Raw genomic sequence first — 130,402 nt, forward strand, 5'->3', positions numbered from 1 at the left:
TGCCCTTTTGCAAGATGAAAGCTATTAAAATTATTTTCCCAAACACCTTTCAGCAAGGAGGCAGGCCCTATCTTGCATTATGCTGAACAAATACACTGACAAACAATTTGACCATGAACTTGAACATCATGACATTAGTTTCATTCAGGACATTGGGTTTCTTGATAGATGTGGTAGTAGAGGAATCCAGTCTTCAGCAAGAGCATTGGCCAATTGTGGTGTAGTTACCAACAACACCGGTGTGGCTGGGGCCCTAGCATCATTGGTATAAGTTGTGGTATTAATATGATGTGTGTTACTTCATATCTGTTAATAAATTTCTTTCTTCTTAAACTGCCTTTAGTGAATTCTCTTATTTGCACCTAAGAACTAACTACAAGGATAAATGTAATGAGTTGGTTATAAAAGGACATCTGGAAAAGTAAATTCCAGAAAAGGCATAAGTGTATGAACAAAAGGTACACGGAGATAAAGTGAGAGAAAACAGAAATAAAAAGGTCCTGAGATGTGAATTAGTTCGATGTTTTTGGAATAGGAACAACATCAGTATATCTCAATGGAGTAAACCAGGTTTGTAATCGTAATTGATAAGCTCAAGTGGATGGTCATGGGAAGCCTTGAACATTTTGAAAAACAATTTGGATTTTATAGTTCAGGTGAAAAGGAAAGTCATTGGCTAGTTTTGAGAAGTAGTTTTATAATACAACTTTCATTTCAAAAATTCACTATGGCCTGGGTGCAGGAATGAAGCCAGAGTGGAAGAGTCAGAACCACATATATGTGCTCCATGGAGTACTATTCAGCAATAAAAAGAGAGACTTTACATCTTTCGCATTAACCTTTATATCTTTTGTACAAACCTAATCATTTGTACCATCGTATTAATCTTAAATAAAATAAAGTAAAATTGATTTAAAGAGAAGTGATAACAATAGTCTAGGAGTGAGATGGAAATGGTTTAGACTAAATTGGAATTAGCAGAGATCACAGGAGTAGGTTAGATTCCAGATATGCAATGGGACCTGCTAATCTTGGTTGACTACTTGCCTAAAGTGACCATGTCCTTCAGTTGACCTAACTTTTGTCACCCAGACATGCACCACATGTATTCAATGAAAGACTGACCTCTCTATATTGACCACCTCTGCAAACTATATTTTTAGCCCTTGGACTATCACACACTATATAAATTTACCCTCTGTAACTTGACCAGTTGAATCTGTTCTACACCAAGGGGTAGAAGGTATGGTCTTTTTCCCTTAGTTGTATTATTTTGTCTTTAGTATAAGTTATTTTTCATGTTTTATTATTATCATGTTGGATTAGGCCTAATGTAACATTATCACATGTTGTAGAAGAGTTTTTTGTTTTTTTTTTTTTTTTCAACATGAAAGACTGGGCTGAATTGTAGGTACATCCTACAATTACTGAAAAACTTACTGTTAATCAACACATGGTGGCCCAAACGAAAAGCTCAGAAAGCTGACCGTGAAGGGAAAGGTTGATCTTCTACATTTTCTGGAAAGCAGTGGCCAAAGAAAGATGGTGGAACATTTTGGTGCTAGTAACACCACACTCAGCAACATCCAAAAACATAAGCTTGAGTAACTGGAGAGATGTGGTAAGGAAAGAACATACCTACAGCAGAAAAGGAGGAATACCTCCCCTGATGAAGCCAATGAAGTCACATTAAGCTGGTTCAAACAAATGAGGACAGTTAACACCCAAATCTCCATCTGATGATCCAAGAAGTCACTACTAAATTCTCAGAGGAATTCAGGGTGGAAGATTCCCAAGCATCAAGTGGTTATCTCAAGACATTTAGCTTATTGGCAGCACCTGTGGCTCAGAGGGGTAGGGCGCCGGCCCTATATGCTGGAGGTGACGGGTTCAAACTCAGCCCCAGCCAAAAACTGCAAAAAAAAAAAAGAAAGGAAAAAGAAATTTAGCTTGTGACATGAGACCTCCCAGAAAGTCTCCCGTGGTGAAGCTAATGTAGTTCTAGTGGAAGCTGTATAAGAGTTCATCAGAAAGTTCCCAGACTTTGCCAGAGGCTTCAAACATGATAACCTCTTTAACACATATTAGCACAGACTGTTTTTCAAGGTGATGACTGACAGGAGCCTCATCTTAAAGGGTGGCAAATGTAAGAGCAGAAAACTTTCCAGCTACCATTTCACAGTTCTGCTTTGCACTAGCTCAACGAAAGGGAGTCTAAAGCCCTCTATGATCAGCAAACGGGCAACCCATGCATATTCGAGAACCTGCAGCCTGAAGACCTGCCCATCACTTGGAGATCAAGCAAATGTGCATCAATGACTGGTGCCCTATTGAGGAGTGGCTAAGGGGTATTGACCAAGAAAAGAAGAAGAAGGGATGTCCTCTTCTGGTGACAGTGGACAACTGTCCTGGCTACCTGCAAATGAATCATTTCACAGATGTGACACAAAAATTTCTGCCTCCAAACAGGACCTTAAAAATCCAACCTTTTGACTAAGGAATTGCCAAAACATTTAAAGTGCACTCCCTAGCCCAGCTCCAGCAGGGGGTCATTACTAAAACACAAACCTGTGGTCCACCTGTGGAAGGAACTTCATCCACTGAATCACTCTAAATGCCGTCCTGTGGGTCAGTTCTGCTCAGAATAAACTTTAGCCACTGCTCATCAGTATTATTTGTTGTAGCCAAAAGGTAGAAATAACTCAAACATTCACCAGTTAATGAATGGATAGGTAAAATGTGGAACGTATTTACTTTGGAATATTATTTAGTCATAAAAAATGAAGTGCTGGTACATATTACAACAAAAATGCTAAGCACGGTGTGAAACATTATTCTAAGTGATGGAAACCAGGCACTAAAGGCCACAAACTGTATTATTTTATTTATAGGAGATATACAGAATAGGAAAATCCATAGTGAAACAAACTGATTAGTTGTTTATGGGAGCTTGGGAGAGGGGAAGGTGTGAACCAACTGTTAATGAGTATGACATTTCTTTATAAGATGATGGAAATATTCTGGAATTAGTTGGTGGTTGAACAACCTTCTGAATATCCTAAAAACTTTGTACATCCTAAAAAATGTGAATACTATAGCATGTGAATTATATCTATTTTTTAAATTTGATATTCTAAGTTCATTAACAAAAAAAATTCAAGACATTCTTGTCTTTGAGCGTTTCCGAGTCACATAGGAACAGAAGCAGAAGATGGAGACACTGAATGAACCAGATATTTGGGCTTCCCAGGACAAGTGAGTTTAAAAAATGGTTTGTGCTAATTGCATTATTTTAAAAATAGGTAGTAGGGATGATGTCAAGATTTAGGTCAACTTATCATGGGCTGAGATAGGTAAAGAAAACCTTATTACATTTAATAAATTTGAAAAAACCTTATCTGGGTTCCTGAATTAGCTTCCTAAGTTCAAAGAACAAATAAATGATAGTCAGGATTGCAAATCGGATTTAAACAGCACCAGAGTCAACACCTAGTATTCTTCTTTCTCTCCTTGAATACTTTACCATGAAATTTCTAAGAGAAATGAAATCGATTTCAGAGTATCAAATTTTATTTGTCTTCCATTGTCAGATGAAAACTAAAATTTGAGTTATGTTTTACTAGAACACTGGTGTCATAAGGAGCAACTGATATCTATCTTTATTTTTTTAGTATAATTTATTCTTTTTTTTTTTTTTTGTAGAGACCGAGTCTCACTGTACCACCCTCAGGTAGAGTGCCGTGGCGTCACACGGCTCATTTTAACGGTATTTACTCTTAGAAAATTATATAACCAAGCCTATTTTTCTTAGACCTTACCAAGTACAGTCATGCACTGCATGATGATATTTTGGTGAGCAACAGACTGCTTATATGACAATAGTCCTATAAGGTTATAAAGAAGGTAAAAAATTACTACCACTTAGCGATGTTGTGGCTGCCATGACTTTGCAGTGTTTGTGGTGATGCTGGTGTAAAAAAACCTGTTGTACTGCCAGTTGTATAAAAGTACAGCATGTACAATTATATATTGTACATAATACTTGATAATGATTAATAAATGACTGTATCACTTGTTTATGTAAATACTATTCTATACTCTATGTCATTATTTTAAAAAACACTCATTCTACTTATGAAAAACAAAAATCTAAAACAGCCTTAAGTAGGTCCTTCAGAAAGTATTCCAGAAGGTATTCCAGAAGAAGACATTATCATAGCAGACCACAGCCCTATTCATGTTATTACTCATGAAGATCCCCCAGTGGTACTACATGTAGAGATTAACCATCTTGACTCTGTATAGGTCTAGGCTAATGTGTGTATTTGTGTCTCAATTTTAACAACAAAAAATTGTTAAAGGTAAAAAGAAAATTAAATTTAAAAAGTTATAGAATAGGGGCGGTGCCTGTGGCTCAGTCGGTAAGGTGCCGGCCCCATATACCGAGGGTGGCAGGTTCAAACCCGGCCCCGGCCAAACTGCAACCAAAAAATAGCCGGGTGTTGTGGCGGGCGCCTGTAGTCCCAGCTACTCGGGAGGCTGAGGCAAGAGAATCACTTAAGCCCAGGAGTTGGAGGTTGCTGTGAGCTGTGTGAGGCCATGGCACTCTACCGAGCGCCGTAAAGTGAGACTCTGTCTCTACAAAAAAAAAAAAAAAAAAAAAAGTTATAGAATAAAAATATAAAGAAAAATATTTTACACAGTGATACATGTTTGTGTTTCATCTGTGTTACTGCGAGAGTGAAAATTTTTAAGAAATTTAAAAGTTTAGGAGGTAGCAATCTTACAGTAAGCTAATGTTAATTTATTAATGAAGAAATATTTTTTAAATAAATTTATGTAGCCTAAGTGTACATGAGTGTCCAGTAATGTCCTAGGACTTCACTCACCACTCACTCGCTAACTCAGGGTAACTTCCAACCTCCATTCATGTACCTTGTATAGATATACCATTTGCTCTTTTATAACATATTTTATTCTGCTTTTCTATAATTAGGTATGCAAATACTTTTCATTGTGCCCCAGTTTCCTACAGTATTCACTCCTGGATGCTACATAGGTGTGCAGCCTTGGAGCAACTGGCTACCCCATATACCTGGGTGGCTGTATGGTAGTATAGGCTACGTCACCTAGGTCTGTGTCAGTGCCCTGTATGATGTTCACACAATGGTGAAATCTGCCCAATAAAGCTTTTTTCAGAATCTATCTCCATCCTTAATCAATGCATGACTGTATATCTATGAAGGTGTAAAATTATATTTATGGTAGAGACACAATTAAAATGGGATATTAGGGAACCGGGAAGAGGCTATATACATATATACATATATATATATATATATATTTTTTTTTTTTTGCCTGGGGCTGGGTTTGAACCCACCACCTCCAGTATATGGGTCCGGCACCCTACTCACTGAGCCACAGGCGCCACCCCACAGAGGCTATATTTTTACAGCTCTATTCAACATCATTTAAACCAAAATATAACATTTCATATTGCCTTTTGTTTTTGTTCAGGTTCAAGAAATAGTCCTATTGTTAAGATCTCTTTGCACCTTCTGTTCTTTCATTATCTTAGTCATGCTTATAGTAAAAATTAGCCTAAAAATGTAACTTTTCTGTAATTATTTATTCATTTATTGATTCTACTCTCAAAATCATTTTTCCAAGACAATCTACAATCTTTGAAGCTCTTTGCAGTTTCTGTGTTACCTTTTGAATTGGTTCCAGTTGCTAGAAATCCTGACCAACTGGGGCTTCAGATACATAGAATTTTACTTCTCCTTCCTCTTCTGGAAGTATGGACACCGTCAGTCTAGTATTAGAGTGATAGTTCACAGTGTCCAGGATCCTGGATGCTCCATTCTAATGCTTTGGATGGGTTTTTGTTGTTGTTGTTGTTTGTTTGTTTTGTTTTGTGACAGAGTCTTACTCTTACCCTGGGTAGAGTACCATGGTGTCATAGTCTACAGCAACCACTACTGGGCTCAGGCGATCCTCTTGCCTCAGCCTCCTTAGTAGCTGGCACTAGAGGCGCCCTCCACAATGCCTGTCTAGCATTTAGTATTTAGCATTTCCTATTTTTAGTAAAGATGGATTCTCACACTTGCTCAGGCAGGTCTCAAACTCTTGAGCTCAAGCAATCCACCTGCCTTGGCCTCCCAGAGTGTTAGGATTACAGGTGTGAGCCAGCAGGCCAGGCACTTTGCATGTTTTTTTTTTTTTTTTTTTTTTTGCAGTGTTTGGCAGGGGCTGGGTTTGAACCTGCCACCTCCAGCATATGGGGCCTGTGCCCTACTGCATTGAGCCACAGGCACCACACTGCATGGTTTTTAATTCAAAATTCTCTTCATAATCCAAAGTGATTGTCAGAGCTCCTGATATTCCAGAGCTCAGTAGAGAAGAGGAAAGGGCAAAAATGGTGCATTTATTTTATTTAAGGGCGCTGTACGGCAGTAGGAGACAAGTATCTACATACATCCTACTGTGCTTGATCACATGGTCACAACTGACTGCAGGGAAAACTAAAACATGCAGCCTTTATCTAAGTGTCAGCTAAAAATAATCTTATTATTATATAAGATGGACAACTAAGTTTATGAACTCTTCCTAGAAAAAATGCTACATACCTCATTGCTAAATATAGCTTCGTCATCTTCAAAGAGCTCCCCTTGGGAAGCTGCGCTCCAGCGCCAGCACCTACTCCACCCTTCAAAGCACCTTTTCTAGTACCAGTTTATAGACTTAATTGTCAGAGTTCCCAATGACACCTCTGATGGCCATTCCAATAAAAATCACTTTGCAGAGTGGACTAGGCACTGGCATTGTGCATGGCTTCCTGGGTGAGTACCTTGATGGTGACCATACTGATATCACAGTGAAGTATGTAGCACTTTTTCTCGGATGAGTTCACTAAATTAATTGTCTGAACTTACATAAATGAGAGAAAAAAATGGTTGTAGATATTGCTGTTCAGGTGCTCTGGGAATAGGACTCTGAGATGAAAATTAATTGGCAAGAAAGTTTAGTAGAGAGTGTTCTTGGGATAAACACCTGTGGAAAGTTGGAATGGGACTGGTCACAAATAAAAATGAAGATGAGCTGCTCTGTAGTCCCAACAAAGACCTAGTGAATCCCAGGAATGGCCTTTCAAAATTGTCCCTGGTTGAAATGTGGAGCCCAGATCTTAATATTTCAACTTTGGTCATTTGTTGTATGTTGTTGCTGGAGGTAGGTGTGATATTGGTAAGATAGTTCTTTTCAGCTCAGCTTGTATCTGAAGAAAGGTAAAAATTGAGGGCTGCCTCCCAGCAGTTAGGAGAATCAATCCTCCGTTTCTGAAGAGGGATCAGGATAGTACACCACACCATGTCCCACAGCAGACTGCTAGCATTATCTGTCACTATGGCTGTAGAATGTAAAATAAGAAATAAAAAACATATGTACTAGACACACAAGGACCTTACATTCCACATAACACCGATAGAAGGTAGGAAGGATTAAGTGTTTACAGAGCAAAACAAATAGAGAACTACAGGAGTTCAGAGCTTACTTTTCATCCATTAGCTTATAAATTTTTATTAAGCACCCAAGACACCAAGTTAGACAACAAACAAATGAATGTGATAGACAGGCCCCTTTGCCACCATGGAACTGATTGACTTAATTTGAGAGAATGATTGAAAACAAGAAATAATTGGTGTAAGAGCTAATTGTGATATGTGGTAAGAGTCAATGAATGATTAACTGTGAAACGTGTTTTTGAAGGAGATACTCCTAGGAAAGAGGGAGGCACATAAACTGAGAATTAACCAGGAGAAGGAAGCAGCCATGGGGAAGAGGGATGTATAGATGGGGGGCACAAAATGTTCAATTGCTAAGTGGCAAATTTGAGAACTGAAGAATGTCAGTGTAACTGGGACATTAGTAAGCAAAGGACAGAGTGATGTGAGATTAAACTGGAGTGGTAAGATCATTTGGTACCTGAGAATCTGGGTTGTTACAGGCACAATGGAAGACAAGGATTTAACACACACACAAGCACACACAATCTGATTAACACTCTCCATTAATTACCTCTGGTGACAGTTGATAAATTATATTGGGGGGATTGAAAAGGCTTTACAAAATCTGACATATTCAGTTTTTGAGAACTGCTTTCGATATTTATTCAACAATTATTTATAAAACGTAGAATGTTACACATTCAGGATAGCAGTGATGTGATACAGGATTTCTTGCCTCCTGAAGCTTACTTTTCCACAGGAGGTTCTCTCCTTCTCTCTCTATCTCTCTCTATCTCTAACTCTGTCTCTGTCTCTCCCTCCATCTCTATCTCTCTCTATCTCTTACTCTGTCTCTCCCTCCATCTCTATCTCTCTATCTCTAACTCTGTCTCTGTCTATCCCTCCATCTCTATCTCTCTCTATCTCTAACTCTGTCTCTGTCTCTCCCTCCATCTCTCTCTCTATCTATATCTCTAACTCTGTCTCTGTCTCTCCCTCCATCTCTCTCTCTATCTCTTACTCTGTATCTCCCTCTGTCTCTATCTCTATCTCTAACTCTGTCTCTGTCTATCCCTCCATCTCTATCTCTCTCTATCTCTAACTCTGTCTCTGTCTATCCCTCCATCTCTATCTCTCTCTATCTCTAACTCTGTCTCTGTCTCTCCCTCCATCTCTCTCTCTATCTATATCTCTAACTCTGTCTCTGTCTCTCCCTCCATCTCTCTCTCTATCTCTTACTCTGTATCTCCCTCTGTCTCTATCTCTATCTCTAACTCTGTCTCTGTCTATCCCTCCATCTCTATCTCTCTCTAACTCTGTCTGTCTCTCCCTCCATCTCTAACTCTGCCTCTGTCTCTCCCTCCATCTCTAACTCTGTCTCTGTGTCTCCCTCCATCTCTATCTCTAACTCCGTCTGTCTCTCCCTCCGTCTCTATCTCTCTCTATCTCTAACTCTGTCTCTGTCTTTATCTCCTTCTTTATCTCATCTTTATCTCTCTTACCTCTCTCTCTATTTCATCTCTGCAAATAGATGAAACCTCCGAACAACTTCCCATGGTATTTTTTCTCTTTAAAATGGTTAGTCTTTCCCACCTTCTAGTAGAGTTTAGTGTGTATGTATCTACGTATTTATATACTATGTACACCAAATTATGTATCTATAGTGCATTATGTTCTAGATGATAGTCTATATCATGGAGATAGTCTGTACATCAAGCTAATGTGTATGTGAATGTAGGTCTTACCTATGCTGCTGTGTACAACATCTATGAGTCTAATATACTGGACCTGAAATTAACCTCATTGTTTGTGCCACTTGAGAAAAGGTACCAACTGTGCTGCAGTAACTCTCACAGCGTCATGCTGATGTTGTTGAGCCTCATCCTCTGCCTCAGGCCCACACAGAACTCTCTCATGTTTTCACAGACTTGGGTTTGTGTGTTGCTATGATATTAATTTCAAACTTTTATTTCACTGGACAATGATTGCTTTAAATACCTTTGCCTTTTCAATTTTATGTGAAAATATATCCATCCATAATTAATTTATTTCGAAATGCAATGCTTAAACATAAGGGTCAAAGCAGAAATATTATTTTTTATTTATGACCTATTATTTAATTTAGTCTACTTCTGATGGAGCAAAGTATTTATAAAAGCATTAAGAAGTTATGTAGCCTACATATGACAGGCAAGTGGCAAAGAGAGGACAGATGAAGGCAGAGCTCCTTGTGTATTTGGCAGATAGTCTTTGCATAGAATTCTGTTTTAGGATGTGGATTATTTTATGAGAGAGGTTTATGGTACTATGATTGGTTCTACTCATTTCATAAAAGCAGGGCAACTAATGGAATCCTTGCTTTACTTAATTAAAAAAAAGTTCTAGTTTTTCTTTCCCATCTATAGATTTTATATATTTTTTCTTTTTTTGTCTCTCAAAACCAGAATGTTTTTAAAATTCACACTGAAACTTAGGTACGGTGAACACTTTTCCCCACACAAGTCTAAACTTTCAAAAGTGTTTCCAGCAGGGTGATCTGAATGAGCCAAAGTCTGGGGACTTTGTTAGCAATGAATTGCTTACAGACTGTTTTTCAACAATGAACAATGTGTTTAGTTGGGGAGCTTCAGATCAGAGTCAAAAAATCTATAAGAGAGCAAAATATAGGAGGTAGAACTCAAACTGAAGTCACTGTTTCCACTGTAGTTAGAGCTACAAAAGCAAATAGGAAGTCACTTCAACGTAACATGTCTATTGATGGATAGTCTGTCATGGGCAAGATCGGGCCCTTGATAATAAAAAGCTGAACAAAGCTCAGGTCCCTCCCCACCATCAGTTTGCAGAGGAAGATGTGTTTACTCAACAGAAGAAATGTGACAAATGTTACTGCAGAGACACAAAAGGATTCAGTTCCCTAAAATAGACTGAACTTTCTCTACGACAAAGATTCCCAGTAACTTTTTCCCCATCACTTAAGGAAGCTGTATGAGAAACTCTATCATGCTTCAGTAACGTCTTGCAGATTTTATTGGCAAGTTTGGGTGACCATGAAATGTGCTCAGGAATGCAATTCAGGGCTGCAATAATTGTGCTAATTGAAAAGCTGGAGCAGCAGATTCACCCAGCCTCTGCTATTGTTTTTTTTTTTTTTTTTCTTGTTTCTAAACTGGGTGGAACTAAACGTCTGAATCTTAACATATAGGATTTATATATTATGCCTATTTTCTAGTTTAAATGCTGTCAATTAACAAATATAATGTCATCAACATTTTTGAGAAATTTCTCTTAGCCTTACATTAGTCTGAACACTTTAATCAGCTTTCAGGTTGGATAAGGCTTTTCAGTAAGAGCTCTAGGATCCTGGGCTGACTGAAAGGACACGAGACAGGCTGGGGGTCAGTGCCCTCAGGCATCTAAGTTTCTAGGGCCCTGGACTTCTGTTGCTAGGCATTCACTGAGAGAATAATGGCAGAGCCTTTGTAAGGTTGGTTTTTCTCCCGCCCTCTTTAAACTCCCTTTCTCTGCTTCTGAAAATAAGTGAGTATTTGGAGACAGCCTACAGAGAAGCCAAAGGAGGTTTCTATATGTTAGCAACTGAGATATACCAAGGGCAAAGATTATTGAGGTAAGAATTATCAATAACTTTTTAAAATTAACCTGCTTTTCTTAAAAATAAATAAAAGCTTGCTTTTGTTGCTTTTGATGAAATTGTAGGTCTGTTTTGAAAACTACTATCTCAACACAATTTGTGCAACATTTATTGACTTTTTAAAACGAAGTATTAATTTTTTAATATGTGGCATTTATAATCCAGTAATATGTGTGTGCAGAAAATCTTCTACCAGAATTTCACAAAACATATGAAAGTAGTCTTATGAAAAGCATTTATGTTGAATACTGTTACCATGTTATCACTTAGGGTGCTATAGCTGACAGGCTAAATCAACTACAGAATCAACAAACTTTGTACTGTGAAACTGTTAATCTTTTGGGCACAATATGTTGCTGGTTTAATTTTATAGATATCTTGATTGCTCTGGGTGTAGAACGCCTGGGAGTAACAATTGGTGTACTGGTGTCTTTACAAATACGACTTTTTCTTTTTTTCTTTTGAAATCAAGCTCTGAGTTTACTGTTTCCATAGGGTTTCTAATGTGGTAGAAGTTGACTTCTGTGTGTGTAAACGAAATTTCTAAGACTCTAAATTAAAACATGAAATCAAGTTACCTTAGGGAAGAGGGTTTAGTTTAATCCCTAAAGTGAAAAGGCCTGGCTGTAATGGCAGCTCTCTCTCCTCTCAGCTGCAGTGCCTCAGGCCCTTACTTCACTTTATGTTAAAATAGGGATTCTGAGTCAAATAAGACAATGTAGTTTATAGGCCACTTAATAGAGTGCTTAGCACAAAAGGTGACAAGATAATAATTAATGTCCTGGAGAAGGTAACTCAGCATTAATCTGCCCTTCCATTGCTATGAAAAAACTTAGAAAAGGTATGACAGGTCCAGTGAGACTTTGTAGAGAAGCTGTGTCACAGAGAAGGCTTTCTGATGCTTTGAGTAACATTGTCTTAAGAGCAAAGAAACGCAAGGTGAAGCGGGTTCAGGCCATGGCAAGAAGAGAGATATAAGGGAAATTAAGCAAAGGCTTGATAATATGCATTGTAGTTTCTTCCTATAACATCAGAACTCTTACCAATATATTACTTTACCGTGTGTAGAAGAGTCCTAGGCAGTGACAGGTGTAAGGGTGGGGAGCAGCAGAACCCAAGCTTGACCATAACAAGGGGCGTGTCCGCGATCATACCAGCCGTGCTTGACAGAGCAGGGGTGTTAGAAAAAGGTTTCAGGCTCAAACTGATATTTCTTTCTACACTGCATGGCCTGGGGTTCTAAAAGAAATAGTTAAAGGATTGGGAGGGAAGAAGTCCCTAAAAATACGAGGAAAACTATGTGCTTTATTAAAGTAGATGTTTGTATTACCTACTAGGATTTGGGGGCAGAAGTGCCAATAAATTGAGGAAAACACAAATGCAGAAAATTTCTTTGCCTTTAATTCACTGGAACGTTTTCAGTGGCTAATTTCCTTTACTTTTTCTTTAATCAGAAATAGCACAGCTTGCACGTGGTAAGGCAGGCAAGCAATTAACTGCCAAGGAAGGACATTTCTTAGTTTTATTGGAGTATCTATCGGCATTAAGTTTACATTCCAATCCAGCAAATATATATTTCAAAACTAAAACTACATTTGTAAATTTGAAGCAAATACATTTGTAACACATTTCAACTGTTTTTTAAGGTATCAGAGGACTCCAGGCTGCTACCTAGTCATGACATATGAAATCACCAAAAGTTGAGAATTAATGTTGGATGTGTTTTGTTAAACATGATTTCTTGTAACTATAAAAACAGGTATTCTCATTTTGTGTGAATTTTAATGTATGTATGAATGAATTAGATGCCTTTTCCCTTTCTTTTAAATAAAATACTGAGACAGGAATATTGATTAAGGATGTTTTGTGTTGTTAAAGGTGCTCGTGCTGAATGGAGATGTCTTTTCTAGTCAGTATTGGTATTACAGCTCTGGTATTGGTTCATCTAGTATTGATTCACATTTTTACCCATTTAAGTGCTGTACCCCTTCTTCAATTCCTGGATGTATTGTTGCAAGTTGTCCACCGAGTCACCTGAATAGAGCTACCTTTCAAGTTGTGTTTTAGCTTTTGCAAATTGAACAGTCATGACACAGGTAATGAGTCCGATATATTAACTTATACGTTAATTATTCTGAAAATATTTCAGATGAATATAAAGTGACTTGTGGGCTGTTTTTGCGGTTTTGTTCTGATTATAACTCTTATTTCCAATATTTGGTTATTTTCTAGATTTATTATTAATATTAATAACAGCTTGTCAGGAGAAAGATATCTTTAAATTTAAGCTGTTTAGTAAAATTAGGTAACTATATTAATCACCTTCTTGTTGCTTATAAATAATCCTCTCAGAAGGATTACTTTAATTTTTTGGTGATGGTTATATGCTACAATAACTTTGAGTAGAATTAGCATTCTTCTTTAATTCAATGACTATAGTGTGTGTGTGTGTGTGGGGGGTATGGTTTCAATTTTTCTACCAAAAGTGTGTTTTGTCATATAAAAAAGAAAAATAATTTTGGGGATACTATTCAACTATTTCTCTTTTTTTTGTTATTGCTGTTTTTCATAAATCCACATTCCTGATATTAAAACACTTTTATCAATATTGTTTTGGATTAACAGTAAATATATAAATATATGTATTGTTGAAAATAGTATTTATCATTCTTTTCCTGTTAATAAAATCAGAAACAACCTTTTGAACTCTAAACTGAACTGTGTTTAGGTGATTCGCAGAGACCGTGAATGAAGAGAGTTAGGTACAGAAAGACTGCTGACTTGGCTTTGAAATCTGTATTTGAGTACCAATTCTAACAGTATCGTTTTCTGAGTGCCATGTTGTATTTTTTCCAACATATCATGTCTTAACACATTACATTTTTGGTAAATATTAAATTAATTTAAATTGACTTTCTACACATAGATCAGCTCTGTACACCAGCGAATAAAAATATTAAACTTGTTGTATTTGAGTAATTGAATAATGTGTTGTTCTTAGTAAAAGGACTCTTTAAATAGAGCTATTTTGTAGTTGAATATTTTTGCTTTTGTCTGTGAAAGATATTGGTATGAAATTTTGTTTTTCTTGAAATATTTTGTTTTTTAATGTTTAGTATTAGGTTTTTATGGCCTCATAATTGAACCGAGATGTATTTTCTCTTCTTCTATTTTTGAAAAGAGTTCATGAATACTTATATTAACCCTTTCCTAATTGATAGAACTTACTAGGGAAAACCCATGGACCTGTGGGAAAATTATTACAAATGGGCTTTTCAGAGTTTTATAATGCCTCTTTTTATCAATTTTTAAAAGTTATTTTAACTTTAAAATGTTTAAGTTTTACTTTTTTTACAGAATATAACTTTTATTTAAATTGTTGATATACGGCATAAAATTGTTTAAAATATTTCCTTATTATCTTTTCAATGTCTGTGGTCTCCTAGTGATGTCTCCACTTTTATTTTTAACATTTTTATTACATTAAACTTTGGTAATCTCTTCTCATTTTTCTTGCTTAGTCTTGTTAAAGGTTAATTGCATACATCTTTTTAAAAAAATTACTGATTTAAAAAAATTGCTGATTTTACCTATTCTTTGTTCATTTTCTGTTTCATTGATTTCTGCTATTATTTTTATTATTTCTTCCTTCTAATGATCAGATATTTTTAATCTTTTTATCTAATATTAAAAATGGAAACATACCTCATTCATTTCATTCTGTTCTTCTTTTTTAATACAGGCATTTAAAGTAAAAGAGTTGTATAATTCTTGATTTTTTCATTATAATTCATTAAAAATATATAAAACAGTCCATATGATTTCTACTCTGACAAATTATTTAGAAGTTGATTGCCTCAAAAAAATAAATAAAAATAATAAAACTTTTAAAAAAGATGTAGGTTCTCTCATTAAAAAAATGTGTATTATTGATAAATTCCTTTTATTTATTCATAATACTTATGTGTTCATAAAACATTCTATTTATTTTTATTCTTTGATATTTACTGAGTAATATTTCATGACCCAGTATATATTGTGTATCAATAATTGTGCCACATAAATGTGAAAAATACAGATTCTCCAGTTGTTGGATGTTCAGTAAATATCAATTAGGTACAATTGGTTTATAACTTTGTTCAAATTTCTATGTTGTTGCTAATTATTTTTTACTTGTCTACTCAGGACAGGATGTTAATAGCGGACTATGATAATGCATTTGTCTATTTCTCCCTTTTTGTCTCATGTATTTTGAAGCTCTCCTGGCCTCATTTATGTTTAGTATTATGTCTTCTAATGAACTGAGTTTTTAATGCTTTGAATTTTCCCTCTTTGTCTCTGAAAATACTCTACTTTCAAGTCTTCTTTGTCTAATGTAAATATAGTCAAACCAGTTTTCTAACCTTTAACCAGTTTATACTCTGCATGTTATTTTCATTACCCTTTTACTTTAAACTTGTTTTCATAGCGTGGTATTTATAAAATGTTTGTATAAAATAGGACATAATTAAGGCTTGCTTTTCTTGTTTTATAACTCTGTTTGACAAACATTAACTTTTTTTTTTTTGCAATTTTTGGCTGGGGCTGGGTTTGAACCCACCACCTCCAGCATGTTTTATTCCCCTCTTTGTGCTTCTTGCCCTCTTTTATATGAATTGACTTCTTTTAAAATATTCCATTTTATATATTTTTTATTATTATTGAGTTATAAACACATAGATCATGTATACATTAATACATTTATGGGTTATAATATGCTGATTTTAAATGCAATTTGGGATGCTTACATCAACTAATGTAGCCTTCACCAACTAATATAGCCTTACATCAACTAATATAACCTTCACCTCATTTACTTACTTATTGTGTTAAGACATTTATACTCTATACTTAACAGAATTGACATGTTCTATTTTATATCTTATATTTGTTTTTAAACTATATTTTTTGTTTGCACTAGCAATTAAAATATGTATTTTAACTCATCCCAGTATGTTTTCAAATGATATTTTATTCTTTACACATAACTTAGAAACCTCATGTTTTAAAATTTCTCATTACATATAATAAAAATAATATCAGATTTTTTTGTTTACCTACATATTTAACTTTCTGGTGATCCTCGTTCCTTTCTATTGGTGGTGTATTTTTCCCAGCCTGAAGGATTTCTTTAGTATGTCTTACAGTGTGGATCTTCTGGAATCATCTTTTTTAAGGAAGGGTGTCTTTATTTCCTCCTTTATTTTTTGAATGATATCTTCATGAGACATAGAATTCTAAATTTTCATATTTTTTTATTTGAGCACATTAAAGATGTCATTCCATTGTCCTCTCTCATCCATCTGAGTTAATGTGAAGTCAGTTTTAATGGTTTTCCTCTTTATGGAATACAGCTTTTTTTTTTTTCTGACTACTTTCAACATTTTTTTAATCTTTGTTTTTTCAGGATTTCATCTACAATATGCCTAAACACTATTTCTTGCTTGGGGTTTACTGAACTTCTTAGGTGTTTGGGTTGATTTGTTTTATCAATATTAGAAAATACTTATTTACTATCTTTGAAAATTTATCTTCTCTCCATTTTCTTTTCTCTTTTATTTCCTCCCATCATATAAATGTTAAATCATACAAAATTGTCCCACAGATCTCAGAGGTGGTTCATTTTGTCCATGCATTTACTTTTTGTGTGTCCCTTTGGATGATTTCATTTTGAACTATCTTCAAATTAAATAATTATTTTCTTTGATATTTATGATGGGCTATTAAGCTTATCAAATTAATTTTTTATTAAGCTTATCAAATTAATTTTTTATTTCTAACATCTTTTTTTATTTACAGCATTTTCATTAATTTTTTTATTAGTTTTGGTTTCTGCTAAAATTCCCTTTCTATTCAGATAGGTTGCCCATTTTCTCTACTGCATGCTATTCAAGTTATTTTATTTTATTTTTTATTTATTTATTTGCAGTTTTTGGCTGGGGCTGGGTTTGAACCCACCACCTCCAGCATATGGGGCTGGCGCCCTACTCCTTTGAGCCACAGGCGCTGCCCCTACTAATTTTAAATTCTCTAATACTTCTAATATTTGGGCCTTTTCTAGATTTTACTTTTTATTGAGGATTTCTTTCTTGACCATGGATCACATTTTCTCATTTCTTCATTTGTCTCAATTTTTGATTATATGAATAGGGGCCTTGTGAATAAGAAAAAGCAGTGAAGACTACAGTACCTAATATTTGTCTCCTAAAAGGACATTCTCCTTATCCTGTCAGGCCTTCATTGTGGGAGCTGAATTACTCCCATTTGTAACTGAGCTATGTCTAATCTCAACTAACGTTCTTGTAGCTTTAATTAGTTTTAACTCACCATGATCTTAAAATACATTGAGGGAATGAACTGGATTTCTTATTTCTTTTTCTTCGACTCAGCTTGAGATCTGAGCACAGGCAAAGGTCTGGAGAGTTTTTTGTCCTTTGTAACACTGGGGAAAAAGGCTTTCTAAATTGTGTGTGGTACATAGCCTGAAACTGAGGTGCGGTATGACTGCGAGCTGCCTTGAAGTCTGAACCCAGAGGCTTGGGCGGCCTTAACCACAGTCCCCTCCCTTGCTCTGCTCCTGCGGGTAAGGCCTGTCACTCCTGCTCCTTATCAGGGGACCAGGCACAGCTGTCCCGGAATAGTGGGTTCCAGCTTCCTGCCAACACAGGGAGGATTCCAACAAGCCGCTCACGTCCTCCTGTGGGAGCCTAGGAACTCCGGTGCCTCTGACCTTACAAAGTTGGCCTCCTGGTCGACGATTGCTCCCTCGGTTCCCTGCGCGGGCTGTGAGCTCCACCAAGGCCGTGAGTCTGTGCCGGGACCTGACCAGGGTCTCTCCTGCAGGGGACCGTGTGTTCAGCCACCCTCCTAACCCGGGAGTGGGAGCCCTCCCTCACCAGTGGGGTAAGAGGATTCAAACACGCTGGGAGATCTACTTTACAGTAAGAAGTCAATTTTTTAAAATCCTCGGTGAGTTCAGTTTTCTTTCCAGACCCACTCGGGGATTTCTACACCTTGGGGAGATTTCTACATCTCTCCAGTCACTCGCCTGATCTCCAGCTTGATTTCTTTATTTATTGTATTAAATCATAGCTGTGTACATTAATGCAATTATGGAGTACAATAGTACAATGTGCTCTCCAGCTTGGGTCGGGCTCGGCCTGCCTCAGGGCTGTATGTCGCTCACCCTTGGAGCTCTGTGGCCCTGCCCTCAGTGTCGCCTTCTTGACATGAAATTGCTGGCTCCTTCCCTGCTCTCCCCTGACCACCCCAGGTGGACGCCGGGGCGTGAGTGCTTGGTTTCAGCTTCTTGCAGTGGAGTCTAACTTTCCTTTCAGCCTTTGCTGGCAGGTGTGAAATCTTTCTTAGGGTGTTTGGTGGAAGTCAAGTGGTTATTTAGTAAAACTTTGTTTCTTTTCATGCTGACTATTTTCTAGTCCTTTGTCTAAGAGAGCTGGATTTTTGTAGGGCCTTTATTGTTCGTGCCCGCTGGTATTTCTAGTTTGACAAATTCCCCCAAGACTCAAAACAGAGGCAAAAAGAAACCTAGGAGCTGGGAGCTGGGTCGTTCCTTGGGTCACCTGGCCATTCTTGCTTCATTTCTCCACACTTCGGAGTCTTCTAAGGTTTTTTTGATATGTAACAGGATTTTTAGATGTACCTTCGTAGGAGGACTGGGGGAAATCTGTCTATTCCATATTTTTAGAAGCAGAAGTCACTAATGATAATCACTTGATAACCAGATATAATTTTCCATTAAAGAAATGAAAACATTGTTATTTCTAAAATGACCAAAAGAAAATAAGCCTTAAAGACTTCTGAAATTAACTCTTTCACTCGGAAGGTACTATTCTCCTCAGATGGGAAATATAAAATAAGCAATAGAAGAGTTTTGTAAAGTATCTCTACAGACATTTTCTTATGAGGGACATTTGGATACCTTTATTAGTGTTTATATTATTAGTTATAAAGTTAAAATTTTAATGTTGGGATTTTTGCTTTAGAAACTAATATGCTTCTCCCACTTAATATTAAGAATCATATAATTCCTTCTATAATCCATATTCCCTTTCCTATCAGCCCACTAGGACCTAAATTGGTTCTTAATTTTAATTCATTTGCACGTCTTAGCTTTTGCTTCCATCACTGGTACTTCACTCTCCTTTACTATACAGCTCTAATTCTGTTTTATGATTCTAATGAGGCTGTGATGGTTTCAAGATAATCCTTCCCAAATTTATTTTGCAACATGTAGAAACAATGGGCTTTCTGAATTTGACTTAGGAAGGACTTACAAGAGGGAATATAGTTGAAAGAATATTTCAGAACTTTGAAGTTGTGTTCCTAGAGCCAGTGCGTTGTATCTCTTTGTGTGTATGTGAGTGGGTGGAGGTGGCCAAGAGGAGGTGAAATCAAGACCGTCTCCTTAACCCCATGACAGGAGTTATTTCTGTATATAAGAGGGCATTCATAGCTGCATCATTCATTTATTGATTCAAAAAGCATGTTTTGAATGCCTCCCAAACACTGCTCAGATACTCAGAATGCAGCGGGCTTTGCCTTTCCTGGAGGTTCCATTCCAGCAAATGAAGAGAGTATGATTTCTGTGTTGTCAAGGATAAGGCAACATTAGCTCCTACAATTTTCTGTGGGAATTCAAAAAGGCACTCAACCAAAGAAGAAAGGAAAAGTAATTTTTAGACTAAAAACAAACTTATAAAAACACAAATTTTCCCTCTAATTTCATAAACTTAAACTAGTAGAAATCATTAGATTATTAGAAGTATCTTGATACTGTATATGTTTTAGCTATGAGATGGAAACAAAGATGAAAAAGCTAAAAACAATTGGGAAAATGAATTTAATAAATGTATATAAATTTGAAAATTATGTTTTCTAAATTCCTCTGAAGTTTTAGGGGGTTTTTTTGCAGCTTCTGACTGGGGTCAGGTTTGAACCCACAACCTCTGGCATATGGGGCTTGTGCCCTACTCCTTTGAGCCACAGGCACTACCCAATTCCTCTGAAGTTTTAAGAGACATTATTAGATGGTAGATTCAGAACTTGGCCTAAATATCTTTTCTATCAATTATAGTGTGTTGTCTCAGGAAGTTATTTAACTTCTTTAAGCTTAATTTCCCATGAGTAAAAAGAGAGTAGACTACCTGCCTAACACAATTGTGAGGATTAAATAATATGCCAAATTTAACTTAACTAGCGCATTGTCTGGCTCATTAAAATCATGCAGAAATCTGTTTCTCTCCTTCCTCCAGTTCTTTTGCTGTATCCTTGTAGCAATTTCCTTCAGAATTTTTTAATATTTTTCAAACAACGTAACATTGAATTTTGTTTTTTGCAATTATTTTTGACAGCTCCAACTTAACAGAAGAAGGCTATAATGAAATCTCATTTAGATGTTTTAAACTATTTTAGGAAAATAAGAATTTCTTATATGAAAAACAAAGAAGTTGCTGAGAAATCCTAGCAATTAAGTAGAAGTTATTTCACACACTCAACATTTTATGAGAATAATAACTCTTGCAGCTATAAAAATGGTTTTGGATAATATATAGCACAATCTACAGTGAACTCCTCAATCCAAGATTCTCTTTAACTCACATTATTTTGTTTGTTTTTCTCCTTGTGGTTAGAAAATTAATTCATATAGGTTATAAGGGAAAGAATGAAAAATAAAACATCCATTATCTCATCATCTAGAAATAACTAGGTATATATATTCAATTCTGTTTATGATAAAATTAACAATGAATAAATTTCCTGTTAGCACATATTATAATGAATTTCGTGATTTTTTTTTGTAAAATATTCAAAGTGAGTAACAGACAATATGGTAAAATATAATTTAATATAAACAATCTAGTGGAAAATCAGGATCCCAGAATGATGGGGTTCAGGTATACAAAACCAGTGGCATAACTTCATCTAGCACTAATATTTACAGTATCTAGACAAATGAACGATGTGAGTATTCCTCCAGCAGTAATCCCAGGAATATTATTTTTCTTAATTTTTATCTGAGGAGTACTAATGAGCCCTAGAAAGCAGGTTGGGCTTATGATAGTTTCTGGAATACAAATATTTTATGTATCTAAGTAAAGACTGATCCATACACCCAAAATCATGAGATGAACAGGGATTCTCTGAGGAGTTAATGGTGCAGGATGGCTTAGGAGATCAATCATGAGGTACAGGATGGCTTAGGAGATCAATCATGAGATACAGAACCTTTAGCCTTTTGATCAAAGGTCACTTGTAAGTTAGGATGGGGTGAGCAAAAGTCATTACTGGTCAATACCTTACAGGAGGTATTAGCGTCATTCTAGTTTTATTGCCATTTTTTTTTTATCAGTTATAGATTCAATAGGTGACCCTTTATCTCTAAAGTTCACTTGTCCTGGCCAGGATAAAGGTGGTCTTTCAAACTGTAGAAGCAAAAAAATCCATGAACAACATTTTCCTGTCTGTTTTTCAGACTTTCAAGGCAGTCCATTTATTTACTTTTACTAAATCTAAGAAAATAGGTTTAAAATTGTATACTAACTAGATATATTTTGCTTGAATTTTACTGAATTACTGTGCTCCTCTAAGCCAAAGCTGTCATTTCTCTCTTTTTCAGGTAAAGAAGTTGTAATGTCTTTTTCTTAGGACTGAAAACCGTGTTTGTATTGTGAAAATTATGCAGTTTCATTGCTCTTTGTAACAATTAATTGCTTTCTAAATTGCCCATGTTGGACCCTTTGGCTGTTTGACTAATGCAAGTTTTGTGGATGGTTCTGTGGCACAGCTGAGAAACGGATGCTTTGTACCTCATAACAAAGTCACTTAGGGTTACTGATTATTGTTACGTCTTAGTTTAAATAACTCCCTATTATATCCTCTCTGATTGTATGCACCCAGAAATGAATGACAAAAATTGAAGGGAAAAAAAAGTACTAAGACTGAATAACCAGTCAGGCACCAGGTTTCTAATCCCTGAATTCCAAAAGAAGGAATTTAATAATCTAATAATAATAAAATAAAATCTAATAATAATTTGATAATACATGACTGAATATTTAGTAAGAGTCTGATGCCTGGCATGGAAGATATATTGCACGTGGATCTAGCTTTCAAATTACATACGACAAACCATAAGCCAATTGACAGCCAAGAATATGTGTGCTTTCCTTCAGAATCCCAGCACTTCAGAGAATACCTTCCTTAGACTGAGGGTTTAGGTTACTACTGAATGAATGAATACATGAATGAATGAATTTGCTGCTGTAACTTAGCTTATATGTCTGTCCAAAGAGTCTGCTATGGACAATTACAGATAGGAGAGGATAACTGAAGTCTGAGGATAAGAGATCTGCTAGAGAAATGAAATCATGAATCCCATGAAGCATCTCTTAAAAAAAAAAAAAAAGACAACTCTTTGATCTCTGTAGTTCTGTTACCAAAAACTTGCATAATTTTATGCTATAATAAAAGTATGAAAGCACTATATGTAATCTCATTTTAATTAATTTTCGTGCAAGTCCACTTTTTCTTTATCTGTTCCTTAGTGGTAAAATACTAATTACTCCCAACCACTAGAAGATCAGGACTGGAAAAAAGAGGAATTACAATTCTGTTTGTTCATTCCCTTAATTGGTATTTCCGATAAAAGTTCTAAGAGCAAAATGTAAAGTGAGTTCCATGAGGACCTGTGTAACTTAATTATATATGCTGTCCTTTTCTGTTATTAATTATCACCATTGAAATTAACTTCAAGCAATGATACAGCTAAAGTGTATTTGGCTCAGTGAGTAGGGCGCCGGCCCCATATACCGTGGGTGGCGGGTTCAAACCCAGCCTCAGCCAAACTGCAACAATAACAACAGAATAGCCGGGTATTGTGGCAGGCGCCTGTAGTCCCAGCTGCTTGGGAGGCTGAGGCAAGAGAATCACATAAACCCAAGAGCTGGAGGTTGCTGAGAGTCCTGTGATCTCATGATACTCTACCGAGGGTGGTAAAGTAAGACTCTGTCTCTAAAAAAAAAAAACAACTATAATTTCTTTATAGTTGTGGTTTATGAAAGGGTAGAGATTCTGTGAACAAGATTTTGTTTATTTGTGAGCATGTGGTTTGCACTTGAACAAAACGTGGCTTCTGGTTAGGGCATACTGACTAAGAAGTATCATAAATTTTTTTCTCAATTTCTTTATGCAGTAGAACAAAAATTTAAATTCTATTATTTGGCATTTAAAAACAAAATTTTATACTCCCCATCATCTACATGAAGCTTCTCTTCAAAACCAGGGAAACATGAAACATGAGTGTACCTAGGAAAGGAAAGTTACTTCATGTTTTTCTCATGGGTTTTCCTGATAACAGTTGTCTGTGTTTTCCCATTTCCCCATAGCTTTGTCAGAGACCCTTCACCACTTCCATAGAGACATCCTACCAGAGGTCACAGATCACAGAAAACCTACAGAAACAGGAAATTGAAGTTTCTGAGTCCAGGACAAAACACAGAAACCTGTTTCCTCTACACATCTCAAACTGCAAAGCTCTGTCTGAGCAGATTCAGTGTGGAAGCAGCTCTCACAAAGGCCTGAGGACTTTGTCCCCCAATTTCACATGAGCTTGCTTGCTTCAAACTACTGAGATGAAGGGGGCCAGATTATTTGTCCTGCTTTCTAGTTTATGGAGCGGGGGCATTGGGCTTCATAACAGTAGGCATTCTTGGACTACACCTGTGGGTGAAAACTTCCAGAAGACTAGGACCTCTGCTTTAGTTTCTCCAAATGAAACACCACGTTTCCAAACGCTGCCCAGCACTCAGATCACGTCTGCTGATGAAACTACAACTCCTGAGGCAAGAACTTCTGAAGAAAGTCTTCTAAAATCAACACTACCCCTCTCAGAGACGAGCGGACCTTCCAAGGTGAGGGACCAAACCATCACACCCACAAGGAAGATGGGAGAAGAAGAAGTGGTAAAGTTACCAAGCCTTGCCCTCCCTACCAACTCTACCATCAAGGTCAGTCCCAGAGAAGAGTCTGTTGTCCTCTCCAACGCCACACTGAACTTTCTTCAGAGCTTTGCCCAAAAGTCAAGTCAACAAGCAATCCCTCCAAACTCAGTCGGCGGCCTGGGGAATCGATCCCCCCGGGAAACGTACCTCACCAGAGGTGACAGCCGTCCAAGCCAAACAACTGACTTCCAAAAGCCAAGTTTTGAAACAACGAGAGGAAAGTAAGAAATGTTCTTTCCTTTTTTTGTTCTTTCTCTGACTGTGAGGTCTGTAAGTTTGCAACTGAATAGTTTAAACTGACTCTTAGAAAATTATTTCATGTTTGAGATGAAATTGGACAATATGTGTAATTTTATCATTTCAATTAGATAAGGGAATTACTTTCTTCTCTAATGAGAAAAAGGACAGATAATAGGCAGCAATTTTGTTTTCATTGAAATAGTCCAAGTCACGTTTCTCTTCACTTTTATGGGTGCTTTTCCTTGAGATAGTCACTATCAAAACAAAATAGCCCCACAGTGACTAGTAGTTTATTTAATGCAACTCAAGGATATGGTGTTGATGCTCTCATTTACGCTCACAATATGAAAGGAAAAAACAGTCAAATTGGGGCATAAACAGATGTGAATATTGAAATAGGAGTGTTATAGAAAGTATACAGTTATCAAAAATCAAACCAAGGACACCTCGAGCTGTAATTCTGGCTCCACAGTGTCTCAAGATCCATGATTTTGAACAAGTCAACTGATTTCCCTGGACTGAAGTTTCTTCATATGCAAACTACAGATATAATACAGGGAATGCAGATAAAAATACAACTTTTCAGGGTTATCATGCAGATTCAAATTAACGAAGTGTGTTTGATACATAGTTTTCACAGAAGAGGTGCTCAACAAATTAAATTTTACTAGCACTGCTATTATATTGAGCTGTGTTGTCATGAATGATGGGATGAATCAGAAAAGCCTGAGTTTGATTTAAAATGGGAGCATTTTGAATTGTTGAAGTAAAAGAGTGAAACAAAGTTTTCAGTGAGATTGTTCAGGAAGGCTTTCAAACAAACTGAAAACCAAATCAAGCAAACAACAAAAATTACTGGCAGGTCACTGTTTTATTCATTTTCTATTCAGAGTCATCTGTGTATTTGGAGTGCTGCAAGTTCAGTGTTAACAGGACTAAACTTACAAATACCTTTTACATAATAAAACAATGTCAAGACAGCGAGTATTCCTTGGGAGCTAAACTGAGGAAAACATCATACTAATACAATTCAAGTTAAAAATTATAGTTGCCACCTGCTATGGGAAAGGTGTTCTGTTAAAGTTGTTGATATAAAGATGAAGAGAGAGACTTTGGGGATAAAGCAAACTAATAAATTTGTACTTATATATAATTTATTATGCACTGTGTTTAAAAATTATAGAATTTTTGGAAAAAAAACAAGTAAATCTGATTTAAACTAAAAACATATTCACTCGGTGGGGTTTGAAATAATCTCAATCTACTGCAAAACAATGGTATGTATTACAAAGTGTTCAACTTGGAATAAGTAGTTATTGTCTATGACACGTTTTGCCAACATGTATTAATATTTCTCACTGGGAGAAACAGGATTTTGCCTATCAAAAAATGAGAATTGCCATTCACTGAGAGCTTTTTATACATGCATGTATCATTTCTATTAATCGTATTTTATTAGAGTCTAATTCAATTGTTTTAACTTATTACAATAGAACCCTTAGACATCTTGGACATTCGTAGGAAATGACTGTGAGCTTTACAGAGATGCCACAGTCAGGAAATGTTTTAATAGAATAGGATATAAAAGAGCAAAGGGCAATACCATTTAAATTTGTATAGTGTATGCAAAGAAGCATATAGCTGTGTCATAATTAATGATTAATGTGTCATAAATTAATAGTAAATAAACACTAGTTTTTAAATAAATCCTAGTGGTTTTAAACTAGACCCTCATTTTCAAAGCTTGGGAACATTTATTTCCCTGGTGATTATTTATAAATGGCCTATCATATACCTAGCACTGTGCTGGGCTCTGGGGATACACAGAATTTTAAAAATAATAATCTTGTTTTGAAGGAATATTTCCTATAAATAGTAAATATCTATTAGATTTCAAAAAATCCAGTATGTATGAGAAAACCAGATAGTAAAGGTATAACTTACTGATATCTTAATCATTATGCTATGAAAATGACTGTGGAATTAGAGAATACCCAAGTCTTTCTTCTACAGACACACATTGCTGCGAAGAAGTCTTGATATGGTCAAAAAAGGGTTTTTTATGTTTTGACTTATTAGCAAATAATAATAGAAAACACTTTTGGGCGGCGCCTGTAGCTCAGTGGGTAGGGTGCCGGCCCCATATACCGAAGGTGGCGGGTTCAAACCCAGCCCCTGCCAAACTGCAACCAAAAAAAAATAGCCGGGCGTTGTGGCGGGCACCTGTAGTCTCAGCTACTCGGGAGGCTGAGGCAAGAGAATCGCTTGGGCCCAGGAGTTGGAGGTTGCTGTGAGCTGTGTGAGGCCACGGCACTCTATGGAGGGCCATAAAGTGAGACTCTGTCTCTACAAAAAAGAAAAAAAAAAGAAAACACTTTTATGACATTTACTTATATGGCAATTGTTCTTAGTACTATACTATTAAGATACGTGTGTGCGTGTGTGTGTATATTTCTCATTTAATTGTTCGTTGCCATAATTCCATAAGGAAGGAAAAGAGTTTCTTTCTTTCTTTCTTCTTTCTTTCTTTCTTTCTTTCTTTTTTCTTTCTTTCTTTCTTTCTTTCTTTCTTTCTTTCTTTCTTTCTTTCTTTCTTTCTTTCTTTCTTTCTTTCTTTCTTTCTTTCTTTCTTTCTTTCTTTCTTTCTCTTTCTCTCTTTCTCTCTTTCTCTTTTTCTCTCTCTCTCTCTCTCTTTTTCTTTCTTTTGACAGAGTCTCACTCTGTCACCCTAAGTTGACTGCCATGGCATCATAGCTCACAGCAATCTCAAACTCTTGGGCTCAAGCAGTCCTCTTGCCTCAGCTTCCCAGTAGCTGGGACTACAGGTGCCAGCCACAATGCCCAGCTATTTTTTTTTTCTATTTTTAGTAGAGATGGCGTATTGCTCTTGCTCAGGCTGACCTTGAACTTCTGAGCCAAGCAATCCACCCACTTTGGCCTCCCAGAGTGCTAGGATTGCAGGCATGAGGCACTATTCCTGGCCTCTGTCATTATTTCTTTACAGAGAGGTTAAGTAACTTACCTAAAGTCACTTAGCTAAAAATATCAGGGCAAATATTCAAACTCAAGCTGGCTGGATTTAGAGTCATAGCTCTCTTCTCTTACATTGTACTTCCTTGCCAAGTCCAATTTGTCACCCCAAGTGGGAAAATAAGTGTGACCAGTTCACTTACTTCCCTGCTAAGACCCCTCAGAGGCTATTGATTCCCTCCAGAATATAGTCCAGATTCCTTGCCTGGTTAGTCCTGTAACTCCACCTTGACCTGCCTCCTGCCTCCCTCCCCTGCTGATTCAAATCTATAGTTCTCTGGGCCACAATTTGTAGTTTGTTAAAGCTACATGCCTTCCTGGAGCTTTTCTCTCCCTCTCGGCCTTTCACACCTAATAATAATACCTCCAGGCAGCTTCTCAGGGGTAGTTGGGTGGCCCTTCTGTTTCTCCAGCTTTCTTTGAAGTTTTCCATCACTGCACTTATAACAGTGTATAGTAACTGTAATGAACTTGTGACCTCTTTGCACATAGGGCCATATTTTCAGTGCTAGCAAAGTCTTTAGCTTACAGTAGCTTCACTATAAATACTTATTTTTTTTTAGCAATACTTTTTTTTATTATTATTAAATCATAGCTATATACATTAATGCAATCATGGGGCACCATACACTGGTTTTATAGACTGTTTGACACATTTTCATCACACTGGTTAACATAGCCTTCCTGGCATTTTCTTAGTTATTGTGTTAAGACATTTACATTCCACCTACACTAAGTTTCACATGTACCCTTGTAAGTTGCACCACAGGTGTAATGCCACCAATATTTAATGTCACCTCCTCAAGGAGTCTTTCTCTGAAGATGCAACATAAAGCTGTCTGTTCTCTCATTTGCCATTCCTTGTCAATCCTACTATCAATCTTATTTTTTATAATAATCTTATTTTTTATAATAATCAATCTTATTTTTTTCTTCACAGCACTTATTTTAAATCATTTGGTCTATTATGTAGACAGTAGTGTATATTATATCTTTCCAAAATAAACTATGTATCCCATGAAAGCAGCCTTACCTTTTTTTTTCTTTTTCCTGCCATCTTCCCTGCCTAGAACAGTGTTAGGCACATAGAAAGCTCAGTGAAACTCTGGGGAATGATGGGTTATAGGATGAGTTTGGAACTCAGAGGGGAAATCAAGGCTGGAGATCTGTTTGGGGGAAAGCACTGACACACAGGAATGTAAGTCATGGATGTGGATGATACTGAAAGGAAGAAGGGCCTGGAGTCATGATCAAAGACCCTCTAATTAGTATTTCATGGATTAATGTGGCGAATGCCTTCAATGGACCTTTCAACGGGGTACCCAGAGAAATTAGTAAGGCAACTAGACACATGTGGTGCCATACAGCAAAGGAAGATAATATTTTAAGAAAGAGGAACATAGTCAATAATGTGAAATACTAGTTAAAAAGACAGTAAACTGAAGACTGAAGTATGCATGGTTTTAGCGACCTGGAAGTGATAGCACTTAAGTGAGCGCTGTGCTCTGGTCTCAGTGAATCGAGGCATGAAAGAAGGTGGGAAAAGAGAGAGCAGTGATGGGTGACTCTAGTGAAAGGGCTGCCAGGTGCCTTTTTTTTTTTTCCAGTAAAAGGGAGATGAAAGATCAGAAACCAAGGCTAGTCCAGATAGTTTTCCATTTTTTATTTTTGTTTCCTTTTAAATTTTATTTTATGTATAGAATGGCCACAAATATGTTAAAAATGTTAATGAGCTGGGGCAAAAGGAAGATGAAAGTTGACTATGCAGAGAAACAAGATGATTTCCTTTGCAGAGTTTACTTTTTGTTTGAAAATTTCGTATGTTATATTCTTTTTCAGAAAGCTACATAACTTGTTTTGTGTACAAGAAGTAGTTTAAGTTAAATGCTTTATGACTTGTAATATGATGTTTATAATGATAAATTCTACACATCTTTTATTCGGTTACCTATAAATTTTTAAAATGCCTCATTTTAAATTGTTTTAAAATTACAAAACCGGGTGGTACCTGTGGCTCAGTGGGTAGGGCATCAGCCCCATCTACTGAGGGTGGCGGGTTCAAACCCAGCCCCAGCCAAACTGCAACAAAAAAATAGCTGGGTATTGTGGTGGGTGCCCGTAGTCCCAGCTACTCGGGGGGCTGAGGCAAGAGAATCGCCTAAGCTCAGGAGTTGGAGGTTGCTGTGAGCTGTGACGCCACAGCACTCTACCGAGGGCGACAAAGTGAGACTCTGTCTCTACAAAAATAATAATAGCAATAAAAAATTACAAAACCAACCATTAAATTAATTCTGTTATCTGTCATAATATGCATTTTCTTTCCTGCTCACTTTGTATTGTGAATGAATATGCTTTAGATGTGAAGAACCTGGTCAGTTAAATTCACGTTTTGTTTGCAAAGTTATAATTAGGCTTAGTATCATCAAAAAAGGATTATTCTTATGTGCCACCAAATTCTAAAGAGAAACATACTATTATATGAAAGGGTATACTTTTATATGAATGTATCATATCCATGATAAATAAATGCACCTATTATATAACTTCCAGTAAAACTAATACTACACAAAGTATATTCTGTGTAAATTTTTTCTTATTAATCACTTTATTTCATTACTATATCTACTCATTAAATTATTGCTAAATATATAATATTTATATGCTAAAATTTTAATGAATGTTTATGTAGTTCTGAAAATTGAGATACTTTTATTATTACCTTCACCTTCTGATTTTCTGAATATAAAGTTATAATTTTGAAAGTTTGTTATTATTATCATTTATTATTGGCAACGTTGTAAAAGTCAGTTTACTCTATCAAGCTTAGGATTAAGCATCACGGCAGGTTAGCCTGCCTTTGAGGTCTCCCCTCTGGAAAAGCCTGCCACCTGCTGGCATAGGAACAGTTTACAATGCTCTGAATATGCTGAAATCAGTCTGGGGAAAAACACAAAAAAGAAAATTAGGTAAAATAAAACAAATTAATGAATAAGATTATATTAAAGACTGAACTTGATAATAATTACTTAGGAAAGGACATACATGTTATATACATTTAATTCAAAGAAACACACGAGAAAAATTACTCTTAGATTTTAAAATTAGAAATTGGATCCCAAAAGCAATTATCATGCATATCTTACTATGGGGACACATTCAGCTTCTTCTCCTAAAACTGGGTACTGAGAATGTTGTACATAAACAATAATTTTGACTCTGAGGCACTGTAAAGTCATCTGTTAGTGAAAACTCAATTATATTCACCATACCTTGCCCACTATAGAAAGCAAACTAATGATGGTTAACAAAAGACTTTAACTGTAAAAGTTGGTACGTAAAAGGGTATTTCTCCTCACAGCTTAAATTAACCGAAAAATTAGAGTATTTGAAACTTCCCAGCATCTGAGCTTTGTGTGATTTCTTTTCCAAAAATTTATTTTAAATATCAATTTATTATACACGATTATTTCATAAGGTAATAGTTTTATCTCAGTTTAAATACTGTATACAAGATTGTAAAGAATAAACTACAACTATATAAAGGTATATTAACTAAAAGACAATGAATCACAATCGTAATTTATTAACTTGCTTAAAAATAAAGGAGTAATATTCTTAAGGAAATAAATATTGAGACGAACTTGTCTTTTGGACTCTTAGTCAAAGCTAAATGATAAGTCTAGTGCTCTAAGTGTAATTCACATGTCGACAATCTTTTTACTAAATGTAAGTTATTGCTTCCCACTTGTATTATTTTTCTTCATATTGTGTACATTTCCCTTGGACTACTTTCTCCTTTACAACTGGTGTTCTACATGTAAATTGTAATCTCTCAAATTCATAATTTGATAAAGGACTTCCCTTTGAAGTTTGATTGAAAGACATACAGATTATAATAGACTGGATTTTATAACACTGTGGACATAATTTACATATACACTGTGGACTTTTCTAAGACTAGAGAAACGTTCTGGACGTATTTCTCCTAAGAAGTAAGCTTCACCCTCTGAAGTGAACATAAATGATAACAGTGGTCTTCTTTATTGTTCTTTTGCAAATTTTTATTGACTTGAAACTTGTAAGCAATTATGGACATTGAGGAAGCTAAACAGGAGTCATGTCTCTTTGCATCTGAGGCCAAAAATATGCATATATGTGTCTCCTGCATTAAAAAAAAAAACTCGCTTAACTGTATGAAACATTTAATTATTGATCAACAGAACCCTGCAGCAGTCACAAATATATTACCTTTATTAACTCATTGAGCCTTACAACCATCTTATGAGGTAGTCAAGATTATACTTACTGTCCGCGTGAGGAAGCCACAATTGACAGACAAGGTAATGGGTAATAAATTGATTAGTCAGGACCTAACAGCAGGCTCTAACGTCCAGCTGTCTTACATGGCTCTATTCAGGGAAAGCTTTCTTTAATTATTCTCTTTGGCTTGTGCAACAGTTAATTCCTTCACCAATTGATTAAGCGTCAGTGAAAACAAGCAAACTCTCAGCAAACACATGCAGTCCCTTCTTTATTTGTTTCACGTGTGCGGCAAAAGGGAGCATGAAAATCTGGTCATCAGAAACCACGTTCCAGTTCTGATTTGCAGAGGTGGGAATAGCGTGTGTTGGTAATGGGTTCGATGCTGAGAGCCTTCTGTTCTTCTTTTCCCCATTCTTGCTTTCCTCTTTTATCCTTCCTATCTTTTCATCCTTTCCTGTATTTCTTTCTTTCTCTTCTGTTTCTTAAACTCTCTCTGATTTAGGCAAAAGGCATATAAAAATATTGTTCATGGCACTCTGTGATATTTTTGCAGTCTGTACATATTTATATTTTGGTAAAATGGGCGTAACATAACATTTATAAATTTAATGGTCTTTAGGTGCGTGGTTCTGTGGCATTAAGTACCTTCACGTTTTTTCTGCAGCTGTCACCACCACCTAGTTCCAGAATTTTCTTTATCTTTTCAAACTGAGACTCTGTACCCATTAAATAAATAATTCCTTATTCCCTGCCATCCAGCCCCTGACAACCACCTTTCTACTTTCCATCTCTATTAATTTAACTATTGTAGAGATACCACATAAGTAGAACCCTATAATATCTGTCCTTTTGTGACTAGCTTATTTCACTCGGCTTAATGTCCTTAAGGTTCATTCGTGATGTAGCATGTATCAGAATTTTCTTCATTTTTAAGGTGGGGTAATATCCTATTGCATGTGTATATGTGTGTGTGTGTGTGTATGTGTGTATATAATTTTGTTTTTCCATTCAATTATCAATGGACACTTGAATTCCTTCTGCCTTTTGGCTGTTTTGATAGGTGATATTTTAGTGATGTTCTCAAATTAGGATAGTGTGCCAGGGAGAACATTACCCTGACTATGGGTACTATCTAAAGTCTGCTAATTTAGAACACATTTATCATCAGGGAGTTAATAATTGAACTATTGTACCAAGTGAGGGTTTATTTAAATTTTTTTCTCCCTAATTATTGACATCAACAATAATAGATTTATTAAGATAAAATCTTGCCTTTAAGATTTTGTTTTCCTCATGAAACAAACTAGATTTTTTACTAATTTGTATTTTTCAAAGAGAGAGAGAGAAGAAATTGACCACATATATCAGACTTGTTATGCAGTTGAGAATTAAATGAGCCATTAGGATTTGCAAAAGTAGAAAGCACTTGCTATTAAAAGTCCGTGACTACATTTTATATAGTTAGGATATGTTCATCACACTTATCATTGAATTTCGTGGGAATTTAACTACCATGGAATTGAGGGGTTTGGTGTACAATGCTATACAACACCGATATTTCATAATTTTGCTGTTAGTCGTCAAACTTAGTTCAGCTAGGGTTTGGCAGGGATTCATTTGCATGCAATAATCTTATAATTAAGACAATACTGTTACTTATGAAGTAAATTAGTGGCAATGTGAATAAATTACTTCCTTATGAATGATTAATTAATATTTTTCTCTCTACATTAAATTCCTCCAGAGACTTAGTTCTTTCCTTGAGGCATTTATGAGTTCATCGATACGTGTGTATGTTGTTGTCATGGTAGTCAGAAACTCGGAAAGGAACGGTCATTTAAGATTTTACACATTCTCAAATCAGGGGGCCTGGGTGCATGTTGGGTGAGGTGTGAGAGGTCATTCTTAGAGTCACCAGATAACCTTATTTCTTCGAGAAAGTGTTAGTTTTCAGAAACAGCCATGTCTGTCTCATTTTGTCCCATTTTCCTCTTGTCCTCCTTTAAATCTCTCAAGTTCAACTCTATAAGGAGACAATCCAAAATGTCTCCTCCAAACATAAAATCACCTGCAACATTAAGAGAAAATTATAATATTGGCTTAGGGTGGAGATTTTGCTCTTTTACCTTGATGTCTAATGAACATTCTCAAGAGTTGGTATTTTCATACTATTGTGTCAATTAAAGCAAGAGATTATTAAGATGACAGTTTAAACATTTAGCCTCTTAGGAAGTGGATGACAGGCAATTTGTTATTCTGAGTTCTAAGGCTTAGTGTAACTGAACAATGCCCATTCTTAGATTGTTGCCCTTCATTTGTTTGGAAAATACTCTATTCTGTGTGGACATTACTTAAAGGAATCCCGTTGCTTCAAGCCACTCTCAGTTCTACATACGAATGGATATAATTGGGCCATGAATTGTCAATTAATGGACATTTTTCTTAATTTTGTCTTCTCACTTCCCTCTTGAAAGATTTGGTTTCTGAAATGTCAAAATCAAAAGTATAGCACGTTCTTTGCTTACAGTGCCTTCTCTTAGTTCATCACCCACAACCCTTTGAGGCTTACATCTTGGGCTCCTTTCCCCACTTCTGTTTTATGCCTTCAACAAGCCAGGCCTTTGCTCTTAACCAAAGTTGTCTGCTTTTCCCTAGCACAAATCTGTTACCTATTAACTTGGAAAATCTAAAGAATCGATACAAGCTTTTTTTCAGTACATGTTGCTGCACGAAAGCAGCAGAGTTTTTACCCTTAAGGGGAATCCCAAATGCAGTCTGCTGGAAGTGGGGTGATGACCCCATGCAAAGCTGAACGCTTCAAAGTAACTGCTCTCCATCCACCATAATCAGCCTAGAAAGGTACAAAGAGGGTTTCCAGGTTTCAGCAAAATGCTTGTCTGGAGTCATTGCATTTGCCTTTAAATTGCCTGTCACCATTGTGCCATGCTTCATTTTCTATTTTTAAACCTATATTTTCGGGCAATTTAGTTTAAAAATTATATTTACATTTTTAACATCCCTTAATGAGCTTATTTCCTTGGTAGCACAAACCTAATTATGAGTCACACCAGGGGCTCCTTTGCCGTGGGTAGTTCTTCCAGTCCACCCTGGATCAAAGATCGCTGGGCCATGAGCAATCTGCTCTTCTGTTTCTTTGCCTCCCCAACTATTTTAGTCATGAGATTGTTTTACTATTTAGGGTTTTAAAAGGTCTCTGCCAGGTAACAATGCTGTTTTGTCTCACAGAGAATACATGCATTTTCTTCTTTTCAAAACCCTGAGTATGTAGCGATGCTTTTAATTTTTTGCCCCACGCTGCACCCTCCACAGTCAGCAAGTGTTTCTGTGTCAGACGATTGAATTGTGCTTCTGTTGACGTTAGTCGTTCTCAGTAAGTGGGGTCATCACTAGATTTGCATGATGAATCCAGTTCATTTTTTAAAGATCCCTTTATTATGGTACTCTTAATTTTAAATCTTCCCTGTTTTTATTTCTTACTTTTTCCAGTTCTTTGTTTCACATTATTTTTGCCTCAAATATCAACAATGTTTTAACAAAATATATCAGTATGTCTTTTTTATCTCATTAAGAGATCTGAAATTTTAAACATTCATGAAAAAACAAAAAAACACCTCACACAAGTACAATGATGCCTGATTTATCATCCCAGGAGGGATGACAGTATGGGATGGTTAAGTCTAGCTAATTAACCTGTCCAACTTTTTCCTTTTTATAAGCTGTTTCCTGGCATTTGTACATGATGGACATAAGTGAGGTTTTACTTCTTTTTGTCCTCCTGGAATTTATTGAACTTCTTAGAGATGAGGTTTGATTTTTTTTTTTAAGTCAAATTTGGAAAACTTTCTTTTTCTTCCAATATTCGTTTTACTCCAATCTCTTTCTCTCCTACTTTTCTAGAACTTGAGGTACATAATGTTACACCACTTGATTTTTTGTTCTCTTATGATTTAAAATATTTTTCTCTGTATTTCAATCTTGGATTGTTTCTATTGCCCAAGTTTTAAGTTCATTGATTTTCGTTTCTAGTGCCCAAACTTCTGGTAAATATATCCAGTATCCAGTCAATTTTTAATTTGTGTTCTGTATGAATTTCTTGTTGATACATAGAAAGGTAACTGAAATATAGAAGTTTATATTTTACTTAATTACATTGCTAAATTCTCTTATTAATTATAATAATCTACTTCTGGAATATTTGTGTTTTCTTTGTTTATTGTGTTTTTTCCCTCTTTTTGATCCTTGTAATATTTTTTATTTATTTACTTATGTGTCACTGGTCATAATTCAAAGTAATGGACATAGATCTGAGTCTTTGATTTCAGTTCAATACTATATTTTCTACAAGGGCAATCTCAGATTTTGACTTATCTTATAGGTAAACACTGCAAGTTCTTCTTTTCACTCTGACGTATTCATTCTTTATTTTGGCCTTGTACTGTTTATTTCTATGAGCATAGTAATGTTGTAATGTTTGTTTTCTCTCAGATTTAGATATTTTAAAACTAGGTATCAAGCTCTCAAATACTGATGGAAGTGGATCTATGAAAATAATTTTGATGAAAAGAATTATTTTCGACTCTGATTTTTTCTTTTGGTTCTAACAATAATAATCTCTTCCTTAGGAACTGGTGTGCTTATGTACATACCAGGTTATCTCCCACGGTGATGCTGGACAACCAGGTCACTTACATTCCAGGTGGCAGAGGATCCTGTGGTTGGACTGGTGGATCCTGTCCTCAGAGGTACGTAATGTTTCTTGAAAATAGCCACTGCATGCATTATAATCATTAATGTCCTGGAATATGTGACGTTAGTAACCCCAGATACATGTGTGTCACAGGGGAGGGGATAGTTACTCCGTTAAACTAGATATATGAACTTCAGATGTACTTTTTTATCTCTCAAGTTCTAAATGAGATCATGCAGTGATACACCTTATCCAAGGGCCATGTGCTTTGTGAGTGTTCAATAAATGGTGCAATAAATCGCATTAATGTACACAGCTATGATTTAAAAATTAAAAAAAGGGAAAAAATAAAAATAAAAAAAATTACAGGTTAAAAAAAGAATCCATAAAATGATTATTTTTTGAAAATAAATTAATAAATGCTAACTCTCACATTTGTTACTATTTTTACTATCGTTATTACATTTATTCTATGACTTGGTCAATCCTATCCATTCATTCCTTATACAATTTAAATACAAATGTGAAAGCATAGACATAATTTTCTTTTCATACTAGTTCAGAAAGTTCATAACTTGGCTCAGCTTCTCAGATTTAAAAAGCTATTAGTTGCAATGATGCATAGTAAAGCTACTATGGGGTCCTTCTTCCCACGTCTATTCAATAGCCCAGGTTGTTTTCTTTTCTTTCTTTTTGTTAATCTATGTCATTGTTCTAAAATGTGGGGCTAAGTAATTGATAAATACTCTGAATTCATGCAATCACAGTACCTCTGCTGTGGGAGTTTCTAAAGAGTCTGCAATAAAAACTTAAATTGTTTTGAGGCTAATGTTATGCAAATTGTCATACAAATAACTCAGGCCAAGAATCTGACATATCCGCACTCTGGAACGGTGCACAGTGGGGGTACATCAAATCAAGGAGTTTCTTAGACTCCCGAGGAATAGCTAAGGTTCGTGATCCTGAAGGATAAGCACGTCTCAGGGGTTGGGAGAGCTGTGCTCCGGGTCTGCTGTGGTATTTATTCCCTTTGTGGCAATTTCCTTGTCAACATGAGGCAACAAAGAATACGTTGTTAATTCTTTAGGAATGAAAATATCTCCATAGTAACTCCTGTCATACTGCCCTTCTGGGTTCAAGGGGAACTCTTACTTTTAATTCCCTTTAAACAAACCAGAAATATTTATCTTTAATCTTACCTGTGATATTTTTATGCCTTTGAAAATGCTTCTCCATTCATTCATTATTTTAGTACTAACACAATATTTGGCAGTTTTACTTTTATTATCTTTGAGCTACATACAATAGATATTAAGGTTGACAAAATGAGAATATTAAATCCAACAATAATTCAAATAACTGCTTGATCTCACGCTTACAAACTGTAAAATGTCCCTGTCCCAACTGCCTTACTTCCTATTTAGTTTAACTATTGGTCTGGACAGTAGACAGAATTATTTACTAAATATAACTAGACAGAATTATTTACCGAATATAACTTAGTGAAATAAATGGAGGTAAATGATTAGCATGCTTTTAGAGATGAAAAGAATCGTATAGCTCATTTATCAATTGAGGAATAATCTCGGCCATATTGAGATCCCTGTGACATTCTACAGAGTAGCAGAAACTGAAACCCTGTCTCCGGCAGCCCAGTCTGTTACAATGCATTTCCTTCGCGTATTCAGGGCTCACCCAGGTGGATAACTGTTGTCTCCACATAGTCCTATTTTACAAACTCTAGGATAATAACGTTGGACACAGCCCACACAACACAATTTAAAATCCCAGCAAAACCACTTTTAGATATGGGACTTTGAGCAAGTTATTCCATTTATTTCTCTCCATTCTGCGTATTCCTTATCAGCAAGTCAGGATAACAATACCTTCATCACAGAACTAATGTGAGGATTAGGCAAGACAATGTACATCTGTAGACCCATTTGGTAAATATCCACTACAGATTAAAATTATATGGATAATAACATGGTCGAATTGTTTATGACTTACATTTATATAGTCAGAGCCTGTAATGCTATGCCATTCACTAATTATATTGGTTGTTGCATTGAAATGTTATAGTTTTTAAAAATTTTATTCCATGGTTTCATCTCAGAAATAACATATTTTCATGTTAGATTTCTCTGTCTCTCTCTCTCTGTCACTCACACAAGAGAAACATATATATGTGTCTATATGGCAGAAATAGTAGATAGCATAATTTTATAACTTTGGAGAAAAGAAAATGCACTTTTTAAATGATATGGTTTATTCCAACTTCAGTTAGATCACTAATGTCTAATTTTTAGTTTCAAGTTGTTCGATATTGATCTAGAAAAATTGCAAATCCTTCTAACTTTCAATATATCAATGTAGGAAATAATAAAAATTGAAATAGATTAAGTTATCTTGAGATAACTCCTTTAAAATTGGAATTAAAATAAGTTTTAACATTGGTTTAGCTAAAGGCATCATCAATGGGAGGACTAATACCTTTATATTACTTATAAAGATATTTTCTAATATCTTTAGAAAATTAATGACAGAGTATCAATTTAAAATACCAAATAGAATAGCCACTAATTCTTTTTGTAATATATTCAAAAAAATATGTTTGGCAATAATACTGATGGTGAATGTTGTTATTATAATAATACCAGCTAACACACTAAATGCTTATTATGTAATATTTCAGGTATTCTTCTAAATAATTTACATTTTTTATTTCAACTGATAATCCAGTATTAGCCAAATAATCACTTTTTCTTCAATGGCTCTCCTTTCTAGATCTCAGAAGATATCAAATCCTGTGTACAGGATGCAACATAAAATCGTCACCTCATTGGATTGGAGGTGCTGTCCTGGATACAGTGGGCCTAAGTGTCAGCCCAAAGGTATACTTAGTCTTAATTTCCTAATAGCAATTAGAAGCATAAAAATTCCAAAGCATAAGTTACTGATTCCAGTGAAGAAAAGAATTGCATGTTCCCTTCCGAACCAAGGTAAATTAATATGTAGCCAAATTACTAGGACCATTACCTCTCCAGAGTCTCCCAACTTGGCAGCTATGATAGCACCCTCAACTCTCAGAAGTTACCTTTTAACTCTTCCCCCCCATTTTTATGTTGGTTTTCTAAGATAAGTAAATGGTTATCTGACTAAATATCTTTCTTTAGATTGTGCTATTGAGTCAAGCCTTAGTAAGATATCAGGAATACTACTTTTGTATTTTTAAGTAAATTATTATTAGAAGTGACTCAGTATAGAAATAAGATAATCTTCTAGTTTTATTTCAGTTCAATTATGTGACATAATGTTCCTATGAATGAAATTCAGTGTTAAATAATATACAACGTATTCTATGAATAATTCTCCTTTCTAGTATCCTAATGGAGCCATTTTTTTCAACTGAGATTTTAAGGATTTTCTGGTGGCAAGTCTGATCAAACACACGGTAACCCACTGTGGCTTAAAATTCATGAGACTTATTTTGCTTTGGGCTTTAAATAGGTTTCCTTTGAAAAGTAAGATGTGGCATCAGCATATATGTTTTAAAATGAATGAATATTATGAGAAAGACCATTAGCAGTGGTGGGGAGTTCAATCAACAGTGTAAGAGACTGTGATTAAAAATTAATGTAAGTGTGGAGAAACCATTATGATTCACATTTAAAAAAAGAAAGTGTAATACAAAAGCTCTAGGAATCCTGCAGTTCAGTTAGGGACATTATGTATGGTTTTGCTAGCCCATACAATGAGAATATGTAGGCAGATTTTACTGCGATGCTATTACAGTGAAATTTGTTCTGGGTCTGGCCTGAATTCCGGAGATGTTACAAATATTCAATATATTTTTAGACTATAGGATGAATATATACTGCACTTATAAAATCAAGTAAAATAAATTTAGAATATCGTGTACAGTGAAAATATTTGAAAATGAGTTCACTTAGCATATTCTAAAATGATCCAAATATGATTCTGCTTTTAAAAGGACTTCTGATTTTCATGAAGGACATAAATCTACTCACAGTGGTAAAACACACTTGTTTCTAGTCCATATTTGGCAAATAGTTAAAAATTCTGGCCGATAATTAGAATTACAGAAGAATCTCCATAAGTTGACCACCCAAAGGACCGTAACAAACTGGTCAACCTATGGAGGTGGTCAACATAAACACTAGACCAACCGTACTTACATGAACATGTGGTGCATGTCCAGTCTACAAAAATTAGGTCAGTGTAAGGAAGTGGTCAACTATGGAGATTCTACTGTATATTTCTAGGATTCATGTTTATCTTCTTATATAAAGAAGGATATCTTTGGTTGGGCGTGGTAACTCACACCTGTAATCATAGCACTCTGGGAGCCCAAGGCGGGGGGATTGACTGAGCTCAGAAATTGGAGACCAGCCTGAGTAAGAGTGTGAACCCCCTCTCTAAAGATAGCTGGGCATCGTGGTGAGCACCTGTAGTTCTAGCTACTTGAGAGGCTAAGGCAAAGGATCTCTTGAGCCCAAGAATTTGAAGTTGTTGTGAGCTGTGATGCCAGAGCACTCTACCAAGGGTTACAAAGTGAATCTCTCTCAAAAAAAAAAAATAGAAAAAGATATCTTGAGAATATTAATTACTTCATCATTATTGCTTGAAGATTCAAGCATTTGTTCATACAGTACATTTCTAGAAATTTAGCATATTAAAAATCATCTTGGATGTAAGGGCCTGAATGTAGGCATGTGGAAGGGGCAGAGAATGTCATGGCTGCCAGCTGGTGAGGACACTGAGCTTCCTGCTTCATCCTTCTATACTCATGAATCAGTTCTTTGACAAATGGTGGACCACATGTGCATAGACAGGAAAGCAGCTGGACTCCATCATTATAAATAGACACACAGGAAACAAAAACTAGTGGACAGTTTTGATTATCTACTAGGTACTGTCTTTGCCTTTTTTTAAAGTATTACATGAAATATATAAAATGAATTCAAGTAATTTAGTTTTGATCGTTTAATGATACCTTGTCTTCTAATTGGAAACAAACCGTGGATATCTGTTATACTAAGTTTATAAATCATTGTCTTAATTCTCATTGACAAAAATGTCCCGAATAGTTCTGATAACATTCTGTCACAGGAGTATAAGTGGAACTACTCATAATTCAGGCCTCTGCTAATCAATCTGTTGTTGACAGATCTCTTTTTGGTTGGCAGCTGCCATGGGGGTGATGTTCTAATGGCAGATATGGAAGCTGCCGTGGGGGTGATGTTCCGATGGCAGATATACACGTGGTTTCATGCTGTCAAGCAATCGATTCTGATTATAGCTTTGATTCCAAGAGAAACTTCTGTTGTTCCTACAATACTCTGACCATCCTAGTCTTTGTTTTCATTGCAGAAACATAAAATCTACTGAATTTTTTACCAGTGTGCTGGTTGAATTATGAACTTCTGTGCCCCTTGGTCCCTTCATTATCTCTATCCTAAGGACTGTTTTGCCCGTGTTTCCCTTTTGATACCTGCCTATAATTACGTACCAAGTCTCCCTCACCCTTCTCATCACATTTCATGTATGTGCCAACTAGGTTATTTATTCTCATCTGGGAGAGAATATTGTCTCCCCCTAAGAATGAACAATGTTTCACAACTCTGTCTACACGGTCTCGTATGACAAGCTGCTCCAAAGATGGCAAGAATACTCAGTTTGGCTGATCCAGTCTTTGAACCTCCTCTGAGCCCCCCACCCCATCCATTTGGAATAACTTGGTTACGGATCTATTGTGACAATCACTTCAATGCTAATCCCTCGAAGGGCAAGAGATTTATTTTATTCATAGACAATTTGTAAACTTCACAAATCCTCCCTTCCCCAATAAGTTCCTCTCCATTGAAAAAATAAATTCTGAAAAAATAGCAATTTCCTTTTCATTTAGATTGTAGTAAGGAGATCCTTTAAACCTACAAGAAGCATTAATTCAGCAATTCTCAACCTATGGGTTGTGACCCTTTTGTAACAATGAAAATACGTCCTGCATATCAGATATTTACGTTATGATTCATTAACAGTAGCAAAATTACAGTTATGAAGTAGCAATGAAAATAATTTTATGGTTGGGGGTCACCACAACATGAGGAACTGTGTTAAAGGGTCGCGGCATTAGGAAGGTTGAGAACCACTGCATTAATTGATCAGGAATAAAATGGGCTGCTAGCAATGATAGTCTCTTTTACTTCTTTTCCTCTACTTCTCTACCTTTTTTTCTTGTCTTTCCTTTTCTCTCTCTCTCTCTATGTAGATATAGATATAGGTATATGTAGATACAGAGATAGGTAGATAGATCGATAGATAGAGAAAAGAATACACGCACACATATATATACAGAGAGAGCTATCCCTGGACTGTTAGGAGGGATGTGGTGACTCAAACCCATGGTACAATTCCCTCTTATGCCTTATTCCACAATATGCTAATCTAGTACATATGCGCATTAGCTTCAACTCAGATAACCAAAATACTGGTAGTTATATTAATAGTTCCAGATTACCTTATTAAAAATACTAGTCAAACTATCAAAAGGAAACTGATTTTTAAAAAGTCTAAGTGCATAGAGCTTTATTGAGAAAAAAGGAACGTTAAGTTCAACATCAAATAGTAATATTTTGATATATTTTATACTTGTTATGCTTTTTCTCATTTCCACATAACGGAGAACAAATCCTCAAAGATTAGAGTTTACAACATTTTTGCATGCAAAAGGGGACTTGATTTTGTGATCCGGCATTTGACACATTTTTTGAAAAGCGAATAGTAACATATCACTTAAACCTATTTTATAAAATTCGCACTAATCAACTTTTCCAGTAGATGTCTCTAAAATATGCTGAAGTCAAACAGGAAATTGTGACTTGCTTGAATGACACAAAGGGTGGGACTTTATATTCAAGTAGCGTTGGATTAGAGAGGGTGAAAACCTTCTTGGCAAATTCGTTTTAAAAAAAAAAGCAAAAATCTTGCTTTTGTGAGATCATCTATACAGAAAAAAAGATATTTTATAAACTTACATTTTATTAAATTATCACAGATATTATGAATGCTGGAAACATATGAGCATTCACAAGTATTAAAATAAACCATATGCTATGAATACATGATAAATATTAGGCTGTGAAATGATTCAATAGATTATATAAGAGCTACTGTAACTAGAATTCTAAATATGAGGCTTCCCAACACAGCGGTAGTATTTTAAAATGTATTCCAAATAAAACAAGTAAAAAATCATTGTACTTAAAAGAAGAATAATGTCTAGTGCCTATATTTTCGCATGTGTAGTAATTGTCAGTGGTGGTCAATACTATCCTCGCTGAGAAAGAACATTACCTCCTAAAAACATCTTGCACAAAATTAAGATACATTTATTTACTTAGCAAATGTTGTGTACTTTAAGTCTTTGTTGCATAAAACTGCCTACTTCAATTTAACTAATAAATCCTCATAAATCTTTATATGTACACTGAACATTCTCCATGCCAGTATTCACTTGACATTGCATGATCAGCTAGAAATCTGTCTTCTCCGGTGATACAGGAAGCCTGTCTGGTCTTCAGCGGGAGAGAGCGAGTATCCCCATTACTGAATTGCCATTAATGACTTCCTCCATATGGCTCAAAGTCCTAGAAGGAAAACAAAACAAAACAAAACAAAAAAACCTTGAAAAAAGACCTGTCTAATTTTAAAAAAGAAATCATCTACTAAGGAAGCTGCTGTTTTTACATTTGACCCCAAGAAGCTGAACTTGCTTCTCTTACATCCTAGGTCCGCCAAGGTCAGTTTCTACTGCAGGGAAAAAAAGAGTAATTGTGTTGGGAGAAAAGAAAAAACAATCCAATTTTTAAAACATACTGCATTTTTTAAAGTGGCATGTTTGAAGTGCACAAAGATCTTTACACTTTAGCTGACTTAAATGCCTTTCTGTCTCTGCAGCTGTTGCTTAGAAAAGATCAAGGATGGGGCGGCGCCTGTGGCTCAGTGAGTAGGGCGCCAGCCCCATATGCCGAGGGTGGCGGGTTCAAACCCAGCCACGGCCAAACTGCAACAACAACAACAACAACAACAAAATAGCCGGGCGTTGTGGTGGGCGCCTGTAGTCCCAGCTGCTCGGGAGGCTGAGGCAAGAGAATCGTGTAAGCCCAAGAGTTAGAGGTTGCTGTGAGCCGTGTGACGCCATGGCACTCTACCGAGGGCAGTACAGTGAGACTCTGTCTATACAAAAAAAAAAAAAGAAAAGACCAAGGAGAAGAGACTTAGATTCTGTCTACAGGACAAAAGAAAGATCTGTGTTTAAGCAAGAGAGAAGACAGTTTGCTTAGAGAACCTAGCATCTGTGGCAGTTCTTGTGGTAGAGAATGCATTTGGGGAGACAGAAAGATTTCTAAATGATAGAAACTAAAGAGCCTCGATCAGCGAGGCTCTTTAGCACAGGAAAGTAACTGACTCTATTGTCAGAGATCCGATCATCTCTCAGCTGTGCCTGGTCAAATCCCATGCAGTAAATTGGGATGAATGCAAGGATTGAACTCCAGACCACAAACAGAGCTAGGGAAAGATAACATACCCTACTGAATTTGTGAAACAGGCATTTCAAGTTTTTAATAGCCTTGGCGGGGACTCCATCCAATGATCTCCAGAACAAAGAGATTCCTGTGACAATTGGATCTCGGTGATCTCTGTGTGATGCTTAACAGTTGTTTCTTTTATTGGGGAGTACAGTTTCTCACCTCGTTGCTATCAACAATTAATTTAACAATAACTATGGCTAAGAGCAAATGGTAAGCTTTATGTGTATGTACGGGGACACACGTGAAATTACATTAGTTTTTGGCTTGAATAGCAAACTATTACACGATTATATTTCTTTTCAAATCAGTCTTTTTTAGAATTCCATAAATATACAAAGAAAGTTTAACTTTTCTCATGTCATATGTAATAATATTTTCATATTATGAGGAGTGAATCATCAAGGGTTACAATGTTCAAGAAAACTAAACTTTCAGTTCATGCTCTTGTATGATTTTTTTATCTATTTTATCTCTTCTATTTTTTATCTTTCTCTTTTTATCTCTTCTTTCCTCTGACAGCTTTTTGTGCTCTCTCCTCTCCCACTTATCACTCACGGTTTCTCTTTGAATCTACTGACCCTCTCCCGCACTTTCTATTCCCTTGTTTATAACCCAACAGCATTTTTTCCCGATCACATGAATAAGAGAGAGGGTGGCCATAAAAATTGTGTGTAATTTAAATAGTTGTTAATTTGCGCATGAACTTTATGGTCACCCTGTATGTCTGAAATGTTTTTCATCCTAAAATCAGTAGAAAATCAAACTTTGATGTTCTTTATGAGATTAGTTTCTATTCTTGGCAATTTACCTCTCACCAAGGTTTGTTTTTACTTCTTAAGCCCTCAGAGCCTTGGCTGAACTGGATAGCACAAGAGACAACTGTGTCTTGACAAATTGCCCCACCCTTGGGATTCTAGGAGAGTTAAAATGCCCCCCACAGTCTCGTGTGTGTGTGTGTGTGTGTGTGTGTGTGTGTGTGTGTACATTCGGGTTAGAGACTCCTTGCTTCCCCGTCCTTGACTGGTGCTGAATGAAACCTAAGGTTATATTCTCCATAACACAACATGTGACACTTTGTAAAGAATGAAATGAAGAGTCCTGTTCCCATGCACAGCGGCATTCTTGAGGGATCTGTGTGTGTCAGGGAACGGTATTATCTTCGTGAGTGAAGGTGGAGGCTGTGGAAAGCACCTTCCCCTCCCTCTGCATTTCGCTAGATCTTCACAATGGTCCGCTTCATTGTGCCGTGATGGAAACTCAAGGTTGTCATTGGATTGACTTTACCAAATCATGTTTTGAACATATGCCCGTGTTATCAACAGGCATACTGTTTAAAAACATGTGAACACTGATTTCCAGATTGCAATTTTAATAGGAAAATATTCGGTATATTCTGCCTCAAAACAATGAATTTACCTATTAAAATTAGAAAATGTGGCAGTTTGCTCTGAGTCAGTGTTTCCATCCAGGGCCATGCATCAAAAATCACCTGTAGAATTTTTAAAAATACACAAGTACCCGATTCCTATTATAGATCTACTGAGTCAGAGCCTCAGGTAGAGGAATAGAAAGAACATGGACACTTAATGTTTCAAAGTTCATGGGAACGTTTGATTCCCATACATGCTGAAAAAACCAGTGTTGAAGTGCAGGGGTTCCCGATCTTTTTTGCACCAGTGACTGGTTTTATGGGAGATGATTATTCCACAGGTGGGGGTTGAGGGATGGGCGTGAACAGGAGATGGAGCCCAGGTGGTGGTGCTGTGTGCCTGGTCCCTTTAGAACTTTTAACCCCCCCACCTCACACTGGTACCAAACATGTGTTAAAAATGAATAATAGAAAAGGAAACCTGAATAGTAACTTTGTGTAGCCCCAAACAATGCAATCTTTGTTTTCACTTTAATTATGCCTTCCTTCCTTCTAACAAAGCATCCCCTACTACCGAGGGCCCTCTTGAAATGCGCCCACTCATTTTGTCCCCAGGATCTAGCTCAGAAAGGTAATGGGGGAAAGACCATCGTTCGTCTTGTTAAATCCACCTGTTTTTACTGCTATAAATGTTTATAAATTTCAATCCTGAACATTCTACCACTGCTCAGAGAAACAGAGACAATAGTCAGGTGGGACATTGCTAAGGAAGATTTATCTTGATACTTTATTCCAGTGGTTTTCAAACTTCATTAGTGTACATTAGAATCACCTGGTGGGCTTATCAAAACACCGATTGCTGCCGTGCTCCAGACTTTCTTAAATTTCTTAAGAGTTTAAGTATTTAAGTTAGTAGATATGGGGTGGGGCCCTAGAAGTTACAGTACCAACAGTTCCCAGGTGATTCTGTGACCTGCTGATTCAGGGACCCCAGTTTGAGAATCATGGCTAGATTCTCTAGTTACACTTGGACAGACTTACATTTAAGCATTCAGAAAAAAATGCTTTATTACAGCATCTAAGAAAGAACTATTAAAACTATTAGTTTAATAGTTTTTAACTATTAAAAATAATTCATGCAACTATTTAATAGATGTATTTGTATGAATTAATTTGAACTTAGGCTGTAAGATTTTAAATTTTTAATACTATTTTTAATACAATTAAAATAAATACTATTTAAATTTTTAATACTATTTTTAGTTGTTACTCAGGCTGACCTTGAACTCTTGGACTCATTCACATGAGGCCTCAGCCTTATGAATGCCTGAGACCATAGCCACATGCCACCATGCCCAGTTTATAAGGATGTTATTTCTAGGATTTAGCAGAAGAGTATATCTTTCCCCCACTTTCTTCAGTCCACAAGCAGTTGTACTTTTCCCCAAGTTTTGATTGTTTTTGTCCACAACGTAAATAAAAAAATTACTCAGGACTTTTTATAATGCGGTGGAGGAAAAGAAATGAAAAAGAAACAGAATCAAAAAAAGAAATCTTGGACATGAATAGAAATTTAATTTAGCTCAATGTCCTGAAAAATAGAACAAAATTCAATAAAGACTAACAATAGAGACTAACCCAGACTTCACTGGACTATATTGTACTTTCTACGGAATAGAGAAGCTTCAGTATTATTGTCACAGCCACATATGCCTCAGGGACCATAATTAACATGTTCCAGAGCTAGAGTTTCATTGATTCATAATTTCCCATGGGAAGAAGCACAGCCAGACACCAAACACTTGTTTCTTCATGTCTGAAACGCAGGCTTCAATGGATAAATTTGTTCATTAGAAGTTTGTAAATTATAGACATAAATTATTCTATGTATTCAATATTTGAAAAAAAAAAACTTCCCTTTAAATTATTTTCCCCCATGAAAAACCATTTTGCCATTTAACATATTACTTGATTCATGGAAAATGGGAAGCCATTCTTTAACAGAGTAGATTTATTTTACATGAATTCTTATAGGTCTGAAGTTTTAGTCTTCCCCGGTCCATCTCCTTGAAATATGCCTGTAATAGTTGACCTTTACTTTTTAGTCCATTTAGAGACTATGTATTTTTTAAAAACGCATGAGCAACTCATTTTAGTGGCACAATTAATTAAATGGCTGTTTTTTGTTTTTTCAGTAAGAAATGTGTAGTTCTCTCTTATTTCCAAGTAGATTCTCAGTTGGAAATTGCCTCGTGAAATGATCAGCCTTGGTGGCAGTCCATTTACAAAGCCGCCATAGCTTTTAACACGGCAGATTTTAACTTCCTTTCAATTATGCAGGCAGTTTACATCCCCCAGTTTACACAGCTCCCTAAACTGCCATCCATTTTCACTTAAAGGAGACCTGAATAATTTTATTCTTTGCAGGCAGAATTAGAGGCCTGCACTTCCCACTCCAACTGGAGCAACACTGCCCTGCGGTTGGGGGCGGAGCAGCTTGCTCTGCAATCTTCCCAGACCATCATGCTTCAGCACCCCGGGAAATGAGTGTCAGCCATGTTACTGCTCAGGACTGGAAAAAACAAGGCAGTCGGAGCACTTAACTCTTTCCCTTCTCTTTCTACTTCCATCTAGGCCAGGAACAGCAGCAACTGATACACACCAACCAGGCTGAAAGTCACGCAGCTATTGGCAGAGGGTCAGCAGAGCAGCAGCGGCCACAAGACTGCAGTGACCCAGGTCATACATCATCATTACTATCATCTCTAACCCAATTATTATCAACTCTATTTATTACAATTTCCAAACGAGAAATCTCTTGGCTGTCAAATGTTTGATAGTGTCAAATTAGCATAACTCTCTATTCATTTCTACCATTGGTGGATGGTGGGAGAAATGGTGGGCGAGCAGTCTGCCCCCGGACTGAAAGGACCGTGTGTAATTACTGAAGCTCTGTCTGCAAACACAGAAGGAGAAGTAAAAATGCTGTGACACTAGATTGTTAGGAGATCACAGGTTTCCAAAAGAAAACGAAACTTTTTTCCTCCAAACAGGGTGATCACAAAAAAGTATTGACATGGAGGGAAAGACTCAATCATTTTAAGGGGCCTGAGAAGGCTCTTCCATTGCAGGGTGTCGGTCACTGGCTAAGGAGAGGAATCATGACTAGAACCAACAAGAACCTCCCATTGTTTCAAATATGTCACGTATTTTCTCATATTTCTGCTCATAAGTGCTTTTTCATTTCAATTAGACTTTAGCTCTTGGACATTTAAGGTTGGTTACTGCTACAAACATCCAGTCACTATGTTTGGCCTAGACCCAGTCGTAGCAAACAAGACACTCAGACTGAGGAATGTGACTTACAGGGGTAACATTCACCTGTACAAAGGCAGGTGAATATGCCTTGGAAATCATACTGTAATTTTTTCAAGAGATTGGTATTCCATATCTTTATAAAATACCATGAAATTCTTGAATTGTTGAAATGTATGTGTAAAGGGATAGAGAGCACAGTCGCTGTATAAAGTGATTATAACTCCATTCTGAGTCCTTATCTCTTATTAAAGAATACCCCAGTAAACAATAAAATTCTCAGAACAGTTACGACTAAATACATATGTGCATACACTCACATGTGTGTGCACAGCTGAGCATTTTTAATGTTGAGACATTGGTATTGGGAGCCAAAGATGAGCCATTAGCTGGGCAACCTTAAGCAAGTTATTCTGGTTTTCTGACTCTATGTTTCTTTATCTATTGAGAGTATAACAATAACTCTTTGATATTGACAAAAAAAACTCATAACATTCAGTTGCCATTTGCTAAGTGAGTGTGGTCTATTTTCAAATATATCATTGTAAAGATAGTTCACTTGAATTACCTTTAAACTCATGACATTTCAATGGTTTTAAAAATATTTTTAATGGTTCCAATATTCTTTTGTTCTACTTGTAGCAGTGATACAAAAAATGACTGACCAGATGAACTACCAGGCGACAAAACTGACCGTTCTGCAGAAGAAGATTGATAACATTTCCCTGGATGTAAATGATATAAGGAACACTTACACCTCCCTAGAAGGGAAAATTAGTGAAGATAAAGGCAGAGAATTTCAATCTTTTCTAAAAGGTAAAAATAAAATAAAATAAATTATTCATGCAGTTAAGACAAAAAAGCAAATGATTTATTTATCTTTCCTCACGTATCTTTGGGATCTTTGCTTTAGATTAGATGGTATGCCGTATTCTCCATTCATTGACTGAAGACTCCATCTGCTTGATTGACATTATGTATCTAGTTGTAGTACAACTTGTATTTACTTATAATTTAAATGAGCCATATTTAATTTTCTTCCCTTGTGGAATCCAGTTCCAGAACAAAGATGAGGTTAAGGGAACTACCATATGACCAGGAGACCCCACTGCTGGAGAATAGGGTGTATTGAAAAGATAATCTGCATTGCCATTTCATTGTAACATGATTCACAATAGCCACAATATGGAATCAGCCTAAGTGTCCATAATAGGTCAATGGATAAAGAAATTGTGGCACATATACACAGTGAGATAATATGTCGCTGCAAAAGCAAATGAATTCCTGCCACTGTACCAACATGGGTAGAACTAGAGAGCATTCTGTAGAGTGAAAGAAGCCAAGCAGGGACAGACAAATCTCTCCACTTGCATGTGGGAGCTAAATATTAAAAACAATTGACCTCACAGATACGGAGATTAGAATGATGGTTACCAGAGGCTGGAAAGTATAGTGGTGAGGGAGGGGAAGGTGGGCATGCAGAAAATGGGGGCAAAAATAATAGGTAGGTAGATAGAATGAAATCTGATAGCAGGACAAAGTGAGTGTAATCAAGAGTAAGTTAGGGTATGCCTTAAAATACCTAAAAGAGTGGAATTGGAATGTTCCCAACACAAAGAAATGATAATTCCTAAGATGATGGATATTCCAATGACACTGATTTGATTAATTCACATTGTATTAGCCCTATGGCATTCACCTCATGTACCCTATGAAGATATATACATATACCTATTCTGTGCCCATAATAATTCAAAAATTAAATAAATAAATAAAGTAAATTTTATAAAACAAAAAAGATGAAGTTAGGAGATGGGTTATCAAGGCAGCTGGATGAAAGATAGCCTCAGTACTATTAATGATGACACTGAGGATCAATCTGAAAGGCCTTGTTATCCTAATTCATAGCATAAAATCAATTAAATATGTCCCAAATATTCCAGTTATTACTATGAATAAAGGATCATAATTTTTTTCTTTTCTTTTTTTGTTTTTTTTTTGCAGTTTTTGGATGAGGCTGGGTTTGAACCCACCACCTCCAGTGTTTGGGGCCAGTGCCCTACTCTTTTGAGCCACAGGCACTGCCCAGGATTATAATTTCTTTATAGAAGTGACTAGGCTTTGCTTGACTTCCTTGCCCTTCAAGAAGGCTTAAAAGCAGGCTGGGTTCTTTCCTGGGGGCTCTACAGGACAATCCATTTCCTGCTAATTTGAGTTGTTGGCAGAATTCATTTTCTGCAGTTGCAGGACTGAGGCGGCTCTTTTCTTGCTATCTGTAAATCAAGACCCATTTCCAGCTTCTCGAGGCCACTGTCATTCTTGGCTCCTGGCTTTCTTCCCCACTGTCCAAAGCCAGCGACATCTCCCTGACCCCTGCTTCTGACTTCCCCTCCACTCGTAAGGACACATGTGATTAATCTGGGATAATATAGAAAAATCTCCCCATCTCAAGGTCCTTAACCTTAATCACATCTGCCAAGTTCCTTTTGCCACATACGGTAACATGTTGAACAGGTATTGGGAATTAGAACATGGATATTGTAGGGGTGTCTGCCACAGACATTTATGTAAGTGAGTAGTTGCTGTGATAGTGTTATGCTCAGGACAAACAATCCTTTGAGACCTGCAATGAATCCAGTCTGAGAGGACGAGGGAAGGCTTCTAGAAAGAGGAGCAGTCTTAGCGATGAGTGAAGAAGAGTCCAGAGGGGTCAACTAGACAAAGGCAAAGGGGGTTAGGTAGGGCCTGCATGTTCCCTGCAACTGATTTGGTTCTCCAGGAATCCCCCAATTCCTTGGGCCTATTATATGCTTCCACGTTTCAGGATTACTGGTCCCTTTTACTTTGGTATACTCCTTTAAAAAGCATCACTGTACAACCTCTTTTCTCTATTGTGGTTCTCAGAATAAAAACATAAATAGCTGGCGACGTGACATACCATCTACCAGCACAGATACCTGTGTAGCTCAACAGAAACCATGACCCATGTAAATAATTGTTGCTTTTCAGTCACTGAAAAAAAGACCCTGTCCTATATGTTTGGAATGGCCCAAACTTACCAGTTTCAGATATTAGCAAAAAACATTTTTTTTTTCTCTGAAATGAATCATGAAGAAGTCAAAGAAAAACAGTATATAGTTGACTATAACTGTCTGGATGAAATTTGTTCAGCAGAATTTGACCTGAGAGAATTAGGCCTATAATTTGCTTTTTTGTGACCTACTTACCTCCTAACAAAAATTCTGGCATTAACGCCAAGAGAAAACACACACTCGCAGAAGCAGCAAGAATAATGAAATTCCTTCCTTTATAGCAGGGATTAATTGTGTACTGAGCGCAATCATTAATTATGAGAACCAGAGGGTTTGTAGTTAGTGAATATTCTTATAAGAAACAGAAACTAAACCCACCTCCAAGGTTCTGTGCCGGCCTCATAGAGTCATAGCTTCCTTCCATAGTTTACATCTGAGGTATAAAACACCGCTTAATCTGCCAATAGCCACAGAAACTGTTGAAACTTAAATCTCTGAGCCACAGGCACCACCCTTTCATATTATTTTTAAATACTCATTTTCTATCCTAAATACGGTAGTTCTGAATAATTTGGTACCCTTTTTCTTTCTTTTTTTCTTTTTTTTAATACTACATTTTTAAGCCTACCCTAGCCATGACTTAAGATTAGTCTTTGCTTTGTAATACTGGAGGTACAAGTATGTGTATCATCAATGGCTAGTTTCCTTGTCTCTTTCTGCTAAAAATTAACATCATAATCAGGTGTGTCTTGAATTTATATTTTCATTTGAGGTTGAGTTAGTTTTGCACTCCTCAAACGACTGATTATTATTTTATTGTTATTGTAAACCATGTCTAAATCTTATGAATATTACTTCATTTTTCCCCATTTAAAAATCTCATTAAGGTTCTTTTTACAATTAATTAGCTTTTATGAGCTCAAAACATAAGCTCTGAAACCTAATTAGTACAAACCTAGTTATAAGCTAACATTAGGTATTATTTACTAAGGCACCAAGGCCAAGGTCATTTATTTTCATATGAGACTACGATAAGACCTGGAATCATTGCACATGAGGCTCTATAACTAACGTCAGTTAATTCCTTCATATCTCACGTCCACAGAGCCTTACTTTCATCGTGCTATTATATTCTACTAAAGTCCACAAGTGACTTTTCCTCTCAAACTTCTTATTTAAGGAATGACTCATCATTCATAAATTGCAGCAATTTTTAAAAGATTCCTAAGTAAATATATTCAATTAGTACTTTCATTATTCTATGCTCTTAGTGTTTAGACTCAATTTCTTTTTTATCTTTTCAGGGATGTCTAAAGCCTTATTTAAAAGCCGGTATCACTGATTATTAATTGTTTTTTTCTCTAGGTCTAAAATCCAAAAGCATTAATGAGCTGGTGAAGGACATAGTAAGAGAACAATTTAAAATATTTCAAACTGACATGCAAGAGACAGTAGCACAGCTCTTCAAGACTGTGTCACGTCTATCGCAGGACCTCGAGAACACCAGGCAAATAATTCAAACAGTCAATGAATCCGTGGTTTCAATAGCAATCCAGCAAAAGTCCGTCTTAATGCAAGGAAAGAGGCCCACTTTGACTGATATAGTAGATCTAAGGAATCACATCGTGAATATAAGGCAAGACATGACTGCAACGTGTGAGAAACCGGTGAAAGAACTGGAGGAAAAGCAGTCTCATTTAGAAAGTGCTTTACAACAGGAACGCACAAGAAACCTTCTGTATTACGAATCCTTCAATAGAACTCTTTCTAAAATGAAGGAAGTACACAAGCAGCTTTTATCAACCGAAAAAGTATCAGGGCAAAAGAATGTTTCGGCCGTCCAGTCATCTACCGATAACGTCACGGAGTACCTGTCCACTCTCCAGGAGAATATGAAGGCGCAGGGTGTGATGCTGCTGCAGGTGATTGATGATTTGCACATCCAAGACAGCAAGATCAACAATCTCACCATGGCTTTGGACATGGAGAAAGCCTCGGTCAGGGATGAATGTGAAGCCATGCTATCCAAGTGCAGAAATGATTTCAAATTTCAACTCAAGGACACAGAAGAGAATGTGCATGTGTTAAATCAGACACTAGCTGAGATTCTCTTTCCAATGGACAATAAGATGGATAAAATGAGTGAGCAACTAAATGATTTGACTTATGATATGGAGATTCTTCAGCCCTTGCTGGAGCAGGGAGCAGCATCCTTGAGACAGATAACAACACATGGACAATCAAAGGAAGAAGCAGTCACAAGGAAAAAGTTGGAAACTCTGGCCATTGCTGTCAGTAGTCTAAATTTGCTTATTAAAGAACTTACGAAAAGACACAACTTACTTAGAAATGAAGTTCAGAGTCATGGTGATAGCTTAGAAAGACGTATCAAGGAGAATGCCTTAGAAATGGAAGATGGCCTTAATAAGACAATGACAATTATAAATAATGCTATTGATTTCATTCAAGATAACTATGTGCTAAAAGAGACTATAAATTCTATTAAGTATACTCCCGAAGCCCATCAAAAATGTACCACAGATATGGAAACTATTTTGACATTTATTTCTCAATTCCAGCGTTTGAACGATTCTATTCAGATTTTAGTCAATGATAATCAGAGATATGACTTTGTTTTGCAAGTTGCCAAGGCTCTGGCAGATATTCCTAAAGATAAGAAACTGAGTCAGACCAGCTTTCAAAAGATTTATGAAACGTTCAATGAAACCACTTCTCAAGTGAGAAAATACCAGCAAAATATGAGTCGTTTGGAAGAACAGTTACTCTTAGCCAGTGAGATTTCTAAAAAGTTTGAGACTCGGTTGCAAGGCATTGAGTCTAAAGTGACCCAGACACTCATACCTTATTATATTTCACTTAAAAAAGATAATGCTGCTACAAATGAGAGAAATCAGGCTCTTCAACTGCAGGTGTTAAATTCCAGATTTAAGGCATTGGAAGCAAAATCCATCTATCTTTCAATTAACTTCTCTTTGCTTAACAAAACTCTCTATGAAGTTTTAAGAACATGTCACAATGCTTCTACAAGTGTTTCAGAACTGAATGCTACCATACCTAAGTGGGTAAAGGGTTCCTTGCTAGATATTCAGCTTCTTCAGAAAGGGCTGACAGAAGTTGTGGAACCAATCATTGAAATAAAAACTCAAGCTGTCCTATCTAATTTAACCTGGTATATAGACCAATCGTTATCTGGTTACCTGGCAAATGTTGTCAAGTCTCAGAAGCAAGTAAAATCATTGCTCAAGAAACCTAATACACTCAAGAAACCAATAGTGAATGTCACCACCATTCTGGTAGGCCGAACTCAAAGGAACACAGACAATATTATATATCCTGGTAAGCTGTCACTGAAAAATAACTTTTACTCGCTCTGTACTTAAACAATATTTAGTAAATCTGTACAATTTAGCAAGACTAAGAAATATAAAAGGTGCATCTGTGAATTTGGGAAGAGAGTCAAGTAATGCAAAGATCATTGAAACATTTGAATCTGATTCTAACTTCTGGACATTCAGGTATCAATCCAAAACAAGCATGTCTGGTATAAATATTTGGCTATATATATATATATTTTTTTAACATTTTATGACTAGACCTCTATAAAACAATCAAGTTTAATCCTGTGAAACAATTTTTTTGCATAAGTTATTAAAGAAAATTATTTGACAGTGAGATCCTTGACAAATAGGACCACATGCATTGATTTTGGCGTGTTGGCACAATGTCTGGTGTGCACTCAGAGCTCAGTAGATGTCTGTTGAATGACTCTCTGACAATGCATGTCCAGGAATTAGATTTAAGTAGATCACAGAAGGCCATGAATGCTACGTTAAGGCACTTAGAAACAATTTTATAAAGAATGGGATGTCTGTGAAAATTTGTAGCACTGGGTTGGTTGTGGTAAGAACTCAGGCTCAGAAGCGTGAAGCTGGCAGTAGTGTGTGGCAGGATTGCAGAAAATGATATTAGGATGCCGATTAGAACATTATTGAATGAATGTTGGCAAGAACAGTAAGAGTAAGGTCTTCTTAGGAAGAGAGATTTGAAACAGCAGAGAGATGCAGAAATGGGAAGGAATAATCAACAGAAACAGAGGAGCAGTGGAAAGAGCAACGATCTAAGGAACGTCAACTTTTGTTACCACTCCTAGATGTGTTAGTAAGTTTTTGTATTGTTTAGTAGCCTTAGGTGAAAGTTCACCTCTTTGGGTCTCCATTTCTTTCTTTTAAGTGATGAGATTGTAGTAGATAATTTGCTGGGGTCATTGGTAGAAATATGATACCGACTGCATCATTGTAAAAACGTGAGCTGTTCACAGCCTGAATGTGTGGCACTGGGAAGAGAGAGCTAGAATGTGTATTCCAGATGACCTCGTATTCTGAGGTTTTCAACGTGAGGAATAAGCGTGAAATGGCACCATTCCCAGATGTAGACAACAGAGGAGGAGCACACATTTGGGAGGAAAGATAAATTCAGTGTGCTACATTTACACTGCTTAGAGGTGCCCCTGTATGAAAGAAAGGTTTTATGAATGTGTCAGGCATATGAGTTACATTGAAAAATATTTTCACAATGGAGAATAGCTACTGATTCTTACTCAAACAATTTAATTTCTTTTTCTCCTACGGGTCCCTGTTAAATTAGATGCCTATTTTTATAAATTTTGTTATCTTATTATTTTTTAATTATAAGAGGATGATTATTATCCTAGCAATAATATGACTCCTTATATTTCATCTCTGAGTGTTTTAATAATATTAAAAATCACAGAATAATAGAGTTGAATTCCCCCCCCAGTATTTACGTGAGTATGTTTGTTTATGATTCCTCCAAATCGGTCTGACCTAAGATGACTAATTTTACCTGTGTGGAAATACAGAACAAACTATTTGCACTTATATATTTCCCAGAGAAAGGTAGTATCTCAATGCAAGATGTTCTTATAACAATTTTAAGAAAAATAATATGTTCTTTTTCCATACTATTTCAATTCTTGATCTTTATATAAAGTTTAATCCTTGAACTTCAACATGAGATTCACTTCAGCTCTCCTTTGTGTGTGCATATATACCGAATGCATTGTCATTTTTCTTTCTGAATCAAAAAAATATTTATAACACATGTATCTATTTGGGGGAGTATAAAATTTAAATAGCTTCAAAACTAATTGAGGTAAAAAAAAATTCATAGCACCTAAGAACATATAAGATTTTACAGCATAAAGAATATTTACTAGGACCTTATAAAAATTGTATTTAGATATTTCTTGTAATTGACCCAATATTGTATTTAATGGACTAAGCATAGGAAAGGTCTCAATTATGATTCTCTTTTTTATAGCAATTTTTAAAGCAATTTTGATAAAATTGCTTGATATTTCTTTATGGTGAGTAGAATTTTTATATGTTTCTCTACCAAAATTAATAATTACTTAAAAGTTATTTATTATGTTCAGTAAAGATACCGATAACAATGTCTAGACATTATATATATGTTGACCTAATTCTGTGTACAAGGTAGATATCATTCTATGCACGTCCCAGCAACACGTGTGGGGGCCCTTTTAACTGGGTCATGGGTGTGCATGCCCATTAACCTGGTCCTGCTTCTGTGGGCCATAAAGCTAGTGGCATTCATTGGGGAACTGAACAGGTAAGGTCCCTGCAAGGTGATGAATCTAGTAAACTTAGGCTAAGTTCTCCTGTAAGAATAACACAATCGCAGAGTAAACTATTTCTTTTGGTACCCTGTTTTATGCCAGGGGTGGGACACACTGGCACCTTGCCTAAGTTTAACTGTTTCTTTTGATAATATATGATAAATACCATAAAACCACATTGCTCTCTTTCACAACTAAACAGGGTGATAATTTGTCATCATCTTAGGAATCTCACAGTCTTCTTATACAGATTGTAGCTATTCTCATTTCAAAATCAGTGCAGTTTGTACAAAGAAAAATGATGTAAACATTGTTTTAAATCTTGATTTGAATGATCAATAACTTTGAAGCCTGATAATACTAATCCCATAATACTATGATATTACAGGCTACTTACTATCATTTATTATGTCCCAGATACTATACAAACCATACAATATTCATTACTTCATTTAACAACAGCTATGAGGTATTATTATTCTTGTTTTGAAGATGAGTAAAATAATCTTCAGAGACATTAGTTAAAGGACCCAGCCTGAGATCATTAGTGAAGGGATAGAACCTAGCTCCTGGTTGACTGCACTCCGGGTTCCGTTCTCAGCCACTATCCTCAGAGAGATTGTCAAAAATGTTCTTATGCCTTTCTCTTCTTTCTGTTAGTGTTCCGTGTCTCACATGTTCCTCAGAGTCTGGCCACATCTGAATATTCCATATGGCCGGAGTTGATATTCCTAGAAGTTTCCTTTCTTGAAGATCCAAATACTGACAACTTGTTTCTGCACTAAGAGAAACTCAAGGTGCTACTTTCCAGGCTGGCGTTCCTGTGTGTGGTCAGTGGGTAGTTCTGGAAAGTCACAGTCACTTCCTTTGACTAAAGTAGAAGGATGGCAAAATTTAGAGCATTCACCTTGTCACTTCGTTTGGGGCCATTTAATTATGCTAATTCTGATTCCTAGTAGACCATTGCTGATAAGCTATTCTGGTTCAATTGCCAAATATTTGATTTGTCTCTAAACAATATTCTAATAGACACCAAGAGGTTTTTATTTCATCTTGAAGATTTGTTTGTACAGCAATTGGCAGGCTTCTCCCTGCAGGGAGAGCTTGGCTGCCTGCCCTTCCCAGAGCAGCTGAATCCTGCCTCAACAATGTCGGCAGCCCCACGACTGAGCATGCGCGCCTCCTGCTCCTGAAACCAATGACTTTATTTCAGCCATTTCCCTAATCTTCATCAATTTAGCTTTCCTTAATAAACCTCTTATATTTATAATTAATTACATACTCCTAGGAAAGATTACATTCTATTAAACATTTGGTAGTGTACCAAACACTTTTTAAAAATTATCACTGTTGCGAATATAAGCAACTTAAAGGAGAAAGATAAGGGCCTAGTGAATATTTAACTGCTTTATAGCACATTTAAGTCATTTCTAAATTTTATGGCTTTTCTTAGAGGCAATTGTGATGACTAACGAGCACCGAATTTGGAATCACAAGCCAATGTTTTTACTTGCAATAAGGTATTTATTTTTCCAAACATTTCTTTCTTTCCTCATTTATGAACTCAGAATAACCTACACACCTTATAAGTTTATTTTGAAGATCAAAGAAATAATCTACACATAGTATATTATTAAGTTAGTTATGACGATATGATACAATTTCCTTAGCTATATTCAATATTTATATTTTTATTTTCTTAATATTTTCACTCAGTATTTGATTTATAATTATTTCCATGTATCAACGTAATTTCTAAACTTGTGGCATTTCGTCGTCTCTTATCTTTACTTGTATGATTTGCCTTGTTTTAAATACAGCAGACGATTGTAACTTCATTTATGCTTATCAGAATGATAAATCAAAAATAGGTACAAAGCATAAATATTTAACTGTATAAAAACATATGCATTCATAAGCACTGAAAAAATTTGCAAAACCATTTAAGAACACGGTTTTCTCTAAGATGTTTTCTATTATTGATGTGATTATCCATATTATGTAAAATAACATTTTCAAATAAACTTAAAATAACTAACAAATTGTCCTCTGTACAAAATGAATGAATAGAAGCCAATTAAATTTTAAAGGCTATCTGCTTTAGTGTAGAGTTTATGCTCAATGTTAGAAGGTTCCCCAAGACAAGCAAACATTTGGTGATTCAACAGAAGCAGGCATAGGACTTGGGATGCAGTTGCTTTGTGCTAAGTTTTATTATGGTAAAAAGATGGACAGTACAGTCAGCCTGGGAAAAAGATACACACAGAATCTGAAGAAATCCACGCTCAGGATCTTAATGCTGCCTTCCTCCCATGAAGGACAACATTTCTGTGTGCCTTTTTGCCAGCCACAAAAAAAAAAAAAAAAATTTAGTGCCATGTGTAGTAATTCTGCCCAGAGAGGCCCACCAGATACTTGGCACCCAAGGGTTTTACTGGGGCTGGTCACATAGGCACCTGCTACCCAACCAGTATGAGAACTCCAGACTCACAGAAGAAAACCAGATGTTCAGCATAAACTATATTGTTTGCACAGAGTCAAGGTGAGTAATACTTACTAATTAGGAAATGGAGAGAAGTCAAGTTCCCAGATGTCAGTCAGGGGCATAACCTTCCAAGCAAGCCTTTCTAAAGATAGCAGTCTCAGGCCTGCTGATTCACTCTCGCAGGACCTTAAAGATGTTCCTCATGTCAGAGCTGACTGGCAGACCTGTCTACTGGGGATGGCTTCCCCAGTTTGTGTCAATGAAACATACCAGGGTTGAAGAGAATATTAAATGAGCTACTTTCTGCTCATGGCTCTCTGGGAGAAGAAAAGACTTCCCCAGATTTCTGTATGATTCCCCTTTATGTGGAAGGATGGTGACAGCTGAAAAGATGATGCTGACAAGAGTGACAACCCTTTTACAAGAAAGTAACCAGGATATCCTGGTTAACAGGTGAACGGTCAGAAACCCAGGCATTTAATGATCACGTTTTCTGAACCAAAATTCTAACAGTTGGTATGATGTTAAAAATGCCGTGGGACAGAATACAGGTTCCATTTACGTAGTTACTGAATATTCTGGGGTTCTTTCCCAAGCAAGAATCACAGGCACTATTTCCCAACAGTGGGCTGTATCTTTGACACCTAAGATTTGAAACCAAATTTGGTCATTAATTGGTCTGTACACTAAATACAAGAAATATATGGCTTTGTGCCAGTCATTAATTATAACATTAATTCAAAATTATACTCAATAATTGTGTCATATTGTTTACCAAACATGAAAAACAAAGTGAAGGAATTATTAAATCACATACTATGAATTTGTTGTACAGTAATCTACGTAAACATAATACCTTTCATCCAGACTAAAATTGCAGCATAAAAATAAGAGCTATTCCATGTGCGAACTGCATATGGAGTTTGAAAAACATACTGTTAAATTTTCAATTGCCAATCCTATTATACACAGCTTAAAATTGGCTCTAAAAGGAAACAATGAGTACTTTATCACATAAACAATTTGAACTTTTTGAAGCTGGTTTTGTTGAATGTCATCACTTTAGGGGAAAATATCATATGATATTTTATTTGTATCATTATTAATAAATTGAAACTCAAGGCTCTTTATCCTACAGACAAATCATCAACAAAATCATTACTCAGTGTTTGGAAAACTAAAGAATCAATGACAGAAAGTTGCTGCATGTTGTTGTGCCAAAATGATCAAGGAACCAAAATACGTACCTGCTTTTTACAAAAAAGTAAACCATGTTTGATCGGTAATCGACCCTCCTTTAAGAATTTCTTTTTAAGCTTTATAATCTTAAGCAAGGGTTAAAATTTGAAACGAGAATGGAGATTTATATTTGAGAGGCATCAACGTAAAGATGGTGTTTTAGGTGAGGGTGGGCGAGAAAAGCCAGGGGAATAGGCAGCCAACAAGAGGCCCAGAAATAGGAGCAGAGTCAGAAGAACATTAACCCAAGTTCAAGAAGGAGAGAAGGACGAGCAGAGAGAGAGAGAGAAAGAGAGAGGTCAGGAGAGACTATTGACAAAAAAAAAAAACAAAGAGAGAGGAAGCTGAACACATCATACGTGGATGTTAGCATACAATTGTATTTACAGACCTACCAAAGTAAATCAGAATTTATAAAAAGCACTCAATATCTCAAATAATTATCCAAATAATAATAAGGAAATATCAGTACTACCTTTCAAATGTACTTTCCAGACTACCACTTTATGGTTAACTAAGATATTATTGTTTGTACAAAGTCATGTGTACATTTATTTAATCGTTTATTATAAACTAAGAAATTTGCTTGGAAATGACAAAGTGCAAATGTATCTCAAAAAGATCATTGTAAAATACTTTTTTAGCTTAAAGAAACAATGAAAGGTGCAAGATAGTTTTGTTTTTTATTGTTTGGGATTCCTTGAGGGGACAAAGAATTGGGTAACACTGACGGCATTTGTTAGGGAAAGTCCCTCTTATAATTGTGTCCCGACCCCAGAGGTGTGCCGCACACCATGCCCCCTCCAATCTCCCCCTCCTTCCTTCTCCCTGCTCCCTCATTGCCCTGCCCACCACCTTGAATTGATTTGCGTTTTTCTCTTACGAGGTTATGTATTAGATCGTCTACTGGCTTCATAATAGAATTGAGTACATTGGATTCTTGCTTCTCCATTCTTGTGATACTTTACTAAGAAGAATGTTTTCCAACTCAATCCAGGTTAATACAAAAGGTGTAAAGTCTCCATATTTTTTTGAATAGTATTCCATGGTATACATATACCCCAGCTTATTAATCCCTTCCTCGGTTGGGGGGCATTTAGATCATTTCCACATTTTGGCAAATGTAAATTTAGCTGTGATAAACAGTGTAGTGTAAATTTAGCTGTGATAAACAGTGTAGCTTATGATAAAATGATTTTTTTTCTTCAAGGTAGATGCCCAGTAATGGGATTGCAGGATCAAATGGGAGGTCTAATTTGCATTCTGTGAGGATTCTCCGTATTTCCTCCCAAAAAGGTCGTATTAGTTTGCAGTGCCACCAGCAGTGTGAAAGCGTTCCCTTCTCACCACATCCACACCAGCGTCTGCAGCTTTGGGACTTTCTGATGTGGGCCATTCTCACTGGGGTTACATGATATCTCAGGTGGTTTTTATTTGCATTTCTCTGACAATCAGGGACGACGAGCATTTTTTCAAATGTTTGTTAGCCATTTTATCTCCTCAGTTCAATGTATTCCTAAGTTTAATTTTTTTCTCATTGTTACTGTAAATGGAATTGAGTTAGTGATTTGGTTTTTCTCTTGGTTATTATTGGTGTTTAGAAATGTTCCTGATTTCTATACACTGATTGTGTAACCTGAAAATCTTCTGAATTTATTTATCAAGTCTAGGAGCCTTTGGAGATACTTTAGTGTTTTCTAGCTATAGGATCACATCATTAGCAAACAGAGGTAATTTGATTTCCTGTTTTCCAATTTGGATGCTTTTTATGTGTTTTCTTGTCTAATTGCTCTAGGACTTTCAGTGCTATGTTGAATAGGAGTGGTGAGAGTGGGTATTCTTGTCTTTTCCCATTCTTACAAGGAGTGCATTTAACTTTTCCTTGTTTAGTATGATGTTGGCTGTGGGTTTGTTCTATATTGTTTTATTATTCTGAGGTATGTTCCCTCTAGCCTAGTTTGTTGAGGATTTTCATTATAAAGCAGTGCTATTTATAAAATATTGTTTCTGCATTTACTGAGATGGTCATATGGTTTTCGTTGTTTATATGGTGAACTACATTTGTCGATTTGCATATGTTGTAACCTTGTATCACTGGAATAAAACCCACTTGATCATGTGTATTATCTTTTCAATAAGATGTGGGATACACTTTGCTAATTATTTTATTGATGATTCTTGCATCAATTCTTGTCCCCCCTTGCTAGAGACATTAGCTTTTAGTTTCCCTTTGAGGTGTTTTTGCCTGACTTTGGTAGTAGGGTAATAGTAGCTTTGCAGGATTCCCTCCTCCTCAATTTCTTCAGTTTCAACAGAATTAGAACCAATTCTTCTTTTTTTCTGCTAGCTTTGGGTTTGGTTTGTTCCTTGTTTTTCCACTTCCTTGAGATGGGACAATGTGATCTTTCTGTCTTTTGGATATAGGCATTTAACACTATCAGCTTCCCTCTTGGCACTATTTTTACTGTATCCCAGAGGTTTTAATGTGGTGTACATTTATTTTCATCAGTTTTAAGACATTTTTAAATTTCCATCTTGATTCTATCATTGACCCAAAGCCAATATAGCAGATTAATTTCCATGTATTTGTGTAATTTTGAGAGTTCTTCTTGGAATTGATTTCCAATTTTATTACACTGTGATCTGAGAAGATACTTGTTATGATTTTTATTTTTTATTAATTTAATTGAGACATGTTTTATCAACTAACAGATGGTCTATTTTGCAGAATGTTCCATGAACTGATGAGAATAATATAGATTAGAATGTTCTGGAAATATCTGTTAGGTTCATTTGGCCTAGACTTCAATTTCAGTTCATTGTTTCTTTGCTGACTTTGTACATTTATGATCCGTCTCATACTGTCAGTGGAGCGTTGAAATCCCCTACTATTTTTATATTGCTATCTGTTTTTTCTTAGTGTAATAACATTTGCTTTATGATTTTGCGCACTTCAGTTTGGGGTGCATATATGTTTAGGACTGTTATATCTTCTTGTTAAATTTATTCCTTTATCACTATATTACATAATTGCCTTCTTGGTCTTTTTTTACTATTGCTGATTTAAGTTATGTTTTATCTGGCATAAGTATAGCTACCCTTGCTCAATTTTGGTTTCAATTTGTAGGAAATATCTTTTTCTATCCCTTCACTGTGAGTATATACATGTCACTACCAGTTAGTTAAGTTTCTTGTAAGCATCATATAGTTAATTCTGTTTTTTATCTATCCCACTAATCTATATTTTTTAAGTGGGGCATATAGTTCATTTATGTTCAAGGTCAATACTGATATGTGAGGATTTATTTCCACCATAATGTTAATAATTGTTACCTAGTTGCTTTGTAGTATCAATTGTGTACTTGCTTTGTAAGACTTGGGAGTTTTATACTTTTGTGTGTTTTATGATGGCAAATTTCAACCTTTTATTTCCATATTTAGGGATCTAAAGGATTTCTTGTAAGTCTGGTCTAGTAGTGATGAATTTCCTTAGCCTTTGCTTGTCTGGGAAACACTTTATTTCTTTTTCATTTATGAAGCTTAGTTTAGCAAGAGACAAACTTTTTCGATTGACAGGTTTTTATGTTTGTTTAAAAAGACTGAAAATTGGAGCCCAATCACTTCTGGCTTATAAAGTTTCTGCTGGAAAGTCTGCTTTTAGTCTGATGGGATTTCCTTTATAGGTAATCAGTTGCTTCTTTCTTGGTATTCTTAGGATTTTTTTCTTTCATGTTGAATTTAGATAGTCTGATGATTTTATTTCCTTAATAAATTTCATCTTTTTTTTTTTTTTTTTGAAACAAAGTTTCACTCTGTTGCCATTGCTCACAGCAACCTTAAAATTCTGGGCTCAAGGGATCCTCTTGCGTCAACTTCCTAAGTAGCTGGGACTACAGGCACCTGCCACAAGACCTGGCTAGTTTTCCTATTTTTAGTAGAGATGGGGGTCTTACTGTTGCTCAGGCTGGTCTTGAATTCTTGAGCTCAAGCTATCTACCTGCTTTGGCCTCTCAGAGTGGAGACATGAACCACTGTGCCCTGCAATGAATTCATCTTGTAATGTGTCTCCTAGGGATTCTCTGTACTTCTTTTATCTGGATGTCTAAATTTCTAGCCAGACTAGGGAAGTCCTCCTTAAGTATTCACTCAAATAAGTTTTCCAAACGGTTTGTTTTTCTCCTTCTCCCTGGTGAATACCCATGACTCATAGGTTTAAAAAATTTCACAAATCTCATATTTCTGGAAGTCTTTGTTCATTTTTCAAATTTATTTTTTTCTTTATTTTTGTCTGTCTGGGTTAATTCAAAAGACCTGTCTTCAGGCTCTGAAATTCTTTCTTCTGTTTGGCTTAGTCTATTGTTAACACTTTTTTAACTTCGTTTTGTAATTCATTCAATGAATTTTTCATTTCCAGAAGTTCTGTTTGCTTGTTCTTTTAAATGTCTCATTAGTAATTCTTTTACTTATATTCTGAATTTGGTTTCTGGTTCTTTGTGTTGATTTTAAGTGTTTTCTGGGATTTCATAATTTTTAGATTAGTTAAGATCCATTGATAGAGCTGATACGATCCATTGGGGATGATTTAACACCTGTATATTTTATACTACCAGAATCGTTACATTGTTTTTCTTATTTGAAGAAGCTGTCAATTCTTATTTTTGAAGTCACTTCCATTTGGATGGTGATTGTTCTCCCTCCTTGAGGGAGTGACTGTAATGTATGTTGTGTATGATCCCTTGGCTTTGATTCTGAGGGCCAACACACACCTATGAGTTCCTTGGCTATAGAAAGACGCTGTGCGGTGGCTTTCTCAATGCTTGTTGCAGTAGTGATATGCTAGGTATATAAGCTGGCTTACTGCCTTCCACAGGACTGGACTTACAGAGATCTTGGGAACCCCAATGTCATTCATTCCCCAATGCTATATTCTTCTGTCAGCAGGTTTTTTATTGAATTGTGCAGTTCAACTTCCAGGCCAGTAGATGGCACTTATGAGTAAGAGCCAGCTGCAGCAGAAGCATATGGGTACTGCCTTTGATCTTCCTTTACCAGGAGGTGCTCTCTGTTGTTTCAGGCAATGGGCTGGTCTGTGGAATGCCTGGTGCTCTGAGTTCCCTGCTCAGTTGTAGATGGGGTCAAAGCTGGTCTGGTCTGGATTGCCAACCTTATCCACAGATACTCTAATGACAGGAATGTTGGGGAGGTCCTCGTGATTTGCATCTGAGGTCTCCACAGTGAGAGAGGGGACTGTATCAGCTCCATGTCTTGGGCTGGCAGGAACATGACGTTTGCCTATTATAGCCCTGTTTGGGGGTTCAAGACTCTACTTGCAGTCAGACACTCTCCTCTGTCTTTAGTCCACATTGTTACTGAGAGCCATGGAAAATGCCTGCCTACTGGCTCTCCACTGAAATGGTTTAGGGGTGGAATCTCTTCCCTCAGCCCAAAACAGACAACCTTTTGGCTCTTCTCTGAAGGAACCTGGCATTCTAGCAGGTGCAGGTTGGTACCACCTGTGGTAGTGCTGGCAGGTTGGTTCTCCCAACCTCAGACCTTGGGGCAGTGTTCAGATGCCAGTGGTAGTGAACTAGGTTAAGCAATCCCAAGTCTCCAGTGCCCTGGATGATATGCTCAAGTCCTGGGAGGATAGGACTAGGACCAGCCCAATGGACTGTCCTCTGAACCACTGGGTTCACACTCTGGTTGTGATAGGGTGAGGCAGGTTGTCCCCAGGCACTGACAACCAGTGATCTGTTTTCTTCCCATAATTTATCTTTTCCATAATTGCTAATAAATAAATAAAAATAAAATAAAATAGGTGCAGGCTTTGAGTCTGGCCTCTTTCACTTAGTATAATATATTTGAGATTTATCTGTGTTGTTACATGTGCTCCTTATTATTACTGAGTAGTTGTCCAGCATGTGGTTGTACTAGTTTGTTTTATTTGTTGAGCTTTGTTTTAGCTTTGTGTTTTTGAGTGTATGTATTTTTGTATCTCTTGAACAAATATACAGAGTAGGATAGTTTGGTTATAAGATAAATGTATTTTTAACTTTATAAGTAATGGCCAACCACTTGGCAACCACTTGGAATTTCTATCAATAATGCATGAGAATTCTAATTACTCCAAATCCTTGACATTGTCCATATAATTTGTTTTACTATTTAAATAGGTGTGCAGTCATATCTCACAGTGCCTTTTTTTACATGGTATGATTTTGAGCATATTTTAATATATTTCCCGGACAGTGTTTTTAATTTTTCTTTTGATTGATGACTATAACTCTGAAGAAAAGGGAGAAATCAGTTGATGATATCAAGTAAACACATTTAATTTCCTAGGTCATGGCTTAAGATAACAGAATAATAGTTTAATGGCAAGGATTAAAGTAAATCTTCTGAGACAGGGCTAATACATTTGGTAAAGATTGCTGGTATGATTAATTGTGTTTTAAAGTGATATAGCAGGGTTTGAGAAAAAAGATCCCAGGAAACTACATCAAGAACAGATGTGATACAGAAAGAACAAAAACTAATAATTTGAGAAAAAGCAGTATGGATGGTTGAAAACAATGTTTCCTTCTATACATCTATGAGAAAAATGTGTATACTTAGAACAATGATTTGGAAAATTTATTATAATCAGATAAAAATTGATGTTTCTAGTGGTTGTTGGAAAGGGGCCTCAGAAATATTTCTAGAGCAATAGAAAGATAAACTGTATTTGGGAGAAACAGTTTTGATAAGCAGGAGTTATAATGGCACTGAAAGTTAAAAACACATCCATAAATATGAGGGAGGAAGCATTTTAGAGACCACTGGGGTCAGGATAAAACATAAGGAAAATGCTAACACTGTGTGGGCCTATTACCTAGGAGCAGAGTTATATAGTAACTCATAGAATGTATTAGCAGTCTGGCCCAGAAATAATACAATATGTTCTCTCACTACTATGTTGGGAACTCCACTGTGCTCCTGTACACAGACCAGAGTTATCTATCCTTCACAAGGTTATTATCTAAATGAAGAAATGCAAAATAAGATCTTGATGCTAAAGTAGAAGTAAGCAGGATAAATGTAAAGTAAAATAAATAAAAAAAATATGATACATAACATGTATAACACACAAAGAAAGAATAAAGTAGAAGTTACCAATATGTATTCCTTCATTAATCCCTCAAACTCTCACTGAGTAAGTTCTCAATGAACACTCAGAACTGAGTGAGCAGAGTGGTAAATTCTACATAGTCCCTCTTCTCCTGGAGCTCATACATAAAGCAAGTAATTATAATGAAGAGTGACAAATGCTAGACTTTTTTCAAAGCAAAATACTTTGAAAATGTAAGGAGCTCTCTTAGCAGTTCAAATTTGACCTGAACATTTATGAAATATGAAGGTAGGATTAATAGAAATGTATAACTAGGGAATATATTAGGGTCCAGAAAGCAAAGACCAGGACAAATTGACACTTATGAAGTATATCAAGACAATGGAAAAGGAATGTCAGTTGTATTTGAACCAGAAAATATAAATCTTGAAAGATTAGTTATGCTATCTGCACAAGATAGTAGAATGTTTAGTTGGCAGAAGTGTATGACCATCAAAGGGTCACCATCAAAGAAAATAAATGGACTAGACAGGGTTTAAGAGGTTATTAAAGCCCAGGAAGGGGAGAGAAGTTATGGAAAGAGCACCAGGCAATAATCAAGAGAATTAAAGTAATTAACAATATTGGTAGGGATAAGGGGAGATGTCAAAAAGAAAATGATGCTTTATTGAAGTTTGATTTTTATTCAAGAACAGCCCATTGAGCACTAGTATGAGCAAATCCTTATAAAAGGTGCCTAACCCTTTTGAAAATATTTTAATAATAAAGTAGAAAAATAAGAGTGAGAAACCATAAAAAAGTAGATTGCTAACTGGTTGTATAAAAAAGTCCAAATAGCTTCAGTTGCCAAATCAGTACCAACCAATCTTTGGTTGTCTGTTAAAATATATGCTTTATACTTGACAGTGATCCACTGAGTATGTTTATCAGTATTTGGACAGACACATTGATATTTTTAAAGTAGTGGGCTACGTCATATAATGTTAAGTAACAGCAAAAGAAAGGGTTTGATCACCTATTCATATGATGTTAAAGAATTGTGGGCCAGTTTGAAATATTTGTTAAAATGTATTAGATACATGCAATATTTTCAATACTTTTGTTAATGAGGAAAATTGTCTGTAAAATACCACAAAGCATATATCAAAATGATTCAAATAAGTTCAGAATTACATAAGTTATTCATAAATATATTTTCTTTGCAAAATTCTAATGATACAGACATACAATTTGGTCACATTTTATGAGAATTTCAATTACACGGATACAAAATAGAATGTGTATAAAATATGTATAGATCTTACTTTGTGAGAAAAATATTAAACAAATCACTCCCAATGTAAAAATCATCAACAATCACATAATTTGAAATGAGTGAATTGTAAGCTATTATGTTTACACCATTGCCACAAGGTGGCACAATAGTGGTAACTGTGGCAAGTGGCGTTAGGCACTGAATTTGTCCCATCTTTGCTCAGCATTTACATAATTGTGTGTATAATGGATGAAATCATTCTCTATGCATTGTCCAAACTGTAACTTAGTGTCTTCAGTAAGGCAAATGTTGGGGTCTACTCATTCTTTGAATGCTGTCTAATATTCCTCAGAGGGAATATATTACTATTTATTTAATAAATCCTGCATTTGAGTCATTTGAGTCTTTGGTTTTTCACTAACATGAATAATTTCATAACCAACTTCTATGGAGTGTGATCTTGGTGTTTATGGAAAAGCATATCGGCAGTGTATACATTCGGCCAAGAGAAATATCTGGCTTCAAGTAAATAAGGCCTGTTTTTCCCCAGGTCCCCATGACTGTTTTCTATCTTTTTAAAGGTTGCCACCTGATATAAAAATAGTATCATTGTTAAATTTATTATTCCTTAATTAGTAGTGAAGTTGCATATGTTTTTAAATGTTAGTGAGCTTTTGTGATTTTTGTTCAGTGATTTGCCTACTCATATCATATGCCCATTTTTTGTTTTATTAGGGAAGTTATTTTCTCCTTTGGATGTATCAGAGCTTTTTATGTTATGGATACTACTCATGAGTTTGTTATGTCTGTTAAAATATTTTCTCTTGTCACTTATCAATGAACTTTAATAATGGTGGCATTACAAATGACTTTTAATTCTTATGTGATCACAAGTGAGCTTTTTTCTCTTTTGTCTGCTTTTTTTTATGGCGGGGGCTGGGTTTGAACCCGCCACCTCCGGCATATGGGGCCGCACCCTACTCCTTTGAGCCACAGGCGCCACCATGTCTTCTTGTTTTTGTTTTGCTTTACAGGGTTTTTCAAAATGTTAAAGCTCTGCAAAGATATTCTGCTTTATTTGATTGCAATCTAATCGTGTTTTTTTTTTTCAAGTTTAGTACTTTTGTGCACACAGAATTTACGTTTTTATAGACATGCGATTATCTTAGCCCCATGTGTTGAATAGATATTTTTCTTCTCCAGTGATCTGAAACATTAGCTTTATCATGTACCAGTTCCAAAAATACATAGTTCTGCGTCTAGATAATTCTATTGTGATCTACAGTTGATGAAAATCTTAATAGTTCGCAAAAATAAATATAATGAATTCATACCCCTTCATGGAAGGGGAAGGGGAGATCAGACCTGAGGAATTTGCATGAATCCCATGAGCACGTTCACATGTGGGCCTAGCGACCCGTCTTCCTTATTTCAAATTCAGTGTTTTTCCTATTCTGCTGCAAATTCTGATTTGAGACCAACAGGAAAATAGGTCACTTTATTCTCTTTTATCTTGATTCTTTTTCAGTAACAGAGGAGTATTCAGGCTGTAGTAGGTTCCCATGCCAGAACGGGGGCACGTGTATAAATGGAAGAGCTAGCTTTACCTGTGCCTGCCGGCATCCTTTTACGGGTGACAACTGCACTATCAAGCTGGTGGAAGAAAATGCTTTAGCTCCAGGTAAAAAGTATACGCGTCCGTGGGTCTATTCCATGTCATGAACAGAAACCTTTTTGAAAATATATACAAATGAATCATTAACATGCTTAATTTGGATCCACCTGAGAATTACAGTAGAACCTCTGTAAGTGGACCACACAAGGGACTGTAACCAACTGCTCAAGATATGGAGGTGGTCAGCCCAAGGAACTAGGCCTGCTGTACTGATAATGTTCATGTGCGTGTCTGGCCTATGAAAATTAGAACAATTAAGGAGGTGACCGATGTAGGGAGGTGGTCAAATATGGAGGGTCCACTGTAATTCTTTTTACTTCTGAAACTTAATAAATAACATACCTGATTTACAAGTGGAAATGTCTTTTGGTCAGACAAACCTTACGTACATACACTTGCTGAAATTGTCAATATTGGGACACAAGAGGCAGTTCATGGGAAATTCTAACCCCCATAATTGTTTTCTCTGGTTCATCTTTTAGAAAAAATACAGGTGTATATAGGTGACTAGTATGAACTCTTTCTCCTCAGACAAATTGCTCACTAAATACACCTTTGACTCATGTCAGATATGGCCATTTAGATAAGGCTTTAATCCATACTTAGTAACATGTTTTCTGTGAAGAGTAAGCTAATAGCGCTTCTTGGACCATGTGAGAACTATTAGAATGTGTTCAAATGTATGTGGGTTAAATAAAATAAGATGACCTTTTTGTCCATTTAAATTCATAAGAATTGCTTGTTTGAAATTTACCTCAAGAATGCACCATTTGTTACGTTTATGCCAGAAAACACGTATAGCATTTTAAAAACATGTATAGCATTTTAAACATGTTCTCTTTAATGAAAACAAAATTTATATTTTACATCAGGCTTTTCTTAATATCCTGCATAATGAAGAGTAAATTCTTACGTCTATTTTTAAATCTCAGCCTTTGTGAGCACACTTGGCATTAATTGCACAGAAAATTGCTTTTGTCTACTTTTCTACAATGAATATGACTTTATTTGGTTTACATTTTAGCCTCTAGAATCTGCTTGACAAGGTGTTGGAAAAATTGTTTCTACATAATGTCAGCTTCAATTCCTGAAAGGGGCTTTAGAACATTCTGGCATATAATAATCATAGAGTGATTAGAATTCTCTTATCTCTCGGGAGATCAAAACAACATGCAAATTAATCTTTGAGACATTTCTCTGAGGCATGTAGCAAATTTTATTTTCATTCTATCCTGATCTAAATGGAGAAACTGAGGCTCCAAGAGGGTAATTCTGCCAGGAAAGGGGGCGGGCAACCAATCACATACACCCTCGTTAAATTTGATGGACCTTTTTTCTTCTGCTAAGCCATTTTTATAATTGAGATAAAATGCGAAAGATATGAAGAAAGACAAAATACAAACATGAAAATTAACACTTGCCATTTTTTTTTCCTCTAACAGATTTTTCCAAAGGATCTTACAGATACGCACCGATGGTGGCCTTTTTTACATCTCATACATATGGAATGACTACGCCTGGTCCTATCCGGTTTAATAATTTGGATATCAATTATGGAGCATCGTATACCCCAAGAACGGGAAAATTCAGAGTTCCGTATCTTGGAGTGTATGTTTTCAAGTATACCATTGAGTCCTTTAGTGCTCATATATCTGGATTTTTAGTGGTGGATGGAAAAGACAAGCTTGCATTTGAATCTGAGAGTTTTAACAGTGAAGTACACTGTGATCGGGTTGTGACTGGGGATGCCTTATTAGAATTAAATTATGGGCAGGAAGTCTGGTTGCGACTTGTAAAAGGGACAATTCCCGCCAAGTTTCCCCCAGCTACCACATTTAGTGGCTACTTGTTATATCGTACGTGAGTTAGTATGAAAGCCAGACTAGCACCTTTACTGAGAAGCAGCCAGTGTTTTCTTTTCTCTGCATTCACATCTGCTCCGATTTGGTTTTTCTACATAAAATGAAAACCAAACCAACTTCCTTTATAATCTGATAGAGTTGTATGTGTATCTCCTAAAATTATGTGAATATCTTTCGATTAGCCTGTCTATGAAGGAGTTCTTTTTGCTCCTAAGGAAATGTAGTGTCACAGAAAAGTGAAATTGTTAGTGTAACAACTCTATTTTTGTTCCTTTATTTTAAGTCATTTCAATGTAATGTAATATTATAAAATGGCAATCATACAGTATTATCACAATATTATTTTCAATAGAGCACAAGTGTCATTATCCCTGGGTACATAAATAAATAACATACATTTCCTAGACTCACAAATTCAAATAAATCACTTACTCGAACACTGAAAAATACTTTTTTAAACTTTTATTATACCTTTTTTGCTCTTGAATTGCTTCACTTTACATACTAAAATTTTCATTTGGAATAAAAATTAAGAAAGTTGAATTAAAAATTTGAAATATACTTAACTATTGTTCTTTTACTGTGGTTAGAGGATAAAGTAGAAATCAATAGTTAGTTTTGAAGATTTACACTCGGGTCTAAAGGTATGTAAGCAGATCCATCATATAACACCTACAGGGAGAAAAACACAACCTTTTTCTAATAAGTATTCTTCTATGGCATGCCAATCAGCCCCTATTCTCACAAGGGCTACGTACTCATCTGTGTAATGTGCAATTTATAGGATGTTCACTGTGCTCTGCTCTTTTCTATGCAGTTTACATGTGACGTCTCATTTCTCACTATACCTCTTACAAGGTGGGTATTATTACCATTATTTTTATAATGAAAAAACAAAGACACAGAGAGGTTAAGGAGTGGACCAAGGTGCCCAGCCTGTGAGGACCATGGCATGATTGGAAACAGGTGGTATCTTCTCCAGAGCACACATCCATCTTGGTGCTATATTGCCTCCCACAGATACATGAAGATTAATTTAATCCCTTATCAATGGACATTGAAGTTATCTCCAATTTTTTATTATAACAATATTAATGTAGTAAATATTCTTAAAAATACAATTATCTATATGACAAAGTATTGCTCAAAAATAAATTCTAATAAGTTGCAATAAAACTAATAACAAAAAATCTTGATATGACAAGGATTTTTTATGAATTAGTGTGTTTAATGCTCACTATAACGCCATGAATTACATATTAAACTATGAAATATGCTATGTATTATCTGTTATCATTCTCTCTGTGCCCCTCAGAAAGAGGCATGCAGGAGTTAAGTAGTTTTTCCAATGTTCTGGCAAATGCTGGAGAATTTCTAGAACTAAGAATTAACATATTTTTCAATTTTTATAGGTGCTACGAAATGCTCTTAAAAATATTTGCTCTGATCTATAGTTCCATCAATAGGAAAGAGTACTCTTTATCCTCCACATATGCTCATCAAAGTTCACAAATGTTTAAATATTGCCAATCTTAACGATAAAAGTAATATCTTCCGTTCATAATGGAAACAAAAATTTTTCAACTTTGCCAAAACATATGTTCATACAAAGACTCACACATCAGTGTTCATAGTTGCTTTATTTGTAATAGCCAAAACCTGAGAACAACCCCCACATCCAGCCGCAGACAGATGGGTGAAGCACACTGTGATGTGAGCGCACACTAGGGAGGAGCGTGGTGATCTGCGCACACACTAGGGAGGCGCGCCGTGATGTGGGCGCACACTAGGGAGGCGTGCCGTGATGTTGCGCGCACACTAGGGAGGCGCGCTGTGATGTGGGCTCACACTAGGGAGGCGTGCCGTGATGTGCGCACACACTTGGGAAGCACACTGTGATGTGTGCACAGACTAGGGTCTACCAAGAATCAACACACTGCAATATCCAAGAATCTCACAATAAGTATGCAGAAGAAGATTTCAAACTGCAGCCTGACAAACCTTGGTCAATCCTGCAAAAGAACTCTTATAGTATTATCAATTAGAATCCCCATGTGGAGTCAAAGTAATGGCCCGGTACACCCCAGCTTCACTCGGTATTAGATTTCGGCTGCCAGAAAAGAGGGGGCTGATTACTGACATTTTTTTTTATCTTTTTATGTATAAATGTGTTATTTGCAAAAAGTTTGAAAAGTTTTGATAATTTCTTCAGCCCCTGCCTAAAAATTCACTATTATCTAGACTATTTTTCACTTTGTTGCTTCAAGTAATATCAAGATAGAGTTTTTGCTTCCCAAATATATTTTTCAACATGTATTTCAGTGATTTCAATATATCAGCTTTCTTTAATATGACCAGAACAGAAAGAAGTAAATCCTTTGACAATGATAAATTATTATACATAGAACAAATAATATCAAATAAATCAATACAAAAAATGTTGCATTTGAAATACACTATCCAAGATCAGGAGACGTTTACTACCACAGAATCATGGGTGGCTCTTTAAGAATGGAAAATTTATCAATAATAATAACCCTTACCAGTTTCCATTACCACCTTTTAGATAATTCCAGTCCAATTGAAAGACTTTATCTTCAAAGCGTGGTGTGTCTAAAATCATTTCTCCTTACTCTCTTTCACCAATCAAAACTCTAATTTTGGAAGAATGGGCTAATATAATTTGTGTATTAAGAAATGATTAAAATAAGCCACACTGATTTCAGGTTGGTTTGTCTATTTCATCCTCTTCGAAGATAGTTTTTGGCTGCTATTCATCTATTTCAAAATATAAATTTACTAACTCATATTGGAAACCTAATGAGACTTAGTCTTTATCTTCATCAAAGGCAGTTTTTCACGTAGCAAAATTTTCCTCCTTATTGTAAACTTGCCTCTCAGGACCCATGGGACACGTTGAAGCAAGAAAAAACAGGCCTGCCCGTCCCAGAGTGCAGAGCTCCGAAGGCAGAGGCATTTGCAGCAGCAGTGGTTTCAAATCCAGGGTTTCATCAGTAAGGTGGGGAGCGTGATTAAGCACCTTCCCGCAAGTGCTTTTACCACAGCTCAGTGAGAATTCTCAACAAGCTATACCACAATTGTGCTTAGAGAAAACAACAGTAAAGTAATATTCATTTCTCTGGGCTGACATCCTAATTGAACAATCTAAAACTCTGGAAGAAGTCCAAATTTGGGGAAGTCTTATTGTTTCTATTCACAGTTTGCTTCATGTGCTGTCAAAGCTCAGGCTTTAGTTGAGGTATTTTCAGATACCAAGTATCTTAAGTCAACTTGGGTTGTCATAAAAAAGTACCCTAGACCAGGTGGCTTACGCAGACATTTATTTCTCACAGTTTTTGAGGCCTACAAATCCAAAATCAAGGTCCCAGCAGATTTGGTGAGTTCCCTCTTACTGCCTTGGGGAAGGCAGAAGGCCACCTTCTCACCAGGCCTTCTCATGGTCGAGAGAGGAAGGTGGGGAGAGAGAGCTGGAAACCAGTGGTGAGCGAGCAGAGAGCACATGAGTCCTGTGGTCTCTGTCTCTTCTTATAAAGACACGAATCTCATCAGCTCCACACTCATGACTCATCTAAACCCAATTAACTCCAAAAGCGCCCTCCAGACCACCATATTAGGTGTTAGAGCTTCAACATTACGTTTGAAGAGGGAGAAGGGGTGCAAACATGCAGCCCAATATACCAAGTATTGAATTGAATAAGATTTAGAGTGGTGGTGCAAGCGTTATTTTCATAACTTGTATTTTTTAATATTTATTTTTTTATTTTAATTTTTTTTTTTGAGACAGAGTCCTACTATGTTGCCCTTGATAGAGTGCTGTGGCGTCACAGCTCGCAGCAACTTCAAACTCTTGGACTTAAGCAATTCTCTTGTCTCATCCTCCCAAGTAGCTGGGACTATAGGCACCCACCATAAGGCCTGGCTATTTTTTTGTTATAGTTCTCATTGCTGTTTAGCAGACCAGGTCCAAACCCACCAGCCCCAGTGTATGTGGCTGGTGCCCTAACCACTGAGCTATGGGTGCCAAGCCTATTTTACTAACTCTTAAAATATCAGTCTATACCAGATCCTGCCTGTAATGTGATGTCCTGTTAGATTCAAATAAATATTTCTGTCAAGCCCACTGAAAACAGTGAGAACGCCACGTGACATAATCTTGGAGTTGGTGTTTTGTCAGTGCATTATTTGGATTCAATTACTGACTTGGGTTTCCTAGTTTTTGGATGCAAATCACTAATTATATTAAGCCTACTCAAATTAGCTGCAAAAATATTACATGATACCACCTGAGGGATAATATTCTACTCTCTTCAAACACTAATGAAGAAATTGACGTATTGAATTATTCCTGCCAGGATACGGACTATTACAGACAGTTTCTAACTTTTTTTTTTTGGTTCTCCTCATTTATATTTGCTGCCACTATCATCCCCATCAAAACATTTAATTGTCCACAGTATGTATAAAGAGGACCTCATGTGTGTTTCTTCATCTATGTGAAATTTATGGATTAATTAACAATAATTTATCAGAAAAATATATGTATGGAAAAATGCATTTATTTGTACTACCTAACCCTTTCTAAAAATGATTTAGGGTGGCTGGATGTATAATTTGTACTGAGAAAAAATTAAACTTAGACAAGCACATTTAATTTCCATTTATACATCAAATGGGCCAGAAACGTGTACTTTGCTTACCCTGATTTTTTAGTTATATTCACAGGCACTGGTTTTCGTGATTTGTCCAAGTAATACCCCACAGCCTCAATCTCACTTTCAATTCCTTACTCTCCCCTTTTCCCTATTTCATCAGTGTGGGTTTGCTAAATAGCAAGTTTAGAGCTTTTTCTTTCCCGCTGAAGAGGGAGCTAAATAGTGTGGAAATTATTCTGTAGGTGAAATTCAAAGACCCTCCAGAGACTGAATATCTTTTTAATGTGACTTTTGTTGCTCCTTCTGAATCTTGCCCTTAAATCTTTTGAATTATGGTTCTATTTCATAAATGTTAATTCTATTTGTTTTACATGGGTGCACCCTGACTGGTCATGGTTGAGTTTTAGCCTATCACATAGTTCTATGTGAATAGAAAACTATGAAATCTACTTTATGCATGGAAGGGAAGACTAAACAAAGACAATTACTGCATTTCTGTATAATTTTGTCTTTTTTTCTTCCCATGTGGTGTATACTCAAAGTAGAATATGTGTTTGAGAAAAGAAATTGACATCATCATCAACACGTCTATATAGCCCAAAGGTCTTGTTTGGCAGCATGAAAGAACCTTTGAAATGTAAGAAATACATTATAAATATCACTGGAACAATATTGGTATCTAAAAACTGATTCTAGAGTCTGTTTTTGAAGAATAAGTGAACTAAAATGCCAACAGAGCATCTAAGAATTCCATGAGGCCCTGTACCAATTGCTCATTAATAAAGTTCTGGGCACTGCAGCTAATGGAAAAACAAAGAATTCAATAAATGCCTAGAACATGCTGGGAATATGGAAAGAATTAGATGTTCTCAGTTTATGAATAAAATTTTAAATATTTGTAAAACAAAACATTTTCATGTAAAATTCATTTTGCTTTTATTAATGACGACACATATTTGAATTTGTAACCACCAATCCCAAAACTACTCCAGGTTTTTCATTTGTAATCTGGAGAAGTAAAACGTGACATCTATAGTTGATTAATGTTGCTGTTGTCATTGAATTGAGGTTTTAGGCCTGTAATGAAGACATCAAGTTTTCTCAAGAAATTCTCATTCTGTGTTGTAACAAACAATGACTAGTGCCTTACTATATAATATATCCTTAACACACTGATGCCGTTTTGCCGTGAGGTTTGTCATCTTTACACCAATGGAAAAAATGACTTGACAAGTGACCCTATAAGAAAACTCTTTGCATAGGGCCAAATACTTCCAGCCTCAGGGGGAAAAACCACTTTCAACAATGAATGATTATGCAGAATTAGATTTTTCTATTTTCTTTTTGAAAATTGGGTAATGTCCGCTTCAAAGGGACTAATCTCTCCCTTCTATCACTAGTTTAAAAGTAACAATGTCATATTTGTTTATGGTTATAAAATCAAAAACAACACAAACTTCAGGAAACAAAACTTCCTGTGCTATTGCTTTTCATCTTTGGTGTCTATTTAGCAGAAAAGTAATGCAGAGGCAAGAGGAAAAAGAATATGAGCAAGAGGAAGGAGAGGGAAGAGCAGAACCAGGTCTTCATCCTTGCTGTCTCCCTGGTAGGTAGGCTGGGGAGGAGGAGGAAGGGCTGGTCCTGCTGTCTCAGGGGTGTCAGGGTCTAAAAAACATCTGCACCATTATAAGTGGACTTCTATGGTGGAAACCTGTGTTGCTTTGGGGTCAACTGTACGACCAATTGGTTCCTAGGGTGAGAGAGAGGATGGCCATACATGGTATGAGACAAAGTGGAAGAGTGAAAAGCAGCAGGGATAGAAGGTCCTGGGACCATTTCATAGACCCCCATCTGACTTAGACAGTGTGAAAATCTGACAGAAGAACTTCGTAATAGGCAACCACTTGCTGTCTACACAACCAGCTGCAATTTTGAAAACCTATGAATTTATCTTGAACAATTTTTTTTTTTTGAGACAGAGTCTCACTTTGTCGCCCTCAGTAGAGTGCTGTGGCATCACAGCTCACAGCAACCTCAAACTCTTGGGCTTAAGAGATTCCCTTGCCTCAGCCTCCCAAGGAGCTGGTACTACAGGCACCCACCACAACACCTGGCTATTTTTTTGTTGCCGTTGTTGTTGTTTAGCAGGCCCAGGCTGGGTTCAAACTGTAATAACTGACCCAGCAAAAGACCCCTAAAAGCCCCTGTCTCAGCCTGAGTCCCCACACGTCTACATCCCCTCTCCACCCCTCCCCCACTCTCCGCAAAATCCAGGAACAAGTTTCAGAATAGAATAAGGAAGTTCCCTGAGTTCCCCCAAACTCCTAGCCACAGGTAAAACAATGGTGAAAGCTTACTCAAGCAAAGTTTCCCAAGCTGTCCCCCATGCTGTACCGGTATCAACCGCCACGCTATAACCCCCGAGCCAACCACCACATTGTAACCCCGCCCTGGGCTAACCGCCAGATTCTGCTTCTGTTTTGCTTGGCTTGCCACATAGCAATGAAAAAAGTGTATAAAAGGCAACCTGCTCTTCTTTTCGGGGCTGCCCACTTCTTGAAGTGGTGGTCCCCTGCACAGGTGCAATAAATCACCATCTGATTTAAACCTGGAGTGGGGTCCAAGTTTTTCTTACAGGCTGCGATGTAACAGAACCCACCAGCCCTGGTGTATGTGGCTGGTGTCCTAACCACTGAGCTATGGGTGCTGAGCCTATTCATTGCATTCTTAAAGTCAAATGAGGCAGCTCTGGGCATCAAAACAAAAGGCATGAATGAATGAGGTGGATATGATTTTAATAAATGGAGCTTAAGCTTGCATAATGGAAGTGCTTTATTGTTACACTAACACTGGTGCTAAATAAACGTAAGAACTTGGAAATGCATTCAAATATTTTTCTGTGTTTCCAAGCTCTAAAAATAAAGAAAATGGCACACGAATTTTTAAAAATTTTATTAGAGTAGTGGCTTTAAAATGAATTTACAGTGTATTCAGTTAGCCTTTAGTATAAATTATTTTCTTATACATATTGGTCAGAATATAATTTGCATTAATACAGACTTCTCTCTTTCCCAAAAAGCTCTGAAAAGGTAAAACAAATTTCCATCTGTAATAAAACTTCCTTGATTTCAGCCTGCATCCTTTTTGGAAAAGGTGGGACTACTCATGAACAGATGAATAAATAATAGTGGGGGTGGAGTTTAGGAGAGGAGGTTCCTATAAAATCTCAGAACAGGTATCAGAGGCACTGATTTTTCCTTCCTAAAATATGTTATAATATTCCTCAGGCAGGGTTACAGTGACAATTTTTTAGAATAAGTGTAAGGCTATTCTAGGAGATATCTATTTTGTTCTCCAATCTTCTTGGTAGATGGCAAAGAAATACGGGCAATTCTGTTGCCCTCCCATCACCTCCCCGGGGCCACTCACACTTGAAATCTTACTTTGACCTCTAGATTCACCAGCCCTGCATTTCTGGGCAACTCCTCACATTTCCTCGGAGCCTCTCAACTGCCAGCGAACACTGACAGTTCCAGGCCTGGATGAATGCTTTTTGCAGTACCTGAGAACTAGCCAAGACTTAATTGCCTCTCCCCAGGTCCCATTGGCAGGAACATTAATTCATTCCCTCCTCCACCCCATTCACTCCTTTTCCATGAAAGCAGACCCTAGGGCCGGAGTTCACCCTCTCATTACCCAGCAGCTTGAATCTCCACGTGAGCCTCTGAGCGTCAGCCTGTGAAAATCTGAACTTACAAGGGGAAGGAAAAGCTTTGGTCTTTGCACTCTCCTTCCTTTCTTTCTTTTTCTCTTTCTCTTCTCCTTTCTCCTTCCCCTCCTGCTCTCTCTCCTCCCCCCTCTTCTTTTTCCTCCTCTTCATCCCACTCTTTTACCTTCTCCCTGCTCACTGTGTCTCTGAATTGTCCCTGACTACCCCTTCTTGTATCCTGTCTCTCTACGGCTCCCCTCTCGTCCTTCTCTCTCCTTCCGACCCTCTCTTTCTTACACTCATTGTCATGGTCATTTAAAGAACATATGGATTATACAATTATATCTTGCTACTCCTTTTCCCTTTTTTATTTTTACCCCCTATTTTTCAAGGCCCCCTAATAATCCAAACCACACTGGAGAAAGAACTCTATTGTAGTTTCATTGTAGACAGGACTGAAGCAGGCCCAAAGTGGATTTCTCTGTAAAAGTATTACTGCTAATGTGCTGTTCCATAGGTTTCTATAGCTATCTAAACAAACTGCAATCTTTGTAGTGTATTTCCAAGGAAAAAAATTAACACCATTATTTACAAAACGCATCCAGTTAAAGCATAGGTGACATTTTATTTATTTAAGTAAAATGTTTGTCATATGCAAAGAAACACGGCATGAGCCAAAAAAATAGATCGCATGTATAGCAAAAAATAGCCCCTTGTGTGATCATGTAATACATTAAAAAAACACAACTAAATAAAATTACTTACAATCAGGGCTAAAGAAATCCGTGGGGTAAATTAACCACTGCACAAATAAATGTTTCAGTCAAAGAAATTTGTTTCTAAGGATCAGAAGCTTTTTGAATGTACAGAGCACATGTTATTGAAAATCAGTAGTACATTTCAATTGATGAAGATTAAGCGTGATGAATGCTAGATTGTCTCCGATGAAATCACATGCGCCGGCAGAACAGCTGTCTCAGCCTCCCTTGTTATTTTACTGCAAATTTACAACCTATCGCAATTAAAATAACATGATTAAAATTATAGACATTTTGAATAAAGGGTAATTTATAGACCTCTCTAAATAATCAAACCTATTTTGAAAATGACTTAAATTTTAGAAAGAAAAGAATGGGAACTCCTATATATTGCTTTTGATTACAAAGAAACACTGGTATTTGGTATCTACATTCAAGCATAGCTGAACCAAGGGGGAAAAAATTTTTAAGAACTCCCATAATCAGAAAACTGCAATACCCACTTACTGATTACATTATTACATCTAGTTCATGAGGACCTAACAGTGGTCAACATATACTAGACAATTGAGCATTTTTTAGCAAGTGTTCAACTTAAAAATGTAGACGTGAAATATTCCCAAGGACACACGTTTCAGGTGTACACAAGTACGTCACATTACCTGCGAAAGTAACTATAATTACTTCAAACAGAATATGCTATAAAGAATTGCATAACTTACACATACAAGTGGGTGGAAATTGTAAGGGTAAAATTAAATTTTTATACACATAATCTCTCACGTAAATGCAGTTTCCTGTCATCTTCTATTAAATTAAATCTATGGAAATGAATCAATTCCAAAAAGAAGGCTGTAAGAATCTTGTATAAACTATAATTTGATTATCTGTATATTGTTAAACATTCATATTCCATTTTTTATTTACCTTAAAGTGAATTTTTTCACTGGCACTAATGACAGATTAGGTCCCAAGATGATCCTGTTAAAAACGCTTGAAATCAGTTGTCAGATGGTCAGACCCAAAGGTCACACCTATGCCATGTGACAGGCAAGCTAGCAAGTGTGGGGACTCATAGGGACACAACTGACTGCATTCAAGCTCCAGCCATTGATCATTTGACCTTAACTTTTCTCTGCCTCATTTTCTATAAAATGGACATAAAAGTGGTGCTACTTATTACGATGCCGATGTAGATTAAATGAGACAATGCGCGTAAAACATTAAGCACAGCAACTAGCACTTAGCAAATTCTCAACACTGATTGGCTAGCACTATTACTAGACGGGAACGATTGTGAGTAATAAAGGAGAAGGTGTGTCAGAGGCGAGGAGACAAGTGGCAAGCTTTAAATATTGCTCATTGTTAGATTCAAGTTTCAGCAAAGAAAAGGAAAAGCCATAGATGAAAAGAATTGGTAGAGGAAGACGACTTATAAAATGATAAATCAAGAGCCACCATGACACCAGCATACATTTTCGTGGGCAACATCTGGCAGGTTGATAAACTGAGAGAAAAAAATAGATAAAAATTCCTGCACATTCAATTGCATACTTCTGAAATGAAATGTACCCATAGCCTGAGGTGCTACATCAGTGTTTGTGGCAAAAACCTGGCATAGGAATTAAGGGCATATGAACAAGATATGTAACAGGAAATTTGTTGAACATCAGACACAATATTAATTCTTGTCTTTCTGTTAATATTTTCTTTTATATTATTGACAACACAAGGTTTGCAGAAGTGTTAACAAAAAAGCTTAACCACATAGGGTATAAAAAAATATAATTGCCAAAATAAAAAATGATTTATCACACAAATAAAAAATTTTAAATCCCTTTTAAGCCTGCTAACTGGCATTCGCCTATCAGTTTTACTAGGGTAGTCACAGATTCTTTAGTTGGTACAACAACCAGGTCAATGTAACAGAACACGTAGAAGTTAGAGCTATGAACATCACAAACCATTCTAATGCATCAAAATTAACTGAAAATTAAGAAAATCATATTATACTGCTAACAACTGTTTGGCTCAGTAGTATTAACAGTAAAATACTTCATCAAGATATCTGCAAAGTAATAATACACCCATGTTCAATTAAAAATATTCTTCCTTCATTCCAGCTGAAAGACACTGAAAAGCAGAGTAGAAACAATTAACCGAAAGTTTTTATTTAAAAAGGTAGTGGAATGCACTATGATTAACAAAAAGATTGCTTAACTCAAACCTGGCTCTTCCATTTACCAGCAGAGTGGGTAGTTAGTTATTTAATCTCTCCAGCCCCAGTTTCATCTTCTTTAAAATTGGCAATAATAAAAATTAGACAGGTGCACCTCAGAGGTATTGTAGATTAGGGTCCAGAATAAAGTGAATATGGCAATAAAGCAAGTCATACACATTTTTCTTTTCCCAGTGCATATAAAGTTATGTTTATATTAAGAATGCAAATTATTAAGAATGCAATAACATTATGCCTAAAAAAGCAATGTACACACCACAATTTAAAAATATTTTATTGGGCCAGACATGGTGACTCATACCTGTAACACCAGCGCTTTGGGAGGCTGAAGTGGGAGGTTTACTTGAGGCCAGATGTTCAAGACCAACATGGGCAACATAGTGAGACCCTGTATCTAAAAAAAAAAGAAAGAAAGAAAGAAAATATTAGCCAGCAATGAGAGCTGACAGCTGTAGTCCCAGGGTCTGAGGGAGGAGGGTCGTTTACGATCATGCCACTGTACTCTAGCACCTGGGTGAAAGAGTGAGACCAAGTCTCTTAAAAAACAACAACAAAAACCAAAACCTTTATTTCTAAAAAATGCTAACAATCATCTGAGCCTTCAGTTATTCATAATCTTTTTGCCTGTGGAGGGTGTGCCTTGGATGTTGATGAGTGCTGGCCAGGGTGGTGGTTGTTGAAGGTAGGGGTGGCTACTGTGATTCCTTAAAATAAGACACAATTAAGTTTGTTGCATCAAATAACTTCCTATACAGAAAGATTTCTCTGTAGCATATGATGCTGTCTAAGGGTATTTTACCCACAGTAGAACTTCTTTCAAAATTGGAGTCAGTCCTCTCAAACCCTACTGCTGCTCCATCAACTCAGGAATAGTTTAGTTTGTTGTCATTTCACCAATTCTCACAGCATCTTCACAGGGAGCAATTTCCTTCATAAGCAACCATGATCTTTGCTCCTCTGAGAAGGAGCGATTTCTCATCCATTCAAGTTTTAGTCTGAGATTGCCGCATCAGCCGCATCTTCGGCCTTCACTTCGGAGTCTAATTCTCTTGCTATTTCTACCACATCTGCAATTACTTCCTCCCCTGAAATCTGGAACCCCTCAAAGTTGTCCATGAGCATCAGAATCAACTTCTTCCAAACTCCTGTTAAGGTTGATATTTTGAACTCCTTGCAAGAATCATGAATGTTTCCAACGGCATCTGGAATGGTGACTCCTTTCCGGGAGGTTTTCAATTTAGTAGGCCCAGATCCATTGGAGGAATCACTCTTTGTGGCAGCTCAATATACATTAGAAAATGTATTTCTTAAATCATAAGACTTGAAAGCCAAAATTACTCCTCATCTATGGATGGCAGAAAGAATTTTGTTACTGTCACGAAAGCAACATCCTTCTCCTTGCACATCTTCTTCAGAGCTCTTGGGTGACTAGGCGCACACAACATACCTTGTATTCATCTTTTCTTATCAGTATATTCTGAGTATTACAATTTTAATACAGTTTTTCCCTTTCTTAAAATGTGTATACATTTTTGGTATGTCTCAGTTAATTTAACCTAATCATCTGAATCTTTATAAATTAAGGTTCAATCCAAGGAGTGAATATACATCAAAAAAGTTTGACATTTTTGAAATTATTCAAACAAAATCTCTTTCTATATTATTGTAAACTCTCATAAATCTTAAGCCATACAATAGACTGCACAGTTAATTCAGCAATTACTTACTTCTCTCTGAGGAGAGGAAAAAGAAAATAATCCTGTATAAATGCTTTTATAGTGAGGCAAAAAGACCTACTTCTACAAAAAATCTAAAAGGAAGTTCTCATGCTCATTTTTTAGATTATTAATTTTATAATTCCAAAGCCTTAAAATATTAATAAGTAGAAGGAGAATAAGATAGTTACTATCCCATTGTGCTTCATAGTGTTTGACCTTCCAGAAACTCTGGATACTTAGAGGGCGCTCAGCATTTCACTTACCTGCAACTTTCTTTTCTCTGGTAGGGCACCAATTAATCCATAACTGTGTTCAGGATTTACGTAAGGTGTAAATGCTGGAGTCACAGTAACAGTAGAAATGGAGGAGGAAGAATATTTCCTGGGAAGGATGGATCTGGGCCTATTGCCTTCCTGAATACTTTGTTCGACAGGGGGTTATTATATAATGGGAAGCCCATTCTATTTTGAGGTACATATATTGTTCCAAACATTGAGCTAAAATTTGTTTCTCACGTTGTTTTCAAAAGTTAATTTAGTTCTGTGATGTGAAGTCACAGAAAATGATTCCTACAGTCTTACTGCCTACTGTCAATGCCCCTTTTAGAGTGTCACACCCAGGAGGATGTGCCGTTTTCCAAGGACCAATGCAAAGGTCAGGTTGGGGGATGCTGAGACGCTGATGCCTAACTGGAATGGTCAGGGTGCCAGGTAACTGATGTGGAGGTAACCAATGTCCACCCTCCACACTTCCAGTTTCCCAGGACTGCAGGATTTTTTCTCCACTTGTGTAGTGACTGCTATCTAAGATGAGTCTAGAGCCCTTTCACATTAACTAAAGTGTTCTTTACAGGCAGAGGAACTACTGAATTTAATTAGTGATAAAACTTAACTGCAGTAAAACTCATTTCTGTGATTATGCACGTGACATAAATAACACTGGATGAATCATGACAGGCTGACTAGAGCTCCCAGAAACCCACCTTACCCTCCATCCTTAGTATCTCAGGATGTGACTATGTTTGCAAATAAAGATTTTAAAGAGATAATTAAGTATTTTGAAATCTTTAGAGTGCCCGTTAATCCAATCTGCCTGAGCCCTTCCAATAAGGAGGGCAAAGGGCATGCGCACAGAAGGACCACGTGCAGACACAGTGAGGTGTCCATCTGCACCTAGTAGAGAAGCCTCAGAAGAAACCAAACCTGCTCACATCTTGACCTTGACCTTCTTGCCTCCAGAATTGTGAGAAAATAAAGTTCTGTTGCTCATTCCACCCTGTCTGCTTTATTTTATATAATATGTGAAGAATTTGATAACATTACGTCTCTATCACCTGTGTCTTATCTACATATAAATTTTCACAATAAGGTGAATTCTCTTGGGAGAGATAATTTACCCTATTTATGTCAGCATGTAAATGTTATAAGTACTTGTCTATATTTGGAAAATACTAACTGTGAATTTAAAAAAATAATAGATCGTAAAGATCATTCCTCCTGGATAGCTTATGGGGAATGTAATGCTACTTAACTTACCAAAGCAATTTGCCTTCTCTAGCCTTGAGAATTTTAAAAAGTGCTAACAACACACTTACCCAAGTGCCTCCACCCTAACAACCTTAATGAAAAATTTCTATCCATGTTTAGAGCTTCCCATGGCATGATGTCTGCCTCTTTCAGAGAATTGCACCAATCATTTGCTCATGCGTGTTGTTAGCAGCATGCTGTCAACTTCTGAATTGTTGGGCCTGCCTATTGTTTGGACACACTTGGCCATGTGTCCTCACATCCTTAGACAACGTATGTTATTGCCTTAAATAGAGCTTATTCTTTGTTCATGCAGAACAAAGTATGTAGAACCTTACTGCTAATATTGCCAAGCATTTTCCCATTTGCCATTACAACCCATGGGATTTAATTTTTGTATAAAAATAGCTCTGGTATTCTTGAATCTAAGTTATATTTTTCACCAATATCATTATTCTACTATGTATAGTAAAGTTTTGGTTGACATTGTTATGTTGATGATATATGAGTTTATTTTTCATCTCTCAAAAAGCAATGTAAAAATTGATTAAGTACCTGAGTGTCATTTGGTTTTTTTTGTTTGTTTGTTTGTTTTATTGTTAAATCATAGCTGTGTACATTAGTGCAATCAAGGAGTACAATGTGCTGGTTTCATATACAATCTGAAATATTCTCATCAAACTGTTCAACGTAGCCTTCATGGCATTTTCTTTGTTATTGTATGTAGACATTTGTATTCTGCATTTAGTAAATTTCACCTGTACCCATTCTAAGATGCACCGTAGGTGTGGCCCCACCCATGACCCTCCCAACATTGTGAACATCCATCTATCATTGGAATGGAGCTTCATAATTCTGTCTTTCCTATGAGCTGTATTTATTCCATAGCTATAGGGATGTTTTGATTCATATATTCAGCCATAATAGGAAACTTCACTGGATCTGCAGGTTGAAAATATCTTAGTACTTCTTTTAAATACTTACAACAGTAACATCTGAGAATAACATCATATTAAGACATTATGTATGTAAAAATAACTTAAGACCCTCCCAGGTAGGCATTGTTACCCCTATTTTACAGAGGAATTTACTGAAAGACTCATCATAGTTTGATTATCCACTAATCTGAACTTGAAGTTGGAGGGTATGAACCATGGTTCCACCCTTACTTACCGCACTTCTCCAACACATAACTGAAATAATCGTGAATGAATTCTAATTGCGTTCTGCACTTGAAGATTCATTATTAATGTTATTCAATAAACCAGATGTCTTCAAATAGTTATTTAAATTCATACAGCTAGCTGATCTTGAAAATAAAGTATCAAACATAACTGTAAATCCTATAATCATATGAAAAATGTTGATATTTTGCTTGATATCAGAATTACTAATTGGTCAATGTAAAAAAATTACTTATTAAAGCAAGTGAAAAAGTAGAAGAGATAGTCTGAATACAGTATAGATACACAACGAAAGATTTATGTTAAGAACATAGAAAGAATATACGAAGAAATGTAACTTAAATTCAATAAGGAATTGAAGAGAGTTCCAAACTCTCATATGTCCCAATTATTTTCAAGGTATTCTAGTATTATCTCTTTATTCGCCTCTGTGACAGCTTTGAGTGACGGTGGAATAATCAACTTCAATTTGAATGTTTATTTCCATATAATTTATGATTTTTCACATAAGACTGATGTGACTCTTAGAAAAGTTGGCAATGATGACTGACAACAACAATCTTACCTACCAACGTCTACTGGGGTTTGATTTGATCATCTAAGGGAGTGTTTTTATTTTTGCCCTCTTTGGCCAGGAAACCTTTATTTGTGAAGCCTAAAGAAATAAAATGGAAAAGTGGATGCTTATGTGCTTATAAAATGGTTTTGGAATCATATAAACCTCACTAGCTTTCTCTGCCCCCTCAACAAGCCACAAAACACTTAATTCCATCTCTCTAGCTATTGGAGAGAGAAAATGCTTAAGTTGCTGAGTCCCCAGTGCCCTGGAGTACAGATACCCCGACCCATTGAGTAATGTTAATTGAAGGACTAAACTCTGTAATCTAACAAAATATATGAAATTATCACTGTAAAGAATTTTCATGTATGCAATTGTTAAAGATAATTTTTAAGACTATTGTTCAAAGAAAATTATATAGTTCATGATTTCTTTTTGAATTTTGTTTCTCAATCTCTGTGGTTCAAAAATCTGTAGCCTGCTGGTACAAAATCACTTTCAGAAAAGAGTCATCCTGCTTCTAATTTCCTGTGAGGGTTCTGCAGCAAGGAGAGTGGCACCTGGTTTCAGCCCTGTCTGTGGTTAGGTATGCACCTGAATAAGTGATTTCACTCACTCTTGCATCACATTTTCCTTTATCAAAAATGACAAAAGTTCATGTTAAGTGATTTCTAAGGACTTGTAATAGAGGACGTAATGCTCCTCAAAATATCCCAGTCCCAATGTGTGGAAGTTGTGAAAGTTGCCTAAATGGCAAAAAAAAAAAAAAAAAAAAAAAATAGAACTTTGCAGGTATGATCAAGTTAAATATTTTGAGACAAGAGATTATCCCAGATTACTCAAGTAGGCCTTAAATACAATCACAAGTGTTTGTTTAATAAGAAGGGAGGTGGAGGGATATTTGATACAGGAGTGAGGGGGCTATATGACCATGGAGTGATGTAGCCAGACACCAAGAATGCCAATCGCCCCCAGAAGCTGGAAGAAGCACGGAACAGGTTCTTTCCTAGAGCCTCCAGAGGGACTGTGTCCTGCTGACACCTCCTTGATTTTGGCCCAGTGACCCTGAATTCAATGTTCTGAATCTATAACTGTGAAAATAAATTTGTTTTTTAATCCACCAAGTTTGGATAATTTGTTACAGCAGCCATCAGAAGCTAATACATGAGACTTCTAGGTTTAAAATCGTATGGGTGACAAAACTAATTTGAGATGTGAAAATCAATAGGAACATGGAATAATTTGATTTTACTACAAAATTCTAAAGTACTATGGAGTGTTGAAAGCTCTGGGCTTCTTGACATCAGTGACTGTGATTGGTTGAGATATGGGCTCTCTGATTTTCTATTTTATGTGCATGCTTTTTACTTGAAGTATAAACAGTCATTTGCACTAGTCTGTAACTGATTTAATGTCTAATTTCTCATGTTTAAATTATAGTCCCCTCTGAGAAGGTCCTTTCTCACCATCATTATTCCCTTTCCCACATCTTCCCCTGTGGCCTGCCCCGCAGTTCCCACTTATTGACAGATGGGGGAGTTGCCTGAATATCCAGTTCATTTAACAAATATTTCATAGGAACTCACCCTTTCTCATTTTTCCATTGTTTTCTTTACTTTTTCACCTCCCTCTCACTTTTCAATCTGCCCATCTTCAATGATTTATGGAAAAATAATTCCAATAAAATGATTTTTCTCCATGTCACTAATGTCCTCCATATTCTCAAGTACAAGGGATGCATTTTCCTTCTATTCTTAAGTTCACTCCCCAGTGGCTTCGGACATAACTGACCTCCACATCACCATGTTCTCACCCGACTTCCTAATGCTCTGTCTGCACTCCCACAGTCTCTTCTGACCCTCTTCTTTCTCAGACCCGGAGCTTGAACATGACTACTCTTCTTTTCTACTTTTACCCACTAGGTCTAGATAAACATGATCTTTTCTCCTGGCTTCAAAAGACTTCCTAATAGTGATAACTCCCCGACATAGATCTGAACTTCAGATTTACAAATCCAACTATGAGATTCATAGCTCCTCTTTAATTACTAATGGCATTTGAAATTTAAATTGTGCAAAAAGATCTACTTTTTTCCTTGCACAGTTTCATCTGTTCTTTCTCCAGCACTCTCTATCTGGGTATATGGTAAACACCATCTACCTGGTTGCTCCAACCAGAATTCTGAGAGTTATCCTTAATACTTCTTTTTCCATTTGCCACAATTTTGAATCTACCACCTAACTTTGTATATTTTGTCTAAAATATATTTTGTGTTTAACCACTTCTTTCTGCCTCTATTGCTACCATTGTCTCCAGATTGGACTTCCAGTCTTACTTATTCCTTATTTGTTCTCCACGTGGGAGGTCGATAGGTAGAGACACTTTCTTGCCCACTTAAACACTCTCATTTCTTGTTGTTTTTTTTTTTATAAATAAAATCCATGTATGATTTAGCTCTTTCCTGTTTCTTCAAAATATATTTCAAACACTCTATCACACCCACTATAAATACTCAGGCCTTTTCCTTAGTTCCTCTAAAACTTCATGGTTCCTGCCTCAAGGTCTTTATAACTGATCTTTCCTTCTGCATGGAACAGACACTGTACCAAATCCACCCCAGCTACGGAAGACTTTTTATTCTAGTTTCAACTCACATTTACCTCCTTAGAAAAATCTTCCTGACCAATTATCTTGACCCATCTTTCATTAGTCCCCCTTCCTTTTTCCCCTTCTCTGGGCACTTACAGAAGTTTCACTTTATCCACAGTGTTCTGAATATGCTTAAGTGTGGGTTTATTTTTATCCATTAATGTACGTACTCAGTAAACACAAGGAAGAATGAGGGTAGGAGCAAGGTGTGTTTGTACTCGGGATGGAGAAACTGAGCTAGTTTTCACTTTGTTTTTTTGCCAAAAAAAAAAAAACAAAATCTCCCCAGTTATTTTCCATTGGGGCAGCCTAATATAAATTGTATTATTTTATTTATACTCTTATTATTTACCTGTTTCTCTTACTGGGTTGTAAGTCCCATGAGAGGTGGAATCTTTTTTTTATGTTTTACCTTCTTTTTAGTAAAGTTTTGCTTAACAGAAATTTTTAAGGACAAATAAGTGTTTCTTGAGATTATGTGTGTATTCCTATTTTTTGATATTTCAGTTTTAGAAATTATTTGATCACTTCTGATTGTGGAAGATAAGCATTTAACTTCCTTCCTTGAAACCAGACAGACACAGCTCTTCTCATCACCAAACTTACCAGTGTAAATCAATCTTGATTAGATTAATATTTAATGTCTACATTATGACAATTATGCAAATGCTAGCTACAGATGCATTTTCTCTGGAATTAGTAATAATCTTCTTTTCCTTTGTTTTCCTAGTAGTCTCTGTACTCACCACTAATTCAATTCCAAACCCTTTGTCAATTGTCTAACTCTTTTTCTAAATGATGGACCTCATAAGTCATTCTATCAATTTCATTTTGGAGAATACGTCTCCTTTAGCCTTTTTTTGCCTCCAGTCTTGTGTCATTGTCTTCCAGGCCTGGTGCACAGCTGTCATCCTGAGACTCTTTTCACTCTCATAGTGGGGATTCCCTTTATATCTCTTCAAATTGAATTTGTTCCTTGTTTCAGTTTCTCATTTTAATGGGGATATAATTTGTCACTACCATGAGTAACTAAAATGCCTTTATTCTATCCTCGTCCTTGACTATTGATTGATCTCAAATTATGAATTTAAAGTCATTTTCCTTGAGTAGTCTTAGCACATTTCTCCACAACTTTATTAGCTTCTGATGTGGGCTCTGAGAAATTCACTCATTTTGACCCATCTTTTGTTGTTGTTGTTGTTGTTGTTAGCACTCACCCCCACTCTCTGGAAGCTTATAGATGTTTCTATTTACCCACAGTACTCTTTATTTTGACAGGTTTTGAATATACATTCCTGTGGATTTATTTTTATCTGTTAATTTGTGTACTCAGCAAAAACAAGGGGAAGATGAGGGTAGGAGCAGGTATTTTTGTACCTGAGGTAGAAAAATTTAGGTGATGTCTGGGAAATTTTATTTTCCTAATAACATAAAGTCTTCTGCTAAGGACCAAAAGAAGACTTGGAAGGTTGTTGAGGTCTATTGTGGAGAATGAGAGATTGCTTATTAGACAAGTTTGCTTATTATTATTCAAAGAATAATTATTCAATATTTATTCAATATTTATTCAATAATTATTCAATATTTCTTTGAATATTATTCAAAGAAAATAGTATCCTTTGAGTCTCAGGTGCAATTGAGGGCCCCAAATTTTCAGAACTTATTTATAAGTTGCAAATATTTTGTTTTCATAAAGATATGCTAGATATCTAAGCGGAGCCTTTAAAGCAAGTAATTAAACATTAGTTTCACACATTTAGCCAAATTTGTCCCTCCATGTCATCTACCCTTTGAATTCTAAAGATTTAAAATTGAATGAAAAAGCCAGGTGTGGTGGCTCACATTTGTAATCCCAGCACTGTGGAAGGCTGAGGTGTGAGGATTGCTTGAGCTCACGAGTTCAAGGCTTGTCTGAGAGAGAGAGATCCTGACTCATGAAAAAAATGGAAAAACCCAGCCAGGCACAGTGGTGAACACCTGTAATCCCAGCAGGTTCAGAGGCTGAGGCAGCAAGATGCCCACAGCCTGAGTCTGAGGTTGCAGTGAGCTGTGATGATGCCATTGCACTGTGCTCAGGGTATGGGGTAGAATGCTGTCTCGACAAAAAAAAAAAAAAATTGAATGAAAGGGACAAAGGTGGGTTTTCTTTTTTTCAGATTAATATGAGGGTATAAACGATTAGGTTACAATGTTTGTGTTACAATGTAAGGTCCCTGCTGTAGTGGTGCCCTTTGCCCAGGAGGTGTGCCATATGGGAGGGTATCAGTGAAGAAAGCCAGTGAAGTGCCATAGCATTTTCCCCTCCCCTCCTCTATATTCCCAAAAGAAGAGAGGCTCGGGTTACTGAATATTTGATGACCCTATGATAGGTAGTCAGGAGGACTGCTTAGGGAACTTGCCTGCAGTGCCCAGAGTTTGGGGGAGGTACTGAGATGGTGCCATTCACACCTGCCAACATTTCAAAGTGAGAGATTGTAGGTAACTAGATATTCTGACCTCTGAGCGAGTAAAACTGGCTCTACTGGGAAAAAAATTAAAAAATGAGAGCTCTGGGTGGCGCCTGTGGCTCAACGGAGTAGGGTGCTGGCCCCATATGCCGAAGGTGGTGGGTTCAAAACCAGCCCCGACCAGAAACTGAAAAAAAAAAAAAAAACAAGAGCTCCATCTGTAGACACGCAGTATTTGGCATGGCATGATGAATGTTTTCCCTGAGCCAGAGTCATCAAGGACGGCAAAGGACCATAGGAATAGAAGAACGTATGTGGGGAGGACACACAACCAATGCTCAGCCAGATACATGTCATTCATCTCCGTGGTCTGAATGTCTGTATTTCCCCAAAATTTGTATGTTGACTTCCTCGCCCCTAATGTGGTCCTATTAAGGGTTGGAGCCTTTAGGAGGTGATGGGCTCATGAAGTCTGAGTCCTAATAAATGAGATTGGTGCCCTTATCAAAGAGCTCTTTCGCCCTTTCCTCCATGTGGGGGTATAACTAGAAGTTGCCATCTACGAACAAGGAAATGGGACCTCATCAGATACTGAAGTTATTGGCGCCTTTATCTTGGACTTCTCAGTCTCTAGAATTATAAGAAATAAATCTCTGTTGTGTACTAGCTGCCCAACAGTTTATAGCATTCTTGTCTAGCAGTCCAAAAGGACTATGACACTCTTACAAATGAAATATGCAGATGCAAATCCCCGCAGAAGTGCTCCAGGAGAGAAAATCAGCTTTGAACACCTGCCAAGCATAACAAGCTTCAAAGCCAGATTGCAACAGTACTAGTAAATAGGATTCCTGATCCTTACCTCGCTCACATTTCACACTGTCATTCCAACACTGGAGGAGAGAAAAGCTACAGCTAGAAAGTATGTGAGAGACCAACAGCGAGTGAAGACGCTTCCATATTGATTTGGGCTTCCAGGTTAATGCAGCTTACAGGAGGAAGGGTGTGATGGGCACCAGAATCCTCCTACAGAACATCCAGTGACAGAGAGTGAAACCCACCAAGACCCCCACAAGTTGAGCTCTTTACTCTGTTGTGACTTCTAGTATCATGGGCTATTCCCACCAAATGACCAAGAAGAGTGCAGCAGAAACGCCAAGGAAGACCAATTCCTGAGGGACATGGGACTCCTCTGATAGCTTGTTTTGGCCCAAGCATTCCCCAATGAGTTTGCCAAAACATCTTTAAACCATATCACAGTCTAAGATGCTTTTGTCCTTTAAACCTTTTCGTACAGTTTTCCTTTACTCAAGTCAGACAGCTCCCCCAGCCTTGCCTTGCTCTTTCCCCACTTTCTCTTGCATGTGGTTTCCCTAATAAAATCCTTGAATATTTAATCCCGTCTTAGTAGGTTTTTCAAAAAATTCAAATTAACACAGTGGGACATGGGCTTAATACTGAAAAAAATGTGAAATTTTTACTGTTATATGGCATTGAACCTTTGAATTACCAAGATGAGATTCGCGTGTGGTTCTAAGAAACCAGAGGCTTATCATCAGAAAGTGCCGAAGAGTCCTGAGGTCCTCTGGATTTCACCCTGGGGTTAGGGATGAAGTAGCCCCACAAAACAGATTCAAAGATCAGCACAAGGAAAGGACATGGGCTTTATGTTCTGTCCTCTGAGTTTCCCTGGTTTCAAAATAATAGTTACACCAATAACTCATTGTGTGAGTGGCAGCTATAATGTTGTTTTGTTTTGTTTTTTATTTTGTAATGATTTTAGACATAAATAAGAGTTGTAAAGATAATAAAGGTAGCTCTTGTGTACTTGTTACCCAGTTTCTTTTAATGTTAATGTCATTAACACTAACATATTAACTAAGATACTAACACTGAATAAATCAGTTAAATTGCGGACTTGATTTAGATTTCATATTTTTGTGTTGTTTTTTTTTCCAGGATCCAATCTAGAAATCCATTTTGGAAACAGTCATTGTTGTGTCTCCTTCATACCTCCAATGTGTGATAATGTCTCACTTCAGTATCTTCATGATCTGGACAGTTTTAAAGAGTACTGGTCTGGGCCAGGCACAGTGACTCATACCTGTAATCCCAGCACTCTGGGAGGCAGAAGCGGGTGAATTGCCTTAAGTCAGAAGTTCAAGACCAACCTGATAGAGTGAGACATCATCTCTAAAATTGGCAAGTGTTGTGGTGGGTGCCTGTAGACCCAGCTACTTGGGAGGCTGAGACAAGAGGATCACTTGAACCCAGGAGTTTGAGGTTGAGCTATGATGCCACAGCACTCTACAGAGAATGACAAAGTGATACTGGTTTTTTTTTATTTTTTTTTAAGTACTGGTCCATTCTTTTGTACAATGCCCTCTCAGTTATGTTTGTTTGCCTAATGTTTTCTTGTGATTAGAATGAGGTTATGAATTTTGAAGACAGTACGGCAGAGGCAATATGCCCTTCTATTAACATCATGTTGGTAGTTGTATTACTGGTACTATTAACTTTGATCACTTGGCTGTGGTTTTCTTAACCACAATATTAAAGGTACCATTAACTTTGACCATTTAGCTGTGGTTTTCTTAACCACAATATTAAAGGTACTATTTTCTCTTTATACTTAATCAGCATTCAACAGAAGATATTTTGAAGCTGTGTAAATATCTTGTTTCTCCAAACCATCACCCACTTATTTTGATAAATTTTGCCTGCAGTAACTATTACCACAGTGTCCTAATGTTAATTTTTTATTTTACTCATTCCTTTTACATTTATTAATTGGATTTCTTCTGTAACAAAGAGTTATTATTTTTCTCTTTTATTTGTTAATTCAATCATATCAGTCTAGACCTTTTCTTTATCTTATGAATGATGTTAGTTAACTCATTGTTTATATTGCTGCACAAATAGATCAGATTTGACTATTGGAGCTCTTTCAGATGGCCTTTTATGTCCTTTCAGTTTGATCTCTATCTTTTTTTGTTTCTTCTTTTTAGCACATTTGTATATTCTGGCACCACAATTTGCTCTGGGCTTCTCTTGTGTCTTCCCTGCCATAGTCTTGGAATCACCGCTTCTCCAAGGAGTCCTGGTTCCTTTCAATGGAGAATGTATTTAGAAAGCAAGATCTGAATGTGAGATTGTTCTTGATAATGGGTTTGTCACTACTTCTAGATCGTCTCAGTGTTTAGAGCTAAGAAATATGTGTATGCACACTAATCCTGATTCTTTCTCTTTTCACACACACACATTTATTTTTATATCTATTTGTAAGTATGTATTTTAAATTAAGCCTGCTGATACAGATTCTAATCCAGGGTTCATTCTAGCTTTCTTTTTGCATGTTTGTAACTTCTTTGTCTGTCAGTGGAAAGCCTACTCACAACCTTTGTAGAGCTCCCCCCATGTGCTCAGATCATACCCTTAGCCTACAAGCCCTGTGGGATCAGACTTCTCCCACTCTACTCTTTCTATGTTATGCACTACTCTAAGTTCATTGGCTTCATTTAGTTATGTTGTGTTGAAAGCCCTTGATTTACTGCAAATCTTTGCACTAGGTTCTTTGCCCTACAGATAACTTCCCTGTGGCCATTGCTTTGTAGGCTCAACTCAAATGTCACCACTTTTTAGAGGAAAACTTTCCCTCACCATGACTTAAGGTAGCATTCTCCATGTATTTTCTGTATCACTCTGATTGCTTGGTTTTTTGTGTACTCAAAGGTAACCAAAATTAGCCCTTTTGGAATGTCATGAAAGAAAAGACCCCTTTCTGTTTTCTTTATAGCTATCCACCAAAGCATAGAATAGTTCCTGGCATATGTAGGAACTTTATGACTAGCTACAGAATACCTAGAATGGTCAGCAATGAGAGTCTATGCTTCATGTTTGGAGACCATGAATTTGCTATGATACCAATCTATGGAGCTGTGAGAATTCAGAATCCTAACTGGAAAAACAAAGGTGGAGTTATATTATTTAGGGTTGTCATTTCACCAAATGTGTACAACAAAAAGGTGACAGAATAAGGCCATTAGGAATATTGGCAAGAAAAAAGTTGGACAACAGAAAAGTGGGAAGGACAGCACGGAGGATGATATGGGTATTTGCTTTCCAGAATTGTTAGTCAAAGCAGTGTACTGGTGAGGGTGGAAAGGATGAGTGGCAAGGCAGAATGACTTAAACCTCTCCAAATTTACCCATTTTGTAATACATTTAAAGGCTAGATTTATGACTAACCCATAGCACAGGTGGGCAAGAAGTAATGGAAATAAGACTAGTTACAATTTCTGGGCCTCTAATAAGTATTGAAAAGATTAGAAATCTCTGATTCTTGCAGAAATTTAAAAAACAAACAACCAAATTTAAAAAACAAACAACCAAACAAAAAAACCCAGAAATTAACTTAAAAGACTCAAACCAGGAGCTGCACCGCAACCCGCGATCGGCACCCACCCAGACCACCGTAAGAGCTGTGCCGCAACACATGACCCGTGATTGGTGCCCGCCCGGACCTCCATAAGAGCTGTGCTGTGACCCACGCCAACTGGGCCTCCGCACACCCTGACCAGGAACTCAGGGAGCTGTGCAACGCTGAGCAACTCTGGTAGCCACGTGCCCTCAGGAGCCCTCCCTGCCTCTGCGCAGAGCCCTTCTCCTGGCCAGAGACTGCTGGAGCCTTGGGCCCTCTGTGCCAAAGTCACTGGGTGCCAGGCACTCCCAGAACTGTGTACACAGCACACCCCCCTGTTGCTGGATTTGGATGTGTCACACTCCAGAGCTGCTCCCACAACCAGAACTCCTTGGCTGGGGCAGCCCCAGAGGAGCTACACAGGGTCACTTCCTACAAAGATCCAGCAACAATAGAGTGATCCTGCTAGGGTCTAATCTTGGAGAGACACCTCCGAAACTCTGACGATGGCCAGAGGCAACTGTGAAAAACAATCATGAGGCGAAATCAATGGAAATACCCTGGAAAAATGAATAATCAGAGTAGATCAACTCCCCCAAGGAACAATGGGGCAGACACAGCACAAGATCCCATGCACAAACAAATAGCTGAGATGTCAGAAATCGAATTCAGAATCTGGATAGCAAATAAGATCAAATTAGAATTCCAAGCAGAATTCCAAGATGTCTCAAGAATTCAACGAATTCAAAGACCAAATGACCAAAGATTTTGACACATTGAGACAAGAAGTTGCAGCCCTCAAAGATCTGAGAAACACAGAAGAATCCCTCAGTAACAGAATGGAGCAAGCAGAAGAAAGAATTTCTGACATTGAAGACAAAGCTTTCAAACGCTCCCAAACTCTCAAAGAGGAAGAGAAATGGAGGGCAAAAACAGATCACTCTCTCAGAGAGCTCTGGGATAATTCAAAGAAAACCAATATTTGTCTTATAGGGATACCTGAAAGCGACGAAGTGGCTTCACAAGGCACAGAGTCTCTTCTCCGTGAGATTATGAAAGAGAACTTTCCAGACATGCCAAGAGACTCTGAAATTCAGATAGCTGACAGTTTCAGAACTCCAGCATGACTCAACCCAAATAAGACATGCCCCAGACACATCATAATCAATTTCACTAAAGTTAATATGAAGGAGAAAATTCTGAAAGCAGCCCGATAAAAGAAAACCATTACCTACAAGGGGAAGAATATTAGAATAACTGCAGATCTCTCGGCTGAAACCTTTCAAGCTAGAAGAGGATGGTCATCAACTTTTAATCTCCTAAAACAAAATAACTTTCAACCCAGGATCCTATACCCAGCTAAACTGAGTTTAATTTATGACGGAGAAATTAAATACTTCAACGACATTCACATGTTGAAGAAATTTGCCATAACTAAACAAGCTCTCCAGCATATTCTCAGACCCATCCTCCGTAAAGACCAGCATAATCCTCCACTACAAAAGTAAACCCACCCAGAAAATTTTGATCAAATTCCAACTTCCACAGTAACAAAAGGATTAAAAATGTCTGCTGGACTCTTGAAAGGCTTATGAATATTCTCAATTAATGGGAATGGTTTAAATTGTCCTCTAAAGAGGCACAGATTGGCTGACTAGATACAAAAACTCAAGCCAGATATATGCTGCATACAAAAATCTCATCTTACATTAAAAGAGAAGTATAGAATCAAGGTGAAGGGATTGTCATCTATACTCCAGGCAAATGGAAAGCAGAAAATTCTATTCGCAAATGCAATAGGCTTTAAACCAACCAAATAAGGAAGATAAGGATGGATAGTTCATATTTGTTAAAGGTCATACACAATATGATGAGATTTTAATTATTAATATTTATGCACCCAACCAGAATGAACTTCAATTTATAAGAGAAACTCTAACAGACATGAGCAACTTGATTTCTCCAGTTCCATAGTAGTTGGAGATTTTAACACCCCTTTAGGAGTGCTGGATAGATCCTCCAAAAAGAAGCTAAGCAAAGAAATTTTAGATTTAAACTCAGCCATTCAACATCTGGACTTAACAGACATCTACAGAACATTTCATCCCAACAAAACTGAATACACATTCTTATCATCAGCCCATGGAACATACTTCAAAATTGACCACATCCTAGGCCACAAATCTAACCTCAGCAAATTTAAAAAAATAGAAATTATTCCTTGCATCTTCTCAGACCATCATGGAATAAAAGTTGAACTCAATAAAAACAGTAATCTGCATATCCATACAAAAACATGGAAGCTAAATATCCTTATGCTGAAGGATAGATGGGTTATAGACAAGATTAAGAAGGAAATCACCAAATTTTTGGAACAAAACAATAATGAAGACATGAATTATCAGAACCTCTGGGATACTGCAAAGGCAGTCCTAAGAGGGAAATTTATAGCACAGCAAGCCTTCCTCAAGAAAATGGAAAGAGAGGAAGTTAATAACTTAATAGGACATCTCAACCAACTGGAGAAGGAAGAACATTACAACCCCAAACCCAGCAGAAGAAAAGAAATCACCAAAATCAGAGCAGAATTAAATGAAATTGAAAACAAGCAATTTAGAAACCCACCTCCTCAGACATAACTGGAATGGGAAAATTGACCCTTCCTGTTACTACACAACCAGGGTATCACCCAAGAGGGTCCTTGGGTGATTGTCCCAAGTTAGGTGTTCCAAACCAATTGACCCAGTCAGTACAAACTCTCAGGTGGAAGAGTTTGAAAGGTTTCCAGCAGCTTGATAGCAGAGGTCTATTGGCTGCTTAGATTTGGCTCTTTCTGGTGCTCTATGGAGTCAGAAAGGCCTGCCTGGTAGCACAGTAGGACCAGGGGGCTGAATCTCTTTCTCCACTTTGTTCCTTTTTCACGCCCATTCACTGGCGACCCCATAGGGCTGCAGTCCTGCTCCCTCCAATAGTGTGAAGTGCCAGGGCTTAGCATCTGTCAGAGTCAAAGGAAGGTAAATGCCCCCAAGGCTCGGCCACTGCCCTTGGCTACCAGCCAGCTGGGGGAGCTGAAGCCCACCTGCATCAGGTATTCAATAGCCACTGGTGAGTGTTCCACTTGGGCTCAGTCTAATCCTTGGGGTACCAGGCTAGCAAATGCTTATCTCCCTCACCCACCGCATCTTTGCCCCTGCCACTCTGTAGCACCGTATCCCTTTAGAGTGAGTTCTGGTTTCCTCTGGCAATGCACAGAGTTGGGGGGTGTTTCTCCAAGGTTGGACCCCAGTGTGATCACTCTATTGTTGCTGGATCTTTGTGGGAAGTGCCCTTGCACGGGTCCTCTGCCACTTCCAAAGCCAGAGAATTCTGGCTGTAGGAGCAGTTCCAGGAGCATGCTGCACATGGATCCAGCCACAGGGTGGGGTAGGCTGCATGCGATTCTGACAGTGTCCAGCACCCAGTGACTTCAGCAAGGAGAACACTACTCCACTGCCAATTCTGGTTGGGTGTGGACCTGATGTGGAGGCAGGGCATAGCACGTGGCCTCAGCTGTCTTTGGGCGGGCAGGCGCAGCACAGCGCAGAGGCAGGGAGGGTAGCAGGGGCAGGGCTCAGGACCCACAGCATGGCTTGACACTGGCGGGGCAGAGGGTGGGACACTCGGTCAGGCAGCCTGGGGTCGGAGGGTATTGCTCATGGGCCTCCTCCCTCAGTCTCTGCAGGGGTTAGGGATCTGGTTTATCTGGCGAGGGAGGAAGGGTGGCCTGGAAGTTCAGAATGGCAGGGAAAATGTTAGTTCAATTTTTCTGCCTTGTAAGAGAATGTTCAGAGTCACCTCAGGGTCCCTCTGGAGGAAATAGTCCCCACTTCCTACTGCTCAACCCATGGGCTGAAACAAGAGATCCTCAGTTCACTACTCACCGCCTGCAGAAAACCCACAGGAGCAAATGAAGAGTGAAAGGAAAAGGAAAAAAGAACCTGCAGCTTTCTTGAGGGAGGGGTTGGGCACTTTTCCTTTTGGTTGAGTTTTGTACCTGAAGATTGTTGTCTTGGAATCAGCTTGCCTCAGCAGGGTTAACCTGCAGTTATCTCTCTTCTCTCTGGGCTGGGCTCCCTGTCTTCAGCTTAATTGGATACTTTCTGGACGTTATCCTTCTCTCTGGACAGGAGCTTCTGTCGGAGGCTGCTTCCAGTTGGCCATCTTGCCACCCCTGTTTTCAATTTTTAAAAGCCTATACCTAGGGATAGAATTGCAGGGCATGTGGCAATCTTTCTTTCTTTCCTTTTTTTTTTTTTTTTTTTTTTGTTGTTGTTTTTGTTGTTTTTTGAGACAAGGTTTCTTTGTGTTATCAACAGTGGTCTAGAATGCCAGGGCTCAGTTGATCCTTCCACAGCCTCCTAAATAGAAGGGACTATAGGCACATGCCACTACTCAGCCTCAATTCTGTTTTTAATTTTTTGATGCACTGCCAAACTGTTTATCACAGTAACCACACAATTTTGCATTCCCCCCAGCAATGTATCAGGGATCCAATCTCCTCATATCCTCACCAACACCTGTTATTTTCCATTTGGTTATCTTTCAATCAAACATTTCTGTGATTAAATACAATGATTGGTTTTATAGGGCAATAAATTATTTGAAAGAGGACTTCTCTTCTGCTCTGCTGTTTTCCTAAAATTGAATTTCCTATTCTTCTTCATTCAGTGCATGTAAAAAAAAGTAGTTTCTGGCTTTACTAAGGCCCAAATATAGATCATGCTATCATCAAACTGTGGGGACTTGTTTTCTCTAAATGCAATGCCAGTATTCATCAGAATCAGGTAATGTTCTTAGTAATTTTAATCACTTTCTAGTCCATCGCCATGAAGCCATGTGCTTTCTTTCTACTCACTGCTACTGTGTGGAGTCATCTGGGTCTGTGACAGTGAATGTTGGGAGAGAGTGGAGAAAAAGAATACAACATTTAGAATTAGAAATTATTTAGAAACATAAATTTAGAAAATATTTAGAAACATACTGTATGCTATTTCACATATGTCTACCAAATGATTTCATAGTACAGAAAAATATCAGCCCCACAAAAATAGAAATATGGATATTTTAGCCCATCTTTGGACATTTTGGCATTACTTCATGTGATTTCACTGGTAATTTTGCTCATTGTTTATGTAATTTTGGTTTTCTGCCTATGGATACTCCATCATCTACAGTTGTTTCTTTAGGTTACTCTAATGTGGCCACTTATCAGTTTAATACATTTCTATTCAAGCAGTCATGGGTTGCATGCCACCTGCCAAGCACTGTAGCAGATCGCCAAGTAGAAAACTTTGACAAGCTATTCCCAGGAGATCCCCGTGCCGTGTTTGTAATAGGCGTTAGCTAGGCAGGATCACATGTAGGAATGTAAACCCAAAAGCAAGAATGAAAAATGGGGGAAATAATGGATGAACATCACCTAGCATAGGATAAAATCTTTTAATGTTGAAAGATCATAAAAAAAAAAAAACATGAACACAGGAGGAAAACAGATTGCAAAGAAAATGGCCCCAGCATTAGAAAGAGAAGTTAAAAAGATTGTGCTATATGGTGAACAATGTAAATTAAATATAGACAAACAGGAATTCAGAAAATGGCATAGTGGGAAATACACAGCATTTGTATGTATCTGGCAGTTTGGGGCAATAAGTTGGAAGGACAGAAGACATTCTAAAGCCAGTGTAGCAGAAAGGAATCACACGTTGAGCACATGCACTGAGCCAAACATCCTAAGAGGTACAGTGCACGGGGCGATGCAGGCTCTCCATTGACGCAGCTGGGGTTTCTGTCTCCTTCATGTGTACTCGCAGGTACTGTGGTTTCTGTAAGAAAAACAGACCTACTGTACAGGACATGTACTTATGTACAGCACAAAGGAAAAAAGCATTTATGTTTTCTTCTTCTATTTGTGGAAACATGTTAATTTGTGTTCCTGGATTATTTCCCAAGTGTGTCTTTCCTCTGACACACAATAGTGTGCCTTCACGTAGATGTACTTACTGGAAAATAACAGCAGGAAAACCACATCAATATAACCAAAGGAGAGACTGTTTCTTTAAAGACTCCTGTTAGGAGATAGGATCTGGTCTCCAGAAGCAGAATGAGGGCACCTAAAGGTTAGTTCCCACTTGACTAGGAGTGCTGGTGGAGGTCATAGGATGATAGACACATACTCACTCCCTCCTATCATAGCTTGAAGGACCTGCAAAGAAAGAAGGGCTGTTGTCTTGAACGCTGTTAAGAGGAAGACAAAGGTGCCTTTGTAGTTGCTTCTGCTCAAAGAGTAGGTTGTGGTCATAGCATCAATTCCTGTAACCCTGCCTGGAACAAAGGCCTATTTTGGACCAGATTCTTTGTAATTGGAGATTCAAGCTTTTGGGACATTAGAACCTGCAAATGACAAGTCTGATTTGGTTGGTAAACATCTGCCTTCCCCAACTGTGTGGTAATATCTTCTTTTGGTGAAGACGCTGAAGCTAGCTTTGTGGTAGAAAGCTATTCTAATGTTACACTTGCTCATCCAGTGTTCGTGAGTTTCAGAACAGAACAAGATAAAGGCGCAAACACAGAAAGTCTATGTCATAGAAAAAAATGACTGAGTAATTCTTTAAAGAGAGAATAAAAAATTGCAGTTGTACATACAAAAATGGGAGTACTGTTTGATGCATAAGAATCGAAATAAGTTTGTGTAAGGAGCACTGTACAGCTAATAAAAATACTTGTTTAGAAAAATGAATGTTATGAAGAATTTAAAAGAGTTTATCTTCTAATTCTAGAAAGTACACTTTTAATTCTTTAGAATTTAAATATAAAATTAGGTATGCTTACTACGTAAATTCATTTTTACTGTCCAGTTTAAAGAAAATCTGTCCACAATTACAAGGTGATTAAATATTTATTTACATAAGCTAAATTAATGGCCATTAATGGTTTTCTTAAAAATAAAGTTTTTTTCTAACATCTATAAATTTAAGGTACAATAAAACTAAGCCTAGACAGATCTGATTTAGATGTCATTCAATAAAGGACACTGCTTACCTGGTCTGCCCAAATGTATAACAGTGTACAAGTTACAGATTTTACAGATTTTTACAAATTACAAATAGGGGTTTGGCCCACAATTTTGTTTTTTTTTTTTTAGACAGCACCTCACTCTGTTGCCCTGAGTAGAGTGTCGTGACATCATCATAGCTCACAGCAACTTCAAACTCTTGAACTCAAGCCATCCACTTGACTCAGTCTCCCAAGTAGCTGGGACTACAGGCACCCACCACCATGCCTGGAGAGTTTTTCTATTTTTAGTAGAGATGGGGTCTCACTCTTGTTCAGGCTGGTCTCAACTCCTGAGCTCAAGGGATCCTCCTGCCTCAGCCTCCCAAGTAGCTGGGACTATAGGCGCCCACCACAATGCCTGGCTATTTTTAGAGACGGGAGTCTCACTTTTGCTCAGGCTGGTCTCAAACTCCTGATCTCAAGTGATCCACCTGCCGTGGGCTCCCAAATCCCTAGGATTACAGGCTTGAGCCACCCTGCCCTGCCCTGGCCCATGCCCACAAATTGAACAATATCTCCTAAAGTCAAAAAATAAAACAATGTTCATAACTGTTGATGAGACACTATGGAATGAAGATAGTATAATTTACTAAATAGAATAAATGTTTTGTAACAAAGTCAAATAATATGTATGTATAGTTACAATGAAGTTTTTGTTAATTATCAGTACCTTCTTACTTAGCCATTGAAGACACCTTACCCCAACTGACCAATAGTTCAATAAAGATCCTTTTGTTCTTTCATCTTTTCTTTCTGCATTCCATGGAAATTTATATTCTATGTAGAATTTTGATGAAAATATCAGACTTACCATTTCTTATTATCAGAATTCATCAGAAAATTTCAAAATTTCTCAGCAATTGAGAAAACAAGGACCTTTAACCAGATCAATCTGAGTTTGAATCCTAGTTCTGTGTCTTTGGGAAAGACATAACTCCTGTGATTCTCAGATTCCTCAAGTGAAATGAGACTGTCTACTTTTCTGAGTTGTATCAAGATTTGAGACCTCTTATGCAGGGCCAGATGCAGAGTAGTTATTTGATAAATGACAGATTCTTGTTTTCAGTTTTTTCTCCCTCTAATTAGTCTACATTTAATCTTAAAACTACAATGATTTTCTATCTTAAACTGATTTGATTAATCCTATTCCCATTGCTCTATTCCTTTAATAAATTATTGACACAAACATCTATACCAGAAAGGAAATTCTGGCAGTAAGGATCTATACTCAGGTCTGTACACACAACTGACAAATGTTATATACATTTTTTTTTTTTTTTTAGCCACAAGAATACCTTCTACTGTAGCTGCAGTTGGAGTTTCATTAGCACCCCTATCCTAAGTGGAAAAGAAAAATCTTCAATGCTGAGTGTGTAGTTGAAATACAACTATTAATAATAATATCTTTTTGTCTTAGCCCAATAACTGAAAAACGCGAGGAAGGCTATGTCAACCAGTGTGAAGAAAATGTGTCAAACAGTTTATGAAGCTAGTGTGTGATGCCCCATGATCATATCAATGTACACAGCTATGATTTAATAAAAAATAAAAAATAATAATATCTTTTATCATATTTTTGCATCTTTGCTGTCTTAGCAGAATTTGAATTCCAAAGCTGTTCTTTTGCTAAGGTCTGTATGTACTATATATGTGTTAAGCTGGAGTGTCTTCACTCTTCCAAATCTATTAAAATAAACTTGAACCCTATACTATGCCCATGTATAAATAAGAACCTTTGTTAACATTCATGAAAATTCTCTAGGGTTTATACCCAAATGGTCAAATTCTGGTTCTGAGGTCTTATTTGCTATGCAACTATTCACGAATCTTAAGCTCATATTTACTTACTTCACACTAAAATTATATCATTCATATAAGATACATGGATGAAGCAGATCTAATTGAAGTCTTTGGTGGAGATGATGAAGTTGAGAGATTTACACTGAAACAACACCAACAATTTCTAGTCAGACAATAACAACCACATTCTTTAAGGTCCTTTTGGCTCCCACGCCACCTGGGGTTTTTCATTCACACTTTGTTCTGTAGTGTCCCCAACACTTTATTCTGTAGTGTCCCCATACTTCAACAGCCTCACTCAATCCTTTTCAAACCTCATTTCTCTGATTCATTTTATCCATCTAATGTAGTCCCGTGAATGGTTTTAGTTTGCTAAAAGAAATTTTCACGTCTCACATCACAGTGTTTTTATGTCTTGCGTCATTAGTATAATCTAAAGTCCTCACTTTGTAAAGGTTGTTATATTCCCTAGAAAGTAAGCTTTCTATGCCAAAAAAAAAAAAGCACATTTGAAAGGTGTTGGTCTGTGTAGTAAGCACTGTGATGTGACACCAAGATCCCCTTTCAGGACAGATGGACTTTTCCCCAGTCCTGGCAATGCTGTTGCTGGGAGCCCCCAGCTGTCAGCCTTCTTCAAGACTTGACCAGGGTGAGAGAGTCTCCTTGCCAAAGGTCATGGTCCCATTCCAGGGGCATCCCAGATCCAATGGCTGGTACCTGTAGAGGAATAAAGACCTTCACCCCTGCCTCACACTCAGCAAAGGGGATGGGACATATGCAGCCCCAGAGCTTCCTGCAATATCAGCAGACTGAGCTGAAGTCTTTGTCTTGACTGTGGTGCAGTTCAACCTGTCCCTTGCTCCATCCTGCTTTTCTTCCTGCTATAGATTTAATGTTCGTCCCCACACCCAAATTCCTATGTTGAAATTCTAACCTTCGTGGTGATTGTGTTAAGACGTGGGGCCTTTGGCAGGTGATTAGGTCCCAAGGGCTCTGCTACTCTTACAAAAGAAATCCCAACAGAGTGATCTTTCTCCACCAGTTGAGGGCACAGTGAGAAGACAGCTGCCTGTGACAGGCTTCCGCCAGCCCCCAACCATGCTGACACACCAATCTCAGACTTCCAGCTTCTCAAAAGCTGAGAAATAAAATTTTCTTGTTTACTTTTAAGTCACCCAGACTATGGCATTGTGTTATGACAGCCTGAACAGACTGGGATGCTTCCCTTCCACAGTTGTTAATCCAGAGACCATTTTCTAATAAACTTCCTGAAGAGAATTTTTATCTCAGGGTGTTCTTCCCAGGCACCTGAACATACAATATTAATTACGAATATAGAATAAATAAGGTAAAGATGTTTAAGAAGGAAGGAGAAAATAGCAAGTGTTGAGAAATCTGGCAAAGAATAAAAAGAAAAGAAGTTGGAAGAAAGTAATCAGGAGTTTCAACTTAATGAAAATTTTAGTTGTGACATCTTGGTAGAATCAGTCTGGAAATAAGAATGTGGGTAGCATTGATGGAGATAAAACAGCAAGAAAAGAAATGATGCAAAATGAAAAGTTTCATTATACTGTAAAAGTATTTCTCTATAGCAGTCAAATATACAACATTTTACTTCCATCAGAAATGATTTTTGGGTTCATCGATTACAAATCCAAAGATGCTTACTTCAGAAGCAGAGAATAAGTGCCTGATTATAACAACTAGAAATAGTAAAGCAGCTTATTTGAAAAACAATTCCCAAAAGACATTGGCTGTGAAAATTATGGAAAGGAATTTCCTTGGTTTTAGTCACAGTAGATTCACATCTGGCCTTTGGTCAATCATTCATTAAATATTAATTAGCATTATTTATATAATTTCAATACTTTTTGACCCTTTGAAAGGTTTTAAATATGCTATTCTGCCATATTTAAAATATTGACGAAGGTAAAGACACTTGAAAAACAGAAGGTGCAAAAAAATTACTTTGACCTTTGTGCTGTTTCTTAAAAGCAAAGGATGAAATTCCCACATGGAAGATGCCCTTTCTATACTTGAAAGATGCAGCACCTTTATCCTCTGGGATGAGATGTTGAAACCAAGGTAATTTTGCACAGACATTTTTTTAAATAACTCTTTCCTTTTAGCCTTCCTGCATAATTTGTTAGTTTCCTTACAACACTATTTGTCTGATCCAGCATGTACGTAGCTGTCTCTAACTGCTTCTTTGGGTCTTCATTTCCTTGTGTGGTCTCTTGAGCCACATAAAACCTGTTTTACACTTTTCTCCTGTTAATCTATGTTATGTCGATTTAATTCTTAGACTCTAAAAAAGATGATGGTGGAGCTTTTCACCCCTATACCTTTTAATGGGGAAAATGAAATAAGAGAGAATCTTCCAAGGACAGTTAGGTTCTTTCTTACTGATGTTCAGATTGCTTATCCAATTTAAATAAATTTCTTTTCTTCTAATTTCCCTTTACCTTAAGCCCAAAATAGAAACAGTGAATTAAGTGCAAAGAGAGCTCTTTACTTCTCAGCATGCAATTTTCTCCTAAATAAAGAAGTTATCCAGTTAACTTCTATTAAAATAATAAAAAACATTACACTAATTAGCATTTCCTGTATCTGAAATTTCATTTTTTTAAATATATAGAATAATTTTCCATGCATAATCTTAAAACTGAAGAGTCCTATACACATAAATCTATGCATGTGTCTGGCTATAGCTAAAACATGCCACATAACTTTGGCTCTTAAATATGCCAAGAGTTTTAAAACCATTCAGTGACAATGCGGGGATTTAGAAATATTATTAATTTTGAGAATAGTAACATTTCTCAATAACAACACATAATTCTTTCAGTACATGTTTGAGCCTGTTACAGGCTAAGCATTGTGTACAAAGAGTTCCAGAAGTAAATGCGACCTCCTTTCTAATCAGCAGGAGTTCACCTTCTAGCAAGGTGACTAAAGACAAGTTAGCAATTACAATGTACGTAGTCAGAAAAGTACTCTACTAAGTCTATACACAGAGAATGGAGACAAAGCAAGACCTAATTAATCCTGAGGAATGAGGCACAGTTGAGGAGCCCCAAATGATTAGTTAATCATACACAGGTCTGAGGTGAAGTGAGCAGCAAAGACCAGAATTTTAAAAAAGGAAGGAAATATACAAATCTGGATGTCATGGGGGATTCTGGCACACCCTGAGAATGGCCAGTGCATCTGTGTCATTGGATCAAAAGGGGGCTCTGTGTGTGTACATGGCATACATTTACATAAGGGAGGAAAAAGGATTTTCTCTTTAACTGTCATGACTTCTCAGTTGGGAGGAATCTCTGTAACATAAGACAGATTAACAAGAGAAAAACAAACAGGAGTTTATTAATGTGTACATTTCATATGTACGTGGGAGATAGCCAGGGAGTGAGTAATTGTCCAAGAGGTGACTTTGAATTTCAGTTTGTACAGCGTCAACAAAACACAGTAAATTTTTAGAGAAGTGAAAGAGAAAAAGGATTTTGAGTCTTTAGTGATGGCAACTTGGGAGAGGGCAAATAAAGGGCAGGTAAAGTTTATTAGTAAAGCTCGTTAATGAAGATTTCTCCTGTGCCACCTCTAGGGCCGTAAGGGGCTAAAGTCATCTGCAGTGGTTAACCTGTGGTCTCCCTGGTATGGATACCATTTATCTTTGTAAATCTCTGTCCTGCTTTTAGGCAATAGAGGGAAGGCAGAGGGCTTTCCTGCATCTGCTTCTTCTTAATTGCTTTCAGCTCAAATTTCTTTTTGTATTTGGATTGGCGTATTCTGGTCTCTTATAGCAGCAAGTAAGTTTGAATATACATATAGTAAGACACCAATTTAAGGTCTTGTATGCTTTCATAAGAATTTTAACTTTATCCTGAATTCAGTGGGGGGTTCAATGAGATGTATTCCAGAAATCAGCTACCTGAGAAAGATAGAAGAATTTCAAGTCTTAGGACATTTGTTTAAGGTTAATTTGTTCCATACTTATGGCCCTGAGTGAGGATAGGGGTATGTCCTACTAATTCTTTCAACAGTGCTGTTTGCACATAACACACAATCATGACCTCCTTAGACAACCTACACCAGAGATTTTCACATGAGAATCCCCTGAATATCTGCTTTAATTAAGCCAAGCAGGTCTCAGAATGTGGGTGTTTTTAAAACTCCTTAGGTAGGCCAGGCATGGGGGCTCATGCCAGTTATTCTAGCATTCTGGGAGGCCGAGGCAGGAGAATCCCTAAAGCGCAGGAGTTTGAGATCCATATGAGCAAGACCAAGACCCCATCTCTACTAAAAATAGAAAAACTAGCCAAATGTCTTGTGGTGGTGGGCACCTTTAGTCCCAGCTACTTGGGAGGCTGAGGCAAGAGGATTACTTGAATTCAAGAGTTTGAGGCTGCTGTGAACTATGATCATACCAAGGCACTCTACCCAGGGTGAAAAACTGAGACTCTGTCTCAAAAAATATTGATTAATTATTTAAAAGCAATAACAACTCTTTAGTCTCTTTCTTCAAGTAAAGGAAGGAAAAGCAAGAGAATGTTGTGAGGTTTTTAAGAAAAGGAGAAAAATGAATTGCAATTGTATTTGAGATGTGCTATGTTTACCAATGGCCCAGGGGGATACCGCAAAGGTGACCGTAGTGATATTCGTCAATGAGATATGTAGCACTTTTTCTAGGCTGACCTTACAAATTTAATTGTCCAGCCATGTATGTATCCTCTCAAAGTCTAATGCTTACTACTTGTTAAATAGGAGTAGAATAAATAAATGCATTTTTAAAAACTTAAGAGCTTAAAGAACATCAATTAAAGTCAGGGTTGTGATCTATCATTTCCCCTGGATATGCCTAGCAGAAGTTCCTTCAAACATCCTCTTTAGTTTATATATATATGTGCCTTTCCTATTGAGATCAATGTTTTTCAAACTGTCCTAACCATGACTCCAAGCTGGATGCTGGGTCTGTCCCACTACCACCTTCACTCCCAGGAAGGAACGGGTGGTGCAGCCCCTGCATACCTGTTTATTACTTCACTGAAGCACTAAGCACTTTGGGTCTGCTGCCCTTGCTGAACTGTGGACTCAACAGAGATTAACTCACCTAGAACCTGCCCTGTGGTGCCTAACTGCAAATATTTATTGGATAGCTTTGAGTACAGAAAGGAGAAAAAGAAGATTGTAGGTTTTGTATTCAAAGATGAGTAATGGGAAACTGTTGGAACAAAGAGGGTGAATTGGTAGACTGAAAAAATAGACCCAAAGAAGGTTGAAACAAAAAGCACTGATTGTTACACAACAATGATAGGGAGGGAACGCATCCCAAATTTCTATCTATGGTGTAACGAATACTGTTTTTGGATTAATGAGAAAGTACAGATAGCCCCATACTCCTGGTTTTTATTTGCATGAAGGCTGTGTGGAGTATCTGGGTTAAGAGGTCCGCGGGGAAATTCTCAAAGATCTAAACAGTTACTTGGTGGAATTCAGAATGGTTCAAATCCAGTGCTACTATCTACTATGTTATGGCTTCTACTTTAGTCAGAAACTATTTTAATTTTTAATTTTTTTTATTTGAGACTTTTGGAATAACAGAAAGGCAAAGGAAAACACAAATATTAATAATTCTTATACCTCTTTGGAAAGGAATAACAGTGAACAAACAAGCATAAAATCACTGTGTGTGGTATGTAATTCCATTTACACTCCTGAAAGCAGATGTTCAGAGTCAGCCTCTAATCAGACCCATGGAACTAGGCACATTATGTCACATCCACACCTATTGATGTGGGTAACTTGGATACATTTGTTTTAGGCATTTTGTCTTGGATTTTCTCTGTAATTGATTACTAAAACTACAAATACCAAAGCAAATGCATTTTTCCTTTTCCTTACTTTATGTTCTAATTCTGTTGGGCAAGAAGTAGGAATATTCTATCTACTTTAGGATATCAGCATCTATACCATTGGAATATTGTCTGTAAGGTGCTAGAGATCAACAACAAGGCTCTAGGGTATAATGATATTTGTTAAAAATGGAAGACATACAGAGCTTTGTAGGACATACTCAAACCTAAGTCTTCAGATTTCATTTTCTACAAAGTCTCTATATTAAGAGTGTGTGTCTCTCTCCCCTCCGCCTCTTTCTTCCCTCCACAATCCCCACACACACACTCTATATTTATTAAGGATTAAGTAAAACTGAATAAAGGGCCAGCTTTTTATTTTGTTCCTCTTTTCTGCTTATCTGATTTTAAAATAAAGCTGAGATGTCAGAGCCACGATTGAAGCTGAGTAAGAGTGTGGTTTGACTCTGACTCAATACTCTGTACCACCACGGAGGGGTCTTTTAACCTTTCTGAAATTCGCACACACTATGTCAAAAGGACTTCATAACGAGGTTAATAAGATCACGTCTGTAGAGAATTTTAAGCTCTTTTATTCTCAAAATGATAAGCAAATGTGAGGTTTTATTATCATTATCATTATCATTGGCTTCAAAGGGAATTTGGCTTTCATAGCTCAGTGGGGTGAAAAAAAGATTAAGAACCTGGCTAGTGACGTTCAAATAAATGTCAGGGTTAAGAATTCAAGGAGAAGCTGAAGAGACAGAGAGAGAAAAACCTGTTTCACTGATACATCAGTGATGAAAGCCAGCTGGAGCAGGATTGAATCCTAAATAAATTATCAGGACAAAACATACAATTCTGTTATCTCTCTCTCTCTCCCCTCCGCCTCTTTCTTCCCTCCACAATCCCCCCCACACACATGCACACTTGTACACACAATTTTTCAAAAATTTATTCCTCTGTTATTCAATCTCCCCATGTTAAATTCAAAGGATATGGATAAGTAAAATCCCTCTAATTGTACTTCTATTTTCTTAATGGATGTGTTAATGGAATTTCCCTACATGTTTAATGTTGCATATTTTAATGAAAAATACAGCAGCACACTTCTATTAGATCAGTCCAAAACACTGCTGTTTAGTTCTAAAGATGCATCTGCAATCTCCCAGTTTGAAATGAATGATAATATTAAGATGAAAACCTAAGCAAGGTATGGTTGCTGTAATCCTATTGTGAAATCAAAAATGACACCTTTTAACATAATTTAACATTTGTGTTTTTTTAGTTCAGCTGAGAGTGAAAGAAAATCTGCCTCATATAGCTAATATTGCTTGTTGAAATGCGAATCATAGTAAAAGACACACATAGAAATAAGTGAACAAACAGCAGGAAAAATAAAAATGTACTGCCTCTCTACAGCCATTTGTCTTTTGGTAGCCTGAGTAAAGCTCAAGTCAGATACAATTAAATGGACTAAAGCTTAGCAGTGACTTTTGAACTGCTTGAATTAACAAAATCAATCCTCATGAATTAAGCTATCAGCGATCTATGATACAATTAAGTTCCATAATCAAAAAATGCTGGATTGCGCGCACGTCCCTGGTGCTGTTTCTAACACTGAATTTTAACTACTGCTGGCTCACTCTTCCTGCGGGGTGGTGTAAAACTCCATCTGGCACGCTCGACTCTAACATTAGGATACGCGCTTTCTTTTCTATTCTTCAATTTAGGCTGACATCTGGTGGTCCCCGAACTGCTCGTGAATGTGAACCGATGCCCAGACGCTGCTTTCTTGGGTTTTCCCTTTGTCTTTCTGAAGAGCTGGAAATTGCGACCAAACCAGTTAATTACATGGAAATTCACACAGAATAACAATTTAAACGGCAGAACAATAAGGGTGAAGAAAGTGACCTTCGTGTAATGAATTATATACGTGTAAGTATCTGGAACTCGGCGGTGACTAGAAAGCATCTATAGAAAGCGCCGTGTAGTGGCCAATTAGACCCACTCAGAGAGGGGACTGTTTAATGGCCCCACACTGGGGACCATAATGGGAATGCGGTGCGCGTTAAGATTTCCTTCTTTCTCTCTCCTTGTCAGGAGAGTTGGAGAGAGGGAAATGAAGGGAAAGAGGGGACCGGGTAGAGGGAACCACTGTGTACAATCAGAGAGTGATATTTAAACAGGCATAAGGTAGCATTCAAAACCATTTATCTTTCATTTTTCTTTGGGAAGAAAGGGACACTTCCAGCAGTTAGCAGCAGTCCAGATGGTAAAACACTTCGGACCAGACAGAAGAATTCAACTCTCCCTATGGCTGAATTAAAAAAAAAGAAAAGAGGGACTTTACCCAACAAATGCAAGCAGTGTAACCTGATTCTTTGTACCCTCATTGATTCCCCCAAAATTAAAAAAAAAAAAAATTAACCACCAAATCCTGGACCTTAAAAAAACCTCCAAATATCTCCAATTAATTTTTTGAGGCAAATTCCACTAACTACGAAGTCGTGGAGGAACAGAATGATATACGTTGTCCATCTTATGACTGTCATACCACTTATGCAATGTACCAGCACAGAAAAGTAAAATGCTCTTCTGATTTTTCTCACATTCAGCACTTAGCCACATCATTCTGTAGAATCTTAACAAATGGGCACTTTTGTGTGCAGATTTTGACTATTTTTTCCACATCTTTTGCACTGATTGTAAATAGCACAAGAAATGAATATAATACTTGGATTGACTTTTGTCTGTGAAAGGTTCTAAACTGACAGAATTATGGGGGAATCTCCCTGTTAGGAAAAATCATCACCCATAAAACAAAACAAACTAACAAACAAGGTTTTTAACCTTGTCCATGACAGACCCTTTTGAATGTTTGTCTTGGTCTCTGTTTGCACTTAACCTTGTGACTCTGAAAAGGTTATTGGAAAGAGTGCCAATTATGTTGGTGCTTTTGAAATATGGCCAGTTCCTCCAGGAGGTAGACTCAAGCTGCCAATACCTAATCTCGTAAAGGTCACTCAAAAGTTCAAATGAAATTGCTTTTAGTTGCTATAAAAATACTTGAGTTGAAATGATTACACATAAGGGTAAAATGTTTCCACCTGCTCTTACCAGTCTTTTTTTCCCCCCGTTTCAAGAGTAAAGTTTGGTTCAGTAGTCCGAAAGTCTCTCAAGAAAGAAGAATTTTACTTTTTTAAATAAACTCATGACTATTACATAAACTTTTAAAGAAGAAGAATGAATACATGTTTGGTAGGAAAAGTACACAATTAGAATTGTCTACAAAAAACTTCAATAAGAAAGGCAATGCCATTCGGCAGGGTGTTCCTGAAGTCCCCATCCATAGGGAATACGGGAAATTGTAGCAAAGGCACCCTTATTCGCAAAATATTCATCACCACACTTTACAAAGAGGTGGACAGCATAAAGAGAATATTTTCAAATACTCTGTAAAATTTTGTAATGAATATTTGATAAATAAAGGTATATTTAGCTATAATTTCTCATTTCCCCTATGTATGGTGACTTTAGGGGGGGTGGTTTAGGGACATACTGTAGTACACTTCCTGTAACTACCATGTTTATTAAGGGGCAGGGCAGAGAAAAACTTGTACTTTGATTTTAAAGGTATTCAAAAAGTCTTTCACAAATATCCTACCTTGATTATGAATGAATAGTTCTCAAAATTAGATGTTGTTTTTTTTGTTTTGGTCTTTGGGCTGTGTGGCCTCTAAGAATGTAGATATTTTCCCAAGAAATCACTTTTAGAAATATGAGTTTCATTTTTATTAGTCAATTTTTTTAGAATTATTATCTATAAATGTAATTTCTAGCTACACTGGTCTAGGTATAAAAATGGTGCCACACTAAGAATAATAAAAACTATTTCTTTGGAAACATAATACACTATCTTTGTCTTCTATAAAGACTTTACCACATATTAGGCAGAATCCCAAAGGTTTTTATTATGTGCAGATTAAATAACACATAATAATTGTGTAAGTCCTCCATTCCGAGACCTCCATAAAACTCACATAAAACTTTCTCATGACGTCTACCAGTGTGGCTTCCCATTGCCATTTCTACTGTCACTACTGTCACCACTGCCCTCACTGATGTGGTTGGCACCAACAAAACCACAGATGCCAGCCTCAGACCTCCTGACAAGAACATTTGGTAGTGTGGCTCTGCACTGGAGCATGGTGGCAAAACCTCGCTTCCAATTTCAGACTTAGATTTCCTCATTTCCTTCCTTCCTTCCTTTTTTATCAAGAAAAATGTTGCTGAACTATTATGTGTAGACATTAAGCTATTAATATAGAATGGAAATACAGTTACCACGGAGTTTTGTGATATGGACCCATGCTTTACAAAATAGAGAGCTCTCCCAGAAGGAAGTAGAGTTCTATAAAAAGTTGAGCACAAGAGCCAAGAATCTATCTTTCTCTTCTTAGTGGAGTAGAACTAGATTATTTTTAGCTAAATACTTGTATTCCTTAATTTGTGCTAGTTTAAGTTGGGTGATCCTCTGGTAATCCTATGTGAGGATCTATTCCTTAGAACTGGACAGACCCATTTTCAAGACTCATAAACAGGTGAAAGAATAATAATATACATACTAGGCAAAATATAAAGATCAAATAATGTACAATTATCTTTACATATGTGAATTATATTAGTCCTCCTCTTACTTTTCTCAAAGCATGTATAGAGCATGCTTTATAGTAATTACCAGTAGTGGAATACTGGAAAAAGAAAAAGAGAAAGGAAATCATTGAATCTAGTTTCACTCCCCAAATTCTTATGAGATTGTACAGAGGGAAAGAGAATATAACAGTTTTTTTCAATAGAACTCGTCTTAAAATGGCTTCATTACTTTCTACCATCAGATGTGAAAATCTTGTTTATATTACAGGCACATAATTTTGCTATAGATAAAAGTAGTAGTAAAAATGAGAACCAATGACATAAAATATGTTAAAACAAAGTATTGTGGATAACACATTTTACTTGGGCTTTAGGCAAAAACACAGAGAATGTGTTTGAACATTACAGAGCATATATAATTTGTATGGTCATTAATATATAAAATTCTTTTATTTTAAAATAATAATCATTGCTTTTTATGCACTGAGACCCCTGTCAAATGTTAATACTTAGGCTTTAGTGGTCTGTTCCAGCAAGTTCTGAGCACTTTCTTTAGCTCTAGCAATTAGACCCACCATATGCTTTCAGTTTTAAAATCCTAAATGTTGGATCCTGTTTGGGTCCAAGACTACAGTGCTAGTTTATATATGTATGTCATATACCAGAGGTGGCTCAACTTAGCAAGCAGGTTCCACTTCCAGATGGTTAGCTTGTGTAGACAGATTAGGTGTCTCTCTTGTCAGAAAGCCAAAAATTCCTAGGGTGGTCCAATATTTGTATTCCAGAAAAGCAATATCTGATGAAGAGAGGTGTCATGGCTGCTAAAATTTTCTTGATACAAAGGGAGCAGTTGCTATCCTTTGTTGAAGGCTTGCTTTTTGTTGTTTTGTTTTGTTTTACCTGTATAGACACAGCAAAGATGAAAATGGTTGGCATTTGTTTATCTCCTTTGAGAGCCAGTGCTTTTCCTGCCCAGCTGTCTATAGTTCCAGAAGCTATTATGCCATTAGTGATAGAAGCCAAGTACCAGTTTCCTCAATTCATTCCCAAATAACTTTGCCTTTTATCCTCTTCCATTTCTGGATGTCCACATGGCCTCATTATGGATGCCAGAACACAAGAAGTGAGTCCAACACAAGTGGATGTGATTTCCCAAATGAAGCAATTGAATAGCAGCAACTACCCTTGCCTTAAACACGAGTGACAGAGTTCGAAAAGCATTAAGTGATTTGCTTTCTTTCCCTACCTGTATATATAAACTGTAATTTCACATCTCCAGAATTTCTTTGTCTCCAGGTACTAGAGATAAAAATATGACTGAGGAATTGTTCAATATTTGCTGTGTGGTGGAATAATACTTCAATAGAAATATACAAAATACTTAAAAATGGAGAAGGGTGTGTTGACATGGGCAAGAGAATGGAATCAGTGAAAGCTGGACTTGAGTAATAAGCATAGTTAGCAGGTTGAGAGAGCAGCCTGATGTTGTAGAAGAAAGAGTGAAAAAACCCACCTGTGGAAGCAGTGAGAGACAGTGGGGGACAAAGCCAGAACATGGAGCAGTGAGCATCATTGCACACGAGACTGAAGTTATATCCCATAGTTTTAAGAAACTGCTGGTCGATTTTTAAGCAAGCAAATAACATGATGAGATTTCCAGCAACTTGGAAGATGGGTTTGAATGCCAAGGACTGCGAAAGCAGCTAAGATTATTGCAAAGAGCTGCTTGAAAGATGGAGAAAAGGCTGATGAGAGTGAATAAGAGGGCCATAGATGAGAGGTACTAAAGGGAAGATGTATGTATACTTAGGTGTGGGGATTTTCTTTTGAAGAATAGCCATGAATATAGAACCAAAAATATATGCCTGGTGTCAGTTACCTACCAAATCATAGAAATGGAAGCCATATGGCACCTGCATCGGTAAGTTCAAAGGGCAAGATGAGAATGTAGGACATGTTCAAGGAAGAGAAGGGGCACCTGAGCTGAGCCTGTGGGAACAGAGCATTTAGGGGGCATCAAATATGCCACAGTGTGCAGAGCACGTGCTTTCCAATGACTTGGCTACTTTGCCGTACTAATAATTTCTCAGAAAATAATAGGTAACATTTTTATTATTTATGTTTTAAATATTAAATATGACAGTTCTGGATTCACTTTACTGTAGCTCTTTTATGCTAACTGAGAAGATGAAAATAATTTTTTTACAGTCCCCTTTTTGATTTAACATTGTGTAGCATTGTGCTAGAGTCTAAGACAACATAATTATTCTTAATTTTTTTCATGAGCACTTAACAAATGAATGATTTAAGTATTATTTTCATCAAAATTATACATATAAATTATTGATGAGAATCCAAAATGCACATAAAACATAGGAGTTGGAATTAATTTAATGTGAGAGGTCAATTCTAACATATTTGTTCCTCTCTGCTATCAGTGAAACATTCTGAATATGTTGCATCAAGATGTTTTCCAAATTATAAATTACTTCAAGTTTCTAGCTGAATGAAATATTTGAATGTATTCATAGCTAATCAAAACAGTGAAAGAGGTAAATAATTTGTCATTTTTTATTAATTCAGTATCCTCAGTGAAACTCTGCAAGTAATGCCCCATCATTTTTCTTGTAACCAATTCTACCATGAGTACAATTGGTTGTACTCTTGGTAGAATTGGTAGGCAGAAAGAAAAAATGGCCTTGGGATTAAAGTTGAAAGACTTGGGACACTGAAAGCTTTCTCTCTTTAATCTAGTGAGTTTATCTCTGCCTACAGCATCCTACCATTGATGGTTTTATTTGGTTTAAATTAAACCATCCCTTTCATAATGTGATATTTGATTTCCATTTCAGCAATGCTATCACACTGTAACATAGACAGAATTTGCACATAATGAACACAAATGCTTCTTTTCATTTCCAATATGATGCTTCTTCCAGTTCAGGATCTCATTAAGGCCTATCTCACTTGTTGACTACTAAGTACTTGATACACATTTTAAAATTGAGTATTTATAGAAAATATGTCAAGTAGCAACTATTATTTCCTTCATATAGAAAATAATGTGAGTTATTGGGTTTAAGTCTCTTTATAAAGTCCATGCTCTTTTCTATACTTCTGCAATAGACGTAGGATGCATTCCAGGTTCATGCAATCCACATTTAACTCCCAAATTTCTCTTGGCTCTTTCCTCTGCTTTCTATGTTGCCCAATGTCACTCTAGCTCCACCAGACATCATTTGCATAGAAAATTATAGTGACTAACATGGGAGGTACCTTTTGAAAATTTAAATCTGCTCATGCAATTTTCCTTTCTTACAAACCTTTAACGGTTTTGCTATCATGGGTATACCATCTCTCTCTCTTTTACAAAACTCATAAGACTCTGCAAGGTTTGGTCCTCTAACTACTGCTCTATACTTTGTGCTCCAGATATAAGCCTTTCTTCAGCAATCAATAAATCAGTCAGTTTAACAAACAAATATTTTTGAAGGCCGACTATGTACCTGTCTGTGGTTTGAGGTCTGTATCAGGGAAAAGTAAACAAAGATTGCTGCCACCAACTGAACTTATGTTCCAGTTCAGGAGTCAATGACTATGAAATATACATTTTATCTAAGTATACTATAAACTATGTGAAAGGATAAGTCCTCTGGAAAAAATGAAAGAGAATAAGGAAGTACTGGAGGATGGAGTGGGGTATGTTGGAGTGTTATAAAAAATAGGAATGTCATGGTGGACCTCACTGAGAATGTAGACCTGGCACATGTGAAGGGGTTGGCTAAGGAGACATCTGGAGGAGGGGCTGAGCCACTTAGGGGGAGCCAGGCCAGTATGCTCTGAGAATGGCAGAAGGACAGCAGCTACTGATACTGTGTAGGTGAGGGGAACAGTACTCAGATAGTCAGAGAGGGGCCACAGAGATAACAGAGACAGACCGGGTAGCACATCACAGAGTCTTTGTACTTAGTCTCTCCCTTCCTCTTCCTGCTGTCATTTAGATCTTAGTTCAAGTTTACTTTTGCTGGAAAAATCTCCCCAATTAGTTCAGATAAGTCACCCTACTATAGGTGCTCATAGAACTACATTTCCTTGCATTCTGGATTGCAGTGGTGTCTAACATTTTATGGAATTTTGACCTCCTGCTAGGCTACAAGCTCGGTGAAGACTGGAGCTGTTGCTGTTTGTACTTGCCACAAAGTCCACACACATATCACAGCACTGAAAACCTAACAGATGTGCAGATTAATCAGTAAATGAAATACATATTAAGCACCTATGTGGAATGACACAGCAGAGTGAATCTGAAGAAATCACTTTTATGGTCAGGCCTCCATTTCTTTCTTGTTAAATGTGCAGCTGGACTGAGCTCTCTTCAAGGTCAATTAAGGACATACAATTTAGAGAGAAAGGTTTAACATATTTCCTTTTAACTGCTAGTTGTTCTAGCAGTGGTATTAATTAAAGAGATATTAATTATAAATGTATTCTGTTATATACTGCACTAAATTGTTCAACAAAATTAATATATTGAAGTACTGTACTCCATCAACTCAGACTGTGACTGTGTTTGAAGATTGGGCCTCAAAGAGCTATGTAAGGCAAAATGAGATTATAAAGGGGGGCGTAATCTAATATGACCAGTGTCCTTAATAACAACAGGAGATTAGGGTACAGATAACACGGAACAAGAGACAAGTATTTGAAGACATAGCAAAAGGCTGACATCTGCAAATGAACAAGAGGTTTGAGAAGAAATCAAACCTGCTGATACCTTGATCTTGGCCTTCTAGCATCCAAAACTATGAGAAAATAAATTTCTGTTGTTTAAGTCACCCAATCTGCTTTTTTTTTTTTTTTATTTATTTTTTGTTATGGCAGCCCTAGTAAATTAATACATACCATAAAAAATTTCTTCAGACATTTGGTTTCTAGTTCTGCATGCAAGGGGCTTAGAAGCTGCCACTCCATTCTAACAAGAAATAAAAAGCTGAAGATGTAGGGTGGCGCCTGTGGCTCAAGGAGTAGGGCGCTGGTCCCATATGCCGGAGGTGGTGGGTTCAAACCCAGCCCCGGCCAAAAAAAAAAAAAAAAAAAAAAGCTGAAGATGTGGGAAATTCAACTCTCTTATGGTCTGAAATGTAGGTGAGGACACAGAGCAAATAGCTATCCCCAAGACTGGAGAGAAAGAGGAATACAGGGAGACACAGCTTCCTGAAGCAGCAATCTGAACTGTAAATTGCTGAGGGCTCAGTTCAGGCAATTCTGAGAGTTAAAAACACAAGGAGAGTTAGTCATAGAGAGGCTACCACACTTTTCTGAGTTTCAACTCCAGGAGCACAACCAGGTTCTCACAGTAAATACCATAGATATAAATAAAAATAAAAGCACAGCTTATCAAAATGTGTGGGATGCAGAGAAAACAATGCTTAGAGGCAAATTTATAGCATTGAATGCATATATTAGAAAAGAAGAAAGATTTGTAATCAATAAGTATCCATCTTAGGAAACTGCGGAAAATAGCAAATTAATTCCAAAGTAAATAGAAGAAAAAAGATAAGATTAGATCAGAAATCAATGTGACTTAAAACAGAAAATAAATAGACAAAAGTCAGTAAAACCGATGGGGGAGGGGCAAGATGGCCGAGTGGAGCCAGCCTCCAACAGAAGCTCCCGAGCAGAGGGAAGGATAATGTCCAGAGAGTACCCAGTTATGCTGAAGACTGGGAGCCAAGCTGAGAGAGAAGAGTGATAACTGCAGGTCACCTCTGCTGAGGCAAGTTGGGACTCCAAGAAAGCAAATTTCAGGTACAAAATTCATCCCGAAGGAAAAGTGTCCATCCCTCCCCCAAGAAAGTTGTATTTTTGTTTTTGTTTTCTTTTTCTCTTCATTTGCTCCTGTAGGTTTTCTACAGGTCAGTGGTGAATTGAGGACCACTCTTGTGGTCTCACCATATGGGTGAGAGCTGTAGGAAGTGGGGTCTACTTCCCCAGAGGGTGAGAGCTGTAGGAAGTGGGGTCTACTTCCCCAGAGGGACCCTGTTATGACCCTGAACACTCTCTTGCTGGGCAGAAAAATTGAACTAACATTTTCCCTGCCATTCTGAACTTTCAGTCCACCCTTACTCCCTTGCCTGATGAATCAGAAGTGTAACCCCTGCAGAGACTGTGGAAGGAGGCTCATGAGCAGTGCCACCCAAGTACCCCACCCTGCCCCCGTGGGACCAAGCATCCCGCCCCCCACCCATCCAGAGCCTGCTAGAGCTGCACATCTGGTGCCCTGCCCCCTGAGTCCTCTCTGCCTCCACACCACTCCAGAGTTGTTAGCCAGAGTTGTGAGCCAAGCGCTCTCCTTGCTGAAGTCACTGGGCACCAGGCACTGCCAACCATGTGCAGCATCCCTCACCTTGCTGCTGGATCTGTATGCCTGCACTCCCAGAGCTGCCCCTATAGCCAGAACTCCCTGGCTGTGGCAATCACCTGGGAGCTGCGCAGGGTCACTTACCACAAAGATCCAGCAACAATAGAGCAATCCTGCCAGGGTCTAATCTTGGAGAGACAAAACCAGAACTCACTCTATATGGATACCAGTGCTGCAGAGTGGCAGGGGCAAAGGCACAGAGGCTGAGGGAGAAAAGCATTGCTGACTTGTTACCCTCAGGATTAGACTGAGTCCAAGTGGAACACTCACCAGTGGCTATTGAGTACAGTCAGGCAGGCCTCAGCTTCCCCCACCAGCTGATAGCAGAGGGTAGTGGCCAGGCCATGAGGCATTGACCTTCCTTTGACTCTGACAGGTGCAACCCCCCCCCCCCGCACATCTGCTTATTGAAGGGAGCAGGACCTCAGCCCTGTGGGGTCACCAGTGACTGGGCGTAAAAGAGTAGCAAAGTGGAGAAAGAGACTCAGCCCCCTGGTCCAACTTTGCTATTGGGTGGACCATTCTGGCTCCACAGAGCACCAGAGCAAAGCCAAATTTGAGCAGCCAGTAGACCTCTGCCATCTAGTTGGTGGAGACCTGTTGAACTCTCCCACTTGAGAGTTCATACTGACTTGGTCAATTGGTTTGGAACTCCTAACCCGGGCCAATCACCCAAGGACCCTCTCGGGTGGTACCCTGGTTGTGTGTTAATGGGAAGGGTGATTTTCCTCTTTCAGTTGTTGTCCATGGGGGTGGGGTTTCTTAGTTGCTTGTATTTCTCCACAGCTAAGACTTCACCAGGTCACTGATCCACTAGAACAAGCTGAATACAAGACAGAGACACCTAACCCCACCACACCAAGCAGGTTTCCTCAGCCTCAGACTATAATACTGTATGGATCCCTTGCAAAGCTATAGGGAAAAAAGCTGCAGTCATCAGTCCCAGATCCTTCACAAAGGGCTAGTTAACCAAAATCCAGGAACTCCCAATCCAATTTCACCTTACCTGCCCATCTAGCCAACAGTGAAAAGCAATCATGAGGCAGAATCAGCAGAAAAACTCTGGCAACAGGAATAATCAGAGTAGATCAACTCTCCCAAGGAATGATTTGGCAGACACAACACAAGATCCCATTCATAAACAAATGGCTGAGATGTCAGAAATTGAGTTCAGAATTTAGATAGCAAATAAGATCAACAGAATGAAGGTAAAGATGGAATTAGAATTTCAAGGAGTAATTCAAAAGATGTCTCAAGAATTCAACAAATTCAAAGACAAAATCACCAAAGATTTTGACAGATTGAGGCAAGAACTTACAGCCCTCAAAGATCTGAGAAATACAGTAGAATCCCTCAGTAACAGAATGGAGCAGGCAGAAGAAAGGATCTCTGACATTGTAGACAAAGCTTTTGAATGCTCCCAAATGCTGAAAGGGGAAAAAAAGTAAAGAACAAAAATGGATCATTCTCTCAGAGAGTTCTGGGATAATTCGAAGAGATCTAATATTTGCCTTGTAGGAATACCTGAAGGTGATGAGGTTGCTGAAAAGGATAGAGATGCTTTGCTTCATGAAATGATCAAAGAGAATTTTCCAGACATGCCAAGAGATTCTGAAATTCAGATAGCAGATGGTTTCAGAACACCAGCATGACTCAACCCAAATAAAAATTCTCATAGACACATTATAATTACCTTCACCAAAGTTAATATGAAAGAGAAAATTCTGCAAGCTGCAAGACGTAGAAAACCATAACCTACAAGAGGAAGAATATTAGAATGACTACAGATCTCTCTGCTAAAACCTTTCAAGCCAGAAGAGGGTGGTCATTGACTTTTAATCTCCTAAAACAAAATAACTTTCAATCCAGGATCCTGTATCCAGCTAAACTGAGTTTCATCTATGATGGAGAATTTAAATACTTTAATGGGATTCACATGTTGAAGAAGTTTGCCATAACTAAACCAGCTCTCCAGAATATTCTCAGACCTATCCTCCATAATGAACAGCACAATCTCCACAACCAAAGTAAACTCACTCAGAAACTTTTGATCAAATTTCAACTTCCACAGTGGCGAAAGAATTAAAAATGTCCACTGGACTTTTGAAAAATTCGATACCCAAAATACTATCTGGCTTATCAATACTCTCAATTAATGTGATGGCTTAAATTGTCCTCAAAGGAGGCACAGGTTGGCTGACTTGATACAAAAACTCAGGTCAGACATCTGCTGCATTCAAGAATCTCACCTTACCTTAAAAGATAAACATAGACTCAAGGTGAAAGGATGGTCATCTATAATTCAGGTAAATGGAAATCAGAAAAAAGCAGGTGTTACAATTTTATTTGCATATACAATAGGCTTTAAACCAATAAAAGTAAGGAAATATAAAGATGGTCACTTCATATTTGTTAAGGGCAACACTGAACATGATGAGATTTCAATTATCAACATTTATGCACTCAACCAGAATGCACCTCAATTTATAAGAGAGACTCTAACATACCTGAGCAACTTGATTTCCTCCAGCACTATAATTGTCGGAGATTTTTAACACTCTTTTGGCAGTGTTGGATAGATCCTCCAAAAAGAATCTAAGCCAAGATATTTTAGACTTAAACTTAACCATTCAACATTTGCATCTAACAGACATCTACAGAACATTTCATCCCAACAAAACTGAATACATATTCCTCTCATCAGCCCATGGATCATCCTCCAAAATTGATCACATCATAGGTCACAAGTCTAACCTCAGCAAATTTAAAAGAATAGAAATTATTCCTTATATTTTCTCAGACCATCATGGAATAAAAGTTGAACTCAGTAACAACAGGAATCTGCATACGCATACAAAAACATGGAAACTGAATAACTTGAATGCTGAATGATAGCTGGGTCATAGATGAGATTAAAAAGGAAGTTACCAAATTTTTGGAATGAAACAATAATGAAGACACGAACTATCAGAACCTCTGGGATACCACAAAGGGAGTCGTAAGAGGGAAATTTATGGCGTTGCAAGTCTTCCTCAAGAGAACATAAAGAGAGGAAGTCAACAACTTAATGGGACATCTCAAGCAACTGGAAAAGGAAGAACATTCCAACCCTAAACCCAGTAGAAGAAAAGAAATAACCAAAATTAGAGCAGAACTAAATGAAAGTGAAAACAAAAGAATCATACATCAACCAATCAAAGAGTTGGTTTTTTGAAAAGGTCAATAAAATAGATAAACCTTTGGCTAACCTAACCAGAGGTAGAAGAGTAAAATCCCTAATTTCATCAATCAGAAATGATAAAGGCCAAATAACAACCGACTCCTTACAAATTCAACAAATCCTTAATGAATATTACATAAAACTCTATTCTCAGAAGTATGAAAATCTGAAGGAAATAGATCAATACTTGGAAACATACCACCCTCCTAGACTTAGCCAGAAAGAAGTGGAAATGTTTGTTTTTGTTTGTTTTTCTGCAGTATTTGAGCGGGTTTGGGTTCAAACCCTCCACCTCTGGCATATGGGCCCGGCGCCGTACTCCTTTGAACCACAGGGGACGCCCAGAAGTGGAAATGTTGAACAAGCCTATAACAACTTCTGAAATAGCATCAACTATAAGAAATCTCCCCAAAAAGAAAAGCCTGGGACCAGATGGCTTCACAACAGAATTCTACCAAACCTTTAAAAGAAACTAGTACCTATATAACTTAACCTTTTCCAAAACATAGGAAAAGAAGGCATACTTCCCAACACATTCTATGAAGCAAATATCACCCTGATACCCAAACCATGAAAAGACCCAACAAAAAATGAAAATTATAGACCAATATTTCTAATGAATATTGATGCAAAAAATTCAATAAGATCCTAGCAAACAGAATCCAACAACACATCAAACAAATCATACATCACGACCAGGTGGGTTTCATCCCAGAGTCCCAAGGATAGTTCAATATATGTAAATCCATAAATATAATACATCACATAAACAAATTTAAAAACATGATTCTCTCAATTGATGCATAAAAAGCTTTTGACAATATCCAGCATCCTTTTTTGATCAGAAGGCTTAAGAAAATAGGTATAGATGGAACATTTTTTAAACTAATAGAGGCCATCTACAGCAAACCCACAGCCAATATCACATTGAATGGAGTAAAATTGAAATCATTTCCACTCAGATCATGAACCAGGCAAAGATACCTACTGTCTCCACTGCTTTTTAACATAGTAATGGAAGTCTTAGCCACTGCAATCAGTCAAGAGAAGGCAATCAAGGGGATCCAAATAGGACCAGAGGAGGTCAAACTGTTACTGCTCGCAGATGATATGATTATATATGTGGAAAACCCCAAGGAATCAAGTACAAAACTCCTAGAAGTTATCAAGGAATACAGTAATGTCTCAGGATACAAAATTAACACTCACAAATCTGTAGCCTTTATATGCACCAACAATAGTCAAGGGGAAAAAACAATCAAGGACTCTATTTCCTTTACAATAGTGCCAAAGAAAATGAAATTTCTGGGAGTGTCTCTAACTAAGGACATGAAAGATCTCTATAAAGAGAATTATGAAACTCTGAGAAAATAAATAGCTGAAGATGTTAA

General features: G+C 37.0%; 1 protein-coding gene across 1 annotated transcript; it reads left to right on the plus strand.

Moving 5' to 3' along the window:
• The first annotated feature begins 23,774 nt into the window (after nt 1–23,774).
• Nucleotides 23,775–75,329, plus strand: MMRN1 (multimerin 1). The gene is made up of 8 exons (XM_053607613.1): nt 23,775–24,433; nt 36,389–36,508; nt 39,241–39,347; nt 49,072–49,176; nt 50,395–50,568; nt 54,150–56,141; nt 72,080–72,232; nt 73,669–75,329. Exons 1-8 carry the CDS (start codon nt 23,844–23,846, stop codon nt 74,088–74,090), a joined length of 3,663 nt encoding a protein of 1,220 aa, XP_053463588.1. The 5' UTR covers nt 23,775–23,843; the 3' UTR covers nt 74,091–75,329.
• Nucleotides 75,330–130,402: the final 55,073 nt, after the last annotated feature.

This window comes from Nycticebus coucang, chromosome 1 (assembly GCF_027406575.1).
Source record: "Nycticebus coucang isolate mNycCou1 chromosome 1, mNycCou1.pri, whole genome shotgun sequence".
NCBI lineage: Eukaryota > Metazoa > Chordata > Mammalia > Primates > Lorisidae > Nycticebus > Nycticebus coucang.

Bases quoted from the DNA above. Each gene is read 5' to 3' on its own strand.
- MMRN1 (XM_053607613.1), top strand. From the start codon at position 23,844: ATGAAGGGGGCCAGATTATTTGTCCTGCTTTCTAGTTTATGGAGCGGG. The intron at 36,509-39,240 runs GTACGTAATGTT...TCTCCTTTCTAG, and splicing joins GGTGGATCCTGTCCTCAGAG to ATCTCAGAAGATATCAAATC. The intron at 50,569-54,149 runs GTAAAAATAAAA...TTTTTTCTCTAG, and splicing joins ATTTCAATCTTTTCTAAAAG to GTCTAAAATCCAAAAGCATT.